We start from the raw sequence: 144,179 nt of genomic DNA, 5'->3' as shown, positions 1-144,179 counted from the left end.
CAATTGACTGGAAGAGATCCATATTTATGCCTATTCCCAAGAAAGCTGATCTAACCGAATGCAGAAATTATAGAACAATATCATTAATATCACACACAAGCACAATTTTGCTGAAGATCATTCAAAAGTGGCTGTAGCAATATATCGACAGGGAACTGCCAGAAATCCAGGCCAGATTCAGAAGAGGATGTGGAACCAGGGATATCATTGCTGATGTCAGATGGATCCTGGATGAAAGCAGAAAATACCAGTTTACCTGTGTTTTATTAACTACACAAAGGCATTCGACTGTGTGGATCATAACAAATTATGCCTGACATCGTGAAGAACGGGAATTCCAGAACACTTGATCGTGCTCATGAGGAACCTGTACATAGCTCAAGAGGCAGTTGTTCAGACGGAACAAAGGGATACTAAGTGGTTTAAAGTCAGGAAAGGTGTACGTCAGGACTGTATCCTTTCACCATACCTATTCAGTCTATACTCTGAGCAAATAATCCAAGAAGCTGGACTATTTGAGGAAGAAGGGGGCATCAGGATGGGAGAAAGATTCATTAACAACCTGAGTTATGCAGATGACACAGCCTTGCTTGCTGAAAGTGAAAAGGACTTGAAGCACTTACTAATGCAGATCAAAGACCACAGCCTTCAGCATGGATTGCAGCTTAACATAAAGAAAACAAAAATCCTCACAACTGGACCAATGAGCAACATCATGATAAACAGAAAAAAGATTGAAGTTGTTAAGGATTTCATTTTACTTGGAACCACAATCAACACCCATGGAAGTAGCAGCCAAGAAATCTAAAAACGCGTTGCATTGGGCAAATCTGCTGTAAAGGACCTCTTTAAAGTGTTGAAAAGCAAAGAGGTCACCTTGAAGACTAAGGTGCACCTGACCCAAGCCATGGTATTTTCAATTGCATCATATGCATGTGAAAGCTGGACAATGAATAAGGAAGATGCAAGAAGAACTGACACCTTTGAATTGTGTTGGCAAAGAATATTGTATATACCACGGACTGCCAGAAGAACAAATAAGTCTGTCTTGGAAGACATATACAGCCAGAGCGCTCCTTGGAAGCAAGGATGATGAGACTTTGTCTCACATTCTTTGGGCATGTTATCAGGAGGGATCAGTCCCTGGGAAAGGACATCACGCTTGGTAAAAGTAAAAAAAAAAAAAGGGTCAGCAAAAAAGAGGAAGACCCTCAATGAGATGGATTGACACAGTGGTTGCAGCAATGAACTCGAACATAGCAACGACTGTGAGGATGGCTCAGGACCAGGCAGTGTTTCATTCTGTTGCACGTAGGGTCGCTATGAATTGGAACCGACTCAATGGCGCCTAATGACAACAACATTTTGTAATTAATCAATCGGTTGAGGTCACATCAGTATAGGGTGGATCACAAACCTAATCACTGTTAGTTATAAAAACACAAGAATAGATACAGACACACACGCACACACACACAGGGAAAGACAGATTACATGTGAGGACTGCCTACAAGCAAAGAAATGCCAAGGATTGTTGGGAGACACAAGAAACTAGGAGAGAGGCTCACAGAAGGAATCAACATGGCTGAGACACTGAATTTGGACTTCTAGCCTCCAGAACTGTGAATAAATCAATTTTTGTTCTTTAAAGCCACGTATTTGTGGTATTTGTATTACGGCAGTACTAGGTGCTAAGACATTTAGATACATCTCAGTTATCAGCTTCTCTAACCAGGTTGCTCTAATCACCTAATTATGCTAATAACAGCTGCTACTTTCTTACCCAACATTCATCCCCTCACTCTATTCGATTTCCCAGCTTTCTTTGCAGCTAGAGATGGTTACGTGACGCAGTTCTGACAAATGAAATATAGACAGAAATGCCTAGAGAAGCCATCCCTTCCTGAATAAAAAGACAAATTCTTTAGCTCCTTTGTTCTCCCCCGCTGCCACTCGTTTTTTGGCCTAGAACTTGGATGCAATTATGCAGCAAACCCAAGATATAATGCATGAGGAGGAAGGCCTATATGCTCAGGATAGGAGAATGGAAAGATGGAAAATGCTGGGACTCTGATGGTGTTATTGAGACATCTACTGGTCCTGGACTGCCTACCCCTAGGGAAAAAAAAAAAAAAAAACATGAGACAAATAACCTCTTATGTGTTTAAGTCACCAAATGGCGTTTTCTATTATTGGTAAAATCCAATAAGATGTATACCTCCTTAGCTGGTGAATGCAGCTCTTTACTCTCATTTCAGTAGTCTTGCCTAGTGGTAAGCAGTTTCTCAAAAAAAATTTTTTTTTATTTTTTCATCCTTGCTTCTGACTAGAAGTATCAAAACTCTAACTGAGGTGCTTATTATGACTAAAATGGCTAATGATTAATTTAGCTCAAGCTCCAGTACATTTCTGGCCATGACTACATAACTCACAGCTAGAAATTTACTGCTTACGTAATTCCCAGAGAAGCCCATCGTAAGCTCCGTTCTTTGAATTAAACTATAGCCTGTCTGAAGTCCTCCTTTCTGTCTTCCTAGGAATAGGACCTGTATAACTTCTTGAGAAATTTTAACCACCCTCAGCAAATAATAAGGAGGGGCAAAGATGTGGTTTGTGAAGAAATGTTTGTCAAGATAATCTCAGAAGAAGCAGCATGCCCCAGGAAGAATGTATATGTAGATAACTTCAGAAAACCACTTGCTAGTTTGGCTCCACAAAGTATGTTGGAAGGGTTAGTTTACTTTGTAAAATTTTAGTTTGATCTTGTCCTGCTGTTGTAACTCCAAGCCCCCATGACTGTGGTCACTTACTCTCTCCCCCGCTTCTCTGTATAAAAACTCACCTCTCCCTCAGAATGTTCAAGCATTTGGCACATTGATCTGTGCCCTGTGTTTCCTGGCTTGAACTATATCTCTCGCCCTCAACAAAACTCTTTGTTCTTTTAACTTTAGGGACCTCTCCTTAGTCCCAAGAAGTTTGTCCTGATTTTTCCTGTAATTAATATTTTTAAAATTTAAATATGCCCACATATGAAATCTACCATGCATCCATCAGTTTGTTGCACTGTGGTGACCTGCATGTTGCTGTGATGCTAGAAGCTATAAGATTGGTATTTCAAATACCAGCAGGGTCACCCATGGTGGACAGGTATCAGCAGAGCTTCCAGACTAAGAAAGACAGTGAAGAAGGACCTGGTGGTGTATGTCTGAAAAAATTGGCCAGTGAAAACTTTATGAACAGCAGCAGAGCATTATTTGATTCAGAGCCAGAAGATGAGCCCCTCAGGTTGGAAAGCATTCAAAGATATGACTGGGGAAGAGCTGCCTCCTCAAAGTAGAGTTGGCCTTAATGACGTAGATTGAGTCAAGCTTTCGGGACGTGGTCAAATTGACTACATCTGTGGAAAGAGACAATGGAAAAGCTCAATATCATCAGTCAGAACACGGACAGGGGCTGACTGCCGAACAGACCATCAACTGCTCATCTGCAAGTTCAAGTTGAAAATGAAGAAAATTAAAACAGTTCCATGAGAACCAAAATACGACCTTGAGTATATCCCACCTGAACATTAATGACACACTGAACATTAATGACCGAAAACCAGTCGAGTTGTGGGATGACATCAAGGACACCATACATGAAGAAAGCAAAAGGTGACTTAAAAGACAGGAAAGAAAGAAAAGACTAAAATGGATGTCAGAATAGACTCTGAAACTTGCTACTGAACATAGAGTAGCTAAAGGGAATGGAAGAAATGATGATTTAAAATAGCAGAACAGAAGATTGCAAAGGGCAGCTCGAGAAGAAGAAGTATTATAATGAAATGTGGAAGACCTGGAGTTAAAAAACCAAAAGGGAAGAACATGCTTAGGATTTCTCAAGCGGAAAGAACTGAAGAAATGATTCAAGCCTCTAGTGGAAATTTTGAAGGATTCTATGGGCAAAATATCAAAAGATGCAGGAAGCATCACAAGAAGATGGGAAGGAGGAAGGCAGAGCCAACATGGCACTATAGACAGAAGCACCATGCCATTCCTCTGCAGCAAAAACCTGAAAAACTAAGTAAAATATACAAACATCAATCCTGGAACCCTAAGCATCAAATGAAGGGATAAAAAAAAAAACTCCATCAAGCACCAAATGGCAGAAGGAACTGACAGAGAATAGAATATGAGGAAAGCTACAGAATGGAGGTCTGCTCCCATATTGGACCACAGCCACCAAGGACCCCAGATAGGGAGTACAAGAAGGCAATTTCCCGGTGCTCCCAACAGGAGACACCGCACCTGCTAACCAGGAATACACTCTTTCCCACCCTTAACCCTGCACTGTATGCTGCCTCCGCCACTTTCCAACAGGCCACAGTTGCTCAGCCTGAGAGATACTGGCTCACTGCCGGCCTGGGTCCACCCTGCCTCCAATGTCTGGTTCCCCCAGTGTCATATTTTTTTATTATTTTTTTTGTTTTTTCTCTCTCTCTCTCTTTCCTTTCTCCCACCCACTTAGCCCCGTGCACCATCCCTGCCCCTTCTCAATGAGCTATGCCACACCACTTGGCTAGACAGCCACCGATACACGGACTTCCTGGTTCCATGTCACCCCCACCAGCCAGCTCCCTCAACAGCACATACTTTTTTGTTGTTGTTTTTTTCTCCCTCCCTTCCTTTCCTTTCTCCTGCTCAACTAGCTCCATGCACCATCCCTGCCCCTTCTCAATGGGACATGCCGCACCACTTAGCTAGAGAGCCACCAGCACACAGCTTGAGTTTGTGACACCCCCAATGGCTGGCTCCCTCAATGCTATATTTCATTTTGTTTCTTCTCTCTCTCTCATTTCCTTCCTTTCCTTTCTCCTGCCCACTTAACTCCATGTGACGTCCCCACCCCTTCTCAAAGGCCTGTGCTGTACCACTCAGCTAGAGACTCACTGGCTCACAGCCTCCCTGGGTCCATGCTATCCCCATTGGCCAGCTCCCTCAGTGCCATTTTTTTTTCTTTCCCTTCCTTCCTTTTCTTTCTCCTGGCTACCTAGCCCCATGCACTGCCCTGACCCTTTCAATGGCCTGTGCCACACTGCTCGGCTAGAGAGCCACCAGCACCCAGCCTTCCTGGGTCTGCACCCTCAACACCAGCCAGGTCCCTCAGTGCCATTTTTTTTTTTCTTTTCTTTTGTTTCTTCTCTCTCTCTCTCTCCCTTCCTTCCTTTCCTTTCTCCTGCCCACCTGGCTTTGAGTGACATACCTGCCCCACCTTGACTGGCTGTGCCATACTGCTTGACTAGAAAGCCACTGGCACACAGCATCCCTGGGACTGTGCTGCCCCCACTGACCAGCTCCATCAGTGCCATACTTTTTATTTTTCTTTATCTTTCCTTTTCTTGTTTTTCTTTCTCCCTCCCACCTAAGATCTGAGCTGCTATCACCCCTTCCTGATGGGCTATGTTGTGTTGCCTTATGAGAGAGACACCAGGATCTGCCCTGCCCCCAACGGGAGTTCCCTCAGTGCCGTATTTTGTTTGTGGTTTTTCTGTTGTTGTGCTTGCTTTCTTAGGGGTTTGTTGTTGTTTCTCCTTTCTCTTTCCCTTCTTTTTTTTCTCCTGCCCATACAGCCCCATGCACCACCCACACCCCTTCCTGATGGGCCATACTACACCACTCGAATACACAGCCACCAGGTCGGCCCCCGAGGTTGCCCAACCCCAACCCACTGGCTCCCTCAGTACTGTACTTTTTATTTTTCTTTATCTTTCAAAGATAGAAGCAAAAAGGTCCTAGAATCAAATGAGAATGAAAACACATCATACAAAAATCTTTAGGACACAGTAAAGACAGTGTTCAGATATTAATTTATGGAAATAGAAGTATGTATCAAAAAAGAAAAAAGGGATAAAGTCAAAATGTTAGCCATACTACTCAAACAGAGAGACAGAGAACAGCAAAAGAAGCCCAAAGCCACCAGAAGAAAGGAAATAATGAAGATCAGAACAGAAATAAATGAAATAGAGAATAGAAAAATAATATAAAGAATCAACAAAATCAAAAGTTGGTTCTTTGAAAGGATCAACAAAATCAACAAACCACTGGCCAAATCAACAAAAGAAAAACAGGAGAGGATGCAAATAACTCAAATAAGAAATGAGATGGGGGATATTACAAGAATCCCACTGATATAAAGAGGATCATCACAGAGTACTATGATAAACTACTCCAACAAATTTGAAAACCTAGAGGAAATAGACAAGTTTCTAGAAACACTACCTACTTTAACTAACACAAACCAAGACAGAAAATTTGAACAGATCCATAACAGAAGAAGAGATTGGAAAGGTAATAAAAAATAAACTCCCAACAAAAGACAATCCTGGCCCAGAGGGCTTCGCTGGAGAATTCTACCAAACATTTAGAGAAGTGCTCACATCGGTACTACTCAATATATTTCAGAACATAGAAAAGGAAAGGATACTTCCAAATTCATTCTACGAAGCCTGCACAACCCTGAAAACAAAACCAGTCAAACACACCACAAAAAAAGAAGAGTACAGACCAATTATCTCTCAAGAATATAAACACAAAAATTCTCAAGAAAATTCTAGCCAGTAGAATTCAGCATCCTATTAAAAAATAATACACCACCAACAAGTGGGACTCAAACCAGGTATGCAAGGATGGTTCAACATTAGAAAATCAATTAATGTTATCCACTACATAATAAAACAAAAGAATCACACGATTATCTCAAGCAATGCAGAAAAGGCATCTGAAAGATGTATGTAAACCTACATGTGACAGACTGATTGGAATGGTAAATGTTCACTTGAAGCTTAATAAAAATTAAAAAAAAAAAAAGGCATCTGATAAAGTCCAACAGCCATTCCTGATAAAAGTTCTCAATAAAATAGGGATAGAAGGAAATTCCTCAGCATAATAAAGGGCATCTATACAAAAGTTTATACAAAACTAGGAGCCCTGGTGGTGTAGTGGTTAAGAGTTCAGCTGTTTTAATCAAGAGGTTGGCAGTTCAAATCTACCAGTCACTCCTTGGGAACATTATGAGGCAGTTCTACTCTTTCCTATAGGATCGCTATGAGTCCAAATCAACTTGAAGGCAACCGGTTTCTTTTGTTTATTTTGTTTTTGTGGTTTACACAAAACTAACAGCCAATATCACTCTCAACAGAGAGAGGCTGAAAACAGTTCCCCTGAGAACAAGACAAGGATGCTCTTTATCACCACTCCTATTTTACATTGTGCTGGAAGTCCTAGCTAGAGCAATAAGGCAAGAAAAAAAAAAAAACATAAAGGGAATCCAAACTGGTAAGGAAGAAGTAAGACTATCTCTATTTGCTGATAATATGATACTATACACTGAGAACCCAAAAGACTCCACATGAAAACTACTGGAACTAATAGAAAGTTTCAGCAGACTAGCAGGATGCAATATTAACATACAAAAATCAGTTGGATTCCAATACACCAATAAAGAGAACTACAAAAAAGGAATCAGGAAAGCGCTACCATTTATAACAGCCCCTAAAAAATAAAATACTTAGGAAAAAATCCAACCAGACCTATACAAAGAAAACTACAAAGCACTACTGCAAAGCCAAAAGATACCTACATAATGGGAAAGCATATCATGCTCACAGATAGGTAGACTGAGCATTGTGAAAATGACAATTCTACTCAAAGCAATCTCCATCTGAACACCAACAACATTCCTTAAAGAAATGGAAAAACTAATCGTTAACTTTATATGGAGAGGTACAAGGCCCCAGATAAGTAAGACACTATTGAATAAGAAGAACAAAGTAGGAGGCCTTGCACTATATGACCTCGGAACCTACTATACAACTGCAATAGTCGAAACAGCCTAGTACTGGTTACAACAACAGAAACACTGACCAATGGAACAGAATCAAGAACCTAGATATAAATTCATCCACCTACAGTCTCCTGATCTTCAACATAGGCCCAAAGTCCATTAAACGGGGAAATGACAGTCTCTTTAACAAATTGTGCTGACAAAACTGGGTATCCATCTGTGAAGAAATGAAACAGGATCCATACCTCACACCATACACAAAAGCTAATTCAAAACTGATCAAAGACCTAAATATAAAACCAAAAACTATAAAGATGATGGAAGAAAAAATAGGGTCAATACTAGAGGCCCTAACAGACAGCATAAATAGCATACAAACTGTAACTAACAACACACAAACACCAGAAGATAAGCTAGATAACTGCGATTGTCTAAAAACTAAACACTTAAGCTCACCAAAAGACTTCACCAAAAGAATAAAAAGACAACCTACAGACTGGGAAAACAATTTTGGCTATGACATATCCAACAGAGGTCTAATCTCTAAAATCTATAGGAAAATCTAATACCTCTGCAACAAAAAGACAAAAAATCCAATTAAAAAATAGGCAAAGGATATGAACAGATACTTCACCAAAGAAGATTTTCAGACGGTAACAGACACATGAGGAAATGCCTGACATCACTAGCCATTAAAAAAAAAAATGCAAATCACAACTACTATGAGATACCATCTCACCCGAACCCAGAATCAAAAAAAAAAAAAAAACAGAAAATAACAAATGTTGGAGAGGCTTCGGGAAGACTGGAACTCTTATGCAAGGCTGGTGGGAATGTAAAATGGTACAACCATTCTGGAAAACTATATGGCATGTCCTTAAAAACCTAGAGATAGAAATACCATATGAGTCAGCAATTCAACTCTTAGGAATATATCCTAGAGAAATAAGAGCCATCACACAAAGAGACACATACATACCCATGTTCATTGTAGCATTATTCAGAATAGCAAAAAGATGGAAACGACCTAAATGTCCGTCAACAGATGAATGGATAAACTAACTACGGTACATACACACAATGGAATACTATGCAACAATAAAGAACAACGATGAATCTGTGAAGCACTTCACAACATGGATGAATCTGGAGGACATTACGCTAAGTGAAATAGGTCAATCACAAAAGGACAAAACACTGTATGAGACCACGATTACAATAACTCATGAAAAGGTTTATACACAAAAAGAATCTTTGATGGTTACTATGTTTTTTTTTTTTTTATGGAGAGAAGCAGTGGGGGAGGGAAAAAAACTAATTAGACAACAGATAAGTGGTAACTTTGGTGAAGGGTAAGACAGTACACAATACTAGGGAAGTAAGCACAAATTGATTAAGGCAAAGTCCTAGAAGCTGCATAGACACATCCAAACTACCACAGGGCTCAAGTTACTGGGCAGAGGGTTGTGAGCCATGGTTTCAGGGGCCATCTAGCTCAACTGGCATAATATAGTTTAAAAGGAAAATGTTCTACATTCTACTTTGATTAGTAGCATCTGGAGTCTTAAAACCTTGTGAGCAGCCATCTAAGGTACTCCACTGGTCCTATCCCATCTGCAGCAAGGGAAAATGAAGAAAAACAAAGATACAAGTGAAAGATTAGTCCAAGGGACTAACAGAACACAACTACCACAATCTCCACCAGACTAAGTGCAGCATAACTAAATAATGCCCAGCTACCACCACCAACTGCTATGACAGGGATCACAATAGAGGATCACAGACACAGCTGGAGAAAAATGTAAAACAAAATTCTAACTCACAAAAAGGGCCAGATTGATTGGTCTGATGGAGACTAGAGAAACCCCAAGAGTACAGCCCACAGACACCCATTTAACTCATTACTAAAGTCACTCCTGAGGTTCACTCTTCAGCCAAAGATTAGAAAGGCCCATAAAACAATAATATTCGTACCTTAAGCATATAAAAATACGAGACTTATACGAGACTAAATGGGCACACCAGCCCAGGGCAAGGACAAGAAGGCAGGAGGGGACAGGAAAGCTGGACAAATGGAAAACGGGAACCCAAAGTCAAGAAGGGAAGAGTGATGACACATTGTGGGGTGAGAACCAATGTCACAAAACAATATGTGTATTAATAGTTTAATGAGAAACTAATTTGCTCTGTATATTTTCATCTAAATCACAATAAAAAATAATAATAAGATATACGAATATTAAACAACACAGGAAGCATCAAAAAAAAAAAAGATGAAAGGAATACACACAGTCAGTATATCAAAAAGAACTGGTCAATGTTCAACCATTTCAGGACACAGCACATGATCAGGAACTGATGGTAATGGAGGAAAAAGTCCAAGCTGCACTGAAAGCATTGAGGAAAAACAGGGCTCCGGGAATTGACAGAATATCAACTGAGATGTTTCAGTCAGCGGATGCAGCACTGAAGTGCACGCTTGTTTACGCCAAGAAATTTGGGAGACAGGTACCTGGCCAACAGACAGGAAGAGATCCATATTCATGCCTATTCCCAAGAAAGGTGATCCAACAGAATGAGGAAATTATCGAACAATATCATTAATATCACAGGAAAATTTTGCTGAAGATCATTCAAAAGCAGCTGGAGCAATATATCAACAGGGAACTGCCAGAAATTCAAGCCAGATCCAGAAGAGGACTTGGAACCAGGGATATCAAAGCTGATGTCAGATGGATTCTGGCTGAAAGCAGAGAATACCAGAAGGATGTTTACCTGTGTTTTATTGACTATGCAAAGGCATTTGACGGTGTGGATCATAACAAATTATTGGTAACACTGTGAAGAATGGGAATTCCAGAATACTTAATTGTGTTCATTAGGAACCTGTACATAGACCAAGAGGCAGTCTTTGGAAGGCAACAAGTGGATACTGCATGGTTTAAAATCAGGAAAGGTATGCATCAGGGTTGTATTCTTTCACCATACTTATTCAATTGTATGCTGAGCAAATAATCTGAAAAGCTGGACTATAAGAAGAAGAACGTGGCATCAGGATTGGAGAAAGACTAACTAACAACCTGTGATATGCAGATGACACAACCTTGCTTGCTGAAAGTGAAGAGGACATGAAGTGCTTACTGACGAAGAGCAAAGACTACAGTCTTCAGTGTAGATTACACTTCAACATAAAGAAAACAAAAATCCTCACAACTGGACCAACAAGCAACATCATGATAAATGGAGAAAAGATTGAAGTTGTCAAGGATTTCACTTTACTTGGGTCTGCAATCAACACCCTTGGAAGCAGCAGTCAAGAAATCAAAAGATGCATCACATTGGGCAAATCTGCTGCAAAAGTCCTCTTTAAAGTATTGAAAAGTGAAGATGTCACTTTGAGAACTAAGATGTGCCTGATCCAAGCCATGGTGTTTTCAATAGCCTTGTATGCATGCAAAAGCTGGACAATGAATAAGGAAGACCGAAGAAGAATTGATGCCTTTGAATTACAATGTTGGTGAAGAATACTGGATATATCATGGATTGCCAGAAGAAAGAAAAAGTCTGTCTGGGAAGAAGGACAGCTACAATGCTCCTTGGAAGCAAGGATGGCAAGACTCTGTCTCTTGTAGTTTGGACATGTTATCAGGAGGGACCAGTCCTTGGAGAAGGCCATCACACTTGGTAATTCAGAGAGTCAGAGAAAAAGAGGAAGGCCCTCAAGGAGATAGACTGACACAGTGGCTGCAACAATGGGCTCACACATAGCAAAGACTGTGAGGATGGTACAGGACCAGGCAGTGTTTCGTTCTGTCGTACACAGGGTTGCTATGAGGTGGAATGGACTTGATGGCACCTAACAAGTAGATATAAAATGCTTGCATGCAGATTATTATAAAGCAAATTATGATATAATCCACAATGTGAACCACAGAACAAACAGCCTTAAAATTATCAAGCTTTTCAAACCAGTTGCCGTCAAGTCGATTCCATCTTACAGAGACCCTACAGGACAGAGTAGAACTAACCTACAGAACTTTCAAGGAGCTGCTGTTGGATTTGAACTGCCAGCATTTTGGTTAGCAGTCAAGCTCTTAACCACAATTTATTCACTCATTTAGCAAAAACTTGCTCATGTATATTATCTGCAGAATGGTATCCTAAAACACTGAAGGGTATTCAAAGAAGAGAATAAGGTTCATCTTTTCCCCTAGAATTGAAGGGTACAAGATATGCAAGTCTGAAACAGTTACGTAATAAAATGCAAAGATTGCAGGTGATCAAGTAGCAAAACAGATGTTCTTGCTGAAAATATATTATCATTCAGAAAGAATGGATATGACTGGCTAGAATAGTTTTGTGGACAAATTTTATTACAAATAAAATGTTTGCTTCGATAAATCAAGCTTTTCGGACAAATTCTTTTCAAGGGCAAATAGTAAGTCTATTTTGGAACAAGAAGGGTTGTTTATAAAAGAGAGAGAAAGAGAGTCAGAAAGTAGTTGTGAAAGACAGCAAATGTTTTCATGTTCAGCCCTCAGTTCCAAATGTTTCATTTTTCCCAAGGGGCCCATTAAACCCTCAAGCAAATACCAAGCTGGATGCCAGATCATTCCTGCAAGCTAGAGCTCTGAAATGGTGATGCAGATAATTTCCTTATAATACTCTGTTTTTGTATATACTATGTACCCTTGGAGGAGACCGGGTGGCACAGTGGTTAAATCGCTCAGCTACTAACCAGAAGGTTGATGGTTCGAACACACCAGCTGCCCCACAGGAGAAAGATGTGGCAGTCTGCTTCCGTAAAGATTTACAGCCTTGGAAACTCCCCGGGGCTGTTCTACTCTGTACTTCAGGGTAGCTGTGAGTCAGAAAGGACTTGATGCCAGTGGGTTTATGTACCTTTACCAACAACACTGAAATTGCACTGAATGTAAAGACTAGATCTTAGTCATCTTAATTCCCACAGGGCTAGGCACACTGCCTCCTTTAAATGTGGAGGAGATAATACTTTAGAATTGAATTACAGAGAGATAATGTCTGTGAAAGCACTTTAAAGGTAGAAGGAATGCTAAGAAAAAAAGCTGTATAATTATTGTCAGTCAAATATGGAAACAGAACCTGATAAAAATTTTTCACACTTTTTCAGTGCACACTCATGCATCCTCTTCAATATGCATGCAAATCTTAACCGAGAAGCTTCAAGTTTCGGAGTTACACAAATGTGAAGCAACCCAATACCAAAGAACTCCAATTTGCAAAAGGTCACTTTCCCTGAGTGGCAGAAAGCATAGCGTATTTTATTTAAATGGACGAATGCATGAGCAAGCAAGCAAATATATACATTGAAAAATCTATTAGCTTTACCAGTCTGCCATGCTTCTCCTATCATAAATTAGTTTATTTGGTTTGTCACTCAAGAAAATAAATAAATGACACCCAAAACATGACCCAGCAAAGAAAAAAACTGATAAATTGATCTTTATCAAAACTAAGAACTTTTGCTCTTTGAAAGACGAGTCAAAGACTGGAAGAAAAGATTTCGAAGTACAGGACTTGTACTCAGGATATAGAGATTCTAAAAGCTCAATAGTAAGTAAGAAACAATCCAATTTAAAATATAAAGAGAGACAAATGATTTCTAACAGATACTTCACCTTGCTTAAAGCAAATACGCACATGAAAGGACAAAATCACTAGTCATGAGAAAAATGCAAATTAAAACTACAACAGGATATCACTACACACCTAAAAGAATGTTTACAGTTAAAAAGAATAATAACAACTGTTGGCAGGGAGGAAATGGAATTTTCATACACTACCCAAACACATTAGAAAACAGTTTGGCAGTTTCTTAAATGGTAAAAAATGTGTCTACCATTTGACCTAATCATTCCACTCCTAGGCCTTTACGGAAGAGAAAATGAAACGTGTATATACAAAGACTTGTACATGGATGTCCATAATAATTTTATTTCTGTCGCTGCGGTACAGAAAACCAAGTTTGTTTGAGATAAAATCACAAGAGGTTTATTCTAAGCAAAGATTACAGTTTGAACTGGGAATAGCACAGCTTGCTGAGCTGAGACAGTGGTGTCCGAAGAGGGGGTCTGAATTGGGGATAATTACATTGTCACAGCAGGCATTAAGCCACAGGTAATTCTGGATTGGTGCAGCTCTGATTAGAGAATTGGGAGGCGGGATCTTGAGAGGCAGGGGAAAAGTACCTTATTGGTTCAGAGGGTATAGCAGCAAAACACTGATTGGTTACCAACTATTAATAGCTAGAACTATTTTTTTTTTTTTTAGAACTAGAGATTATAGATAGTTTCACGGAACGCTTAGATAGTCACAAGATGCTTACTGTTTTTTGTTTTTTTTTTTCTTTTGCCTATCTGGCAAATATTCCTTGCTGGCAACAGCATCCAGACAGCACTCTTCCTGAGTGTGTGTATTTTGAGGAGTGCAGATGGTCAGTTGGGCACATAGTTTCACATCCTGGTTTTGACCACTGAGGAAAAACATGCTTTTCTAAAAAACATAGCTGTTAGTCTACAATTCCAGATTAAAATTAGATAGCATGGTCACCATATTATGCCTGCCACACTGACTGTACTGAAGGCTATTTTTCTTCTGAGACATTTGTTAATAGCCAAAAAGTAGAAATAACCCTAATGTCTTAAGTTATATCTATACCATGGACTACTAGTCAACAAAATGTAACAAACTATTGATATGTGCAACTACATGGATGAATCTCAAAATAAATATATTGAGTGATGAAACAGAAGAAAATATCCAATTATGGCTGTAGTGATGACACCTCTCTTTCACAACACTAATAATAAAGACTCTTAGGAGCAGGAAGGAAAGGATGTTCGATAAATTTATTTAAGGTATTCACTGGACTTCCCAAGACAATCCTAATATAAAATATTCTGTACTATTGTCTCTGTACCTATCCTTAAGGCTGGTCAAACCAAGCATCATTGTAGTGGGCATCTACTGTTTTGTAGATCTATCATCCCCTGCTTTGGAAGAACTCTTCCTATCCCCACTCCAAACGTGTGAACTAGCTCCCAATTAGAACCACAAATGGCTCCTCCCAGTTAGAATAACAGAGGCAAGCATAACCCAAAAACCCAGAGGCAAGCATATGACCCTTAAAAATGCTTGATTATTATGTCCTCTTGACTAATTGACCCCTTTATTACTATGGAGTGATTTTTGACCTTTTTATTCTTGGCAAAATTGTTCAGAAATCTACTTAGTTGAATAGTAGTATAGCCACAGGAGCCTTGGTGGCGCAGTGGTTAAGTGCTTGGCTGCTAACCAAAAGGTCCACAGTTCAAAACCACCAGCTGCTCCTCGGCAGAGATGTGAGTCTGCTGCCTTAAAGATTACAGCCTTGGAAACCTGTGGGGCAGTTCAACTCTGTCCTATAAGGTCGCTAGGAGTTGGAATCGATGGAATCGACACAACAGCAAGGGATTAATATAGCCACTGAAGCTTCCTTTTGACTAGCATTAGAATGATTTGTCTTTTTACGTCCTTTTATTTTAACCTGTTTTTTTCTTTATATTTAAAGTGTGTCCTGTAGGCAACATATAGTTAGGTCTTGCTTTTTATCCAATCTGACAATTTTGACTTTTAAATGGAGTGTTTAGACTATTTATATTTAATATGATTAGTGATATGGTTAGGTTTAAAACTATCCTCCTGCTATTTATTTTCATTTTGTTCTGTCCTTTGTTCCCTTTTTCTCTTCTCCTGCTTTTGTTAATTTAATATATTCTCTGGTTCTAATTTATTCTTTCTTGGCTGTTTAATGCTATCTTTGTTTTGTTAGTGCTTTAAAACCCAGTGCCATCGAGTCGATTCCGACTCATTGCGTTAGGGTTTATATAGTCGACGTCTTTTACCTTATGACAGGCTACCTTCAAATAATATTACAGTTTTTTTTTCACTTATACTAGTACACTTCCTTTTGTCCCCTCCTGATCATGTTTTGTCCATTTCTTATACACATGGTATGAACCCCCCAATACATTGTGGTATTTTGTTTTCTCAAACTGACAATTATCTTTTAAAACAATTTAAGTAACAATAAAAACGATTGTATATTGTTATCCATATAGTTGTATTTCCATTGCTCTTCATTCCTTTGTATAGATTTGTATTTCTACTTGTCATTCTCTTTCTGCCTAAACGCATCCTTGGTTTGACCAAGTATAAATCTGCTGGTGATAAGTTCTTTCAGCATCTGTATCTATAACAAACTCTATTTCATCCTTACAACTGGACCAATAAGCAATACCATGATAAACAGGGAAAAGATTGAAGTTATCAAGGATCTTATTTCACCTGGATCCACAATCAACACTCACGGAAGCAGCAGTCAAGAAATCAGATGACACATTGCATTGGGCAAATTGGTTGCAAAAGACCTCTTTAAATTGTTAAAAAGCAAAGATGTCACTTCAAGGACTAAGGTGTGCCTGACCCAAGCCATGTGTTTTCAATTGCCTCATATGCACCCTAAAGCTGAACAACGAATAAGGAAGACTGAATAAGTGATCCCTTTGAATTGTGGTGTTGGCAAAGAATGTTGAACATACCACGGACTGCCAGAAGAATGAACAAATCTGTCTTGGAAGAAGTACATCCAGAATGCCCCTTAGAAGCAAGGATGGCAAGACTTTGTTTCATACACTTTGGACATGTTATCAGAAGGGTCCAGTCCCTGGAAAAGAACATCATGCTTGGTAAAGTAGACAGTAAGTGAAAAAAAGGAAAGACATTCAACGAGGTGGATTGACACAGTGGCCGCAACAATGGGCTCAAGGACACCAATTATGAGGATGGTGAAAGAACAGGCGGTCTTTAGTTCTGTTGTACACAGGGTTGCTATGATTAGGAACTGACTTGATGGCACCTAACAACAACAACATTTCATCTTTGTTTTTGAAAGATACTTTTTCTAGGTATAGACTTCTTCTGTATTGACAGTTTTTTTCTTTCAGTATTTTAAAGATATTACTCCACTGTCTTTTATTTTTAATAATATTTTATTGTGTCTTTGGTGAAAGTTTACATGCCAAATTAGGTTCCAATTTGACAATTTCTACACAAATTGTTCAGTGACATTAGTTACATTTTTTCAGTGTCAACATTCTCCTTAATTGTATTCTGGTTATTCTGTCTCCAGGACTCTAGTTCCCCTGCCCCATCATCTTCACATCTTTGCTTTAAAGTAATTGTTGACCTTTTGGTCTCATAGAAAGTTTTTTAATGGAGCACTGTAGCCAGAAATAATATCTTTTATTTTGTGTGCCAATCTGTTATTTTGCTAAAAGGTGGCCTTGGGAGATAGTTTTGGTTCAAGATTTAAAGAGTATCTCAGGGCAAGAGGCTCAAGGAGTCCATTAGTCTCAACTGATCTAGTATGTCTATGCTTTTTAATAATTTGAATTCTCTCATTCTCTATAGGGTCACTGCAAGTTGGAATAGACTTGATGGGATCAGGTTCGGTTTTGATTTGGTATCAGAGTCCGTCTACTGTGGCCCTGCTCAGAGCCATTACAGTTTCGTCAAATTTGGATAACTTTTTGCCATTATTTCTCTAAATTTTTGTTTTCTGTTCACCACCCCCCTTCCCTTGGGAAATCCAATTACACATACGTGTTGTTATTGTTGTTGTTAGGTGCCGTCAAGTCTGAGCTGACTCATAGCAACCCTATGTACAACAGAACAAAACACTACCTGGGGGTGTGGTCTACACTCATTATATATGGACTTTCCAGCAAAGTTCGCCGGCTTTTGTTCACTCTGAATCCTGCATCTGCCTCATCATCTGACCTCTGGTACTTGGGACTTGAGCCAGTGGCTTGCTGTATTGCCTGCCAATCTTGGGATTAGTGGTCTCCACAGCCTGTGAGCCAGCTACCTGCTGTCTTACCTGCCAATCTTACATTCATCAGCCTCCATAGCCCATGAGCCAGCAGCCTGCCGTCTGACCTGCCGATGTTGGGTTCGTCAGCCCCTGCAGCTACGTGAGTCAGGAAAAGCCTCCAGCCTGACACTTGACCCATGGATTTTGGACTTTCCAGCCTCTATAACTGTGTGAGCCATTTCCTTGATATAAATCTTTCTCTCTCTATCCATACATATACATACATATATATATATACATATATATATATACATACAGACATATATAGTTGTTGTTGTTAGGTGCTGTTGAGTCAGTTCTGACTCATGGTGGCCCTATGTGCAATAGAAAAAAACCCTGCCTGGTCCACCACCTCACAATCATTCTTATGCTTAAGCACATTTGTTGCAGCCACTGTGTCAATCCATCTCATTGAGGGTCTTTCTCTTTTTTGTTGACCCTCATACTTTATCAACCATGATGTCCTTCTGCAGGGACTGGTCCCTCCTGGTAACAAGCCAAAGTATGTGTGACGAAATCTCACCATCCTTGCTTCTAAGGAGCATTCTGGCTGTACTTCCTCCGAGACAGATTTGTTCATTCTTTTGGCAGTCCACGGTATATTCAATATTCTCCCCAACACCATAATTCTAAGGCATCAATTCTTTTTCAGTCTTCCTTATTCATCATCCAACTTTCACATCCATATGAGGCTACTGAAAACACCCTGGCTTGGGTCAGGTGCACCCTAGTCCTTAAACTGACATCTTTGCTTTTTAACTCTTTAAAGAGGTCTTTGCAGCAGATTTGCCTGACGCAGTGCATCGTTTGGTTTCTTGACTGCTGCTTCCATGGGTGTTGATCTTGGATCCAAGTAAAAAGAAATCCTTGACAACTTCAATCTTTTCTCCATCTATCATGATGTTGCTTATTGGTCCAGTTGTGAGGATTTTTGTTTTCTTTATGTTGAAGTGTAATCCATACTGAAGGCTGTGGTCTTTGATCTTCATTAGTAAGTGCTTCAAGCTCTCTTCACTTTGAGCAAGCAAGGCTGTGTCATCTGCATATCACAGGATGTTAATGATTCTCCCTCCAGTCCTGATGCTGCATTCTTCTTCATTTAGTCCAGCTCTCAGATTATTTGCTCAGCATACAGTTTGAATAAGTATTGCAAAAGGATGAAACCCTGACGCACCCCTTTCCAGATTTTAAACCACACAGTATCCCCTTGTTCTCTTCCAACGGCTGCCTCTCGGTCTATGAACAGATTTCTCATGAGCACAATTAAGTGTTCCGGAATTCCCATTCTTTGCAGTGTTATCCACAATATGTTATGATCCACACAGTTGAATGCCTCTGTGTAGTCAATAAAACACAGGTAAACATCTTTCTGATATTCTCTGCTTTCATCCAAGATCCATCCCTCATTCCATATCTTCTTCTGAATCTGGCTTGAATTTTTGGCAGTTCCCTGTCAATGTACTGCTGCAACTGTTTTTGAATTGTCTTCAGCATAATTTTACTTGCATGTAATATTAATGATATTGTTCAATAATTTCCACATTCCACTGGACCAGTTTTTTTGGAATGGGCATATATATGGATCTCTTCCAGTTAGTTGGCCAGGTAGCTGCCTTTCAAATTTCTTTGTATAGACAAGTGAGTGCTTCCAGCATTGCATCCATTTGTTGAAATATATCGATTGGTATTTTGTCAATTCCTGAAATCTTGTTTTTTACCAGTGCCTTCAGTGCAGTTTGGACTTCCTCAGTACCATTGTTTCTTGATCATATGCTTCCCCCCTGAAATGGTTGAACCTTGACCAATTATTCTATTATCAGCACTCTGCTGAATAATTGAGGACCACCTACAGATCTCCAAGGTTCTCTACGTAGCTCTCTCCTCTCTGGTACTCTGTCCTCCAAGCTTCTTTGAACTCCCCAGCTTCATCTTATCAACCCAGGCAGTCTGCTGGGCTCCACCTGGTTTCCACCTCCCTGCACTGCAGCCCAGATACTCTAGCAAGGCTGAGAAAATCATATGGCTCTCTTCACTCATTTCCTATCTCAAAGGAATCTCTGTCCTTCGTTGTATGATGTTTAGTACCTTGAAAACTCATTTTTCATATATTTTTTCTGGGTTTTGCTCATTTTGCTTATTTCAGGAGGAAAAATATGTTCCCTGTAACTCCACCCTGACCAGAAGTAGAAACTTCTGCATGTTGATTTCTTTGAAATACCTCTTTAAGAAGCTCCTGGATGATGCTCACCAGAAAAAATGGCACGGTGAATTGGGACAGAGGATCCAAAAAAATGAAGGCAGCAAAAACAATTCCCATGACAACAAGAGAAATTTTAAGGCAATAATTGTGTATTAAGCCTAGGGCATAACCGATCCTATCTGGAGAAAAAAAAAACAATAGGCTCTGAGACATAGGTTTCCAAGGGGGAAAATGGAACTGATAGATAACGGATGTGTTTGAGTGTTTGGAAAATAGTATTGACAGATGTCTGGAAGATCTTTTGGTGCACTTGAACAGATGAAGAAAACTGCCAAGTACTAACACCAGGAAAAATAATTTTTTTTTTTTATTAACTTTTATTAAGCTTCAAGTGAACGTTTACAAATCCAATCAGTCTGTCACATATACGTTTACATACATCTTACTCCGTACTCCCACCTGCTCTTCCCCTACTGAGTCAGCCCTTTCAGTCTCTCCTTTCGTGACAATTTTGCCAGCTTCCCTCTCTCTCTATCCTCCCATCCCCCCTCCACACAAGAGCTGCCAACACACTCTCAAGTGTCCACCTGATATAATTAGCTCACTCTTCATCAGCATCTCTCTCCCACCCACTGACCAGTCCCTTTCATGTCTGATGAGTTGTCCTCGGGGATGGTTCCTGTCCTATGCCGACAGAAGGTCTGGGGAGCATGGCCGCCGGGATTCCTCTAGTTTCAGTCAGACCATTAAGTACGGGCTTTTTATGAGAATTTGGGGTCTGCATCCCACTGATCTCCTGTTCCCTCAGGAGTTCTCTGTTGTGCTCCCTGTCAGGGCAGTCATCGATTGTGGCCGGGCACCAACTAGTTCTTCTGGTCTCAGGGTGATGTAGGTCTCTGGTTCATGTGGCCCTTTCTGTCTCTTGGGCTCCAAGTTGTCGTGTGACCTTGGTGTTCTTCATTTTCCTTTGCTCCAGGTGGGTTGAGACAAATTGATGCATCTTAGATGGCCACTTGTTAGCCTTTAAGACCCCAGATGCCACATTTCAAAGTGGGATGCAGAATGTTTTCATAATAGAATTATTTTGCCAATTGACATAGAAGTCCCCTCAAACCATTTTCCCCAGACCCCCGCCCCTGCTCCGCTGACCTTTCAAGCATTCATTTTATTCCGGAAACTTTTTTGCTTTTGGTCCAGTCCAATTGAGCTGACCTTCCATGTACTGAGTGTTGTCTTTCCCTTCACCCAAACCAGTTCTTATCTACTGATTAATCAATAAAAAACCCTCTCCCTCCCTCCCTCCCTGCTTCGTAACCACAAAAGTATGTGTTCTTCTCAGTTTTTACTATTTCTCAAGATCTTATAATAGTGGTCTTATACAATATTTGTCCTTTTGCCTCTGACTAATTTTGCTCAGCATAATGCCTTCCAGGTTCCTCCATGTCATGAAATGTTTCAGAGATTCCTCACTGTTCTTTATCGATGCGTAGTATTCCATTGTGTGAATATACCACAATTTATTTACCCATTCATCCGTTGACGGACACCTTGGTTGCTTCCAACTTTTTGCTATTGTAAACAGAGCTGCAATAAACATGGGTGTGCATATATCTGTTTGTATGAAGGCTCTTGTATCTCTAGGATATATTCCGAGGAGTGGGATTTCTGGGTTGTATGGTAGTTCTATTTCTAACTGTTTAAGATAACGCCAGATAGACTTCCAAAGTGGTTGTACCATTTTACATTCCCACCAGCAGTGAATAAGAGTTCCAATCTCTCCACAGCCTCTCCAACATTTACTATTTTGTGTTTTTTGGATTATTGCCAGCCTTGTTGGTGTGAGGTGGAATCTCATCGTAGTTTTAATTTGCATTTCTCTAATGGCTAATGATCAAGAGCATTTTCTCATGTATCTGTTGGCTGCCTGAATATCTTTTTTAGTGAAATGTGTGTTCATATCCTTTGCCCACTTCTTGATTGGGTTGTTTGTCTTTTTGTGGTTGAGTTTTGACAGAATCATGTAGATTTTAGAGATCAGGCGCTGGTCGGAGATGTCATAGCTGAAAATTCTTTCCCAGTCTGTAGGTGGTCTTTTTACTCTTTTGGTGAAGTCTTTAGATGAGCATAGATGTTTGATTTTTAGGAGCTCCCAGTTATCGGGTTTCTCTTCATCATTTTTGGTAATGTTTTGTATTCTGTTTATGCCTTGTATTAGGGCTCCTAGGGTTGTCCCTATTTTTTCTTCCATGATCTTTATCATTTTAGTCTTTATGTTTAGGTCTTTGATCCACTTGGAGTTAGTTTTTGTGCATGGTGTGAGGTATGGGTCCTGTTTCATTCTTTTGCAAATGGATATCCAGTTATGCCAGCACCATTTGTTGAAAAGACTATCTTTTCCCCAATTTACTCACACTGGTCCTTTGTCAAATATCAGCTGCTCATACGTGGATGGATTTATATCTGGGTTCTCAATTCTGTTCCATTGGTCTATGTGCCTGTTGTTGTACCATTACCAGGCTGTTTTGACTACTGTGGCTGTATAATAGGTTCTGAAATCAGGTAGAGTGAGGCCTCCCACTTTCTTCTTCTTTTTCAGTAATGCTTTGCTTATCCGGGGCTTCTTTCCCTTCCATATGAAATTGGTGATTTGTCTCTCTATCCCCTTAAAATATGACATTGGAATTTGGATCGGAAGTGCGTTATATGTATAGATGGCTTTTGGTAGAATAGACATTTTTACTATGTTAAGTCTTCCTATCCATGAGCAAGGTATGTTTTTCCACTTAAGTATGTCCTTTTGAATTTCTTGTAGTAGAGCTTTGCAGTTTTCTTTGTATAGGTCTTTTACATCCTTGGTAAGATTTATTCCTAAGTATTTTATCTTCTTGGGGGCTACTGTGAATGGTATTGATTTGGTTATTTCCTCTTCGGTGTTCTTTTTGTTGATATAGAGGAATCCAAGTGATTTCTGTATGTTTATTTTATAACCTGAGACTCTGCCAAACTCTTCTATTAGTTTCAGTAGTTTTCTGGAGGATTCCTTAGGGTTTTCTGTGTATAAGATCATGTCATCTGCAAATAGTGATAACTTTATTTCCTCCTTGCCAATCTAAAAAAAAAAAATACCCTTTATTTCTTTGTCTAGCCTAATTGACCTGGCTAGGACTTCAAGTACGATGTTGAATAAGAGCGGTGATAAAGGGCATCCTTGTCTGGTTCCCGTTCTCAAGGGAAACGCTTTCAGGTTCTCTCCATTTAGAGTGATATCGGCTGTTGGCTTTGCATAGATGCCCTTTATTATGTTGAGGAATTTTCCTTCAATTCCTATTTTGGTAAGAGTTTTTATCATAAATGGGTGTTGGACTTTGTCAAATGCCTTTTCTGCATCTATTGATAAGATCATGTGGTTTTTATCTTCTGTTTTATTTATGTGATGGATTACATTAATGGTTTTTCTGATATTAAACCAGCCTTGCATACCTGGTATAAATCCCACTTGATCAGGGTGAATTATTTTTTTGATGTGTTGTTGGATTCTATTGGCTAGAATTTTGTTGAGGATTTTTCCATCTATGTTCATGAGGGATATAGGTCTGTAATTTTCTTTTTTTGTAATGTCTTTACCTGGTTTTGGTATCAGGGAGATGGTGGCTTCATAGAATGAGTTGGGTAGTATTCCGTCCTTTTCTATGCTTTGAAATACCTTCAGTAGTAGTGGTGTTAACTCTTCTCTGAAAGTTTGGTAGAACTCTGCAGTGAAGCCGTCCGGGCCAGGGCTTTTTTTTGTTGGAAGTTTTTTGATTACCGTTTCAATCTCTTTTTTTGTTATGGGTCTATTTAGTTGTTCTACTTCTGAATGTGTTAGTTTAGGTAGGTAGTGTTTTTCCAAGAATTCATCCATTTCTTCTAGGTTTTCAAATTTGTTAGAGTATAATTTTTCGTAGTAATCTGAAATGATTCTTTTAATTTCATTTGGTTCTGTTGTGATGTGGTCCTTCTCGTTTCTTATTCGGGTTATTTGTTTCCTTTCCTGTATTTCTTTAGTCAGTCTAGCCAATGGTTTATCAATTTTGTTAATTTTTTCAAAGAACCAGCTTTTGGCTTTGCTAATTCTTTCAATTGTTTTTCTGTTTCTAATTCATTTAGTTCAGCTCTAATTTTTATTATTTGTTTTCTTCTGGTGCCTGATGGGTTCTTTTGTTGCTCACTTTCTATTTGTTCAAGTTGTAGGGACAGTTCTCTGCTTTTGGCTCTTTCTTCTTTTTGTATGTGTGCATTTATCGATATAAATTGGCCTCTGAGCACTGCTTTTGCTGTGTCCCAGAGGTTTTGATAGGAAGTATTTTCATTCTCGTTGCTTTCTATGAATTTCCTTATTCCCTCCTTGATGTCTTCTATAACCCAGTCTTTTTTCAGGAGGGTATTGTTCATTTTCCAAGTATTTGATTTCTTGTCCCTAGTTTTTCTGTTATTGATTTCTAGTTTTATTGCCTTGTGGTCTGAGAAGATGCTTTGTAATATTTCGATGTTTTGGACTCTGCAAAGGTTTGTTTCATGACCTAATATGTGGTCTATTCTAGAGAATGTTCCATGTGCGCTAGAAAAAAAAGTATACTTTGCAGCAGTTGGGTGGAGAGTTCTGTATAAGTCAATGAGGTCAAGTTGGTTGATTGTTGTAAGTAGGTCTTCCGTGTCTCTATTGAGCTTCTTACTGGATGTCCTGTCCTTCTCCGATAGTGGTGTGTTGAAGTCTCCTACTATAAATGTGGAGGTGTCTATCTCACTTTTCAATTCTGTTAAAATTTGATTTATGTATCTTGCAGCCCTGTCATTGGGTGCATAAATATTTAATATGGTTATGTCTTCCTGATCAATTGTCCCTTTTATCATTATATAGTGTCCTTCTTTATCCTTTGGGGTGGATTTAAGTCTAAAGTCTATTTTGTCAGAAATTAATATTGCTACTCCTCTTCTTTTTTGCTTATTGTTTGCTTGATATATTTTTTTCCATCCTTTGAGTTTTAGTTTGTTTGTGTCTCTAAGTCTAAGGTGTGTCTCTTGCAGGCAGCATATAGATGGATCGTGTTTCTTTATCCAGTCCGTGACTCTCTGTCTCTTTACTGGTGCATTTAGTCCATTTACATTCAGCGTAATTATAGATAAATAAGTTTTTAGTGTTGTCATTTTGATGCCTTTTCATGTGTGTTGTTGGCAATTTCATTTTTCCACATACTTTTTTGTGCTGAGACGTTTTTCTTAGTAAATTGTGAGATCCTCATTTTCATAGTGTTTGACTTTATGTTAGTTGAGTCGTTACGTTTTTCTTGAGTTATGGAGTTGTTATACCTTTTTGTGGTTACCTTATTATTTACCCCTATTTTTCTAAGTAAAAACCTAACTTGTATCGTTCTATATCGCCTTGTATCACTCTCCACTGGCAGTTCAATGCCTCCTGTATTTAGTCCCTCTTTTTGATTATTGTGATCTTTTACCTATTGACTTCCATGATTCCCTGTTATGTGTATTGTTATTTTATTTATTATTTTTTTTAATTAATCTTAATTTGTTTGTTTTTGTGATTTCCCTATTTGAGTTGATATCAGGACATTCTGTCTTGTGACCTTGTATTGTGCTGGTATCTGATATTATTGGTTTTCTGACCAAACAATATCCTTTAGTATTTCTTGTAGCTTTGGTTTGGTTTTTGCAAATTCTCTAAACTTGTGTTTATCTGTAAATATCTTAATTTCGCCTTCATATTTCAGAGAGAGTTTTGCTGGATATATGATCCTTGGCTGGCAGTTTTTCTCCTTCAGTGCTCTGTATATGTCGTCCCATTCCCTTCTTGCCTGCATGGTTTCTGCTGAGTAGTCTGAACTTATTCTTATTGATTCTCCCTTGAAGGAAACCTTTCTTTTCTCCCTGGCTGCTTTTAAAATTTTCTGTTTATCTTTGGTTTTGGCGAGTTTGATAATATGTCTTGGTGTTTTTCTTTTTGGATCAATCTTAAATGGGGTTTGATGAGCATCTTGGATAGATATCCTTTCGTCTTTCATGATGTCAGGGAAGTTTTGTGTCAGGAGTTCTTCAACTATTTTCTCTGTGTTTTCTGTCCCCCCTCCCTGTTCTGGGACTCCAATCACTCGCAAATTATCCTTCTTGATAGAGTCCCACATGATTCTTAGGGTTTCTTCATTTTTTTTAATTCTTTTATCTGATTTTTTTTCAGCTATGTTGGTGTTGATTCCCTGGTCCTCCAGATGTCCCAGTCTGCATTCTAATTGCTCGAGTCTGCTCCTCTGACTTCCTATTGCGTTGTCTAATTCTGTAATTTTATTGTTAATCTTCTGGATTTCTACATGCTGTCTCTCTATGGATTCTTGCAACTTATTAATTTTTCCACTATGTTCTTGAATAATCTTTTTGAGTTTTTCAACAGTTTTATCGGTGTGTTCCTTGGCTTTTTCTGCAGTTTGCCTTATTTCGTTTGTGATGTCTTGAAGCATTCTGTAAATTAGTTTTTTATATTCTGTATCTGATAATTCCAGGATTGTATCTTCATTTGGGAAAGATTTTGATTCTTTTGTTTGGGGGGTTGTAGAAGCTGTCATGGTCTGCTTCTTTATGTGGTTTGATATGGACTGCGGTCTCCGAGCCATCACTGGGAAACTAGTTTTTCCAGAAAATCCGCTAAAAAAAAATGCAGTCAGATCCCTATCAGAGTTCTCCCTCTGGCTCAGGCTATTCGGATGTTAATGAAGCCGCCTGACTGGTACGCTGGCTCCAGGCTCTGAAAACAATCGCTGCCTCTCCGTATTTGTTTGTTCTCCGTCTCTAAATCTGTGTTTGTTGTTCAGGGTTCGTAGATTGTCACGTATGTGATCGATTCACTTGTTCTTCCGAGTCTTTGTTGCAAGAGGGATCCGCAGTAGCGTCCACCTAGTCCGCCATCTTGGCCCCGCCTCCTCGAAAAATAAATTTTTGTACAAATAGAAAACATAATATGATATACTTATCTCAGAATATTCGTATTAATATTGCATGACCACGATAACATAGACACTGACTTAATAAAAAATTGTGAAATTCTACTTCAATAGAAACTTAATAATGTTAAAAATTGATAAAGCAAGTATAAACTATTATTTAGATATGTGAAGGCAAATACCAGAAGATACATATAAAAGAATTGAAAGTGGCTGCTTCTGGGAAAAAGAACTGGGAAGCAAGGAGGGAGTTGGGGGACTATTTTTTATTTTTAAGTCTTTTATCTTTATTTAGTGTTTTTTATCTTTGTGCATTATTTGCTTTGATAAAAATTACAAAATTAAAAGAATTTTTCCTTCCTTCCTAGAGGTATAGAACCCGGCTTCCTCCTTTATATACTGGACTGAGTCAATCCCAAACAGGATGATATGACCTAGGATTTCCTGGGATAACTCCAATAAAGAGGTTATTAAGGTCCCTGGGCACTAACTTTGGGTGTCCCTGAAGGACATAACACTGGAGTATGGGATCATTGTCTACATAAGTACACAGATGAGGTTCAAGCCTATTTTATGAAGTAAATATGGCAGGACTGGGTCTTCTGTTTCATTCTGTTCCTTTGTTCTGTCCCATTAGCCTCACGGGGAGGTGGGTCTTTTAGATAACACATTAAGGGGACAGAGAAGGAAGAAAGGAGGGAACCCAAGGGTGAAGAGACTTCAGGCCTCCATCAAATCAGGACACTGAGCAGACTGGAAGATGACTCTGGAGGAACAGTTAAAGAAATGTTTTGCTCCATTCTCTGACTCCAAGTGTGTCCATGACTGGCTACAAGAACTAGTAGGTTCTCTCAGGTCATGGACAGGTCTGGTCCTGCCATTGCAGGGTACAACTACAGGGTAATGTGAGGTGTGATTCGGATTCAGTAAGCTAGAGAATCTGGCATGTGGTAGGCCTTGAACATCAGAGTTTTCTAGAAAACATAACATCTTATTTTCAGGTTATCTGTACCAGGTAATTTATAACAATAAAATTATATAAAGTTTTATACATCTGAGATTATATGATTTAATTATTTCAGAATTTTGATGGAGGATAATGCTAAGGAACAAAATTAAATTTTTTTTCTTCCATGTCCTAAAACTGTGGTCAATATCAAAAGTCATTTTCATGAAAAATGACCATGGATATTTTCACTGGATCTCATTTTCCTTCACTGAGATGTATAAAGTTTAAATTTTTCAGATGATCACGAACTCTCAGGGTCTGACCATGTATGGTCATTAAATATTTGAAAGTTTTCTTATCTGGACCAAAGTGACATTCCAATGGTGAGCTGAATTTTGGCTCTTGAAATCTTAAAACTCCCTTTATTTTTTAAACCATATTTTACCTCATCAATATCGAAGTATTAAATTTTTTACATAAAATTCAAACAGTCTGGAAGCATACAGAGTAGAAAATTAAACTCTTCCTACCCTTAACCCCATGGTCCAGTAGTTAACTACTGCTAACCATTTGGTGTACACTCATCTGTGCTTTTTTTCTATGTGTCCATTTGGGAATATGATTAAGCAACCCCTCCAAGGGTATCCTCTGATCACTGTTCCTCTCAATTTCCTGGTCCTGCTGCTGATCTTCACTCACTGGTTCCACACTCATTTTGTTGATGTGCACAATCCATTCTTCATGGGCTATACCCTCCCACCCCCAACACCATGAGTAATTGATACATCTATAATCCACACCCCCTTGCAGGGCCCAGGAAGTGCATGTAACCATAGGGTTCCAATTTGGGACCTCATCATTCCCTTCCCTTCTCAAAACCAGCTCGGAAAAAGTAGCAGGCATTACTAAAGGGAAAAATAAAGGATTTTAATAAGCTGAGAAAAAGAATTTTAAACTGTCTACTAAATACTACTTTTCTCACTGACTACAGGAAAAAGCAGTCCGTGTAAACCCTTTCCCGGGTTTACATGCCAGCTCTCAATTCTATGGATTACTGGCTTTTGGTTTGATGCTGATAAGTGATATTTGCTTGCTCCTCTAAACCTAGCATCTCTCTGAATTTCTTATCACCAACCTGTTCTCTAAATCTCCTTAACCAAAAGTTAGTGCTTTGATCAATCCTTCCTTTCTCAGTCTCTACCTTACCACCTACAGATCTCTGAGTAACAACCAAAACCCAAGCTAACGGTGGAATTTGGACAAGAAAAATGGAGAGATGCTTTCAAACAAAAGGAACAAAAAAAAAAACAAAGATGAGGAAGTGAGTCAATGAATAATAAAGTTAGTTAGATTGAGAGAAGCCCTGTCATGGAAACAAACAACAAAGAGACCACATAGTAGGTAATTGGGAACTATTATAAGCTTCCGAGAAATATTAAAACACATTATAAAACTACAATGGTAAAAACAATGTGGTATTTGTACATGAGCCAGACATATTAAAATATGGCATATGAAAATTTAGTATGTGATGACAATGGCATTTCGAATCAGTAGGGAAAAGCATTAAGATTGGGACAAAGAAGTAGCCATCTGGAAAAAAATGAAGTTGAAGTCAAACTTCATATCTCACCCCAGAACAAATTCCAGTGAATTAAAGTTTTAAAAGTAAAAAGTGAAAGTTTACAGCTATTGTTATTTGTTGTTGTCAGGTGCAGTTGAGTAGGTTCTGACTCATAGTGACCCCATGTACAACAGAATGAAACACCGCCTGCTCCTGCGCCATCCTCACAATCATTGTTATACTTGAGCCCACTGTTGCAGCCACTGTATAAGTCCTCCTCGTTGAGGGTCTTCCTCTTTTTCACTGACTGTCTACTTTACCAACCATGATGTCCTTTGCCAGGACTGATCCCTCCTAAGAACACATCCAAAGCACATGAAGAAGTCACGCCATCCTTGCTTCCAAGGAATATTCCGGCTATACTTCTTCCAAGACAGATTTTTCATTCTTCTGGCAGTCCAATATTCTTCATCAACACCATAAGTCAAAAGTATCATTAGTAGTTTACAGCTACTAGATAAAAACTTAGGAGAATTTTTTAAAATAAACATCAAGTATGAAAATCTTTCTAAGAATGAAACAATTCCCTAAAGTGATGGAAATACTGAGAAATTAAATTTGTCAAAACACAAGCAATAAACGAGAGGAAAAATATTTGAAGCTCTAGACTGAAGGCTAATTACTCAAAAATACAAAAAAAAAAATTTTCAAATCAATAAGGATAATTTCATAGTCCAATAGAAGAACAGGTAAATATTATGAACAGACTGTTACTAAAAAAGAAAAAAAAAAACAACTAAATGGTCCTTAAACAGATGAAAATTAGAAAAAAGTGTAAATTACACCCACACTGAGATAACAGTTTTCCTCCATCAGATTAGCAAACTCTGTTAGTGAGGATTTTTAGGAACTAGAGATTTTCTCACACAGAACTGGAGAGAATATAAATTGGTAATTTTTTCTGCTGGCAATACCAAAATTACGAACTCACGTAGCCTGTGATCTAGCACTTTTACTTATAAGAATTATTCTTACTGATATACCACACGTGTAAAATAATTTATATAGAAAATATTCATTGCAGAATTGTTGGTAATTGCAAAAAATTGAGAGCAATCTAAAAGCCAATCAATAGAAACCTATTTAAATTCATTTTCCATGTCATAGTGCCCTACAGTCTTTAAAAAGAATGAAAAACAGTTTTATGTATTGATATGGAATGATTTCCAAGTTATAATATATTGTTAAATGTAGAAAAGTAAGTGCAGAACAGAACATACAATTTGCTATTACTGATAGGGAAAACAGGATGGATAAAAAGGAATGGATGGATAAGGTTTGTATTTGAGTTGGTAGTATTAAACCCATGTCATTTTCCTGGGTTTTAAGTATGTGCTATGCTTATGCAAGATGCAACCATTGGGGGACGCTGGGGAAAGTATACACAGGAAGGATTTAAAGGATTAAAATGGCTGAATGAGTGGGGAAGGTATTCTTAAGTGGGTGGACTAGGAAGACCAGTTTTTTTTTTGTTGTTGTTAATTGTCCTTTAAGTGAAAGTTTACAGATCAAGTCAGTCTCTCATACAAAAACTTATACACACCTTGCTATGCACTCCTAGTTGCTCTCCCCCTAATGACACAGCACACTCCTCAGAAGGTTCTGAGCAGTAAAGTTGTTGTTGCTGTTGGGTGCCATCAAGTCAGTTCCAACTCATAGCGACCCTATGTATCCACCCTGTATTCCCCATGTCCATTCAACCAGCTCCTATCCCCCTCTTCCTTCTCATCTCACCTCCAGACAGGAGCTGCCCACATAGTCTCATGTGTCTACTTGAGCGAAGAAGCTCACTCCTCACCAGTATCATTTTCTGTCTTAAGAGTCCAGTCCAATCCCTGTCTGAAGAGTTGGCTTCTGGAATGGTTCCAGTCTTGGGCTAACAGAGGGTCCAGTGACATGATCTCCAGGGTCCCTCTAGTCTCGGTCAGACCATTAAGTCTGGTCTTTTTATAAGAATTTGAGATCTGCATTCCACTGTTCTTCTGCTCCATCAGGGATTCTCTGTTGTGCTTCCTGTCAGGGCAGCGATCAGTGGTAGCTGGGTACCATCACTGAAGACCAGTTTTGGCTGAGTTTTTGCAATTTCTTGTGATTCATAAACTATCTCAAAATATAAAGTTAATTTAAAATGGAATTAATATATGTAAGCATGTATAGGACGGCACAGGACAGGGCAGCGTATATATGTATTTGTGTATGAGGGCATACTATCTAGAAGGAGGGACGCAAAATCAACTGAAAACACTGATTGTCTATGGGAAGGGGAACTGAGTGGCTGAGGAGCCAGGGGGAGGTATTTCTCTGTATACTCTTTTGTTCTCTATGAATTTAAAACCTTGTTTTTAAAATACACCTTTTCAAAGAAGGTTTTGAGCAGTAAAATTGTTATTGCTGTTATGTGCTATCAAGTAAATTCCAACTCACAGCGACCCTATGTCCAACAGAAAAAAACACTGCCTGGTCCTGCACCATCCTCACAATTATTGTTATACTTGAGCCGATTGTTGCAGCCACTGCGTCAATCCATCTCCTTGAGGGTCTTCCTCTTTCTCCCTGACCCTCTACTTTACCAAGCATGATGTCCTTCTCCAGGGACTGGTCCCTCCTGATACCATGTCCAAGGTACGTAGAAAAAGTCTCGCCATCTTTCTAAAGAGCATTTTGGTTGTACTTCTTCCAGATTTGTTCATTCTTCTGGCAGTCCAGGGTATATATTCAATATTCTTTGCCAAAATCATAATTCAAAGGCATCAATCCTTCTTGTCTTCCTTATTCATTGTCCAGCTTTCACACGCATATTAGGCAATTGAAAAGACCATGGCTTTGGTCAGGTGCACCTTAGTCCTAAAAGTGACATCTTTGCTTTTTAACACTCTAAAGAGGTCTTTTGCAGCATATTTGCCCAATGCAATGAGTCACTTCATTTCTTGATTGCTGCTTTCATGGGCATTGATTGCAGATCCAAGTAAAATGAAATCCTTGACAACTTCAATCTTTTCTCCATTTAACATGTTGCTTATTGCTGCAGTTGTGAGAATTTTTGTTTTATGTTGAGGTGCAATCCATACTGAAGGCTGTAATCTTTGATCTTCATCAGTGTTTCAAGTCCTCTTCACTTTCAGCAACCAAGGTTGTGTCATCTGCATATCGCAGGTTGTTAAATGAGTCTTCCTCCAATCCTCATGCCACATTCTTCTTCATATAGTCCAGCTTCCCTACTTGTTCAGCATATAGATTGAATAAGTATGAAAAAAGGGTACAACCCTGATGCATACCTTTCCTGATTTTAACCCACTTAGGAACCTCTTGTTCTTTTCAAACAACTGCCTCTTGGACTATGCACAAGTTTTGCATGAGCACAGTTAAGTGTTCTGGAATTGCCATTCTTCTCAATGTTATCCATAATTTGTTATGACCCACATAGTCGAATGCCTTTACACAGTCAATAAAATGCAGGTAAACCTCTTTCTGATATTCTCTGCTTTCAGCCAAGATGCATCTGACATCAGCAGTGATATTCCTGACACCACATCCTCTTCTGAATCCAGCTTGACTTTCTGGCAGTTCCTTATCAATATACTGCTACAGCCGATTTTGGATGATCTTCAGCAAAATTTTGCTTGTGTGTGATACTAATGACATTGTTCGATAATTTCCACATTCGGTTGGATCACCTTTCTTTGGAATGGACACAAATATGAACCTCTTCCAGTTGGTTGGCCGAGTAGCTGTCTTCCAAATTTCTTGGCATAAACAAGTGAGCACTTGCGGTGCCACATCTGTTTACTGAAACATCTCAACTAGTATCTCGTCAGTTTCTGGAGACTTGTTTTTCCCCAACGTCTTCAGTGAACCTTGGAGTTCTTCCTTCAGTACCATCAGTTCTTGATCATATGCTACCTCCTGAAATGGCTGAACGTCAACCAATTATTTTTGGTACATGATGAAAGTGAAGAAGAAAATGAAATCATAAGGGAGCATTAAGTTTCAACCCTGGGTTTCTCAGAATGTGATCACCCAATAGTGAGAATAGTGTTCCTCTTTAGACTTCAGAAAGGAAATGCCTGCATTTCCTAGTGTTTTGCCTTGCTCTTTTTAAAAAATAATTTGCTGAATGAGCATTTTCATACCAATGTATTAAAAAGGAATACTTAGCAAAATAATGTTAGAGATATTTGCAGTCAATCATCACTAAGATCTAAAAATAAATTTCCTTCCTTTCCGGAAATACTGATAATTTCTTAAAATTTCTTTTAATTTTATTACATATTGTTCATTAAGAAATAATTCCCAATTCCACCCTCCCTTCAGCCCCTGGTAATCACTAATAAACTTTGATCTCTATGCATTTGCCTATTCTAAATATATCATATAAGTGGGATCATACAATAATTGTCCACTTGTGTATGCCTTATTTCACTTAGCATAATGTTTTTATGGTTCATCCACACTGTAGCTTTTATCAGAACTTCATTTTCTTTATGGCTAATAGCCCATGTATGTATATGTCACAGTTTATTCATTCATCTATTGATGAACACCTGAGTTGTTTCTTCTTTTTGGCTATTGTAAATAATGCTGCAATGAACATAGATGTAAAAGAGTCTGTATGAGTTCCTTCTTTCAAGTATCTTGGCTATAAACCCAGGAATGGAATTCCTGGCTCACATGGTAATTCTATGTTTAACTTTTTGAAGAATTGCCAAACTGTTTTCCACAATAGCTGCATCATTTTACATTCCCACCAGCAATGTACCAAAGTTCCAATTTCTCCATATCCTCACCAACAATTGTTATTTTCTGTTCTTTTGATAATAACCACCCTAGTCGGTATCTCATTGTGGAAAGCATTTCTTAATAATTAAGAAATGACTCCTCACTTCCAGAAGTGATACAACCAAACAGATTTAAGAGCTAATGTTTGCCTTTTTACATCTTAAACACACACCAAATTTAAAAACCAAGTGTTAATTGTTGGGTACTTACATGGGTTTCTTGTGAAATCAATCTTTATTAACCCACGACCAAATGCCTTGATCTACCAGCATAAAAGGATCTCTTCAGTTTAAATTCCAAAGAGCCCTGCACAGATGTGGAGCTGAAGAACATCCCTTTCAACCCATCAATCTCCTAACTTCCTGAACCAACAACCCAACAATCCAGCTTCTGTGACCTCCAACCACTCAGCTGCACAGGCCTTAACCCTTAAAGTCATTTTTTGTATCTCTCCTGTTCACCCTCAAAATCCAATCAACCACAAAGGCCTTTTCAATAAAGTGCTTGTAAAGCACTGTCCATATTTGATGTCCTCACTTCACCTTCTTTATTCAATTCAGTCCAGTCGGGCTGTCATCTCCATCATTCCTCCATTATCAAGGTCACCAATGTTCTACATCTAGGCATAGGCAGCAGCTCCCTTTCCATCTCCCTCTTAACTCTACTTCTCAGCAACATTCCCAAGAGTTGACCATTCCCTCATTCTTAAAAGTCTTCCCTGAGCTTTTGTTAAGTCAGACTCACCTGGATTTTTCTTCTAACTCAAAGGTTAATTCTTCTCAGTCACTTTGCTTTTCCCCATTTACCAGGCACATCCCCAGTGGCACAGTGGTTAAGTGTTCAGCTGCTATGAGTTGGAATCGACTCAATGGCAACAGGTTTGATTTTTTGGTCTACCAGGTCTCTATATTTTAGGTGCCCCCCCCCCCCCGCCAGGGTTCTGCATTTCTATGCTGATGATTCCCAAGCTCCCCTTCCTCCTCAATCTCTAGACTTAAATTTATCCACTTGGAGAGACTTGCTTTTGTTTTTTCACTTTTTATTCCAATAATATTCTTTTTAACATACTCTGAGTCCCCACTAAATTAAGTTGGAAAGGTACTCATCTCTACTGAAAGCCAAGGTACTTAGGAAGATACTTAAGCAAATGCCTAATCACTTAAATCATTTTTGGAACAAGATAAAGAATAAATGAATATGTAAATCTAATTGCCTCTGCATTTAATATCGCTACATTCCCATACATACCGCTACATGAGATTTGGTTGATCCAATTAAAATTAACGCACGTTTACTAAGTGTCACATATGAGGAACTACACTGAGTACAAAAATGAGTGGGTCCACCAAAAGCTTCAGGCAAATGAATAAACCACTAAATTTCCTTGTAAAATTATAGGATATTTACTTAAATGATGCACATGTTCATAAATGGGTATTATTAGCCTTCATCAAATTCTCAAGTGTATCAAAGTGTGTCTATCACATACAAAAAGTTAACACTCACTGATCAGAGTCACCCATGCCCACAGGAGGGTCATGGCCACAGTAGTCCTCAGGCAGCAACAGGACGTATCACCAGATGGGTAGTAGTATCTTAGTTTCAGGAGGATCTGCGCCAGGGACAAAGGAGAGTTCCAGCCAGTGGACAGAGACAAGAGCATCATCCAGCCCCTAGGGAGAGAAGACTGCCAAAAGCTCTATCCATCACCCATACAATGTGGGTGAGGGTGAAAGACTAGAATCGGGTGGCTTCTGTGGTATCCAGGGAGTCACTCAGGCTCCATAAATACCCATCTTGGGCAGTGACAGATAGTCCAATCCCCCCTGCTGTGCAAATGGGGCGTTTTACACATTTTCAGGCTTAGAGAGCACTGATTTAGGGGCTGAGTCTAAAGATTGGAACCTTCAGTAGAGCATACCCTTGGCATTCATGGATTTTGGGTGATGGTTAACTTGAGGTATGGGGACATGTACAGAAAATCAAATAACTCGACTACAAATAAGGGTAACATCTTCTCCCTGATGAGAGAAGAAAATAAATTAGATAGACATTCCAAGAAATTTGGGATAGAAAGGATAGGAGTTGATGAACTTAGCTTTGTGAGTGAAGACGTCCAGCAAGCACTGAGCCACGCAGGTTTATAAAACTATTCGATAACCAGAGGCAGCAGTGAAGGAAAGAGATGACTTGTTGCAGAGTGCAATAATTAAGCAGCATAGAATGGTGCAAGTCTGGAGCATAGCCTGGAGCAAGACTTCTGGGTTCAAATCCTGATTCTGTCATCTGTGTGGCTGTTTGACCTCAGGAGGGTGATTAAACTACTCTGTGCCTTGGTTTCCTCATTTTTACAATGAGGGTAATAACAATACTTACACCTCATAGGATAGCTGTGATGATTAAATGGGATAGTCTTTGAAAAGGGCTGAGAACAATGTCTGTCACGTAGTAAGAGCTCAAAAACGTTATTAAGTCAGGGTTGCAAACTAGCTGAAGGTCAAGTAGGTGAGGGCATATTCTGATCTGATGAATTCATTGGTTGGCAATATGGTTGAAGATAAATAAAAATGAAAATAAAATAATGCAAAGAGGGAGTAATAGGCTTGGAGGATACAGAAGAGTCAAGAGCTAGAGGAAAAGATAAAAGGACAGAATAGGTTTGATGGACACAAGATAATAGAAGCAAACAGATATGATGTTTTGATAAAAGGGGAATTTCAGAATTTTAATTTCTAGAGATGGCTCAGTTGGAGAAACAGCAAGTCCAAGGTGAAATTAGCAAGTGGAGGTGGCCAAATGGATTGAAGACTAACGTTATTGGAACAGAAGAGTTGGGGGTCAAGAATCTGGGAGGACAGGAATATTAGGTGGCTGATCTAATGGAGGTTGAAGGTCCCAGATACAATAAATGCAGGAGAACAAATGCCGAAAAGCCAAAAGCCAAGATCCTGTAGTCCAAATTGCTTTTCCACTCTGTGAACCCTCTGTCTTTTCTCCATTTCTAAGGCATCTGAGGATCATGCATATGGTGCGTTAATGGCACAGGTTTTGGAGTCAAGTCATATTAGTTCCAGTTCTGCCTTCTGTTTATTCACTGTTAACATTAATTTCAACTCTCTATTTCTCACTTGTAAAATGGGACTCATAGTATCTGCCTAGTAGGGTTGTAACATTTAAATGAAATAATACTGTATGAAGCACTTACTGCATAGCTGTTGTTAGCTGCCATTGAGCTGGTTCCGACTCATAGGAACCCTATGCACAACAGAATGAAACACTGGCTGGTCCTGCCCCATCCTTACAATCACTGCTATGCTGGAGCTCATTGTTGCAGCCACTGTGTCAATCCACCTTGTTGAGGGTCTTCCTCTTTTCTGCTGACCCTGTACTTTGCCACCAAGCATGATCTCCTTCTCCAGGGACTGACCCCTCCTGACAACATGTCCAAAGTATGTAAGACGCAGTCTCACCATCCTTGCTTCAAAGAAGCATTCTGGTTGTACCTCTTCTAAGACAGATTTGTTCGTTCTTTTGGCAGTCCATGGTATATTCAATCTTCTTCGCCAAAATCACAATTCAAAGGTGTCAATTCTTCTTCGTTCTTCCTTATTCACTGTCCAGCTTTCACACGCACACAGTGCGATTGAAAATACCATGGCTTGGGTCAGGCGCACCTTAGTCTTCAAGGTGACATCTTTGCTTTTCAACGCTTTAAAGAGGTCCTTTGCAGCAGGTTTACTCAATGCAATGCATCTTCTGATTTCTTGACTGCTGCTTCCCTGGCTGTAGATTGTGGATCCAAGTAAAATGAAATCCCTGACAACTTCAATCTTTTCTCCATTTATCATGATGTTGCTCATTGGTCCAGTTGTGAGGATTTTTGTTTTCTTTATGTTGAGGTGCAATCCATACTGAAGGCTGTGGTCTTTGATCTTCATTAGTAAGGGCTTCAAGTCCTTTTCACTTTCAGCAAGCAAGGTTGTATCATCTGCATAACACAGGTTATTAATGAGTCTTCCTCCAATCCTGACGCCCCGTTCTTCTTCGTATAGTCCAGCTTCTTGGATTGTTGGCTCAGCATATAGACTGAGTAGGTATGGTGAAAGGATACAGCCCTGATGCACACCTTTCCTGAATTTAAACCAATCAGTAACCTTTCGTTCTGTCCGAATAACTGCCTCTTGATCTATGTACAGGTTCCTCACTAGCAGAATTAAGTGTTCTGGAATTCCCATTCTTCACAATGTTATCCATAATTTGTTATGATCCACACAGTCGAATGCCTTTGAGTAGTCAATAAAACACAGATAAACATCCTTCTGGTGTTCTCTGCATAGTTAGTGTTAGGAAAAAAAAAAAAGAAGGTCCGTGTCTGATGCTCACAGCTAGGTCATTTATGCTCCTGTTGGACAGGACATCAACTTCAGACATGGCCACTCTGAGACCACAATACAGTGAGACAAAGCAAGGTCACTGTGCAGCCCATGAAATACCAAACACCCCCCTTTCACAGATAAAATGAGTGACTGCTATTTTTTTTTTTTTTACCAATTACAGCTTTATTCTCATCTTCTTCTGCCTTCTCTGTAGATAAGATTTACCAAGATGCCCAATCATAGGATTACCCCTGCTTTCTGACAGCCTGATCTACAGTGGGCCTCCGCTACAATACCTCCTCCCCAAAACTCCCCCCCAAAACCCAAGGCCAATACAGTTGCTGTTGAGTCAACTATGACTCACGGCAGCCCCACGTGTTTCATACTCCATGTTTCAGAGCAGAACTGTATTCCACAGGATTTTTGATAGCTATAATCTTAGCAGAAATTGGTGCCACTAGGTACCAATGAGTGGATATGAACTGCCACCCTTATGGTTAGTAGCCAAAAGCAAACTATTTGCACCATCCAAGGTCCCTGAAATTACCCAACCAAACCTCAAATCCTGTGACAGCTTCTTTCTAACACTCTCTTACTGCGACATCCCTTGGTTTCTTATGATATGTGTTCTTCCTCATTGCAGTGAGGAAGAAACCCAACTTGTTCAACTACAGGTGTGTTCCTGGTAGCCTTTCGCTGAAGGACAGTGACAGTGCTCAATTAACGATAGTTATTATTTTGGGATTTAGTTTCTTTTCCTCCTCTGATGCTGGAATCTGTTTGCAAACTGTAAACGTTGTATTTCTCATTGGTATTAAATTGGAAAATTCAAAATAATCCTAGCTCTAAAGTTCTGAAAGTCTGTGAGTCTAAATTTGACACTCCCAAAGATGAAATGCATTACTTTAGTCTACGTGGATTTCATTTGAAGTACATAAAGAACAAATATCCCACTACCCATCTAGAGGTATTTATATACAGCCACTGTTCCCAGATGTTGCTGTAATAAAAAATAAATTTCAGAATGGCCAAAACCATGTGTCCTACATTAACTTGGTGACATTGTGAGTTGGTTTCATGAAAAAAAAAAAAAATTTGGTATTTTTAATCTCCTTGGGGATCACTGAGTGCTGCCTAAAAAGGAATTTCAAGGTAATGCAAAATACTTTTTTATCTAGAACTCCCTGCACAGCGAGTGCTAGGTTATTATTTGGCTCATAATCACCCGGCCCTTGTTAGTTCAGCATGTCCCAGATGTTACAAAGTTGTAGCCTATTTTATTTTTTTTAAAAGGCTCATTTCTGATCCAAGTACAATGAAAACTTCACAGGACGGCAGGGACATGTTGGTCCTTAGGAGCAAGGAGGGAGTCAATGGCCTTGGCATTATGAAAGGACATCTGAAGCAACTGTTAATAGACTCCTACCACTCCCTCTTTATTTTTCCCTCTCATTATATCCACTAGAAAAATCATTACAGTTCTTTTTAATTCATTGCTTTAACAGGCTGCCATTCTCTTTTTCTTTTCCCTACAACACAAAATAAACTCAGCAAACATTTTTTGAGCACCTACTACATGCAAGGTACAGTATTACACACTGTGAAGACTATAAAGACAAATAAGACATGTCCTCACCGTAAAAGAGCTTAAGAGTGGGAGACAGGGTAGAATGAACAAGGGCACAAATGACTAGGTTCATGCAGAATGGGATAAAATGGGTTTATAAACCGTAGAGAGGTGCCTGGTTAAAAAGCATTTGAGGGAGAGAAGCTGCCATTGAAAAGGTGTCAGCTACTTCTCTAAATTGAAATAGTAAATCATCTTGCTGCAGATTTTCTTTCTTTTGGGAAGAAATACGTAGGTGGTTTCTCTTAGGGTTGTACACGAAAGGGAAGTAGGTACTTAGTGCCCTGGGAGACGATATAAGGTGACCCTCTAGATAATCAAGAGTATTAGAAGATGTTAAATAATAAATTTTTAAAAAGAATATTACCATGACTCTGATACAGATGTAAAAGGAATATGTGTGTCAAGGGTTTCATTTAACTCATTAATTAAAGAGGGAACTAGTAGGATGTTACAATTTAAAGGAGGATTCAAGTACCACACTTACATAAGTCAATCAGGGATGCTAAAATGATTTTACAAATAGATGCAAAACAGGTTTTTATTTATTTATTTATTTATTTTTGCAGTGAGAGGGAAGATCAGTTGTCCTAGAGCAGACTTAATTTGCATGTTTATGGAAAATTATCTGCACTTCTATCAGTTATCTGCAACCTACCTGAGTTATGAAATAGCTCAAAGACAATGAAAGGCACAGAGCTACCAGAGAATGAGATAACCCAGGAAAATGTGCTAAATAACACCTCGTTTTTTGTTGAAGATGCAGTAATCTTTTAGTCCATTCAAAATTGTTCACAATTTTTTTTTCTGCAAACCTCTCTGGCTGAGATGGTCCCAGTCAAATCATACTGACAGAGGACTGCAGAGCCCCAAAGAGAAACTCTCCATAAGGGAAGGGGTGACCTAAGCTCAACACCAGGTCTAGAGGGCTGGTCTTGGCATGTGGCTGAAGCAGTCCCTCTACTCCCAAGTCCCATGGCATGGTGGTCATGTTGCAGGAACGGTGACAGCGTATGCAAGTGTAAGTTCCAGAGCTGGAATGTTAGAAACCAAGCAAGAGGCCTGTGTAGGGATCTTGGCCAACAAGAGCATGACCACAGAGGAGAACAAGGGCTGATTTAGAAAATAATATTGGAGTCATTATTCCCCGTCCTTGAGTATAGAGAATGTGACCCAGCTGGAGCTGGACACACAAGGGCTCACAAGGACTCACAAGGACACATCAACTGAGCCCTGAGATAAAGACAATAGATAGGACAATCCTGGAAATTATCTTTTAGGGAAGAAAAATCTCTTTTACAGAATCTTTCACGTAAGCCAGAACACAAAAGACTTTCCACTCTTATCTTTTTATATTAACATTTAGTGAATAGAAATTTGTTGGACCAGTGAAGACCCTCCTGACTGTCCCTACTGAAACCTGTACAGATGATTGCTGAGAAGAACAATTCAAAATGTAGGGTCACAGTTTCTAGCCAATCTGTGAAAAGGTGAAGCTTTCAATGGTTTTGCCCATTTTGTAGTGTTAATATATACCGATGGCTCTGTAATGTTCTTTGGACTCGGGCAGACATGGCTGTGGCAGCATGCTTGCTCATTTTTCCATTCTTGCCAATTCCGTAATATTCTCTGAACCCAGGTAGCCATTAGCTCTGGCAGCATGCTTGTCTGCTTCTCAACTTTTGTCTTTTTGAATATATGCCAAATAAAACTTTCTTTTTGCTTTACTAAACTTTGTGATTTTGTTTCCCCCTACAACAGGACCTAATAACTGTGCTACATGGGCTTTAAATGGTGGTACTAATAGTAGTTGAAAATTGGGACCCCTATTAGACTGGTCAGATTTTCTACTTCCTTGGCTTCATGAGGCGTTTGGAACTGGTTCCCTGGAGTCTGAGCATTTCAGAGCACGCAGAATTCTGAAAAACTTTAATGTTTAAAACCAAAACCCGTTGCTGTCAAGTCGATTTCAACTCATAGCGACCCTATAGGACAGGGTAGAACTGCCTCATGTGGTTTCCATGGAGCACCTGGTGGATCTGAACTGCCAGCCTTTTGGTTAGCAGCCATAGCTCTTAACCACTACACCGCCAGGGTTTCCCAATGTTTAAAGAGCAGGTAAAAAATTGAGGCTGGTAATTTCTTAGATATAAGTTTCAGGACGGTGGTAGATATAGAAGCCAGATTGTATGTAAATAGTTAAAGAATGAGTAGACAGTTAAAAAATGAAGGCAATGAGTGAAGCTAATAATAATTAATAATAAAACAGATGTTATTCTCTAACTATTTGAAGAAACTGGAATTGGTTATTATCCAGTTAATTGTTTTTTAAAAATCACCTAAAGCATAGAATCATAAAAATTTATACTAAATACCTTAGACATTACTAGGACTTAAAACACGCAACTGCATATAGAGTCACCGTTGCTATACTACAGCCAAAACCTTTTATTAGAGTATAGATCTGGAATTGGGGTTCTATTTCACATTTCTTAAGTAAGCCATATTGTTTGCAGAATTATTCTAGAATTTAACAATTATCCCCAATATTTTCCATTAGTTTTACCCATATCTAATTTTGCAGTAATTCTTAGGGATTCACTTTTATCAAGTCGTTCCAAAACACTCACAAAGTATTGGAAACAGGTTCCACAGAAACAACTCTTTCTGCATTTATAAGTCATTGATTTAGTACCATTTAATTATGTAGTTAGCTCAATATCATCACTTAAAACAAGGCCAGGGGCCGACTGTGGAACAGACCATTAATTGCTCATATGCAAATTCAAGTTCAAGCTAAAGAAAATTAGAACAAGTCCACGACAGCCAAAATACAACCCTAAGTATATCCCATCTAAATTTAGAGACCATCTCAAGAATAGATTTGACGCATTGAACACTAATGACTGAAGATCAGACGAGTTGTGGGATGACATCAAGGACATGATACATGAAGAATACAAAAGTTCATCAAAAAGACAGGGAAGAAAAAAAAGACCAAAACGAATATCAGAAGGGACTCTGAAACTTGCTCTTGAATGTAGAGTAGCTAAAGGAAAAGGATGAAACGATGAAGTAGGAGCTGAGCAGAAGATTTCAAAGGGCAGCTTGAGAAACTAAAGCATTATAATGAAACGTGCAAAGACCTGATAGAAAACCAAAAGGGAAGAACATGCACAGCATTTCTCAAGCAGAAATAATTGAAGGAAAAACTTAAGACTTGAGTTGCAATATTGAAGGATTCTATGGGGAAAATATTGAACAATGCAGGAAGCATCAAAAGAGATGGAATGAACACACAGAGTGACTGTAACAAAAAGAACTGTTTGATGTTCAACCATTTCAGTAGGTAGCATATGACCAAGATCTGATGGTACTGTAGGAATAAGTACAAGCTACATTGAAGGCATTGGCAAGAAACAAGGTTCCAGGAATTGATGGAATACCCACTGAGATGTTTCAACAAATTGATGCAGTACTATAGGTTCTCACTTGTCTATGCCAAGAAATTTGGAAGACAGTTACCTGGCCAACCAATTGGAAGAGATCCATATTTGTGCCCATTTCAAAGAAAGGTGACCCAAAAGAATGCAGAAATTATTGAACAATATCATTAATATCACATGCAAGTAAAATTATGCTGAAGATAATACAAAAATGGTTGTAGCAGTACGTCGACAGAGAACTGCTAGAAATTCAAGTTGAATTTGAAGAGGACATGAACAAAGGATATCACTGCTGACGTCAGATGGATCTTGGCTGAAAGCGGAGAACACCAGAAAGATGTTTACCTGTGTTTTACTGACTATGCAAAGGCATTAGACTGTGTGATCATAATGAATTATGGGTAACACCGAGAAGAATGAGAATTCCAGAACACTTAATTGTGCTCATGAGGGACCTGTACATAGACCAAGAAGCAGTCATTTGAACAGGACAAGGGGATGCTGCATGGTTTAAAATCAGGAAAGGTTTGTGCCAGGGTTGTATTCTTTCATCATACTTATTCAATCTGTATGCTGAGCAAATAATCTGAGGAGCCTGGGCATCAGGATTGGAGGAAGACTCATTAACAACCCATGATATGCAGGTGACACAACCTTACTTACTGAATACAGAGAGGACTTGAAGCACTTACTGATGAAGATCAAAGACTATGGCCTTCAGTATAACCTAACCCAAGCCATGGTGTTTTCAATTGCCTTATATGCATGCAAAAGCTGGACAATGAATAAGGAAGATCCAAAGAGAATCGATGCCTTTGAATTATTGTGTTCGCAAAGATAATTGAATGTACCATGGACTGCCAGAAGACTGAACAAACCTGTCTTGGAAGAAGTACGGCCAGAATATTCCTTAGAAGCAAGCATGGTGAGATTTCATCTCACATATTTTGGACATGTTATCAGGAGTGACCAGTCCCTGGAGAAGGACATCATGCTTGATAAAGGAGAGGGTAAGCAAAAAAGAGGAAGACTCTCAAGGACATGGATTGACACAGTGGCTGCAACAATGGACTCAAACACAGCAACAATTGTAAGGATGGCACAGGGTGGGCAATTTTTCGTTCTGTTGTGCATAGGGTGGCTATGACTCCAAACTGACTCAATGGCACCTAACAGTAACAACAACAATTATGTAGTTACAGTAACAACACAACTGAAATAAACAGGTTTGGGGCCAATTGTAACTCAAATGGTGGGAACAGTGGTCCCCAGATATTCAGCATGCCATAGGCCTGTCATTGGCATCTATCTGTATGTTTTAAGAAGCAATGGAGTGTGGGGTTCAATCCAACGACTAAGTTAAGCAGAGGATAGTGAAAAGTGCTTCTACACAATAACTAACATTTGTTGTATTCTTATTAGTGTCAAGTACCCAAAAGTGGCTTAAATTTTTTTTAAGGCTTGCATGCTTTTAGACTTTATTCTGTTACTTTAATGACTTCTTTTTTATTATTTATTTTTTAATTTTTATTGTGCTTTAAGTGAAAGTTTACAAATCAAGTCAGTCTCTCATACAAAAATTTGTTTACACCTTGCTATGTACTCCTAGTTGCTCTCCCCCTAATGAGACAGCACATTCCTTCTCTCCATCCTATATTCCCCATGTCCATTTAACCAGCTTCTATCCCCCTCTGCCTTCTCATCTCCCCTCCAGACAGGAGCTGCCCACATAGTGTCATGCGTCCACTTGAGCCAAAAGCTCACTCCTCACCAGTATCAAATGTGGCTTAAATTGTATCTCATTTAATCTTCTCAGCAAATAATGCTGTGAATATTATTATCTTCATTTTAGAATAGAAATGAGAAAATTGAAGCTCAAAGAAGTAATTTGTCCAAGGACACAACAAGCAAATACGTGATAATAACAAATTTTAAAACAGAAAGTCTTATTCCAAATTTGGTATTTTAACTTCTTTTGTACAATATTCCCTTTTGAGAACTTTGATGGTGAACAGGAAGAGAGGGGAAGGACAGCTTCAAAGCTGTAATATACATTAATTGTTTTGTCTCTTGGAATAGCACACTGATTTTTCTTTGGGATAACACCCCTTCCTTGCTCTCAGGTCCATGAAGATTAAGTGGAATTTACCACCATGAGCTCCATGAATGACCATGTGACCTAGAAATGGCCAATGAGACTACTTCATCCCCCCAACCAATGTGACTGACTGAGAGATGGGCATATGACTCCAGCCAGGCCAATGAGTATCAGACCTAGGCTTTTCCAAGTAATGCTGGAAAAGAAGAGGATGTTTTCACCCCTTACTCTTCTACCCTGAGGATCACTAGCTGAGGACCTTGTAAGCCTACAGCTGCAGGAATATGAGTGGTGTTGGAAAAACTCTGTCTGAACTTGAAGCTAACACAGGAAAGCAAAGCTTAGACCAGTTTCTAATGCTGTACAAAACCTGGCTCCTATCCTCAAGGAACTGCTGGTTGAAGTCAAAAATCTCATGGAAATGTTAAACTTATGCCAAACAAAAAAATTTTTTTAAATGTATTTCTCTATTTGAATGTGCCTTGTCTATCTGTGTTTATTTATCCCCTTTTTTCCTTTTTGCTTCCCATCCTTCCTCCATTACCCTTCTCACCCACAATCCATACCATTACCCACTGCCGTCAAGTCTATTCCAACTCAGCAACCCTACAGGACAGAGTAGAACTGCTCCATAGGGTTTCCAAGGCTGAAATCTTTATAGAAGCAGACTGACACATCTTTCTCCCACAGAGTGGCTGGTGGATTTGAACTGCCAGCCTTTGGGTTAGCAGATAAGCACTTTAACCACTGTACCACCAGGGTTCCTTCTCTGACTAATTACGGCTAATTATAATGTTGTTTTTCAGTCTGGAAATATATTTACTGTTTAAGCTTCCAGGAAAACATGCAGATACAAAAGGACAAGTATTTTAGCTGAGGGACCTCTTTTCAAGTGAAATCTTACCTGGAATTCCAAAATATAAAATTGTAGCTATTCAGGTAAAAAGTAGTGCAGGGTACCTGAGAAACACAGGCTGACAACCTCTGCTGTGACAACTCCTTAATCCAACAAGCCCTCAGATTTGTGGTACATTGATGGTGGGTCCTGACAATGTACAGAATAGAATTTTGACAACCTTAATGATTTTTTTAAATTCTTCTAAAATCTTGCCGTATCTAAGAGGATCCATCAAACTGACATTCTGTATACTCTGCCAACATCATTATTTCTTTAAACAAGCAGAAAACTCTTTATACTCAGCAAAAAAAGAAACTATAAAGAGAAATTATCTAGTATCATCTGTCTTTCTCTCTCTTAACAACTTTGTGGCTTATAAACAGTCCCCCACGCATCTGTCAGATCTATCCTGAAGTACAATGCTGTCAATGATGGGATAATATCCACATGTCTATAAGGAAGACCAGTTAATTCAAGTTTATTCAAACTGTTATTCAAATTTACATAAAACCAGTAAGGCCAAAGATGAAGAAATTGAAGATTTTTACCAACTTCTGCAGTCTGAAATTGATCAAACATGCAATCAGGATGCATTGATAATTACTAGTGATTGGAACGCAAAAGTTGGAAACAAAGAAGGATGGGTAGTTGGAAAACATGGCCTTGGTGATAGAAACGATGTCAGAGATCACATGATAGAATTTTGCAAGACCAATGACTTCTTCATTGCAAACACCTTTTTTCAACAACATAAACATACACGTGGACCTCACTGGATGGAATACTCAGCAATCAAATCAACTACATCTGTGGAGACAGACAATGGAAAAGCTCAATAACATCAATCAGAATAGGGCCAGGGACTGACTGTGGAACAGACCATCAATTGCTCACAAGCAAGTTCAAGTTGAAACTGAAGAAAATTAGAACAAGTCCATGAGAGCCAAAGTGCAACCTTGTGTATATCCCACCTGAATTTAGAGACCATCTCAAGAACAGACTTGACGAACTGAACACTAATGACCGAAGACCACACAAGTTGTGTAATTACATCAAGGACATCATATAGGAAGAAACAAGAGATCATTATAAAGACAGAAAAGAAAGAACAAAATGGATGTCAGAAAAGACTCTAAAAGCTGCTCTTGAACGTCGAGCAGCTAAAGCAAAAGGAAAAAATGATGAAGTAAAAGAGCTGAACAGAAGATTTCAAAGGGCAGCTGGTGAAGACAAAGTATTATAACAACACGTGTAAATACCTGGAGTTAGAAAACCAAAAGCGAAGAACACGCTCAGCATTTCTCAAGCTGAAAAAATTCAAGCCTCGAATTGCAGTACTGAAGAATTCTGTGGGGAGAATATTAAATGCCACCCAAACCAAAACCAAGCCCAGTGGCGTCAAGTTGATTCTGACTCATAGCGACCCGAGAGAACAGAGTAGAACTGCCTCACAGAGTTTCCAAAGAGCACCTGGCGGATTCGAACTGCCAACCCTTCCATTAGCAGCCGTAGCACTTAACCACTATGCCACCAGGGTTTCCATTAAATGCCACAGGAAGCATCAAAAGAAAATGGAAGGAATACACAGTCACTGTACCAAAAAGAATTTATCGATATTCAACCATTTCAGGAGGTAGTATATGATCGGGAACAAACGGTATGAAGGAAGAGGTCGAAGCTGCACTGAAGGCACCGGCAATAAACAAAGCTTCAGGAATTGATGGAATACCAACTGAGATCTTTCAACAAGTGGATGCAGCGCTGGAAGTACTCACTTGTCTATGCCAAGAAATTTGGAAGACAGCTACCTAGCCAACCAACTGGAAGAGATCCATATTTGTGCCTATTCCCAAGAAAGGTGATCCAACTGAATGTGGAAATTATTGCACAACATCATTAATATCATACGCAAGTAAATTCTGCTGAAGATCATTCAAAAGCGGCTGCAGCAGTACCTCCACAGGGAACTTCCAGAAATTCAAGCCAAATTCAGAAGAATGGGGGATATCATTTCTGAAATTAGACGAATCTTAGCTCAAAATAGAGAATACCAGAAAGATGTTTACCTGTGTTTTACTGACTATGCAAAGGCATTTGACTGTGTGGATCATAACAAATTATGGGTAACATTGAGAAAAATGAGAATTCCAGAACACTTAATTGTACTCATGAGTAACCTGTACACAGATCAAGATGCAGTTGTTTGAACAAAACAAGGGGATACTGTGTGGCTTAAAGTCAGGAAAGGTGTATGTCAGGGTTGTATCCTTTTAGCATACGTATTCAATCTGTATGCTGAGCATACAATGTGAGAAGCTGGACTATATGAAGAAGAATACGGCATCAGGATTGGAAGAAGACTCATTAACAACCTGTATTACATAGATGACACAACTTTGCTTGCTGAAAGTGAAGAGGACTTGAAACACTTACCGTTAAAGGTCAAATACCACAGCTTTCAGTATGGATTACATTTCAATATAAAGAAAACAAAAATCTCACAGATCCACCAATAAGCAACATCACGACAAACGGAGAAAGATTGAAGTTGTCAAGGATTTCATTTGACTTGGACCCACAATCAACACACATGGAAGCAGCAATCAAGAAATCAAATGGGCAAGTCTGCTGCAAAAGATCTCTTTAAATTGCTAAAAAACAAAGATGTCACCTTGAAGACTAAGGTGCGCCTGACTCAGGCCGTGGGTATTTTCAATCACATTATATGCATGCAAAGACAATGCATAAGACTGAGGAACTGACGCCTTTGAATTATGGTGTTGGCAAAGAATACTGAATATATACCATAGGCTGCCAAAAGAACAAACAAATCTGTCTTGGAAGATGTACAGCCAGAATGCTCCTTAGAAGCAAGGATGGCGAGACTGTCTCATGTACTTTGGATGTGTTATCAGGAGGATCAGTCCCTGGAGAAGGACATCATGGTTGGTAAAGTACAGGGTCAGCAAAAAAGAGGAAGACCATCTACGAGATGGACTGACACAGTGGCAGCACAATGGGCTCAACCACAGCAACGATTGTGAGGATGGCACAGGGTGGGCAGTGTTTCGTTCTGTTGTATATAGGGTCTCTATGAGTAGGGACCGACTTGATGGCATCTAACAACAATAGACAGACAGTAGGTATGGACTCAACACAGTATTTTAACTATGACAACAAATCGAAATGACTAGAAAAACAGAGAAGGGAATATCCTTGGAGAGCTCAGACCTGTGTTTCAAGCCTCTGACGTAGCAGCAGAAGTAGCCGTTATTCAGAAAAAAAAATTAAAAAGTGAATAGCTGTGATGTTTAAGGTTAGACAATATTAAACAGTGAATCAACAAAATCCTCCCCAGCATCATCACCATCATCCCAGATGTTTTAAAGCACTGAGCTTGTGTCAGGCACTGTGTTAGGTGGGCTGCACACATCAAGCCAATCCATTCTCATCAGGGCCCTCGAAGTGAGGTACTGATATTATCCCTGAGAAATTAAGTGACTTACTTGCTCACAGTCACATAACTGGTAAGAGACAGAGCCGGAACCAGACTCCAGGTCGAGCTATCTCCAAAGCTCTTCAGAGCAACTGAAACTTGTAAGTACTGGACCTCAAGGATCCTCAATGGCCCAGGGTAGATTCACAGCCAGGGGCTTTAGCACTCCCTGTGGTTTGGTCTCACACCCCCTCTACACTAGAAGAATGACTATGTGTAAGGTTTCACAATGCCAGGAGTCATGATACCTTTTACGGCACCGTTTAGCTCAATGACCTTCAGCAGAGACCTCTCCTTCTTTTTCTTAATAGTTCTGTGAGTTAAAGAGAAACAGGTTTTATTATTACTTAATCCCATTCTACATGCGGTACTTGGTGGCTAGCGTGTGGAAGCTATGCCACCAGTATTTCAAATACCAGCAGGGTCACCCATGGTGGACAGATTTCAGTGGAGCTTCTAGACTAAGACAGACTAGGACGAAGGACCTAGCAGTCCTTCTGAAAAAACTGGCCAGTGAAAACCTCTGAATAGTGATTGTGAGAATGGCATAGGACCGGGCAGTGTTTCATTCTGTTGTACCTAGGGTTGCTATGAGCCAGAACCAACTCAACAGCACCTAACAACAACAACAATAATCTCATCCCAAAGGAGGAAAAACAGAGGCATAGAATGTTATGAAACTTTCCAGGGTCATACAAGAAATCTTTACTAGGAGCAAATTTCTCTATAATGAACTGCTCAGTTTCATGTACAAAGAACTTGTGGACCCAGAAGCACAGCCTGGGCCCTAAGCTTCCTAGTTCTCAATGTGTGTAGTAAGGGGCCTGAAGAGGACCTTACAAACATCACGAGAGCAAATGTGTACTAAGCTTTTACTGTGTGATGTGCATTATACTTTTTATGCTGTTGTTGTTAGGTGCCATCGAGTCAGTTCCGACTCATAGCGACCCTATGTACCACAGAACAAAACACTGCCTGGTCCTGCGGAATGCCCACAATTGTTAGGCTTGAGCCCATTGTTGCAATCACTGTGTCAACCCATCTCCTTGAGGGTCTTCTTCTTTTCCGCTGTACTTACCAAGGATGATGTTTTTCTCAAAGGACTGATCTACTTATACCTCACACCAATTCTCTGCAATAGGTACTAGTACTTCCCCCCTTTAAGGAAACGGGTTCAGAGTGGTCGAGAAACTTGCTCAAGATGACACAGCTAGCTGGGAGCAGAGCTGGGCTTTAAATTCACTCAGTCTTATTTCTCACTCATGTTCTCAATCTGGAACAAACAGGCCATGCCCAATACACAAAAGTACTATGTTCTAATTTATCTGCTTAGAATTGGAACATGTTTCCTTACAGAATAAATTTCTAAATGTTAGGACTTCCAAATCAACTTGTAGAGGCCTATTTATGCCTTGGTGTTGTTGAAATTCTCCCTATTTTCAGGGAAAATAGCAGGAACAAGCTGTTTCAATGATGGTAATGAAAAAAAATATAAAAGCAAATATACATGAATAATGAACTTTTTAAACATTGTGCACATCTTCATTAATACTAGAAGACGTAAAGGAAGTAAATGAGAATTTTTGTAGAGATTCTGAAATTTTTTTCCAACCAATTTCAAGAACTTTAGAGGTGATTACTGTCAGCCATTTGCTATGGATTCCCTCTTCCTTGGTCCAGATGCATCAGCAGCACCAATCATGTGTTCATTAAAAAAGGTAGAGGTTTTTTTGTTGTTGTTGTTTACCCAACGAGAGGTGCACGATGCAAAAGAAAGTGCATGAACTCTGTAACTGAACAGAGGAATTAAAAATCAAAACTCTGTCAAATAGAGAAGCAATTAAGAAACCTCAGTCCCATTTTAGCAGGGCATAAATGAGTTTGTAAGTGGAAAGCATTAAATTTTGAGTTCTCTGATAATTTCTCTGAACAGAATAGGATGTGGGACCTAAAGTACCTTATAATAGATAGCTTGAGGAATTGGAGTAGCTATGTGAAAAGGCTTAAAATTAAGGAAGGTTAAGGTTTCCAAAAGCAAAGAAGTTTCTTGATTTCAACCAAATGCTTCGAAGGCCAGAGTGGCAAAGTCGGGGGCCTGGGGACCAGGGTTTCAGAGGACATCTAGGTCAATTGTCATAATAAAACGTATTAAGAAAACATTCTGCATTCCACTTCAGTGACAGGCATCTGGGGTCTTAATTGTTACCAAGTGGGCATCTAAGATGCATCAATTTGTTGCAATCCATCTGGAGCAAAGAAGAATGAAGAACACTAAAGATATATGATAAAGATGAGCCCAAGAGACAGAAAGGGCCACATAAACCAGAGACTCCATCAGCCTGGGACCGGAAGAACTAGATGGCACCCAGCTACCACCGATCACTGCCCTGACAGGGAACACAACAGAGAATCCCTGATGTAGCAGAAGAACAGTGGGATACAGATCTCAAATTCTCGTAAAAAGATCAGGCTTAATGGTCTGACTGAGACTGGAGGGTCCCTGGAGGTCATGGTCCCCAGACCCTTTGTTAGCCCAAGATTGGAACCATTCCCGAGCCAGCTCTCCAGACAGGGATTGGACTGGACTACAGGACAGATAATGATACTGGTGAGGAGTGAACTTCTTGACTCAAGTAGACACATGAGGCTATGTCAGCAACTTCTGTCTGGAAGTGACACAAGAAGGAAGGAGGGGACAGGAGCTGATTGAATGGACACAGGGAACACAGGGTGGAGAGGAGGAGTGTGCTATCTCATTGGGAGGAGAGCTGCTAGAAGTACATAGCAAGGTGTGTATAATTTTTTGTATGAGAGACTAACTTATTTATGAACTTTCACTTGAAGCACAATAAATACACAAATAAATTTTTTTTTAAAAAGAAAGGTTAAAGTTTATCAGGAAAAATGAAAAATGTGCAACCAATGTCACAAAATAATATGCGTATTAACTGTTTCATAAGAAATTAATTTGCTCTGTAAACTTTCATCTAAAGTACAATTTTAAAAAAAGAGAGAAACGAAATCTAAGGAGAAATTAATACATAAAAAAATCAAATCTGGTCACAGACTTGAAAGAAATCCATTTTTGACCAAATTGAGAATACTAATGAACACTGGAAGGAGATACTTATGGACTGAATTACACCCCCTCAAAAGAAATGTGGAAGTCATAACCCCTGCACCTGTAATTATGACCTTGTTGGGAAATACAGGTTTTCTTTTGTTATGTTAACAAGCTCATACCAGAATGGGGTGGGTCCTAAACCTAATCACTTCTGAGTGGTGTCTCATAAAAAGAGCAGAATAGAGAGAGATACATAGGGGAAGAGACCCTGTGAGAAACCAGTTACAAGTAAAGGAACACTAAGAAATGCCAAAGTAACTCCCAGGACTACCAACAAGGAAGGACCCTTCCCTAGAGCCAATGCTCTGATTTGGACTTCTAGCCTCCAGAACTAGGAGACAAGAAATTTCTGTTCTTTAAAGCTACCCACTTGTTTGGTATGACAGCACAAGGAAACTAAGACAGAGGTTCACTGAACTGGAACCTCACCAAGATGGTCTTCATTGCGGTCAGACCATAGAAGTATAGGACAAGAAGAAACTGAAAAAGGAACCAGTTCTACTTTCTAGAACAAATGCTGGAAAATGAGGCCCTTTTGAAAGCTCAGTAACCATCCATTTTTATTAAATATTTTACCTTCTTTAATTTGTACTTTTGCAGAGAAAGAGAAAGAAAGAAAGAAAAACATGTAAATTTCAACATCTACTGTATGAAAGCTAATTCAAAAAAGATATTTCTTTTTCCACTTGGAAAATAAGCACACAGGTAAATCACCAGTTTACATTTGGTTCCTTTTAAAGGTTCTGTAAAACAAAGAATTATTTTGTCTTTTGACAACATTCTTTTCATAAAAGAGCTATTGTCCAGGGACAGATTTCATCATTTTAGTAATGGAGTGACCCTGTGGTCACAAAATGATAAAAGAACACATAGGTCTTTTAGCCTTCTTGAGATAAGCGGTTCCCTTGGAAACCGCGAGTACCTACAGCTTCTTCATCTCTACTGGCAAGATTTGAATCAGGTCTTACATATGGAACCAAAGCACAGAGTAAGGGCAGAGAGATCCTTGAAGTCATCGGCCAGGCCACAAAATTTCCTTTTGTGTCATTTTTCTCAAAAGCTGCTTACAATCCATCCACATATGAGCAGTTGATATTTGACAAAGGCCCCAAAACAGTTAAATGGGGAAAAGGCAGTCTTTTTAACAAATGTTGCTGGCATAACTGGATATCCATCTGCAAACAAATGAAACAAGACCCATACCTCACTCCATGCACAGAAACAAGCTCAAAATGGATCAAAGACCTAAATATAAAATTTAAAATGATAAAGATCATGGAAGAAAAAATAGGGACAACGTTAGGAGCCCTAATACATGGCATAAAGAGTATACGAAACATTATTAAGAATGCAGAAGAAAAACTAGATAACTGGGAGATCCTAAATATCAAACACCTATGCTCATCCAAAGACTTCACCAAAAGAGTAAAAAGGTTACCTACAGACTGGGAAAAAGTTTTTAGCTATGACATTTCCGATCAGTGCCTGATCTCTAAAAGCTACATGATACTGCAAAAACTCAACTGCAAAAAGACAAATAACCCAATTAAAAAATGGGCAAAAGATATGATTAGACACTTCACTAAAGAAGATATTCAGGTAGCTAACAGATACATGAGGAAATGCTCACAATCATTAGCCATTAGAGAAATGCAAATCAAAACAACAATGAGATTTCATCTCACTTCAACAAAAAAAATACAAGGCTGACATTAATCCAAAAAACACAAAATAATAAATGTTGGAGAGGCTGTGGAGAGATTGGAACACATATACACTGCTGGTGGGAACGTAAAATGGTACAACCACTTTGGAAATCGATTTGGCGCTTCCTTAAAAAGCTAGAAATAGAACCATACGATCCAGCAATCCCACTCCTTGGAATATATCCTAGAGAAATAAGAGCCCTTACACGAACAGATATATGCACACCCATGTTCACTGCCGCACTGTTTACAATAGCAAAAAGATGGAAGCAACCAAAGTGCCCATCAACGGAAGAATGGATAAATAAACTATGGTATGTTCACACAATGGAATACTACGCATCCATAAAGAAGAGTGATGAATCTGTGAAACATTTCATAACATGGAGGAATCTGGAAGGCATTATGCTTAGTGAAATTAGTCAGTTGCAAAAGGACAAATATTGTATAAGACCACTATTATAAGAACTCGAGAAATAGTTTAAACAGAGAAGAAAATATTCTTTGATAGTTATGAAGGAGGGGGAGGGAGGGAGGGTGGGAGAGGGGTATCTAGCTAGATAGTAGATAAGAACTATTTTAGGTGACGGGAAAGATAACACACGATACAGGTGAGGTCAGCCCAACTGGACTAAACAAAAAGCAAAGAAGTTTCCAGAATAAACTGAATGCTTTGAAGGCCAGTGTAGCAGCGGTGGGGGTTTGGGGACCATGGTTTCAGGGGACATCTAAGTCAATTGGCGTAATGAAATCTATTAAGAAAACAATCTGCATCCCACCTTGGAGAGAGGCATCTGGGGTCTTAAACACCAGCGAGCAGCCATCTAAGATGCATCAATTGGTCTCAACCCACCTGGATCAAAGGAGAATGAAGAACACCAAGGACACAAGGTAATTATGAACCCAAGAGACAGAAAGGGCCACATAAACCAGAGACTACATCAGCCTGAGACTAGAAGAGCTACATGGTGCCCGGCTATGATCGATGACTGTTCTGACAGGGAACACAACAGAGAACCCCTGAAAGAGCAGGTGAGCAGTGGGATGCAGACCCCAAATTCTCATAAAAAGACCAGACTTAATGGTCTGACTGAGACTAAAAGGACCCCGGTAGTCATGGCCCCCAGACCTTCTGTTGGCCCAGGATAGGAACCATTCCCAAGGCCAACTCTTCAGACAGGGATTGGACTGGACAATGGGTTGGAGAGGGATGCTAGTGAGAAATGAGCTTCTTGGATCAGGTGGACACTTGAGACTATGTTGGCATTTTCTCCCTGGAGGGGAGATGAGAGGGTAGAGAGGGTTAGAAGCTAACAAAATGGACACGAGAAGAGAGAGTGGAGAGAGGGAGTGGGCTGTCTCATTAGGGGGAGAGCAATTGGGAATACGTAGCAAGGTGTATACTGGTTTTTGTGTGAGAGACTGACTTGATTTGTAAACTTTCACTTAAAGCACAATTAAAAAAAAAAAAAAAGCCCTGATGGCACAGTGGCTAAAGCACTCTGCTGCTAACTGGAAGGTTGGTGGTTTGAACCCACTAGCAGCTTCTTGGGAGAAAAATGTGGCAATTAAAAAAAAAGTTGCTTACAGTTCTGGGAAGAACAATCCAGGTTCTGTCTGTATTGAGGATACTCAATAATGGTGCGATGATCTGACACACACGTGGCTTTTTCCTCTCCAAATGTAGGTGGTAACATATAGCACTCCTAGATCGAAGCAGCTTTGTAACAGCTGCCTTTAATAACAGGGCATCTTACCTGGCCTTGCCACTCCAAGAACTGGCCTGGCATTTAAACCTTTTTATTTTAGTTAACATGTGTTGAGTACTTGTCATGTGCCAGTGTTTGCTTGACATGCATTTTCTTAGTTAATGTTCACGGCAACTAAGGCACAGAATGGCTAAGTAACTTGCCCAAAGTCACACAGCTAGAGAGTGGCAGTGGCAGTATTCAAACCCAGAACCTGCATATTTAATCACTGTACCACACAGCCCCTCATGCTAAATATGATGAAGGCCACCTTATAACCTCTTACCCCAGAAACTTAGGCATGGCTCAGGAAGAGGAAGCCACTAGCCAGGAGGTTGATGGGTTCTTAGGAGTCTAAAACAAAAGTTCCCAGACAGGAAATTCCAAAAAAGTAAAAACAAAACAACCTCTGACTTATAAAATGACAACCCTTCTCTCAAAACTACAAAATAGGGCAAGAATTAAAGGTAAAAGTAAGCCTCAAAAAGTTAAATATAGAATTACCATAAAAAACAATCCAGCAATTCCATTCCTAGGTATATACCCAAAAGAATCAAAGACAGGTATTCAAACAAACAAATACATGTACACGACCATTCATAGCTGTGCTAGTCACGATTTTCAAAAGGTGAAAACAGCCCCATGTCCATAAATGGATGAACGGATAAACAAATTGTGGTATGTTCACATGTACATGAATGACAAATGTTCACAGCAGCACTATTCTCAATAGTCGAAAGGTGAAAACAACTGAAATGTTCATTGGCTGAAGAATGGATAAACAAACTGTGGTATATACATATAATGGAATATTATTCAGTCACTAAAAGGAATGAATACTGCTAATACATGCTGTAATATGGATGAATCTCAAAAACATGCTACGTGAAAAAAACCCAGACACAGGGGTCACATATTGTATGACTCCATTTATGTGAAATATCCAGAATAGGTAAATTCAGAGAAAGAGAAAGCAGACTGGTGGTTAACAGGGACTGGAGGGGGGCAGAAGGAGAATGAGAGTGACTGCTTAATGGGTTTCCTTCTGGGGCAACAAAAATATTTTGGAACTAGATTAAGGTGATGGTTGTATAACATCATGAGTACACTAAATGACAATGAATGGCATGCTTTAAAATGGTTAATTTTACGTGAACTTTAGCTCAATAAAAAAAGTGAAAGTAAAAAAGATGAAAGAATTAAGCTGTCAAGAATACAAACTCACTGAGCGACATGTGTTACAAGTTAAAGATGACAGGTATGTATTGTCTGTGCAACTTTTATTGCATTTTATTGACAATTACATAGGGAAATTATTTCAAAACGGCCCACGCCAGTTTATTAGCATTAAAAATTCTAACTTACGCAGGATAAAACAACCTGATATGATTGCTACTTTTACATCATTTTATTTTGCCTTCATCTTTTCCTGCTGGGAGTAGCATACTTCGCACATGAACCTTGTATCGTTCCCTTGGATGTACTCCAAGTTCTCAAAGGCTCCAATATAACCCCAGGAAGACATCTGTCACAGACTCAGCAGTGCTTCAGGTGATGGTATATGTTTTCTCTTCTTCCCTACATTCCAATGAACTGAAGTTATTCTTTAGGAAGGAGCATCTTCAAATTAGGTGGAATCCAATGTTGACACGTGATGGCTTCTATAGTTACAATTACGGTTTTGTAACATCACCATCTATGCCGTTCAAATTATTATCTGGATGTACTATGAAAGCCTTATAAGACATTTCACAGTCAACTATAAGTTTTTTCAGACTATACACGTAAACTTATATTAGAATGTATGTGTACTGGAGCAAAACAAGAAATAAATTATAATTTGAAACTTCCCATGTATGATGTATACAAAATAACTATATGTCCATATGCTTTGCTTAGTAACGGAGGGAGCCAAACATTGCCAGGATTGAGAAAAATATGGATTTCTTCCACAATGATGTCCCTTGATTTGGAAAAAGCCACTCAACTTTACCATTCCATTTCCCCATTTGTAATAATAAGCTAGATGAGATTACTTAAAACCATTAAAGCTTTTCTCCAGGAGCTCTGATTACTTTTTCAGTGAGGTTGTTGTTGTTAGGCTCTGTCGAGTTAGTTTTGACTCATAGCGACCCCATGTACAAGAGAATGAAACACTGCCTGGTCCTGTGCCATCTTCACAATCGTTGTTATGCTTGAGCCCATTGTTGCTGCCACTCTGACAATCCATCTGTTTGAGGGTCTTCCTCTTTTTCGTTGACCCTCCATGAGATTATTTTTTAATATTATAGCAGAAGTTTCATATCATACATAAATCAGCTAATTCTGCAGTACAATACATATAACCTGTCTCTAAAAAGAAGCTCTCTGCCCCATTCACATTATGCTAGGTTTTTCTTCGAGCATGGCATTTTGGGGGAGGGAATTGAACTATGGCAATAAATGATCTAAATAAGTTTCATCAGTGAAACTCAGGTATAATCATTGTATTTCAATCTTTCCTTCTGGTTTTCAGGGTGATAGTAGAGAAAGAGGGAAAGTAATCTATTCTCCTGCCCATTTCTAATTCTTTGACTGAATCCAGTTATTTGAGCCAAGAATCTCTTACCTACAGCTGGGAATGTTCCCACTGTTGGTTTCTGGCTTGTATCTATCATTTCTAAGAAAGTCCTCTTTATCCGTCAACGTCCCAAACAAAAGCTGTTCTCTATGAGGCCTCCTTAGACCATCCCCTACGGTCCTCCAGAAGGCTTAATCATGCCTTCCACCATGTCTAATATCACTTTGTAACTAACACTCTATTTCTGTCATCTTAACTTGTAAAACTTGTTGCTCAGTGGTTTTGAAATCTTGATGTACATCTATATCATAGCATGTATTAGCAGTATCCGTTCCTTTTTATGGCTATATAATATTCAATATAACACATAAACCATTATACTATATTTGGGGAGGAACTGCTTTTTATTTATCTTTGTATTTCAGGGCCTAAATTTATTGCACATTTATCACTGCCAGGTAACATGCTGGTCCTATTTATTGAGTTGATTCAAAGTAATGCAGTGAGGTCTCAGGAACCTCACTTAACAACCCTCACTTTAATGAATACTATGAGAAGAAATGGATGGGTTTTTGTGGCATAGACTGTTTTCGTATATCCATTTTCCCTCTCATTCATAGTAATAGAACCCCTGATTTCTGGCTGGGCACATGGCAATACAGAATAAAGATTAATTTCCTGGACTCCTTTGCAGCTAGGTATGGCCATGTGACTCAGTTCCGCCAAGGGGTTGTAGGTGGAAGTACCATGTGGTAGCTTCTAGGAGTCTTCTTGAAAAGAGAACTGACACATAACACTTACTCTTTCTTCTCTGCCCCTTTCTACTTTGTGCTTCCTGGAACGCAGATTTGATGGCTGGAGTTGAGCAGCCCTATTGGATCATGATGTGACCTATGGAGACTATATGTGGTAGGGGCATCAAGATAGAGAGAGCATAGATCCCTGAGGGTCTCATGGAACAAAACTGCTATGCCAGCCATAGACTGCCCAGTTTGGACTCATGTGAGAGTGAAATAAACTATGTTGGTTAAGCCATGATTATTTTGGGTCTTTGTTACTCATAGGTGAACCTAACCCTGATACTGTATTGGATTTTTCTGTTACCAGGGTGTTTTGAAATATCTTATACAGGAAAAAAAAAAAAAAACCTTTCCCCAGAGGTTTTGATGACTCATATCTGGAATCTCTGAACTGGAAAATCAAATGCATTAATATCACCAATCACATACACACTCGTATACACACATCATTTTGTATATTAATTAGAAGCTTTTGTTATTGAGTGCTTACTGTATGTAAGATGCTGTGGTATACTTTACATGTGTTATTTTATTTCATCTTCATAAAAACCTTATGAGGTTGGGACTTTTATTATCTTCACTTATCAGAAAGGAGGCTGTGGATTAGAGAAGCTAAGTAAACAGCTAGCAAGTGACCAAGGCAGGCCTAAAGGCAGGGCTGACTTCCTCGCAAGCCCATGTGCTTAACCACTACTGAGCACGTCCTGCAGGGAGAGGCTAAGCAGAGACCCTTCCTCAACCTGACACAGAGCATTGCTTCCAAATCTATTCAGGGCTAATGCTGCGCATGCCATGTTATCTGGGAATGGAAGCTGCTTCAGCCGTTCTGCTGCGTGAAATGTGACCACTGGGTACAGCCTGGAGAGGGATTTGGTATACAGGAGACAACTGGGGCCAGAGGCTAGGAAATTTGCCTTTTTGTGAGTAAGTCTGGGGGAAGGGGAGAATATGGGGTTGAACAGAGGCAAAAGGGTACAGAGGGGAGAATGAGTCCCACAGCACAGACAGAGAGCTAGGTAGGTCAGCCCACAAGCTAAAATGATTTTGGTCATGGAAATGAAGTCAGATATAATGACACAAGTGCACGGAAACCATCAAGCCAGTTTTGTATTTGAAGATAGGAGAGTCACACTTCAGAAATGCATATTTAACATTAAAGGCATTCTGGAAAAAATGATATATACATTTTGCTACTCTGGTTTCAATGATAACATCTGGATCATGTTGAAAGAGTAACAAATTCCCTTTCATCATCTATAGTATATAGACTCTTCATTCAAGAAATATGAACTGAGGGATGACTAAGTGTGCAGGGACTGTGCTAAGCAGGGACTGAGACACACGTTGGAATGAGGCCCTCGAGGAGGGCACAGTGGAGAGGTGGGGAGACAAACATACAAAAAGATCCTCACAGCACAGTGTGCCACGTGCTGTAATGGAACCAAGTATAGGGCTGTATGGGGCTTAAATGAGAAGCATCATATCTTGGGGTCAGAGAGGGTCTCCAAGATGATGGAGCAGAGTTTTGGGAAATGACTAGGATGTAACCAATAGAGAGGAGAGAAAGAGGGGACAGAATGTCCCTAAAAAAAGGAACAGTGTGTGCAAAGGCTCAATAGAGCCTGTCACCTTCCAGGAATGGTGGTGTACTTAGCAAGGCTGGAGCCCAGGGAATGAGGCAAGATATGGCACAAGAATAGAAGAGATTATCTGTTGACAATAAGCTGTATTAAATTTATATTTATACGGTCAATCAACATTGACAGTCCTTCTTTCTGCTTTCCATGATAGTTGAAAAGGTAGTGGTTTCAAACCTACTACTCCAAAGAACAATGTGTTGAACCCACTGTTTGTACCTACCATTCATCCCCCCTTCCTTCCTATCAGAACCCGTTCCCTTGTTCTTCACACATGACCACTCCTGTCCACATGACTCTGCTGGTGCTGATTCAACTCCAGATTCAGGGGTAGATTCTTATTAGTCTAAGCCAGAGGCTGGTGAACTACAACCCAGGTCCTGCCAGCTGTTTCTCTACTGAAGAACACTTTGAAATTACAGGAGGGCAGAAGGTCAAGGGGTTGAGGGTCGGGTAAAGAGAGGGAAGAATAGAAAATAGGCCTGTTACTGAGAACTCTAACATTCTAACAAGAATTCTGTTCTCTCTGGTCAGCTTGAGCTGAGCTCTGCAGATAGCTGCACTCCAAATGAGACATGTGCGATCTTGATTACCAGGTATGGTATGTGTTCCGAGAAAATACACCTCAAATTTGTGAGAGAAACAATCAGTTGAGATGAAGAGACTGAAGACTGTACTCAACTTTCAGTAACGTTCTTGAGCCTAAGAATAACCTCTGGGAGAAACTCATGATACAGGGGATAAAGGGCTGATTTCAAGTTCACTCTACATTGATCTTTGCAGTGGCTGGGAAAAAAACCCTGGCAGGGTCAAGCATCTGTCTCCTGGTATGTGAGAATGGAGCTGAGAAAGAGAACACTGAGCAGATAGTGGAAGCAGAGAAAGTCTTAAAATATGCATGACTTGATCTGGTTACTTCATGGGAAGCACAGTGAATGGGGAGGAAAGGAAATGACATTTGAGTACCAACTAGAATGCTGACTGAAACATGGAACTCAAAGCCCTTAGGCTCCCTCTCCACTACTCATCCAAACACTTCTCTCCATGTGGCTTCATCCTCTTAGATCTGTGTCCCAGAATCACCGGAACCATGTCCACTGGCAGTTGCAGGCTCACTTCTGGCTCAAGAGGAAAATGACATCTCCTAATTTGAAAAATTCTAGGGAAGGACTTTGATCATCCTGGTTTAGGACACCTACCTGCTCATTCATCGGACCACTAGCTATGGCTGTGACTGTGTGTTTGTATATCATGAGGTACCATAATGAGCGCAGCCTAGGTCAAGGCCACATCCCTGAGGCCAAAGGAGGTGGGGTCTATTACCAGAAGAAGATGGGGAGAGAAATAATGCAGAGACCCAAACAAGAAAAGTCTACCATGTCCCAGGCAAAACTTCATCCTCAACTCATCTCTCCTCCTTTACCTAACCTAAACTCTCCTTTCCTCCTACTCCACATCTCAGGAGATGGCATTATCCAGTGGCTGAAGCCAGATACCTAGAAGTCAAGCTATATTCTTCCCTCTTGCTTATCTTCTACTTGGAATGAATCTGCTCACTAAATCCTCACACACCTATCCCTTTCTCACCATTCCTTTTGTCCTTCTCTTGCATAGACCTTACCATTCTTTGCCTGTGCCTGCCATAATAATGGGCCCTCTTGTTCCCTGTTACTCTCTCTAACTTCCACACTTTGGTGAGAGTTATTTTTCCAAAATGATAATCTTATCATGTTTCTTCCCTGCTCAAGGTCTGTCAATGGCTCCCCATCAGAACTGCTATATAATTTGTGGGGCCCAGTGCAAAATGAAAATGTGGGATCTGTTTTTTAAAAAAGGAGGAAAAATGCCAGTGAAGGTGCTAAAATACAAAGCTTTTTTCTTTATTTCTCAGTCTCTCCTTTGACTGTTTTTAATTTGCCATTTAATGCTGTTTTAGGTAAGGAAAAATTAAAATTTTAAATTATTAGCATGAATTTTATTGTTCATCTTTATATTGGCAATGCCAGTTTCAAATGCAAATACAAGAACACTGCCTGGTCCTGCGCCATCCTTACGATTGTTGCTATGTTTGCGCCCATTGTCATAGCCACTGTGTCAATCTATCTCGTTGAGAGTCTTCCTCTTTTCTGCTGACCTTCTACTTTACTAAGCATAATGTCCTTCTCCAGGGACTGTTCCCTCTTGATAACATGTCCAAAGCACATGAGATGAAGTCTCCCCATCCTTGCTTCTAAGAAACTTTCTGGCTGTACTTCCTCCAAGACAAGGTTTGTTCATTCTTCTGAAAGTCCATGCTTGTCATGGATTGAATTGCGGCCCCAAAAATATGTGTCAACTTGGTTAGGCCATGATTCTGAGTATTGTGTGGTTGTCCTCCATTTTGTGATTATAATTTTATGTTAAAGAGGATTAGGGTAGGATTGTAAACATCCTAAACCAGGTCACATCCCTGATCCAATGTAAAGGGCGTTTCCCCAGGGTGTGGCCTGCACCACCTTTTATCTCTCAAGAGATAAAAAGGAAGGGGAAGCGTGCAGAAAGGGGGAACCTCCCACCACAAAGAAAACACTGCCAGGAGCAGAGCACATCCTTTGGACTCAAGGTCCCTGCATGGAGAAGCTCCTAGACTGGGGGATGACTGATGAGAAGGCCAACAGAAAGAGAAATCTTTTCCCTAGAGCTGATGCCCTGAATTTGGACTTTTAGCCTACCTCACTGTGAAGAAATAAATTTCTCTTTGTTAAAGCCATCCACTTGGGGTATTTCCGTCACAGCAGCGCTAGATAACTAAGACAACGATATACTCAATGCTCTTTGCCAACACCAGAATTGATGTATTTGAAATTTATTCTTAGCATTCTTATGTATCAACCTGAGGTTTTGAATTTTGGAATATTCACACTACTAATCTTCCAAGTTTCTTGCTTAATGACCAAAAGTTATAAGGGCCAGATAATGATTTCTCTGGAGCATTTCCCAAACTCTCACTATTTCTACTTTAAAAGTCACTGGTAGCAGAGGGCCTAGTTGCTAATTTTGAAGAAGTTTAATTAAAGCCAGTGATCTTATGATTGAAATGTTATTTCCCTAAACTGTGTCTTGTTTTATGACTTCAAATGGAAACTCAAGTGTTACTTCCCCAGAGTCTCAAGGAGGTGATAACAAACTGACCCCGAGCGGTCAGGTCTTAAGAATATCCCTCTGTAACCTTTTTTAGGCCAGCTTCTCTGTTTACTGTTGCATCCTTTTTTATGGACATGTTATCAGGAGGGAACAGTCCCTGGAGAAGGACCATCACGCTTGGTAAACTAAAGAGTCAGTGAAAAAGAGGAAGGCCCTCAACAGGATGGACTGACATAGTGGCGTGACAATGGGCTCAAACAGCAATGATTGTAAGGATGGCACAGGACGAGGCAGTATTTCATTCTGTTGTACACAGGGTCACTATGAGTCTTTTTTTTCTTCCTCTCCCACTAACTCAAATATATTCTCATGAGAATCTTTCCTGACTAATTCATTCTAGGGAACTGAGGTAGAAACCACTGTTCCCAAATTGTTACATTTCTTTTTCATTAATACAACTCTTGAGTCACAATTTTTAAATTTATTTTTATTAAGATCTGATTCATACACCATAAACATCACCATTTTCAAGTGTATACTTCAGTGGTTCTTAGTATTTCACAAGGTTGTACAACCATCACCAGTCTCTAATTACAGATTTTCAGCACCCTCAAAATAAACCCTACACTCATTAGCAGTCGTGCCCCTTTCAATTCCCCGGCAATGACTAATCTACTCTTCCTACGGATTTGTCGATCCTAAACATTTGATACAACTGTAATAATAATGTGTGGCATTTTACGTCTGTCTGCTTGTACGTGGCGTAATATTTTCAAGGTTCATGATGTCGTAGCATGTGTCAGTACCACATTATTTTTTGTTGCCAAATAATATCCATCGAATGGATATACCACACTCTGTTTATCCACCCCTCAGTGGGCAGACATCTGGGCTAGCTCCACTTTTTGGCTACTATGAACAATGCTGCTATGAATATTCACATCCATATTTTTGTATGAGCATGTGTCTCCAATTTTCTTAGGCACATACTTGGGAGTGAAATTTCTGGGTTACATGAAAGCTTTAACTTTTTAAGGAACTGCCAATCTCTTTTCTGCTGTAACCACACCATTTTACATTTCCACTGCAGTTTGTTAGGAAAACCCTTGATTTTTAGCTGGGCATAATGAGTCTGGAAAAAAAGATCAACTTTCCAGCTGCCTTTGTATCTCTGTATCTATAAGTTCTGGCTTATGGGATGCAAGCAGAAGTGGCATGTGAAATTTTCCAGGAAGGATCTTCAAACCGTAAGGCATGCCCTTCTTTGTTGCTTTCTCCAATTTGCTGATGGGAAAATCAACTTAACGAGGAGGTAAACCAGCCATCTAGGCCACGGAGTGACTTTGGGAAGAGAAATCAGACCCATTGGCACACAGGACAGAAAGGATCTGTGCTTGACACTGGGGAGGCCCATGCTAGCCCTGGACTGACCACTTCTGGATTTGTTGAGTGTGAGAGAGAAATCAACTTTTATCTTGTTTAAGACACTATTATTTTTTCTTATTTGCCACTGTTGTTAGTTGCTGTCAAGTTGGCTCTGACTCACGGTGAATGAAACGTTGCCTGGTCCTGTGCCATTTTCATGATCATTGGTATGTTTACATCCATTGTTGCAGACACTGTGCCAATCCATCTCAATAAGGGTTTCCCTTGCCTTCACTGGCTCTCCACTTTACCAAACCTGATGTCCTTTTCTAGCAATCAGTCCTTCCTGATGACACATTCAAAGTAAGTGAGTCAAAGTCTGACAATATTCTGTGATCTATAGCTTATACATTCATAGCAATATTCGATGACCCAAATCATTGGGTAATTTACAGAAATAGATCGCCAGGTCTTTCTTTCTAGTCTGTCCTAGTCTGGAAGCTCCACTGAATTCTATCCACTATGGGTGAAGCTGCTGGTATTTGAAATACCAGTGGCATGGCTTCCAGCATCATAGCAACACTGAAAGCCACCACAGTATGACAAACTGACAGACAGGTGGTGGCTTTTCTTACTAGTTTCAGCCAAATCTATTCTAACCAATTACTATAATGAATTCCTCCATTCACTCGCAAATTCTGACTGAAAGCCCATTGGGGCCGTGCCCTGAGTTGGTGATAAAGAAATAAAGATCCATGAAATAAGGACCTTACAGTTTAGGGGTTCACAGTTACATCAGGAGAGAAGACACAGAAATAAATTAGATACTGACACAAGCATAATAAAAGAATTACCAAGTCCCACAGGCAGATGGAGGAAAGACAGATGAAATCAACCTAGAACAACTTAGAGAAAGTCTTGGTTTAGCCCAGATACCCCACTAGTTTTTCCAAATTCCCAACAAATATTAATCTTTGGAATTTGGGAATAAGACATCATGACTATTTGGAAATATTAGGAATTCCTGATATCACAGCTATTTTTAAAAATACTTCCTGCCTGACAGGGAACACAACAGAGAATCCCTGATGGAGCAGGAAAACAGTAGGATGCAGACCTCAAATTCTCATCAAAAGACCAGACTTAATGGTCTCGCTGAGACTGGAGGGACCCCAGAGGTCATGGCCCCCAGACCCTCTGTTAACCCAAGACTGTAACCATTCCCAAAGCCAACTCTTCAGACAGAGATTGGACTGGACTATAAGAGAGAAAATGACACTGGTGAGGAGTAAGCTTATTGGCTCAAGTAGACACATGAGACTGTGTGAGCAGCTCCTGTCTGGAGCTGAGATGAGAAGGCAGAAGGGGACAGAAGCTGGCTGAATGGCCATGGGGGATACAGGGTGAGAGAAGGGGTGTGCTGTCACATTGTAGGGAGACCTAAGGTCACATGACAATGTGTGTGTAAATTTTTGTATGAGAAACTGACTTGAATTATAAACTTTCACTTAAGGCACAATTTAAAAAAATATTTCCAAGGTTATATATTCTTTAGTCATCATCAAAGATGTCTAAACCTAGAAAGTGTTGTCATTTGTTTGTGCATCAGTCTCTGCATCTGTAAAACAATACTTACGCTTCATTTCCCGTTCTCCAAGACGACCATTTCATACCCCCTCCTATCTCCTCAAACCTCCAATACCCCCTCCCCCACTACCGCTTTAAGCTGATGGCCTTGCTTCTTATTTTACTGAGAAAATAAAAGCAATTAGAAAAGAAACTTCTTTATCCTCCCCCATTTAATCTAGCAACCTCCTGTCCCATGAATCACTCTGAATGTACTGTCCTTGCCTCTATCTAAGGCCATTCTCATCACTTGGGACTTGGATCCGATCCCCTTTTGTCTACTCAAGGACTTGACTCAATAAAAAACGCTCCCTTGTTCACCATCGCCTGCAATTGCTTCTCTTCTATCATCTCTCCCTTACTGAAAAAAACTCCTTGAAAGAATTGTCTTTGTTGCTTACACTTCTTCCATCAGTCGTTCTTGAAAACACTCCATCTTGTTTTCAAATGAAGCGTTCTTGTCAAGGTCTCTTATCAAGGTCCACAATGACCTTCACATGGGCAAATCCAAACATCAATTCCCAGTCCTTATTCTTGATCTCTTAGCTGAATTTGACATAGTGGATCTATCCTTTCAAAAACACTTTTTCCTCATGTGGCTTCCAGGATGATATAGTAGTCTCCTGATTTTCATTAGCTGCTGGGTCTTGCTTGTGGTTAAGTCTTCCTCCTCTCTTTTTTCCTATCTATACTCACTCCCAAAGAAATCTCATCTACTCTCATGGCTTTACGATGATGAGCTCCAGAGATTCATACCTTCAGCCCCAACTCCAGACAGTTATATCCAACTACCCCCAAGACACTTCCACTTGGATGTTTAAAAGGCCTACTCCCACCCCTCTCCACCTCCCCCCTCCCCCCCCCCCACCCAGGGTTTCCCATCTCAATAAATAAACAAATCTCACATCCTATATACAGCATGTTCTTTCAGGTCTACCTTCAAAATATATCCAGTTTTCAATTACTTCTTACCATTTCTACCACTACCCTAGACTGAGACCTAGATATTGCAATCTCTAGCCTAAAGTATTGCAGTAGCCTCCTCAGAACCTAGAAAAATCCTTTTAAAATATATGCCAGATCCCATAACTCAGCTGCTTATAGTTAGAATGACTTCCTGCAATAGTTCCGAAGTCCTTGCCATGGACTTATGGTCCTCTGTGATCTGTAGCTTGCGGCCTCTTCAGCCTCATCTCCTCTTGTTCTTTCCCTGCCTTACTCTACTCTAACCACACTAGCCTTTCTGTTCTTCCTCCAGTTGGTAAGCATGTACCTGCCTCAGGGCCTTTATACTTGCTCTTTCCTTCAGGCTTGGCTCGTTCATTCACTTTACTCAGTTCACAACTCAAATGCTGTACTCCTCAAAGAATCCTTTCTGATTACCCTGCTTCCCACTATCCTTTATTCCTTTACCCAGCTACTCCTTCCTCATAGCATTTATCACTACATGTTGTGAATCTGTATTTGTTTATTGTTATCTCCTCTATTAAAATATAAGCTTGATTAGGGCAGGGACTTTTGTTTGCTTTGCTGCTGTATCCTCAACTTCTAGAGGAGAATTTAGCATTGTAGTAGGTACTTAATAGTGAATTGAATGACTGAAAAAAAACTTGTAACATTCTGGCATCAAATGAAATGGTATCTGTGAAATCACTTCTTAAACTCTGAAGTACTAATCATTGTGTAAGCTATAAAAGCACATATTATATTTTAATAACCATTCATTAAGCAACTGCTTTGTCCCAGGTAATGTACCTGGCACTATAATTATAGGAATACGTAAGACAAATTTCCTGCTTATTCTTCAGCCGGGGATTTGGAAGGTGGGAGGGAAAGGTAGGCACATGAACAGAGGTAGGTATTATGCCAGAGGAGTCCCTGGGTGGTGCAAATAGCACGCCTGGCTGCTAAATGAAAGTTTGGAGGTACAAGTTCACCCAGAGGCACCTCGGAAGAAAGACCTGGAGATCTACACTGGAAACGTCAGTCATTGAAAACCCTATGGAGCACAGTGCTACTCTAGCACACACAGGTTCACAGTGAGTCAAAATCCAACGACAATGGGTTTTTTATTATTCTAGAATCATCTAGCCAAATGTTATGAAAGCACGCTGAAAGGAAGATTTATTGTACTTGGGGGGACAAAGAGTCACATTTATGCAAGGATTTGAGGGTTATGTCTGGGTTTGGCAGGCAGAGAAGCAGGAGAAAGGGTACTGTAGACAGAGGAAAGATTCCCAATGTGTGTAACGTACTATGCAATCCGCTAAAGGTCTTCTCAAGACAGTGCTTTCCTCGCTCCTACTTCTCTCTCTCACTTCAGAAGACACAGACCCTCCCAGACACCTGTTTGTTTCTCACTGTGCCCTTTTTCCTGTTGATTTTCAATGGATAAAAAAGGTTACAGCTCCATAAAGTTCATCATCTACCACTAGAGAACAAGGCAACTCTCAACTGTCCATCTTTGTCCTTCCTGTCACCAACCACATAGCTGTCCAGGAATTTCAGATACAGTTGGGTGGACGTTCGAAATCCACCTGCATAATTAATAGCTTACTAATAACAGACATATATCTAACGAAACTTTTAAATTTTTCATGTTAATTACATAAAAAGTCCTCTTACATAGTTTCGTAAAAAAAAAAACAGTTTCTTACAGATTAGTTATTCAAGAGGAAGATATTCGGCTTTGGAATTTAAAGGAAAATCATGATAAAGACAAGGCAAAATAAATGGGAGGTCCAGTGCGTAACACTGAGCAGTCTATAAATATTTATTAAATGAGTGAATGATTGAATTAATTAACACGTGGGGTAATTTACAAATGTGTTGTATTCCTAGAACTGGTTTTGTAACTTAGCTGTTTTGAATTTGGGATGTGTTTTTTTGCACAATGTTATAAATGGTAATTAAGTGCCAAGAAATCCCACTAAGACTATTTTGCCCATAACGTAGCAATAAACTGCAGAAAAGTAATGGCACAGAGTAAGAACGTAATTTAAACAATTTTAAATATTGTTGTTTGAGGAAAAGTAACTTTAATCAGAAGATGAGATGGCAGATGGTATGTGAAATACGTTGTGGCAACTCCCAAAGGGAATTCTGAGCTCATTAAGATTTCTAGAGCCCAAGAGTTCTAGAGGTCATTGCCTCCTACTTCCAAGTTAAAATGGTTGTATTTCTTTCCCTTGATAAATCATATCCCTTATACTGTTCTTACAATCAGTAATATTGTTGCTTGCTTGGTAGGCAACCAGTAACTGTTACATTTTCTTTCAGAACTGTATGGGAGGGTAGGAACAGAGCAAGAAGGAATGGGGGAAATTTCTAAGTAACTGAAAGAGTGGGAAGAGATGAGCATGTCATAAACAGCAAACATTTATTTGTTATCATGTGCCACAGTATCCAGAGTAAATGAAGGTGGTATTCTGTGCTCTCAAAGGGTTTACTGTTTTTTACTGTTTACAGACAAATATCTACACAAAGAAAGAAAAAGAGCTACTGGTAAAATACACTGGAACATCAATGCCGTGCTCAGAAAAGGGAGTGATTCTTGGGGATTGGAAACCAGGCTAGGGGAAGGAAGAGTTTGAGGAAGAAAAATTCACACGTGAGAGCATCTGGGAGATTGTATGAGGTGAAAAGAACTGAAAGGTTGTTGTAGTTCTTAGATGCTGTCAAAGTCTGTTCCAACTCACAACAACCCTATGCACAACATAACAAAACACTGCCCTCCTCTTGCACCATCCTCACAGTCATTGCAATGTTTGAGCCCATTGTTGCAGCCACTGTGTCAATTCATCTCATTGAGGGTTGTCTTAGATCTACTGCTGTTATAACAGAAATACCACAAGTGGATGGCTTTAACAAACAGAAGTTTATTCTCTCACAGTTTAGGAGGCTAGAAGTCTGAGTTCAGGGTGCCAACTCCCAGGAAAGGCTTTGTCAGTTTTGGGGAGAAGTCCTTGTCATCAATCTTCCCTTAGTCGAGGAAATTCTCCATGCAGGGACCCCTCATCCAGAGGACACGCTCCACTTCTGGCGCTTCTTTCTTGGTGGTATGGGGTCCCTCTACTCTCTGCTCGATTCTCTCCTTTATGTCTCAAAAGAGATTGACTCAAGATACAACCTGATTCTGTAGACTGAGTCCTGTCTCATTAGGATAACTTCCTTTAATCCTACCTCATTAACATCATAGGGGTTAGGATTTACAACACATAAGATAATCACCTTAGATCACAAGATGATGGACAACCACACAATACTGAGAATCATGGCCTAGCCAAGTAGACACACATTTTGAGGGGACACAATTCAACCCATAACAAGCATCTTCCTCTTTTTCAATGACCCTCTACTTTACCAAGCATGATGTCCTTCTCCAGGGACTGGTCCCTCCTGATTATATGTCCAAAGTATGCAAGACAAAGTCTCGTCATCCTCCCTTCTACAGAGCACACTGGCTGTACTTCTTCCAAGACAGATCTGTTCATTCCTCTGGCAGTCCATGGTATAGAGAATATTCTTCTCCAAGGCCATAATTCAAAGACATCAATTTTTTGGTCTTCCTTATTCATTGTCCAGCTTTCACATGCATATAAGGCAAGTGAAAATACCATGGCTTGGGTCAGGCACATTTTGGTCCTCAAGGTGACATCATTGGTTTTTAACACTTTATAGGGGTTGTTGCAACAAATTTGCCTAATACAACACATTGTTTGATTTCTTGACTGCTGCTTCCATGGGTGTTGATTGTAGGTCCACATAAAATAAATTCTTGATAACTTCAATCTTTTCTCTTTTATCATGATGTTGCTTAATGGTCCAGTTGCAAGGATTTTTGTTTCCCTTATGTTGAGGTGTAATCTGTACTGAAGGATGCAGTCTTTGATCTTCATCAGTGTTTCAAGTTCTCTTCACTTTCAGCAAGCAAGGCTGTGTCATCTGTGTAATGCAGGCTGTTAATGAGTCTTCCTCCAGTCCTGATGGCCCGTTCTTCTTCATATAGTCCAGCTCCACAGATTATTTGCTGGGCATACAGATTGAATAAGTATAATGAAAGAATATAACCCTGATGCACACCTTTTCTGATTTTAAACCACTCAGTATTCACTTGTTCTATTCAAATGACTACCTCTTGGTCTATGTACAGGTTCAGGAAGAGCAAAATTAAGTGTTCTGGAATTCCCATTCTTCCCAATGTTATCCATAATTTGTTATGATCCACACAGTTGAAAGCCCCTGCATAGTCAATAAAACAGGTAAAGATCCTTCTGGTATTTTCTCCTTTCAGTCAATATCCATTTGACATCAATAATGGTATCCCTCATTCCACCTCCTCTTCCGAATCCAGCTTGAGTTTCTGGCAGTTCCCTGTCAATGTATTGCTGCAACTGTTTTTGAAAGATCTTAGCAAAATTTTACTTGCATGTGATATTAATAATATTGTTTGATCATTTTCACATTCTGCTGAACTGCCTTTCTTTGGAATGGGCACAAATACGAATCTCTTTCAATCAGTTGGCCAGGCAGTTGTCTTCCAAGTTTCTTGACAAAGACAAGTGAGCATTTCCAGCATTGCATCTATTTGTTAAAACGTCTCAATTGGTATTCCGTCAATTCTTGGAGCCTTGTTCTTCCCTAATGCCTTCAGAGCAGCTTGGACTTCTTCCTTCAGTACCATTGGTTCTAGATCATATACTACCTCCCGAAATGGCTGAACATCAACCAATTCTTTTTGGTACAGTGACTCTCTGTATTCCTTTTATTTTCTATTGATGTTTCCTACATCATTCAATATTTTCCCTGTAGAATCCATCACTACTGCAACTCATAGCTTGAATGTTTTCTTCATTTCTGTCAGCTTGAGAAATCTTAAGCGTGTTCTTTCCTTTTGGTTTTCTAACTCCAGATCTTTGTACATTGCATTATAATACTTTTGTCTTTTCAAACTGGATGGAACTTGGTAAAAAATAGAGGAAAAGGAAGAAAGATGGTGTGGGTATGATTCTACTCAAGGGGAAGAAAGAATATGGTGGGGAAAAGGTTGTTAGATGATTTTTGCATGGAGGACATAAGATGATTCAGGACAGGTTGGAACTGGCCAGAGCAGACGGGGAGTAATGGCCTTGGAGTTTTCAGGGCCATCTGTGATTAGAGTTTCAGATGACTCTTTAATATACCTAGGAGCTTCTACAGAATATAGAATTTGTATAACTGATCATATCCTTACTGTTGATTTTGGTGACATGTGTCCTATTGGACAAATCTTACCAAGGAAAAACAAAAACAACCCAAACGAATTGCCATCAAGTTGATTCCACCTCATGCTAAGTCCGTGTTGTTGGAGTAGAACTGAGCTTCATAAGGTTTCCAACGGCTAATGTTTTAGCCTTTCTTCTGAGGTGCCTCTGCTGGTGGCCTTGAACTGCTACCTTTGAGTTAGCACCTGAGCGCTTAACTGTTTGCATCATCAAGGAACTCTGGATAAATCTTACTGATTCCTAAAGAAGGAAATTCTGAAATCCTTGCCTTTTATATAAAAACACGTCAAGTTCCATTGTCTTCCTCATTGCTCTCCTTCCCTTCCTTCTTTTCTTCTCTAGATTTCATTAACTGTTTGACCCTAACCAAATCACTTAATTCTCTGGGTTCCATTTCATTACCTCTAAATAACAGCGCTAGATTCTCTATCCCTTCCAATCCTAAACATTTGATTATAAAATTTCTCAAAATGTCAAAAACCAAAAACCAAACCCAGCGCCATCGAGTCGATTCTGACTCATAGTGACCCTATGGTACAGAGTAGAACTGCCGCATAGAGTTTCCAAGGAGCGCCTGATGGGTTCGAACTGCTGACTCTGGTTAGCAGCCGTAGCACTTAACCACTACGCCACCAGGGTTTCCTCAAAATGTCAAGACCTCGTTATACTGCTCAAATCAAATAGTTGTGCCTTCCAAAACGGTTACTTCTGTACATCACGTGTAATTCAGTTATCCAGTTTCTTTCTAAAACAAGGTGACCTCTTTGCTCTCTGAGCTGTTTCGAGGCATTCAAATTTGTCTGGAAAAAGTGGTGTGTGAAGTTTAAGGTTTTCCTTACAGTAAAAATGGGGCGCAAGCGACAACAAAATCTTTTCGCTATCTCCTTTGCTTGAAAAGTCTGAGTAGCCACAACAGATAAAACCTTACCTTTTTACCCTGGAGTTACCCTTCTTGGAGTTTACATGCATTGACTGGCATAAAAGTACTGGGGGGCCTTTCACCACCGGACTAACACTTCAGACCTCCACTGAGCAGCAGCGCCGGCCCCGGCGGTCCGCGGATTCCCGCCAAGCGTCGGACTCGGGAGGAAGCGGGGCAGCCACACTTCCGGTGTCCCGGCCAGGCGCTTGCCACACTTCCTGTTGATCCAGCTTGGCTGAGGGCTGGGCTGGGAGGGCCGGCGCGCGGGCGGCGGACCCTGGCCAGACGTGGACGCGCGCCGGCTGCCGCGGGCACTGAGCGTCCGCCTTTTCGCGGAAAACCACAGCACCCTCGGAGGCAGTATCGCCCGTCCTCTGTCCTTCCATCTGCCCCTTCTCCAGGCCTTGCAGCATCATGCCCGCCGTGGACAAGCTCTTGCTAGAGGAGGCGTTGCAGGACAGCCCCCAGGTACCTCCCGCCCCTCTGGGCTCCCTTGCCTGCAGGGGTGAGGCCGAGGAGGCCCCTCCAGCCCCTGGGTCCGCGCCCCTGCCCGGCACCCTTAGGGGCGCCTCCCTCCGGGGTTCCTCGGAGCTGAGGAGGGGGCGGGCCAGGCCCTGCGCCTGGGAGGGAGGACACCCCCGAGGCAGAGCTAGAGAACCAGGGAAAACCTCCCGCGGCGGGGGTCCTTGTGTCACGACCCCTTCCCAAACAATCCTACATGGAGGCTGCCGACTCCAAATCCTGGCTCCAGCATTTACTAGCTGAGTTCAGGAGAATATCTTAACTTTTTTGTATCTCACTTTTGTCATCTGTAAAATAAGGATAATGATTTTACCTGCCTTGTGGGGTTGGTAGGAGTATTGAATAAGAAAACGCCTGTAAAGCTATTAGTGCACAATGTCTGATTCACAGTAAGGAGACAATTTTACTTATTATTATTATTATTACTGCTACTACTGATTTGGTGAGCCAGAGAACCTGGATCTCTTCCCCAGCGGTACCAGGCTCCCTTTGGAACTGTTTTCCCCTTTGGGAAGAGGAAATTACGGTACCCGCCCCATTTGTCACCCCGGGGAACTTCATTAGCACACAAGAGATATAAGGCAAGTCCTTTGAGCTCTACAAACGAAACCGGGTATGTGAATGTAACGAGTGTGGCTTCATAACTCTGCATCTTTCCCCAGGGAACTTTTGTTCTCCTTCTTTTAACATTTCCCCAGCTATGTGTCTGTCCTCCTGGTTCATATCCTTGGGTCATTTAAATAAGTCTCTTTATTCCCTAGCGCCTCAACTCTGAAAAATTAGAATGGAATTAACCTGTTTTCCTTTCACAGTTTGCCCTCTTTTTTGATTCTGTTCTCTATCTCTTTTGATATACAGGAAACCCCGTGGCACAGTGCTTAAGAGCTAAGGCTACTAACCAAAAGGTCGGCAGTTTGAATCTACCAGTCGCTCCCTGGAAACCTATGGGGCAGTTCTACTCTGTCCGGTAGGGTTGCTATGAGTCAGAATTGACACAACGGCAACGGGTTTAGTTCTTTGGTTTTTTATGGACTTACCTGTGCACACGCTACATCTCCCCAGTTCAGAATAACTAGTCAAAAGGGCTGTGTACTTAGTTTTTTGTGCCCATTTCTTTGTGATCCTCCATGTGTGGGCAAGAAAGGAGCTGTAAGCCAGCGGTGATTTTTTTTTCCCCTTTTGGCAAATTCACATCCACTGGTCTGATTGGCCTTTCAAAGGGCTCTTTTATACAATTCTAGTCTTCTGGGGTTTTAATTAGAGGACCAGAGACCTTGGTAGAAAGCGTGTCATCATCTTCACACCTGTCGTGTGGAGTCTGGAGATACTAAGGGTGGAATTTTTAAGGATCGTTGTGAACAAAAATTTCTGTTTATAGTTGGGGAAACTGAGATGCAAAGATAGGTTGCCTTCCTAGACTGACATGGAGATGACTGAGCCAGGTTAGACAGGTCGGTTCTCTAATACTCTTAATACATGGAGAACCTGATTCTCCATGCTATCCTTACTGATAAATCACATTCCGAATTGGCTGAAAGGACGTGCCCAGCTTTGAGGAAGTAGAAAGAGAACTGATGAACAAGTCAGGAGACCTGGGTTCTTCCCACTCTGGCTCTAATACTAACTTGTCATGTGGTTTGGGCTAGTCACTTAACCCCCACCCTGTGCTCCCTCAGTTTTCTCATCTGCAGAACAATGGGCCCGCAGCAGTTGATCTTTAAGGTACTTTGGAAGCGTAGCATTCTGTCACATTGTCATGGCTTGTAACTTCGAGCTGATGTGTGGAAGAGGAGGTTTAGAGGCAATACCTTTCCTATTTAATGTTCCCCTCATGTAGAGAATTTGTCCCTGCTTTTGAGGCTTGACTGTGGTCCTGTAATCAAGCAGAAATCAGCTCTAAGTTGTAGGGCAGAACAGAAACCAATTTTAAGGAAAGTCTTTGATACTTATTGGAAACCCTGGTGGCGTAGTGGTTATGAGCCGTGCTGCTAACCAAAAGGTCAGCAGTTCGAATCCAACAGGTGCTCCTTGGAAACTCCATGGGACAACTCTACTCCCCTGCAGGGTGGCTATGAGTCGGAATTGACTCGACGGCAGTGGGTTTGGTTTAGGTTTTGATAATTACCAGCTCATATTTATTTAGCCTTCTTTTTTATGTGGCCTGTGCCTCGTGCAGCTTTGCTCCCAAGGAGACTTGAAGACTTGGAGCTGGAAGGAATCTAATCCAAATCCTTGATCTTATGTGTAAAGAATAAAAACAATAGCAAATGCCTGTAGTATGCGTTTTATGTGCCAGACATTGTTCCTAAATGCTTTTACATATATTAACTCATTTAATCCAACAACCTTTGAAGTAGGTCTTCCATTAAAAGCACTGAGGAGCAGATAAATTGCCCAAGACTACACAACATACAGTGGCAGAGCCAGGATTGGAACCCAGGCTGCCTGCCTACACTGGGGATATCGCTGAAGTTAACACAGCTACGTAGCACTTGCCTTTTCCGTCATCAGTGACCTAAAATGTTTCACTAAATGAAAAAGATTCTAAGAAACCATCTATTGTTCATTTCCTCTAGTTTTGTGTAAAGTAATTATGAGTCGTACCAGTCACCTGGTTGTACATGGCTAATTAAATGAACACAAAAGCTTTTGTGTTTGAACTGAGTGACCCAAGAAAAGCTGAATAGCAGTTGACTGCCCTTAGACTCATCTATTTATTTTCTCTTTTTTAGTTCAGAGGGTTGCACAATACATTGTAAAACTAGCTATGTGCATGTTATTATTTGGGCTTACCTCAACACATGAAATATGGAATGTTTTAGGGATTAAGACACTTGTCTCCATTACTGTTTGTGAGCCTCTGCCGCTCACTAGGCACTGCTAGATGCTGGGAATGTAATAAGTAAAATACAAGTGTCTGCCCTCAGCTCGTTCACAGTCTGTTCTTGGGCACAGGTAAGTAAGGCAGCAGTTGCAGTACGGTGTGAACACTGCTGTCATGGAACATAAATGCAGCTTTGAGCTCCTGTAGCTCGTACTTCTTTAGGAATGTACTCTCTTGTCCTGTAAGTAGTATGCTTTTGAGATAAGGTGAAGACAAAAGCACTGCTACTTTTTTTTTTTTTTTTGCAATTAGCATAACTACAGCACCAAGAAATTAAAGACTAAATTCTAATTAAGATTATGCAGTGATTGGCCCACCTAGGAACAATCCTCTCTGTCCAAACCACACCAGAACACCTGTGATGTAGTTCCTTGGCAGACATTACAGGTGAGCCTATGACAATAGGATGACTAAGGAGAAACCAGCTCCAGTCAGCTTATATCTTGCCTCCAGGCAGGACTGTAGGCTGGGAATCAAAAGAGTGTGGTCACTGCTCAGACCTGTCCTGCTGGGATGATGGACACAGCCTCCTGCAGTGATGGAAACCTGGCATTTAGTGCCAGACACTTGGGTTTTCATCCCAGCCCTGCTGCTTCCCAGCCATGGGAGGTTGAGCAAGTTCCTTCACCGTGATGAACCTCAGTTTGATCATCTGTGATATGGATTAATGTAACACAGTATCTGCCTCATAAAGTTGGTGGAGGATTAAATGAAATAAATGTTTAGTGCCCAGCGCAGGGTCTGGCACATAGGAGGTACAGAGTAAGTGGTAGTTTTAGTTTTCTTTCCATCCTCTTTATGGAAGACATTTATGTAAGTCCTCTCTTTTTGTCTTAATTTTCACCTTCCTTTGTATTTTATTCCTAAGAGTATTAAAACCAATAAATGGGATCAGCAAAATGGCATCAGTAGTATTTTCTTAAATTAAATATCCTCAATCCAATTGTATCACCCCCTTTCTTTCCCATTCCCCTAGACATTAATTGTAGCAAAGAAAGCTGGAAGGATGCCACAATCATAATAAGCTGTAGTGGGCTTCTGCAGCATTGCGAAGGAGCCCTGGTGGTACAGTGGTTAAGTGCTCGGCTGATAACCAAAAGGTTAGCGGTTGGAACCCATCAGCTGCTCTGAGGAGGAAAGACATGGTAGCCAGCTTCCGTAAAGATTTGCCATCTTGGAAGCTCTATGGGGCAGTTCTACTCTGTGCTGTAGGGTTGCTATGAGTCAGAATCGACTTGACAGCAAGGGGTTTGGTTTTGAGTTTATATAGATTACTGGAGCGTTGGTGGTGCAGTGGCTGAACACTCAGGTTGGTGGTCCAAACCCACAAGCTGCTCAATGGGAGAAAGATGTGGCAGTCAGCTTCCATAAAGATTTACACCCTTGGGAACCCTGTAGGGCATTTCTGCTCTGTCCTATAGGGTCACTGTGAGTTGGAATCAACTAGACCGCAATGGTTATGTAAACTACAGGGTCGCTGCAGCATTAACGTGAAATTATACATTGTAAAGCACTTAGTGCCTGGTGTATAATAAGCAATCACTAAAATTCGTTATCATCAGCATCATCCCTGCTGTCACTGTATGTCAAGCACTAGTTGACACTTCGTTACGAACTGCCAGAAATTCAAGCCGGATTCAGGAAAGGACATGGAACCAGGTATATCACTGCTGATGTCAGACTGATCCTGACTGAAAGCAGAGAATACCAGAAAGATGTTTACCTGTGTTTTATTGACTGTGCAAAGGATTCGACTGTGTGGATCATAACAAATTATGAATAACATTGCGAAGAATGGAAATCCCAGAATACTTAATCGTATTCATGCAGAACCTGTATTTAAACCAGGCAGTCATACGAACAGAACAAGGGGGAGGATACTGTGTGGTTAAAGTTGAGAAAGGTATGCATCAGGGTTGCATCCTTTCACCATACTTATTCAGTGTGTATGCTGAGCACATAATCTGAGAATCTGGACTGTATGAAGAAGGACATAGCATCAGGACTCATTAACAACCTACGATGTACAGATGACACAACCTTGGTTGCTGAAAGTGAAGAGGACTTCGTTTGGTGTAAATTTCTATGGTGAAAACACCATAAAGATTTACACCAAGCTATGGTGTTTTCATTCACCTCATATGCATGCGAAAGCTGGACAATGAATAAGGAAGACTGAAGAAAAATTGATGGCTTTGAATTATGGTGTTGGTGAAGGATATTGAATATACCATGGACAGCCAGAAGAATGAACAAATCTGCCCAGGAAAAAGTACAGCCGCGATGCTCCTTAGAAGCAAGCATGATGATACATCATCTCACATACTTTGGACATGTTATCAGGAGGGATCAGTCCCCGGAGATGGACATTATGCTTGGTAGAGGGCCAGGGAAGAAGACGAAGACCTTCAATGAGGTCCATTGACAGAGTGGTTGCAACAGTGGGCTCAGGGATAACAATGGTCATGAGGATGGCACAGGACCCGGGTAGTGTTTCATTCTGTTGTACATAGGATCACTGTGAGTCGGAAGCGACTCAACGGCATCTAGTAACAACAGCAATAATCTTATTTACCTGGCTTATTAGTGCTATAGCCTAGATTTGGACCTTGTAGCGACATGCTCTCAAGGTAATTACAGATCCTTTGAGAGACCTGAGTGGACGGTAAACTCCTGGAGAAGATAGAGTCGGTTCTTCTCACCTTTGAATCTCAATACCCAGCACACTGTTTAATTAAATGTTAGGCAATGGCCGGGATGAATGAATGGATATTGAATGACAGACCCCCTCCCCAGTGTAGGTTCTGAGAATGTTTTCAACAGTATGTTTTGTCTTTTTCTCACATAATTTTTTCAAATATTTTAAAAACCAAACCCACCATGCTCAAGTCGATTCCAACTCATAGGAACCTTATAGGACAGAGTAGAACTGCCCTGTAGGGTTTTCCAAGGCTATAATCTTTGCGGAAGCGGACTACCACATATTTCTCCCACAGAGCAACTAGTAGGTCAAACCACCAGAGTTTCAGGTAGCAGCTGAGCACTTTAGCCACTGTATCACCAGGGCTTCTAAATATTTTCAGGAGTTGTAGTAGTGAATTCTAAACCAGTGTTTTTCACCTACCAGTCAAGATCCATTAGTCCGTTATGAAATCCACAGCCGGCATTTTGGTTACAAATGGGTAGAACAAAATTGAATTGAACAGAACAGAATAGAATCGAATAGAAAAAAATCAGTGTGATAAATGTTGTTTAGGTCTTGATGTGAAATGTATTTCTTACTGTGGATTATAATAAAAATATTTGAAGAACCCTGTTCTGACTCACTCATTGTACACAACGTAAGCTCTGTGACGGTGTTTTGCTCTCGTTGGGAGCGCTTTTTAAAAATTATCTTACAGTTGATTTATTCATTTACTTGTCCTTCATTTGTAGCATTGTGGTTCTTCTGTCGATAAGAATTGGTACAGAAGAAAGTACATTGATCTCAGAGCAGTTATTTTTGCCCTTAAGGACACTGGGCAAAGCTGACATAGGCCTTTTCTGTTGTGAAGTACACCAGTTTTTGGAATTTAATCAGGGGTAGAACATGTGTGGTAGGAGGGAACCATCCAAATGCCTGAGTTCCTATTCCAGTTTATTGGGGATGCTTTGGGGTCAGTTATTGCTCGCTTACCCCAAGTAGGTTAGAAAAAGAAGGAATTGAAATTTAATTTCAGGGAGATAATGAGCCTTAATGGATTGTTGTTTGTAAAGTGCTTTGGTATCACCTCATTAAAGGCATTTCTGTAGCTTAGCCTCTATTCTAAGCCTGATGGGTTATTTTCTGAAGTAAAGATCCCATTATCACTGAAGTAGTAGTCCCTCGAGTAGATGTGGTCTCTTACATAACACCTTGATAGCTCTTCATACACCATCCGATATACTCTTTAGTGTGTGCCAGGCACTGTGCGTGAAAGCAACAGCAAATACCCTTCCTCTAAGGACGTTGCTCAGCTGCTTTCAGAGCACTGAGTAGTCATTCTTCCCGAAAGAACCGAGCTAGCATTCTTGTTAAGTTACTGTTTGAGTCTTGTGCCCAGAGCTATTGCTGCTGAGTCCAGGGTTCGTGAAATTTCCTGCACATGAGTTTAAAAGTTAGTTGCATAAAATATGACAAAAAACATGGGAATTGACTGTAGTGTCTTAAGAGGAAAAAATGACACATTACTGCAAGATGTCCAAGATTGCAGAAAAGCAGACAGATGGTTAACTGCCGGGGTAATTACCCTCCAGCAGAGTTGGAGTCCTGACCACACCCCAGGTACACAGATAGGCCTAACCTCTTGTTTAGTTTATGGACTTGAAGAGAGAGGCTGCCCTTTTTTTTTAAATTGTGCTTTAGGTGAAAGTTTACAGCTCAAGTCAATCTCTCATACAAAAATTTATATATACATTGTTACGTGACCCTAGTTGCTATCCCTGTAATGTGACAGCACACTCCCCCTTTCCACCCCATATTTCCCGTGTCCATTCAACCAGCTCCTGTCCCTTTCTGCCTTCTCATCTCGCCTCTGAACAGGAGCTGCCCATTTAGCCTCCTGTATCTACTTGAAATAAGAAGCATACTCTTCACGAGTATCATTTTATGTCTTATACTCCAGTCTAATCTTTGTCTGAAGAGTTGGCTTCAGGAGTGGTTTTAGTTCTGGGTTAACGAGAGTCCGGGGTCATGTGTTCTGGGGTTCCTCCAGTCTCAGACCATTAAGTCTGGCCTTTTTACTAGAATTTCAATTCTGCACCCCAGTTTTCTCCTGCTCCATCAGGGACTCTCTGTTGTGTTCCCTGTCAGGGCAGTCATTAGTGGTAGTCATGCACCATCTAGTTCTTCTGGTCTCAGGATGATGGAGTCTTTGGTTTATGTGGCCCTTCTTGTCACTTGGACTAGTATTTTCTTTTTTTCTTTGGTGTTCTTCATTCTTCTTCGCTCTAGGTAGCTTGGGACCAATTGATGCATCTTAGATGGCCTCTCAATAGCTTTTAAGACCCCAGATGCCACTCACCAAAGTGGGATGCAGAACATTTTCTTAATAAACTTTGTTATGCCAGTTGACCTAGATGTCCCCTAAAACCGTGCTTCCCAGACCCCCGCCTCTACTACTCCATCCCTCGAAGTGTTTGGTTGTATTTGGGAAACTTCTTAGTTTTTGGCTTAGTCCAGTTGTACTGACTTCCCCTGTATTGTATGTTGTCCTTCCCTTCACCTAAGATAATTCTTGTCTAGTATCTAGTTAGTGAATACCCCCTCCCTCCCTCACCACCCTCGTAACCATCAAAGACTGTATTCTTCTGTGTTTAAACCTTTTCTTGAGTTCTTATAATAGTGGTCTCATACAATATTTGCCCTTTTGCGACTGACTATTTTCACTCAGCATAATGCCTTCCAGATTCATCCCTGTTATATTTTGTGGGTTCATCATTGTTCTTTATCGTTGCATAGTATTTCATTGTGTGAATATACCATAATTTGTTTACCCATTCATCCATTGATGGGCACCTAGGTTGTTTCCATCTTTTGCTATTGTGAACAGTGCTGCAGTGAACATGGGTGTGCATATATCTATTTGTGTGAAGGCTCTTATTTCTCTAGGATATATTCCAAGGAGCAGTATTGCTGGATCATACAGCAATTCTATTTCTAGCTTTCTAAGGAAGCACCAAATCGATTTCTGAAGTGGTTGTACCATTTTACGTTCCCACCAGCAGTGCATAAGTGTTCTAGTCTCTCCACAACCTTTCCAACATTTATTATTTTGTGTTTTTTGGATTTTTTTGTTGTTGTTGGGGTGAGATGGTATCTCATTGTAGTTTTGATTTGCATTCCTATACTGGCTAATGATCATGAACATTTCTTCATGTATCTGTTAGCTGCCTGAATGTTGTTAGTGAAGTGCCTATTCATATCCTTTGCCTATTTTTTAATTGGGTTGTCTTTATCTTGTTGAAGTTTTGCAATATCTTGTAGATTTTAGAGATTAGGCCCTGATCAAATATGTCATAGCCAAAAATTTTTTCCCAGTCTGTAGGTTGTCTTTTTACTCTTTTGGTGAAGTCTTTTGATGAGCTTAAGTGTTTGATTTTTAGGAGCTCCCCGTTACCTAGTTTCTCTTCAGATGTTTGTGCATTGTTGTGTTTTGTATACTGTTTGTGCCATGTATTAGGGCTCCTAGCATTGTCCCTATTTTTTCTTCCATGATCTTTATTGTTCTAGATTTTATATTTAAGGTTTTGATCCATTTTGAGTTAGTTTTTGTGCATGGTGTAAGGTATCGGTCTTGTTTCATTTTTTTGCTGATGGAGATCCGGTTATGCTAGCATCATTTGGTAGACTGTTTTTTCCCCATTTAACGAACATTGGGCCCTTGTCAAATATCAGCTGCTCATAGGTGGATGAATTTACATCTGGGTTCTCAATTTTTTTCTGTTGGTCTGCGTATCTGTTGTTGTACCGGTATCAGGCTGTTTTGACTACTGTGGCGGTATAATAGGTTCTAAAATGAGGTGGTGTGAAGCCTTCCACTTTGTCCTTCTTCAGTAATGGTTACCTGGGGTCTCTTCCTTTTCTATACTAACTTGGTGATTTGTTTCTCCATCTCATTAAAAAATATCATTGGAATTTGGATCGGGATTGCATTGTATCTGTAGATCACTTTGGGTAGAATTGACATTTTCACAATACTGAGTCTTCCTATCTATGGAGGCTGCTGTTTTAACACCTTTTTTATTGGATGGACTTTATTGGTGCTTAGAAAGTCGCTAACACTAGGACAGATAATAGCCCTTCAATACTAATCTTTTAAAAATTTGATTTTCCTACTCTGATATTCAAATTGTATTTAACTGCTCCTGTGCTGTATAGTCTATGAAGGATTAGAAAAGGAGTTTTAAATTAAAGATCCAGGAATCAACATGTACTGGTATTAATAATAAAGTCAGAGAACAAGCACCTTCTCCCCATTTTAATTTGTATGTATGTGTTTTCTACCTCCTTTGTTTAACTTTTCCATTTAGAAATAAAATTGACTTTTCTTTTCTTGCAGACTCGCTCTTTACTGAGTGTATTTGAAGAAGATGCTGGCACCCTCACGGATTATACCAACCAGCTGCTCCAGGCAATGCAGCGTGTCTATGGAGCTCAGGTATGCTGCTGCCCCCTCACCTGGAGAGGAGCAGAGTAACAGCTCTCTGCCCTCATCTTGAATTTCTCTCAGGAGGTTGAGGAATTTGACTCAGAAAAACACTATCTAAAATTTTGAAATAAAATCAGAATTGTTTCTCTCATTTCTTTTCACTTCAAAAAACTAAGGATAGTCTGTTTTCGTTGCTCAAAAAAGAGAATAATTTTCCTGTAACTAGGTACAGTAGAGAGGGACCACATAACTGCTTATAATTTTTTTTTTTTAATTCAACTCCAAAGGGAAACATTTGAGTCTCCTCTTTCTACTTGTGAATGAGTGGGTTCAGTATTGGATACGTGTTCTTTATCTTTCTCATAAATGGGCAGTCTTAGATGTCAACGTGGGAGGGTAGATATGTTTTTTCAAGTGCTTCCGCTGAAAAGACTTGAGTCACAGCTCTGAAACTAGTGGGTGGCTTCTTTGTTTTGAGGAACAAACATCTCTGGCTTGAAAAACCAAGGAAAATAAATTGCTGAGTAGCAAAAGTAAATCATTTTAAGATTAAGAAGTGCCCATGTGTGTTACTTCCTGAAAGAATGCATGTGAGTTAGCTAGAAATAAAATTCTTTATGTTACAGATTGTCTTAGTTATCTAGTGCTGCTGTAACAGAAATTCCACAAGTGTATGTCTTTAACAAACAAATTTATTCTCTCACAGTTTAGGAGACTAGAAGTCTGAATTCAGGGTGCCAGCTCTAGAGGAAGGCTTTCTCTCTCTGTTGGCTCTGGAGGAAGGTCCTCATCTCCTTTCAGCATTTGTGGGCCTGGCATTCCTTGGAGGTCTCCAAGTGTCTTGGCATCAGTCTTACCCTGGCTCTAGGAGGTTCTCAGCACAGGGACCCTGTATCCAAAGGATATGCTCTGCTCCCAGGTCTTCTTTCATCATGGTAGTGAGGTCCCTCCTCTCTCTGCATACTTCTCTCTCCTTTGATCTCTTCTAAGACAAAAGTTGTGACTTAGGTAAGGTGATGACTTGAATAAGGGTGTGACTTGAATAAGGCAGTGTGACTCAAGATACACCCTACCTTAATCCCACCTCATAAAAGTTCTAGGATTTAAAATGGGGAATATTTACATAATATCACAAAATGCAGGATGATTACATCAGATGAAAACATGGAAGACCATTACACAATACTGGGTGTCATAGATTGAATTGTGTCCCCCCAAAATATGTGTCAACTTGGTTAGGCCACGATTCCCAGTATTGCGTGGTTGTGCTCCATTTTGTGATTTTTGTATGTGTTATAAATCATAATTTCTGCCTGTGATTAAAGAGAGTTAGGATGGGACATAATACCCTTGCTCAGGTCACATCCCTGATCCAATGTAAAGGGAGTTTCCCTGGAGTGTGGCCTGCATCACATTTTTTCTTACAAGAGATGAAAGGGAAGCAAGCAGAGAGTTGGGGACCTCATACCACCAAGAAAGCAGTGCCAAGAGCATAGCATGTCCTTTGGACTTGGGGTTCCTGCGTGGAGAAGCTCCTAGGCCAGGGGAAGATTGATGACAAGACCTTCCTCCAGAGCTGACAGAGAGAGAAAGCCTTCCCCTGCAGCTCATGCCCTGAATTTGGACTTCCCACCTACTAGAGTATGAGAAAATAAATCATCTACTTGTGGTATTTCTGTCATAGCAGCACTAGATGACTAAGACACTGAGAATCATGGCCTAATCAAGTTGACACATATTTTGGCGGGATACAATTTAATCTATGACACACATCAAAATATGGCAACTAGTATTTCTCATTATTGATCCCTTGGTGACTTAAATCTATATGTGTTAATATGTTTCTGTCTTACTGATGATATCAAAGACATACTGTATTTAGTAGTATATAGCTCTTGATACTTATATATAATTTATTATTATTCTTGTTCTATTAATCACTAATTTATTTATGCAAAGGAGCCCTGGTGGCACAGTGGTTAAAGCACTCAGCTGCTAACCAAAAGGTCAGCAGTTCAAACCCACCAGCACTCCGCAGAAGAAAGATGTGACAGTCTGTTTCTGTAAAGATTTACAGCCTTGGAAACCCTGAAGAGCAGTTCTGTTCCGTCCTGTAGTGTTGCTGTGAGTCCGAATCGACTTGACAGCAATGGGCCATTTATCTAACAGATAGTTGAATAACTGTGTGTGAGGCATAGTTGTAAGTTCTGGGGATAGGTCAGTAAACAAAAATTCTTGTCCTGTGGAGCTTATATTTTTTGTGAGGGGAGATAGACAATGAACAAGATAAATACATAAATATATAAAGTATATAGTGTGTTCGATTGTATCCACCATGAGCATGGGGATGATGCAGGACCAGGCGAGAGTTTCGTGCCATTGTGCAGGAGGTCACCATGAGTCAGGGGCCGACTGGACAGCAGCTAACAATAGCATATAGTGTGACAGTAGTTGATAAGTTCTGTGGAGAAAAATTAACCTGGGAAGGGGGGCGGGGACTGTCAGTCTAAATAGGATAGCCTGTTGAGAAGATGACATTTGAATAAGACCCAGAGAGATAAGTGAATGGACTGCGTAGCTCTCTGAAGAGAGAAAGTTCAAGTGCTTATTTTTATTGATGATAAATGAATTGATAAAAGATACTTTCATGGAAGGTTACTTAGTTTTGGGTACATGTGTATATAATTGTTGACAAATAGCCTTTATGAGAGAGACAACTTTGAAATACAGGTGGTAATCATTACAAACTATTTGAGAAGAATGAGAAAGATGATTTTGAAAGGTAGGAAAAGTATTTTCAAGAAAGGGTTCTGTTATGACTGTCGTTAGGATTGTTATTGTTGTTGTGTGCTGATGAATTGATTTCGACCTTATATGATAGAGCAGAACTGTTCCTAGGGTTTCCTAGGCTGTATTCTTTACAGCAGCAGTTCACCAGGTCTTTTCTCACATGGATCGGCTTGTGGGTTCCAACCGCCAACCTTCTGGCTAGTAGCTGAGTGCTTAACCAATGTGCCACCAGGGCTCCTTTTATTAGGATTACTGTAATGAGATTTCTTATAAAGAATAGTATGGACTATGCAATGGGGATCATGCATTTTAAACTGTATAAAAAAAAAATAGGGAAGACTTTTCGTGAAACGCAGTAGGTAGTCAATAAATGCTTGAATGGAATTAAGCATTTATATAACATATATTTGAGTGCCAGCTATAGGTTAGGTACCTGGAGATTATAGAAGTAGACTCAGTTCCTGCAATCAGCTTGTTTACAGCTGAACTGAGAGACAGACAGCCAACTACCAGAAGTTTTAGGGGAGCTAGGAGAGTCACCAACCCAGAGGATTTGCACTGGGCACCGAGAAGGAGGATGATTGTGATAGTTGTGATTTATTGAATACTTCAGAGCTTCCAGGCAGGCACTGTTTCAGAGGCTTTTACATTAATTATCTCATTTAAATTCCTCAACAATTCTGTGATGTGGGCATTGTTATTATTCTCTATAGGTCAAGAGACTAAGGAATTTGAAGATGAGTAACTTGTCCAAGTCCACCCAGTCAGTACATTGGAGAGGAAGTCTGCAGCCCAAGCCCAAACCCTTAATACTAATAATGGGGATGGTTGCCTGAACTAGGGAAGTGACAGTAGCTATGGAAAGAAGTGGTTGTATTTCAGAAGTGTTTAGAAGGCAGATTGGTGGTATGAAGAGGTAGGGTGAGTAAGGGATAACCGAGCTCTTTGCCTTGAATGGAGTGCATAGATGGTAGAGCCTGGCAAGAAGAACAGGGTGTGTTTTGGGGATGAGGGATGGGAGGAGGCAGCTCATACTTCCAAGACTGATTTTGAAGTGTCCATGGGGGATTTTTTATGGGGGATTAGGAAACCCTGGTGGCATAGTGGTTAAGAGTACACCTGCTAACCAAAAGGTTGGCAGTTCGAATCTACCAGGTGCTCCTTGGAAACCCTATGGGAGCCATTCTACTCTGTCCTATACAGTCACTGTGAATTGGAATTGACTTGACAGTAGTGTTTTTTTTTTTTAAATAATGGTGCATTAAAGTGGGAAAAGATGTCTTGAAAGTTCAGATCCAGAGTTCAGGGCTGGAGATGTATATTTGTAAACTATGTAATGTTATACAAGTGTAAATTATTAATTAGATCTCATTTTGACTACCAAAAGAATGAAGTACTCATTTGTGATTTTGTTTGTTTGATTTGGTAAGACATTCAGAATTCAGGGTCATGAGTGCTTTGTTGATTTTTTTAAAGCTGTGTTTATTCATATTATATGTTTTTGTATTTTTCCTGAAACATTTTTAACGTAACAAAAATAGGGATTTTTACTGGGCTTATACCTGAGCTTGTTTGCTCTTCAGTGGTTTGAATATTGTCATTAAATGATTTGTCTCCTATTTGAGGCCTTAAAGGCCCAAAGCTCAAAGGAGTGTATTTCTGCCACCCCCAAGAGTCTCCGTTCTGCCTTTCCATGTCTGTCAGAATCATTTACTTGGAGATATCCAGACACCCTATTATGCCTTTTTTTTTTTTTTTTTTTGAACTAGAAAACTACATTTTGCCAAAATTAAGTTGGTCTTGCATTCCAAGAGGCTATAACCAGCTTTTAATTCACACCACATGACCATCACGTGGGTACTCCTACTGGCCAGAAACCCATTCCCCTGCCTCACAGTTTCCTGCAGCAGATGCTAGTGAGAATGTCCGGTCAGCGCTGCCAAACTCAGCCACTGATTCAAACAGTGATCAGCTGTATTCACGTTGGCTGGGTGAGGGTCAGTTGGGTTTTCAGGTTTCTTTGAAAGCTCGTGTTATTTTTTTAGTTTAAAAAAAAAAAAAATTCTGACTCCTCTTTGATCAGTTTGTTTGGGTGTATATTAAGGTAGTAAAACTTCTCAATGTCTTCACTGAAGTTTTTCTTCCCTAAGTTATGTTTTCTTGGTTTAATATCACTTTATTTTTTAAAGACTGTGCCCCCAGGCATGCTGAATTAGATTTAAAAAAAAAAACCAAACCCAGTGCTGTGGAGTCGATTCCGACTCATAGCGACCCTATAGGACAGAATAGAACTGCCCCACAGAGTTTCCAAGGAGCGCCTGGCGGATTCGGACTGCCGACCCTTTGATTAGCACTGTAGCACTTAACCACTACGCCACCAGGGTTTAAACTTAAAATTTCATTTTTTAAGACAGAGGCACTTAGCAAGATGTATTTCTTCATGATTATATTTTAAAAACCAGGTTTATGCTGCTGATAAATGATAAATAGTCATAAAAGTTAGATATTTTAACCAGACCACATGGTAAATTTCTAGATTCTGATAAAGCGAATGCTGCTCAGACCTTCACTGAGAAAGAGGAAGAGTGAGAAAAACTGAAGGAAAGTTGTGTGAGCCGTTTTGCTGATTGTAGCTGGTTTAAAGGAAATTTATTTGGCCCAAGCTCTGGGGTAAAGCTGTAGGCTATGGCTGTTTTCAGCATCTTACATTAGACCCTGGAGTTGCATCTGATCTCTTAACTGTTAAGTGTGCCTTTGCACAGGGTGGGAACTCCATTGTGGGTTATTTGAATGAAGGAAGCTGTACAGATCTCTACTGTATTAATGAAGCACAGAGATCTGTTGTATACATATTCAGTTAAATCTGCTCAGATTTTGTATTTAGTACATTTGATAGGATACTTGTTTTGATTCTGTATACCTGCATAATTTCTGTTTCATTTTTTTAATCTTTTAAAATGGATATAACAGAGTCTGACCATGAAATCTGCTTAGGTACTCTGCTGTTCTCATCTCAGATATTTTACTGAAGAAAACAAGCAGGTGAAGTGATGTTCCTGGCTGCTGGCAGTAAGACTGTTCCCGGAAGTATGAGTGAAACCTTGTAGCTCTCATACCCTTCCTATCTCCTCTAACTGGTGACCAGCCTCTGTCATTGGCTCGGGTAGTCTGGATGGAATTTTTTGACATGAGAATCATGGTTAAGACTCTTTCATATTCCTTCAGCCACTCAGGCTTAATCAAACATAGTCACATGTCTGTAACTGCTCTTAACCAAACGTTTTAGAGTTCAGGACTACTGATCCTAAAAACTGAAACCCTGAATTGGAAGTGGGAATAGTATCTTCTCAAATTGGGGTAAAGTCAGTTGCAGGGGATAAGAATGAAATACTTAGAAGGGAAAATATGCATAAATCTAGTATAAAAAAGAAAATATTTTTCTTTAGGAATGGTGATAAATACAGATACCGAGTTAAACAAATTAATGTACCTACTGGGAACATAGACAGAAACAAATAAACTACCCAGACTGACTCAAGAAGAAAAATCTCAACAAACCCATAACAAGTGAAGAGATCAAATCAGTAGTCAAAAATCTCCCAACCAAAAAAAAAAAAAATCCTGAATCAGATGGCTTCACTGGGAAACTCTACCAAACATTTAAGAAAGAATTAAAACCAATCCTTCTTAAACTCTTCCAAAAAGTAGAAAAGAACATATCCTAATTCATTCTATGAGGCCAGGATTACACTGATACCCAGCTAGACAAAGACATAATGAGAAAAATACAGACCAATATCGCTTATGAATATAGATGCAAAAATGTTCGATAAACTACTAGCAAACCATATCCAACATCATATTAAGAGGATTATACACCAAGACCAAGTGGGATTTATTTCAGGAATGCAAAAGTGGTTTGACAATAGACAATCAATATTATACACACTAAAGGTGCTGTCTGACACATAGCGACCCCACATACGACAGAGCAAAACACTGCCCGGTCCTGCACCGTCCTCACGATCGTTGTTATCCTTGAGCTGTTGTTGCAGCCACTGTGTCAATCCATCTCATTGAGGGCCTTCCTCTTCTTGTTGACCCTCTACTTTAGCAAGGCTGATATTCTTCTCCAGAAACTGATTCCTCCTGATAACATGTCCAAAGTATGTGAGATGATGTATCACCATCCTTGCTTCTAAGGAGCATTCTGGCTTTATTTCTTCCAAGACAGGTTTGTTCACTCTTTTGGCAGTCCATGGTATATACAATATTCTTCACCAACACCATAATTCAAAGGCATCAACTCTTCTTCGGTTTTCCTTATTCACTGCCCATCTTTCACATGTATATGAGGCAAAAGAAAACACCATGGCTTGGATGAGGGTCTCCTCAGTCCGTACATCTTTGCTTTTTAACACTTTAAAGAGGTCTTTTGCAGCAGATCTGCCCAACACAATGCGATGTAGAAGGAAATGAACCACACGATCATCTCAATCAACAGAGAATAGGCATTTGACAGAATCCAACACCCTTTCATAATGAAACACTCAACAAACTAAGACTCAGGGAAATTTCTTCAATATGATAAAGGGCATGTATGAAAAACCCACAGATAACATCATTGGTCCATGTTCAACCATTCAGGAGGTAAGCATATGATCAAGAACCCATGATACTGAAGGAAGAAGTCCAAGCTGCACTGAAGGCATTGGCGAAAAACAAGGCTCCAGGAATTGATGGAATACTCACTGAGATGTTTGAACAAATGGATGCAGCTCTGGCAGCGCTCACTTGTTTATGCCAAGAAATTTGGAAGACAGCTACCTGGCCATCTGACTGGAAGACATCCATATTCCTGCCTGTTCCAATGGAAGGTGATCCAGCAGAATGCAGAAATTATCGAACAACATCACACACAAGTAAAATTTTGCTGAAGATCATTCAAAAGCAGCTACAGCAGTACATCAACAGGGAACTGCCAGAGATTCAAGCTGGATTCAGAAGAGGATGTGGAACGAGGGATATCATTGTTGATGTCAGATGAATCTTGGCTGAAAGAAAATACCAGAAAGATGTTTACCTATGTTTTATTGCGTATGCAAAGGCATTCGACTGTGTAGATCATAACAAATTATGGATAACATTGCAAAGAATGGGAATTTCAGAACACTTAATTGTGTTCACGAGGAACCTGTGCATAGACCAAGAGGCAGTTGTTGGAACAGAACACGGGGATACTGCGTGGTTTAAAATCAGGAAAGGTGTTCATCTGGGTTGTATCCTTTCACCATACCTATTCAGTCTGTATGCTGAGCAAATAATCCAAGAAGTTGGACTCTGTGAAGCAGAACATGATATCAAGATTGGAGGAAGACTTGTTAACAACTTGCAATATGCAAATAACACCACCTTGGTTGCTGAAAGCAAAGAGGACTTGAGGCACTTACTGATGAAGATCAAGACTACAGCCTTCAGGATGGATTACAGCTCAATGTAAAGAAAAGAGAAATTCTTACAACTGGACCAATAAGCAACATCATGATAAATGGAGAAAAGATTGAAGTTGTCAAGGATTTCATTTTACATGGATCCATAATCAATGTCCATGGCAGCAGCATTCAAGAGCTCAACCGATGTATTGTATTGGACAAATCTGCTGCACAAGACTTCTTTAAAGTGTTACAAAGCAAAAATGTCACTCTAAGGACTAAGGTGAACCTGACCCAAGCCTTGGTGTTTTCAGTTGCTTATATTCAGGCTAAAGCTGGACGAATGAATAAAGAAGACTGAAGAATTGATGAATTCAAACTATAGTATTGGTGAAGAATATCGAATATACCATGGACTTCAGAAGAATGAACAAATCTGTCTTGGAAGAAGTACAGCCACAATACTCCTTAGAAGCAAGGATGGTGAGATTTCACCATACATACTTTGGGTATGTTATCAGAAGGGACCCCTCCCTGGAGAGGGACATCAGGCTTGGTTAAGTAGAAAGTCAGCAAAAAAGTGGAAGACCCTCAACGAGGTGACTTGGCACAGTGATTGCAACAATGGGCTCAAGCATAACAACAGCTGTGAGGATGGCACAGGACAGGGCAGTGTTCCATTCTGTTGTACATAGGGTCTCTGTGAGTAGGAAGTGACTCGGCAGCATCTGACAACAAAGATGTTATCTGTGGGTTTTTCATACATGCCCTTTATCATATTGAAGAAATTTCCCTGAGTCTTAGTTTGTTGAGTGTTTCATTATGAAAGGGTGTTGGATTCTGTCAAATGCCTATTCTCTGTTGATTGAGATGATCGTGTGGTTCATTTCCTTCTACATCGCATTGTGTTGGGCAGATCTGCTGCAAAAGACCTCTTTAAAGTGTTAAAAAGCAAAGATGTACGGACTGAGGAGACCCTCATCCAAGCCATGGTGTTTTCTTTTGCCTCATATACATGTGAAAGATGGGCAGTGAATAAGGAAAACCGAAGAAGAGTTGATGCCTTTGAATTATGGTGTTGGCGAAGAATATTGTATATACCATGGACTGCCAAAAGAGTGAACAAACCTGTCTTGGAAGAAATAAAGCCAGAATGCTCCTTAGAAGCAAGGATGGTGATACATCATCTCACATACTTTGGACATGTTGTCAGGAGGAATCAGTTTCTGGAGATCATCAGGGTTGGTAAGGTAGAGGGTCAGCAAAAAGAGAAAGGCCCTCAGTGAGATGGATTGACACAGTGGCTGCAACAACAGGCTCAAGGATAACAACGATCGTGAGGACGGTGCAGGACCAGGCAGTGTTTCGCTCTGTCGTACGTGGGGCCATTATGTGTCAGAACTAACTCAGCAGCACTTAATGACAACATCATTGATGTGTATAACGTTGTCTATTTTCGAACCACTTTTGCATTCCTGAAATAAATCCCACTTGGTCTTGGTGTATAATCCTCTTAATATGGTGTTGGATGTGGTTTGCTAGTAGTTTATTGAACATTTGTGCATCTGTATTCATAAGGGATATTGGTCTATATTTTTCTCGTGATGTCTTTGTCTAGCTGGATATTAGGGTAATTCTGGCCTGGTAGAATGAATTAGGATGTGTTCCCGTCTCTTCTTTTTGGAAGAGTTTAAGAAGGATTGGTTTTAATTCTTTCTTAAATGTTTGGTAGAGTTCCCCAGTGAAGCCATCTGATCCAGGACTCTTTTTTGTTGTTCTTGGGAGGTTTTCAATTACTGACTTGATCTCTTCACTTGTTCTGGGTTCGTTGAGGTTTTTCTTCTTGAGTCAGTTTGGCTAGTTTATATGTTTCTGTCCATGGGTGGCACAAACCATTAAACGCTCTACTATTCACCGAACGATTGGTAATTTGAATCCATCCAGAGGTTCCTCAGAAGACAGGTCTGGTGATCTGCTTCTGAAAGGTCACAGCCTTTAAAACCCTATGGAGCTGTTCTACTCTGCACAGTAGAACAGAGATGGGGATGGTCACTATGAGTCGGAACTAACTCCGTGGCAACGCTTTTCTAGGATCCATGTGTTTCATCTGAGTTATCTAGTGTTAGCATACAATTGTTATGGTATTCTCTTATGATCCTTTTTATTTCTAATTGGTCAGCAGTAATATTCTCACTTTTATTCCTCATTTTAGTTACTTGCATCTTTTATCTTTTTTTCCTTGTCAGTCTGGCTAAAAGAGCCAACTTCTGGATTCGTTGATGCTATCTATTGTCAGAGCTGTGTATTTTAATAAAAGTAATAGCCTCCCTTTATTAGACACATAAAAGTGCCACACACTAGGTTAGCCATCTTCTGTGCATTCTGTCATTTAGCTTTCACAATGAGGGAGAGGTATTATAATATGTGTTTACAGATGAGGAAACTGGACTTAGGAGGTCATGTAGCTTGCCTAAGGTCATATAACTGCTGAGTGGTAGAACCAGAATTTGAACTCAGGTCTTTGACTCCAAAGTCTGCACTCTTACTGTTTACCATATACGTACTCATTTGATACAGTGGTCTCCAGAAATGGTAGGAGAGCCTAAGGAAGTGTGAACTTTCAAAGGTTGTCCTTGTCACTGTAGAAAAACAACCCCCATTTATCAGCCTAACAGTTTTGTACGCTGTTAGAGGTAGGACCCAATTCCTTTTTGTATTCCAGAGTAACTTTCCTTATTTAATTTTTATTCAGAATTGTTTTAATCGATACATTTTAATACCCCTGAAAACCAGTCAAATAGAAGTTTATGTGATGGGAACTGAGAGAAAATGTGTATGTAGCCTTGAGTATGAGGGTGCAGAGGTCCTGGATGGTTGCTGAAAACAACTTCATGGACTTGGGTTCCTGCACTTGGTTTGCGTATGTGGTCTTATGCTGGCGTTGAAGGTTTTCAGATTTGCACAAAAGATTGTTCTGGTCTACGGTCATTCACTTAGGTACAAGTGTTAAGTGTGTGACCTTTGAGTTCCAATCTTGGCTCAGATGCCTGCTGCATGACCTTAGGTAAGTCACTGGATTGCCTGAGTTTCCTCATCTGTCAAACAGAGGTCATTATAATACCTCGTGGGGCTGTTGTGAGGGTTGATAGAGTTACTGCCTATGCTAAGTGTCAAGATCAGTATGCAGCACAAAGTGCTCTCAGTGCTAACATAACCATCTTCCAAGTCTTAGAATAATTGTAGTTATGATGGCTCTCTACACTAGAGCTGCTATTTGGGTTAAATAGAAGTGTGATCCTCTAATCCTGACTTTCTTGAAGGAGCAATATGTACTTGCTTTCTTCACTTCCTCACTGGATATTTGATATTTGCTCCTTAGGGCACCTTAATCTGGTCTTCATCCCAACCCCGTGGCAGGGGGCTGCCTAAGGGGGACTAGTCAGGAGACCATTTAAAGAAGTTGAGCAAAAGGTCAAAAAGGGTCTGGCCTCTCCATAATCAGCCCCTGGGCAGCATCTGATTCTGTGAATAATACCGCCTTTGAAATGGTCTTGTGACAAGATATGTCCTGGGTCTCTTCCTAGTTTCTACCCATCGTTCTCTTTCCTGGTACCTTTTTTGCTGACTGTTCCTTAAGTCTTGGTGTTCTCCAAAGTTCCATCGGAAGCCCTCTCTAGTTACACTCTATTTGCCCGCTGGGCAATGATAATCATTTCTAAATCTCTGTTTTTAGCCTTTGTCTCTTTCCTAATCTCTAGGTCTACATTCCAAACAACTTTTGCCTATTGTCATTTTTTGGTCTTACCCAGGCTATTGCAGTGCTCTCCTAAACCGTCTTCCAGTCCAGGAAGGTTTCTTCTGCCTTCAGTTCTCCCTCCACCCTATAGCTAGATACAACTCAACCACGCTGAAACCTCCCTTTGCTGCCCCTGCTTAAGATGCTTCTGTGACTCCCTATAATCACAAGGTGAAACTTTAAACTTCTCAGCAGGACACATGAAACTCTTGGTGAGCTGAGCATTAGCCGCCTCCTCTAGCCTCGTCTGTGGCTGATCCTGGATGTACCAGGCACTCTACACACTTTATGCCTTTGCTGTGCTGTTCCTGCTGCCAGGAATCCCCATCAACTTCTTGCCCTGGCAAATGACCTCCCCAGCCTTTAAGACTATCCTCAAGTTTGAGAAGGTATCTCTGTCACTGTTCGTTCTTTCCCTCCTTGCCTAGCCAAAGTGCCGTTCACCTGAATGCCCAAGTGTACTTGTTGGTCAGAGTACTTAAGGTTGAGTAGGGGTTCCTTAATCCTGTGTGGACTGTGAGCTCCCAGCGAGCAGATTTTCTGTACTTCTGATGCAGGGCACCTTACCTGGCCCCATTAAATGTTTGATAAATAAGGATTGAATGGGATTGAATTTAGGACATCTGCTCCTAAAAGTCAGCACATCCCAACTCTTCTCTTCATTGTCATTCCCAAATCTGTATTCCTTCCTCAGTTCCTTAGCTAAGGGCACTGTCCTCCACCCAGTCATCCACACTGGAAGCCCAGTTTTCTTTGACTCCTCCTTCCTTCACACTCACTGCATCATGTTTTTGCCGCAGAAGTCCCTCTCAGATCTATGATTTCTTACCCTTTTTCTGGCTCAGTCTCAGACCCTTTTTGATCTTTTCCTCAACTTCTTCACATGGCTTCCTGACTAGTCCCCCTCAGGCCATTCTCTCTCTCCCCCTCTGGTGTTTCCTTCCCACTATAGCCCCTTAGGAGTCCCAGTGGTGTAGTGGTTAAGAACTCAGCTGCCAACAGAAAGGTCAGCAGTTTGAATCCACCAGCCGCTCCTTACAAATTCTGTGGGGCAGCTCTACTCTGTCCTATAAGGTCACTATGAGTTGGAATCGACTCGACAGCAACAGGTTTGGTTGGTTTAGTTTATGGCCACTTATGGTTTTTCTATATAGCTCATGTCTGATCTTGTCATTCTCCTGTCCGAGTTCCTCAGCGCTTCTCTGTTTGCCTCCAGTCAAATAAATAAAGTCCAAGTCCTCAGCAGGCAGCCCCTAGTGTTCTGCCCCAAATGCAGTTTTTCAGCCTTTGATCTTGCTGCCCTCCTCACTACCCCTATGCCTAACTTGCCTCGAGGGACTCTTGAACTAGTGGGGCCTTGACCCCCAGCTTGTGGTGAACACTGAGATGAAAGAGAGTTTGAACCACTTTGCTTTAGGCAACATCTCTGACCAAATACTCGGTATAAATATTCGGTATAGATTGAAGCAAATGCCTACATTTTGACTTGACTCCTGAAGGCTTTCCTTTGTCCCTGTTCCCACCCTCTCCATTCCCATTCACCATGGATGATGCTGCCTGTAGAGGCCTTTGGCTGGTTTCAGGTGACAGTTGCAGTTAGTAAGCTCTCTGTCCCATGGTAAGCTAAAACATCCCCTTGCCAGAAGCTCTGTTTTCCTTTCATCTTTGCTAACCACTTGTCTCTCTCCCTTGGCAACAGCCTTGGGAGTTCCTGTTTAACACAGGAGATACTGTCAATTAACCTTTTGTCAAATTGTCTTTTTCCAGGATTCCTATGAGGCATCAGAGAGTACAGATAGAAAGTAGGGAGCTATTCCAGGGTGTCAAAAAGAACCGTACTCATGGAAATCCATTTCAAATTGGAATTTTAGGCCACCTCTTTTGCATGACTATAGAAAGTCTGGGAATTATGTTCATATCTAAAGGTCCTGGAAGGCCTGCCCCCTGAGTACTACTAACTAGATACAGTTTTGGACTTTGGGTCAGAATAACCTATTGTTAAGAACTTGGATTTTAAGATTTAGACCTGAGTTGAGACTGTGCCATACCAATCACTAGGGTATAATTTTAGAAAATTGTTTATCATTTCTGAACCTCAGTCCCCTCATATGTAAAATAGGGATAATAACAGTACGTACCTCATAGGTGCATATAAAAGACTAAATGTGATAATATATGAAAAATGCTTGACAACAATGTCAAGTACCTAGAAAAGACCCAATAAATGTTAGCAGCTGTCTTTATTATTGTTACTACTAATATGTACTCTTCAACCAAACTCTAGTTTTGTAGGTCTTATTGCAGAGATAAATAGCTGGGTGTGGGCTAATTACATGATGTTGGTAAAGTATTTCATAAGACCTTTGTGTACAGTAGATTAAGCATGAGTCAGATTAAAGTTGGTCGAGTTCAAAAGACTCTTGACATAATGTGTCTCCCAGGAGAGATTCATTTCCTTTCAGGGCAGGTGACAGGCCATTTCGTAGATATATTTTCCAGTGCAATTGTACTGATAGAACAGAATCTTAATTGGCTTTGCACTGTGAAAATAAAACATATTTGAAAATACACAGCATGAGGTATTTCTAGGTGAGACCCGCAGGGTCTAATTGTACAAAATAGTTTTGGAAAGCAGCCGTTTATGTTGTGACCCTTCATCCCTGAGCTGTGGTGGATGGAATTTGTGTACGTGGCATATGAGTGTTCTCCCGTTTTGCCCTGGGTGCAACTGACGCCAGCCAGCTCCTGGCAGCTTTCCCATTACTATTCAGAGCACTTGCCGGTGAGTTCTAAACCAAAACCAAAAACCAAACCCGGCACCATCAAGTTGATTCTGACTCATAGCGACCCTATAGGACAGAGTAGAGCTGCCCCATAGGGTTTCTAAGGAGCAGCTAGTAGATTCAAACTGCTGACCTTTTGGTTAGCAGCTGAGCTCTTAGCCACTGTGCCACGAGGACCCAGTGAGCTCTAAAGAAGGAGAGAATTCAAACAAAGTAGAGAATTCAGACAGCCTATGGTCCCTGCTTTTTATGATGGCCTAGAGGGTAATTATCATATCTATTGACTGGTCTCTAAAGGATGCACATATGGGAGAGTACTATTTTGGAGTTAGCTAAAATAAAGAATGAATTAGTACAGTAGAAAATATTCCTCAAATCTGAAATAGTATAGCTTAATGGAGAACCTTTTTTTTCTGAAGGAGGTGTGGCAGAAGAGTGGGTCTTTTGATATGCTTACTGTCTAAAGCCGGGTTGGTAAACTATGGCCCTTGGGTTGGCCGCTTGTTTTTGTAAATAAAGCTTTATTGAAACGAAGCCATACTCGTTTGTTTATGTATTGTTTATGGCTGTTTTCATGCTACAATAGCAGAGTTGAGTAATTGTAACAGAGACCATATGGCCCATAAGCCGAAATATTTACTGTCTGTCCCTTTACAGAATGTTTGTCAACCCCAGTGTAAAGCATAGGCCTTCTCATCTCTTCTCTTTTAGTAGGACTTGGGATCATAGAGAGTGGTAGCAGGTTTTAGAGTTGGACAGACCTGAATTCACATCCAGCCCTGCCACTAACTGGAAACCCTGGTGGCATAGCGGGTAGGTGCTACAGCTACTAGCCAAAAGGTCGGCAGTTCGAGTCTGCCAGGCACTCCTCCGAAACTCTATGGGGCAGTTCTGCTCTGTCCTGTAGGGTCATTGTGAATCGAAATCAACTCAGCGGAGACAGGTTTGGTTTTGGTTTCCTGCCACTAACTAGCTGTGTGACTTTGGGCAGGTGGTTTAACCTCTCTGTGCCTCAGTTACCTCATCTGTAATATCAATTTAATAATCGAACTTACCTTCCTGAATTGTCAGAATTAAATGAGATAATGCATGGAGTGCACTTAGTGCAGCATCTGGCATGAGTTAAGCACTCAGTAGGTGTTAGTTGCAATTGTTATTACCATTCTCTGGGTCAGGAGGTTATATTCCATATAGCGCTGCCCCAAGGTAAACGCCAAAGTAATTGAACAAATCCATCTTAAACCCACTACGACTAACTCAGGGAAGAGGAGCAAGGAATTGCTGATACAGCAGCGTGTCAGCCCAGTGAGTGGGATAAGACCTTTATCCCCATGCACTCTGATCTTCAAAACAGCTTTTTAGGGACAGTGGTCAACAGGTAGTATTTCCGAGTCATTGTTTCCCACTTGTGACGTTTCCTTGTAGGTTAAGAAGTATTTTTCCCCTTCCACACCGTGATTCTAGATAATTGCTTTAAACTTTAGATATATCTTTTAATGTTCATTCGTTCATTCAGCAAACATTTATTAAGTTCCTGCTGTGTGCTAGGAACTATTGCAGATTGCTGTCTAAATGAAGGACACAGTGCTTGTGGATCTGCTTGCTGGCTTTCTACATGGCTTGACTACATGGCTACCAGCTCTGGTCAGTTTCGAAAGGGGGAGCAAAGCAGTGGGATGCCACAACCAGGAACTTTTATTCTGTTTGCCTGACTTTACTCTGGAGGAAGAAGGATGAGAGTCATGCCCTCATGCCCTGTTAATGTCTGTTCTTTTGGGCAAATTGAGGAAGTCAGGCCACAGGTTGTCCAATTGTCTGCAAAAAGGATGCAAAAAGTGGGATTGGGCACTGATGGGTCTTGCAAATGAGAACCAAGAGCAATAAAACAACTCCTGCAGAGTTACTGAACTCTGAACTAAAGAAACTCTGAACTTCCTCTTAAAGGAACAGCAAACCCGGGAGAATGAGAAACTAGGCAGAGGCCTAGGCTGAGAAGGTGGAGGCCAGTGGCTGCCACTCATGTGTGCCAAGTCACCCTCAGTGGCTCTACCCCTCTCTTAAGAATTAGCCTGTCCCTGAATAAGGCTTATCTGAAGATAAGCTTTAACTGAGCTTCAGAAGTGTAAAGTATGTTGTCCAGAAAACTGCTGTGTAGCCATAGATTGTTGTTGTTGGGTGCCATTGAGTCGATTCCGACTCATAGTGACCCCATGTAACAGAGCAGAACTGCCCCGTAGGGTTCGTACAGAACCAGATTGCCAGACCTTTTTCCTACAGCGCCCTTGGGTGGTTTCAAAGTGCTAGTCTCTTGGTTAGCAGGTGAGCACTTAACCATTGCTTCACCAAATAAGAGGAGAGGAAAATGGGCGGTATTGGGCAGTAAAAAATGGCTCAAAAAAGCATTGCAGATCTTGAAGAGTAATGCTTTCCTTAGCTTTCTGGGACACTTGGGCTTAGCTGTGCTTCTGTGTTACTGTCTGTCATTTCTGACCTAGTGCTCTAAGTGGTAGAATCTGAGCATGTTGCAGCACTACTTAAGTTCTAATTGCGCTTAGAATACAGTCTGAATTCTGGGCCATGGGGTCCTGCATGCACTAACCTCTGCCGGCACTGCCAGTCTTGTTCACCTTGCACCCCTCAGCTGTTGCTCCAGCTACACTCCGCCTCATAGGTCTTCAAACAGGCTGTGCTCTTCTTCCTCATGTTGTCCCTCCTTCTAGACAGTGTGTCCCCATGGCTGACTTTCTATAGGTGTCTCTGGAAACATCTCTTCCTTAGAGACCGTCTAGGTCCTTCTGTCATAGCCTCCTAATGCATCCAGTGTTTTCCTTTCCAGTTCTCATCATATTTGTAATTTTTGATGTCTGCTTTCTCAGTAAGCCCTGTAAGGACATAGTCCATGTCTTTGTTGTTCTCCCCTCTACTCCTGGCACTTAACATAATGTTTGGCACATTATACTTGCTTGCTATGTTTACTGACTGAATGAATGATTAGAAGGAACAGTGATTTGGAAAGGTTTTAAAAAAATAAGGTTTAACCTTTTAATTTGTTTTTGTCTTGTTTCCAAATAATTTTTGAGCAAAGTATTGTTTCATAGGCACACACACATCTTTTAAGGAATTCTCTGACATGACTTTTTTCATTGACTACATATGCACTGGACAAATCTTACTTTTCTCTCTACAGAATGAGATGTGCCTGGCCACTCAACAGCTTTCTAAACAACTGCTGGCATATGAAAAACAGGTAAATTGATGTGTGTATATGATGCTGTACTCTGGACTTCTTTAAGTGGAGTTCTTTTAAAGGAGTTTTCCAGTGGCATCTTTTAGAAGCTTTCTTCTCTTCCTTTTTTTTCCCCCTGTAATCTTTTCTTTTGTCTTTTTTTCCCTTTACACTGACAAATTCTAACTGGTGGTCATCCTAAAGTCTTTATGATGTATTCTAATTGGCCTACAGAAATAATCAACTGCCCCTTGAGGGTTCATAGTCTTTGATGGACTACAAATGAATCAACTCTAAACAACTCCAGGAAATAAACATTTAAATAAAGATACCATTATGTCCAAGCAGAAGAGTGATGGCCAGCCAGAGGCCATTGAGGACATTGCTGAGGCAAGGCAAGGAGAAAGCTCTACTTTTCTTCAGTAAACTCTTCTGACATGATGTGCTCTTGAGAGAAGAGAGGAAGCTGGTGTGGAGGGCAGTGTATGGTGGGGCTGTGCTGTAGTGCCACGTCCGGCATTCAGATGACACCTGGCTCTTTTATTCTTTGTTTTTAGAATTTTGCTCTTGGCAAAGGAGATGAAGAAGTAATTTCTACGCTCCAGTATTTTTCCAAAATGGTGGATGAGGTAAGATAGTGACCTGGCAAATTTGTATTTGATTCTTTCTTGAGCTTTCTTTCATCTTTATTTTGGCCCACTTTACACTTACAGGTATCTACTTAAATATCCTGGATCTCAGCTTGTTGATCTTCCAAGGTTCATTGCAGAAAGGAAGTTGTATACTGTTATGTTTATTTCTGGTTTGAGGGGAAAGCCTTTGATATACATGAACAATAGACCAGAAGAAAGATTTCTTAGACCCATTTCCCAAGGAGGGTTTCATACACCCATTTTTCTAGCCGTGGGGTATAGCACATTTGCAATATTTGTGAAAACAAATGTTGTTAGAGGAAAAATGCATAAATCAATTATAAGATATATATATAAGAGCTCAGATACTATTGTTCTGGGAAGAACCCTCTTCAAAATTAGGCAAGTATAAACAGTCCCATCTTTCAAAGAGTTTGCAGTACTTAAAATAGAAAATCATGATAAAGAGTAAACAAAAAAGAGGATGCGCAGGTGTCGTTCAAATGTACAGTCATTGATACGAAGTAGACACTGTCTTCAATTTGAAAAATCAGAAACTTTCATATAAAATTGTACTGGTTATATTTCCATTCATTCAGCAAATCAGCCAAACAAGCCATTATTCCATTCAACAAACATTTATTGACCACTTACTGTTTAGCGGACATTGTTGTTGGCACTGGGGATAAAACAGTGAACAGGTCATCCAGCTCTTATTGAGCTGCTGCTTCCATCCAACTATGGTGGCTCTCTTTAAAATGTGTGTTGAAATGGATGAATATCTATTCCTGAAGAAGAGGAGGATGAATAGGAAATGTAATTAGAGAGGGAAAAAAGACAAGGTTTTTTTTGGAGGGTGGGTGAGGAATTTCTCTTAATTAACAGTGAATAGACAATCCAGGGGGAGGGGAGGGGAAGAAGTGAGAGCCTGCACCCGCTGAAGTCCTGTGTTTTCTTGGCTAGAAGAACGCTGCTAAGGAAATGTGGTTAGTTGTTGGATCCCCAGAACCAAGATTTCCAGTTTAAAATATTTACTCACAACCACATTTTCACGGGCAGGAATGATTCTTTAGTGGGGGTTGAATGATTCCCAAAAGATGGAAGCCTGCAAGTGTGATTCTGTAGGTAGCATCCTGCTGTGAGTTGGAATCAACTCGACTGCAGCGGGCTTGGTTTTGGGTTTTACAATGGCGTCTGTGGAGTAGTGGTTAAGAGCTGTGGCTGCTAACCCAAAGGTCGGCAGTTCGAGTCCACTAGCCGCTCCTTGGAAACCCTGTGGGGCAGTTCTCCTCTGTCCTGTGGGGTTGCTGTGAGTCTGAGTTGACTCAACAGCAACAGGTTAGGTTTTTGGTTCTATAATGACGTCCTAGAAGTTCACCCCACTATCCATCTGTCAGTTTGCCATACTACAGTGACTTCCGTGTTGCCGTGATGATAGAAGCCATACCACCAAGGTCACCCATGGTGAACAGGTTTCAGGGGAACTTCCCAAGTAAAACAGGCTAGGAAGAAGGGCCTGGCAATCTACTTCGGAAAATTAGCCACTGAAAACCTATGGATCACAGAATATTGTCCAAGATTCTGACTTGCTTACTTTGGACACGTCCTTAAGAGGGACTGATGCTGAAGAAGGACATGATGTTTGGTAAAGTGGAGGGCCAGTGAAGGCAAGGGAAACCCTCGATGAGATGGGTTGACACAGTGGCCATAGTAATGAACTCAGACACTCAGGAAGATGGCGCAGGACTGGGCAGGGTTTTGTTCTGCTATACGTGTGGTTGCCATGAGTTGGAACCAACTCGATGGCAACTAGCAACAAGTTTAGCACTTGTTGGGGGTTTTTAAACAAGCTTCTTGAATTAGAGACCTAAGACTGTGAAAGTAGTGAGCTCCAGCTGGGTCTGGACCTGGGCAGAGGAAAGTAACCTTTGAGGTTGTTTTCTTTATCTACTCCTGAACCTAAGTCAGGTTGAAAATTGTTTAAAATGAGTAATTTGACTCAGAAAACTAAAAATGAAATAGGAGACTCATGTGGCTGTGGCTTATATTTATAGAATACCTTGGAGTTAGATCTTCCATGTTACAAGGCATAGAGAGATTTCCAACCTTAGCGATTTCCTCAAAAGCAAGGTTTCTGGATCACTTCCTTAGACTGTATCTGCGACAGGACCTCGTTATCCTTACAGGTTCCATTTATTGAGTGCCAAGTATATGTCAGGCACTCTGTTCTGAGCATTTTCTGTACATTTTACCATTTTATCCTCACAGTAGCCATATAAGGAAGATGGTATTACCCACATTTTACAGATGATGGTACCGAAGCTTTGAGAGGTGGTCCATGCTCCTTTACTCTCCTCAGGGAAAGTGCTGTGCTTGAGAAGTGATTGTCTTCTACATCTCACAAGCTCCAAGGCAAAAAGTTAATGACACGAGCCCCTTGATCCTTAGGAGGAAAATGAGTAGCTAGGAAACTTGCCACTCCTGAAGTGCATACCATTGGAAAGCCACTTAATCTCCCTGAATTTTGATTTCCTCATCTGTAAACGGCAGTCATAGGAAAGCCCACTTAATTGGACTGCTAAAAAGATTTAAATGAGATAATGTATACCTCATCTATAAATTGTGGATAATAATACCTAACTCACAGAGTGGGTGAGAACTCAGTGATACAGAGCTGGCACAGAGAAAGTGCTCAGAAATGGTAGTGTTGGTAGTGATGATAATTTTTATTCCTCCTAGAAAGACAGGCTTCAGTAAGCCTTTTTAGAAGGGGAGAAGGAATCAACAACTGTTAAAATTATCAAATGAGGATGATCAAATTGCATACAGTCACTTGGTTTGGGGAAGGTCCTTTTCTAAGGAGCAGAGAGGCCTGAAACCTGGCTGAATTGTTTCAGCAGGGAGTGTTCTTTCTCCAAAGTTACACACGGCCCACAGCCGGCTATGGGGTTAGGGTGTAGGTTCCTAGCCGGCCTGTCTTTTAAGTGTGATTTCAGCCCTCTCCGAGGGCCGGAGAGCTCACAGTGGCCTTGAAGCAGTGACCTGTGTTGAGCAGTGGCAGTAAGCTGTACTCACTGCAGGCACACAAAAGCATTCTGATTGTTTAGGGTGGGTGTGACCCAGGTTGAGAACACAGAGCCAGAGTTTGCACAGTAAACAGAGTAACTAGGCGCTTGACTGATGCCCAGTCAGTTACGACCTTGTATTTATTTTTTTATATCATTGACTGCTTCATGAAGGTCATTTATTTTCTAAGGAAGCGTAACAGTTTTTTAACCACGCAAAAGTGTTCGGTCTGATCCTTGGTGAAATAAGATGGTGTCAGTAATAATGTATGTAATTTTCTTGAATAGGTTCCTCTTTCTTTCAGCTTAATGTTCTGCATACAGAGCTGGCTAAACAGTTGGCAGACACAATGGTTCTACATATTATACAGTTTCGAGAAAAGGATCTCACAGGTAAAGTAACTGAGCTCAGCACCAACTACCTCTAAAATATTGTTCAGTTCATTGAATAATAATTGTCACTGCATTAATTTCTTTAAACCTGCAAATTAGTGAGAAATGCCTTCTCACTGAGTAGTTCAATTCAGCAAACTTTTATTGAATCCCTACTGTGTTCTTCCTCACCTCAAGGAGGTCACGGGCTAATAAGAAGACAGACTCAGAAACAAATAAATATAATATCATGTGATGAGGGCAGCAGGACAAGATGTACAGGAATAGAAATTGCACATAGAAAAAAAGGCACGATCACTCTTTGAGGGGTAGAGTGCCAGGGAAGGCTTCCTGGAGAAGGTGGTCTCTGAGCTGGGGTCTGGGACATGAATAAATGCATACCAAGTTGACAAAGATGGTGAGGCTTATATTACAGGTTAGGGAGTATGTGAAAAAGTACAACGTACTTCGAGAACCCTGAGTGGTTTGGAATGTCAGATGGGAGGCTTGCAGAGGAGAGGGCAGGATGAGGGCCATCCTTTTATCTGTGCTGGGCTCTGGGGATGCAGCTGAGAATGAGGCAAACAGGGTCCCTGTTCTCGTGGAGCTGACATTTACTGAGTGAGGGTATCTGTGACTAGTTCAAAAAGCCTAGTTGGTCTTTTGGACTAATTTAGGTTCTTCAACTAAAATAAAACTTTAAAATAATTGCATTTCTCTTAGAAATTGAGGTAGTAAAAAAATGAATATAAAAAAGAAGAAGGACCATTCCTATTGGAGTGTTAGAAAAGGGAATCCAAATTCCCTAGTCCTTTTGTTCTTATTTCACTGAGAATATTAATTGCGAGAAATTAAAGAATTACATTTTCTGGAAGAACACTAATATAAAGAATTGCAGACCAAAAAAAAAAAAGCAGAGTCTAAACCTGAGTACTAAAAGAGCTGTTCAGTATAGTACATTCTCTTTAAAAATATGTCACCTTAAAAAAAAAAAATTTTTTTTTTTAAGTGGAAAAGATACTAAGTCTAAGGGCAAATCTTAAAGATGAGATTCACTATGATCATGTCACCAGAGGCTGTAGGTGCCACTGATAGAATGGGCATAAACTCTACTCAAGGGTAGTATTGACAAAACTAAAACTTGATAAATAAAGAATAAGAGATTGATTTAGCTGTGTAAAGAGCACCCTTGATTGAGCAGGACTTTTAAGTGCTGTTAATGGATGATTACACATGAGGGCAAAACCTGCCCAACACAGTCAGGCTGGGTAGCCAATACTAACTGAAAGCCTCAGTGGGTGCATTTTTAAATAATGCTTTCTTCAAACAAAATTTTTAGAAATGTGGTTTAAAGATATTTTCCCCAAGTAAAATCATTAGAAATGTGTGAGGATCTCAATTTTAAAACAAACTCCAAGTGTGTTAAAAACAAAATAATCATCCCCTAAGACCTTTGTGGAAACCTGGTGGCACAGTGGTTAAGTGTTACGGCTGCTATCCAAGAGGTCGGCAGTTCGAATTCACTAGGTGCTCCTTGGAAACTCTATTGGGCAGTTCTACTCTGTGCTATAGGGTCGCTATGAGTCGGAATCGACTCAACAGCAGTGGGTTTGGTTTGGTTCGGAAGACCTTTGTTGTCAGATTTGTGTCTTTCAGGTTTGCTTGTGGGAGGCGAACGTAGGATTGAGAGTGCCCCAACTTCGTTAATGGCAGCGGCCTTCCTCAATCCAGGGTGACTCAGCTTTTAGTACTGTTAGCTCAGGATTATGATTGTTCTTAAGGAGAAGTAAAACTTTATTAACAGCAGAAAGAGAAACTTAATATCTGTGAGACGGTTACTCGCGTTATCCTTTTCTGATGATACAAAGGTGTACATTGGAAGTGTTTGGGCTAGGTCATACCTGAGTCAGCCTCAGAACCAAATTAGAAGCTGGCATCCCCTGTGCTTAGCCAGTGGTGTTTTATCTTACATTTTGCCGCCTTATTCATCCTTTACCCACTAATACAAGTTACACAGGCTGAGTGAAGAGAACCCAGGAGATAATAAGGAAGCTATTGAAAATTGATAGGGGGTGATAACCTCAGACTCTACTCCCACAGGAAGAAAAAGATGAGAGAGAGAAAACATGCAAGAGGAGAAAGTGAGAAAGCTGCCTAATATCAGGGAGGATAAGAAAAATGTGAATGAAGAGCAATGTAAAAACTGGAGTCAGTTAATGAGGCAAATTGAAAACAACGTAGATGATGTGAAACACTTTGTTTTGTTTGACAAAATAGAAGTAGATTGTTTTAGAACTATAGAAAGTAGTATTTTCTTTTAAGTATCTGTGTGTGTTTAAGTTTTTGATCTTGGACAGTCATTGCTTACATTTCCTTTTTTGAAATTTCGTTTTGGTCTTGGACTTTGTTGGGCATCTTTGTGTCTGATGGGTGTAGCACCCATATTGGGTAATAGCTACTGCTGTTGACTTCTGCAGGTACAGTACACTAGATTGCTTCAGATGTTTTCATTAAAATGAGAACGCCATGTTCCTTCTCAGTGATAACTTTAATGTCAGATGTTAAAATGGCAGGGACATGAAATTTCTAGAATATGGGTGTAGACGAGGCATTCTGAGGAAAGATATATTAAGACATTCTACTTAGGGGCTAAAGAATGAGAACTTAAGTCTCTATTCTTCGGTCTCCATGAAAAGTGCCTGACCACCAGGGAGTCCAGCCCTCACCTGGAGTGCCCGCTTTTTCACAAATCCCAAGCACTATCAGAGAGGAAAGTTGGGGTGCAGCTCCAGTGGGACCAGAATTCCCAGGTACCAGGCCTGGGCCCTAGGAGAGCAGAGGATCTGAGGGGTGGCGGTGGGGGGAGGGAGGGGCATGTTAGCAGGCCTTTCCTCCTCCATGCATATCCTTTTATTTTCTTTGGAAAGCACAGAGCTCTGGATTGGCGTATTTTATTTTGCCTTGATCTAAGATGCTTTCTTTTCTCTTTTCAGAAGTAAGCACTTTAAAGGATCTTTTTGGACTCGCCAGCAGTGGTAGGCATCTTCTTTATTCTTGATACACTCTGGGTTTAATATGTGTGTGGGGTGACTCATGATGACCCCATCTGTGCAGAGTAGAACTGCTCCATAGGGTTTTCAAGGCTGTAACTTTTTGGAAGTAGATTACCAGGCCTGTCTTCCGAGGTGCCTCTAGGGTGGGTTTGAAACGCCAGCCTTTCAGTTAGTCCAGTGCTTAACTGTTGCCACCACCCAGGGACATGGGGTTGCCATGAGTCAAAATTGACTCAGTGATAACCAACAACATGTGGGATGGGGAGGAGAAGCTAAATGAGTGTACTTGCTTTTCAACCTGTGTGGGTGCTAAAATGTAACTTTATTTTTAGAGCATGACCTCTCAATGGCAAAATATAGCAGGCTTCCTAAAAAAAAGGAGAATGAAAAGGTAAAAAATACCTTGCGTAGTACTTTTTACTTCATTTACTTAAGCTCCTTTTGTGTCTTCCTCTTGTGAATCCATGGCATTAAAAGTGTTCGATGATTTTTTTTTCCTGTTTTCCCTATACATGGTCTTTATTATTTATTCTGAGTCTTATAACCAGACTTCCACTTCTGTATTCTGGCTTTCCAAATTGGTTTATTAAACTCGACTGGGTGTTGTAATCACACTATGATTTTAATGTGGACTTGCTACCTGGGATGGTTAACTGACTCATAAGCCACATGGGTCATTTGAGCTCTATGCCTTCTAGGTTTTTTTTGCAACTACAGGTAATATTTAGTATTTTCACATACATACTTTTTACTTTGCTACATGAAATTTTTAGGCTAATTATTTTCTTGTGATACAATCTTCTGAGTGAACCAAAACGTTGCTGACTTTTTATGCGTACTGCCGTGTTGTTTTCCTAAAGGACAATAACACGTTGTAGTTCTACAAGCAGAAAGTATTGGCTTTACTTCATTGAACCCTCCCGGTTATGAAATGTTATTAAACTTGATACTGTTTTGTTTTGTTTAAACTCTAGTGCTTTTAATTTGGCTTATTTTTGAAATAGAGGGGGAACCTTACCTGGGTTTTATTATATTTGTCATGAAAATGGTTATAATGAATAAGCAAGCATATTTTGAAGTCACATGTTCTTAACAGAATTATCTCATACCTGAGACAACTTGAAGTTTTCCTTTCAACTTGTTAACTAGGTGAAGGCTGAGGTGGTGAAAGAGGTAGCAGCTGCACGGCGGAAGCAGCACCTCTCCTCTCTTCAGTACTACTGTGCCCTCAACGCGCTGCAGTACCGAAAGCGGGTGGCCATGATGGAGCCCATGTTGGGCTTTGCACACGGACAGGTAGGGACAAGGCCTGAGCCGGCTGTGGAGAACAGCCTTACGTTCTGCTGAGGTGTCACTGAGGAGAAACTGAAGCACCATCATCAGAAGCAGCACACTTGCACACCCTCCCTGGGAGCAGTCTGAGGTTCAGGACTAGGAGAGCTGCCAGCTGAGTTGGGTCATCTTTAGCTGGGCTTGTTAGACCATATGTTCAGGAAGTGATGGCCTTGATCCCAATCCTCCCTGGGAGAGGAGCCTGCGTGGCCTTTTGTTTTTGACCAAATGAAAGGCAGGCCTGGCCCAGTTTTCTTAGAAGAGGCTTACAGTTCAGGTTGGTGCAGCAAGGCTCATGCCTTGGATTCTGCACCTGGCCTTTGCCACTGTGCATTGTAAGAAGCAGCCTCAGCTGGGTTCTTCTTCTCAAGTGTTGCCTTGCTGAGGTAATTGCCAGCACCTTAATACCTGGAGCATGGGGAAGTGTGGCCGTTTTTTCTTGATGGCTTCTCAGTTCTCAGAGTATTTATTTGGTTCTTTCCCCCTATTTTCCCCCTATTAGGTGGTCTACTGAATAGTTAGGTTAAGGAAGGCCCCAGTTTAAGAATGGGGGCTTAGCCAGCATGGCGGGGAGAAAAATGCATATGAATGTGAGGCTGATGGCACCACCTCATCACTGTCCACCCCTACCCGGCATTGCCCCCACTTGCGTTAACTCCGGAACCTGACTTCGGGCATGTGAAAAATGCACTGGGCATCTTCTTTCAGCAGATGATCTGGGAACACAAAGGGATGTGAGGAAGCAAACTGTTGATAAAAAAAAAATGTAAAAACCTTCCTTGTGTGAGCATCTGTTACTTTTATAAAAACAGGAACCCAAACCCATTGCTGCTGAGTCAATCCTGACTCATAGCGACCCTATTAGACAGACTCGAACTGCCCCATAGGGTTTCCAAGGAGTGGCTGGTGGATTTGAACCACAGACCTTTTGGTTAGCAGCCAAGCTCTTAACCACTGTGTCAGCAGGGCTCCACTTTTATAATACATTTTAAAAATATATGTTTCAGAAAACACATCACTTTCATTCAGGGAAAAGAGAGACAAGACAGAATCTTTTGAAGTCCAAGCTCAATCGTCTGTTTTCTAAATGTGTTTGTTAAACACTATTGAATAGTGAGGACACTGAAGTTAACTTATGCCTTCAGACAGACAATTTAAGTAGAACAATATCGTCTTTCTGTGTCACCTGAGTGAAGCTGGGTTAAAGCAAGGAAAACCGCAAATGAGCACTGTCCACCTGTGAGCTCCAGTCCTTGAGAGCTGTCCACTTCCTGCCACTGGGCATTAGTGCCCACAGGTGTGCACACGCTAGCTCTGTTGCACTCACTTCCTCCTCATTAAGCTTTGGTGGGTGTTCGAGCTTCATTAGAGAATACTACCATTCCCTTTGTTCTCTTCAATACTCCTGTCATTTCTCTCCTCTCACAATTGACAGTTCTTGTCTTTGGAGCAAGTCCTGATGGCACAGTGGTTAAGCACTTGGCTGCTAACTGAAAGATCAGTGATTCAAACCCACCAGCCCCTCTGCAGGAGAAAGATATGGCAGTCTGCTTCCATAAAGAGTACAGCCTTGAAACCCCTATGGGACAGTTCTGCTCTGTCCTGTAAGGTCTCCGTAAATCGGAATCAACTGGTCAGCAACAGGTTTGGTTCTGGTTTTGTCTTTGGAGCATGTAATCCCTGCTCAGGGAAAGGGCCCACCACCAGGGGGGTGTCGGTTCCAGAATCACAGGCAGAGACAGAGTCCCGACTTAATGTCTGAGAAAGATGAACTGCTGCAGGCCCGATGGGCTTGGGGAGCTTCATTGGTTAGAGGAGGGTCCTTATAGGGCCAAACCAGCCCTGGCTTGATAGCAGCTGGTTTTGCTGTGTTCCATAACCAAGGAAGACACCTGTTTTCCCAGCCTGGACTTTTGAAGTGACTGCTACTGGCCACCGGGGAGAGGGGACACTCTGGGTGTAGGAGCATAAACAGACCCTGTGCCTAGAAAACCAGAACAGAGCACACTGTCATTGTTGGATGTCAGTAGCATCATTTTCAAGGACTGAGAATGGCCTGTTCTATTTTTTACATGAAAAACATCCAGTTTTCAAGACGCAAGACCAAGTAGCCCCTTACCCTACAGATTTCTGTAGGGTGAAAGAGAAAACTACAGTTCTTTCTCTTAGACAAGTTTGCTGTTCATTGCCATGAGTCTTTTGGATGATTCAGAAGAATTTGCTCTCCTTCAGTGTAATCAGCCCTTCTAAATCAGTGTTTTTTGCCCATTCAACAATGTTAGCTGATGGTTATATGACCATTGTACTTCTGCAGTTCATTGAGGCACACTGGGTCTTTGAATGAAATTCCAATGAATCAGGCTTCTCAGTACCACCCACTTTTGTGGAGGTGTGTTGACTCCGTTTCTGTCTTCTCTGATCCTTGTTAAACAGGTTTTCAATTAAATCATGAATCAGTCCTCATGTCTATGAACAAACTCAGGTTTCACAATCTGTGTACAGGTTTATGAGAACACAAAAATGGAGTCTCGTATGTACAGGATAAGTATTGTGGAATGTGGCTGTATCCCTCCCATTCATTCATTCATTCATTCATCAGATGTTCTCTCAGGGGTTACATGAACACCTGCCCTAGGAGCTTCCAGAACAGTAGGCATGGACTTAGAGTGTAAATTCCAAAGGAGTTCAGGGAGGGGAGGGAGAGTAGAAGCCACCATGATGCTGTGACTTTAGAAATGCAAAATGCCCATTTAACAGACTGATATCCATGATTTACGTATGATTCCGAGATCGTGGACCTAGAACATCTCCCTGCACGTATTACTGTGCATTGAGAAACCAGTTGCCATCAAGTCCACTCCAACTCATGGTTAACACCATGTGTGTCAGAATAGAACTGCACTCCTCAGGAAGTAGATCACCAGATTTTCTTCCGGATACCTCTGGGCAGACTCAAATCTCCAAGCTTCTGGTTAACAGCTGAGCACGTTAACCATTTGCAGCACCCAGGGACTCCTTGCATCAGGAGAATCATAGTCGCCGTCTGTTTTTATACCGTGAAAACGAAGGACATTAGTGCACATCCTTCCCCAGGGTGTCTGGAGAAGAGATATAAGAGTGTCAGAACTGTGCTGATAACCTCTACTAGCCTCCTCAGAGCGAAAGGTAGATTTCCATACCCACACCCCAGGGCAAGGCCTACTTCCTCATTAGACGGATGAGCTGGGGTAACGCATAAGAGAATCCCCATGTCCAGGCCCAGTGTTTTCCCTCTCTTTCATGACTTAGGCTTGCGGTTTTTACCTCTCAACACTCCAGGTTATAAAATGGAGCAGTTCATACCCAATATCCTGATTTTTTTAAAAGTCATCACCATAAGAACAAATGGAAACTTGAGCTTTTCAGGGTAGAATGATCGTAGATGGCAGCAGGGCACAGAAATGTCCTTCTTTTTCCCATACCTCTGCCCTTAATGGTTTGCCAGAGGACCCAAAACTTCTGGGAACAGAATATACAGAAGTCATAGGAAATAAGGAATTCCTTCTATTGGTACCCAAAAACCAGTAACTGCAGTTTCGTTTTCAAACTGTGTAACCCTCAGGTCTCTTAGAGGCCACACTTCCCTGGACAGAGAAAGCATCATAGAATGTTGGAGAAAAGGCGAGACCTCCCCTGAATCAAGAACATACATAGCGCTTGAGCCATGCCGCATCCTTTATGTACATACCTATTGCCATCGAGTCCATTCCAACTCATAGTGTCCCTATAGGACAGAGGTTGTGATCTTTACAGAAGCAGACTGCCACATCTTTCTACCACAGAGTGGCTGGTGGGTTCAAACCACTGACTTTTTGGTTAGCAGCCAAGCGCTTTAACCACTGCACCACCAGGGCTTCCTTACATACATAATCCCCTGTAATTTGATGTCAGGGTTGGAAGAGGCTTCCAGCCTAGGCTACGTAGCCTAGTTTTCCCAGTGCAATATCTCAGCCAAGTCACCATCCATCCAGCCTGTGTTCAGAGCCCCGTGTGGCTAGGTGAGTGGGCTCAGTTGGATGGTAAGTCTTCAGGGTAGGGTTGTTTCTTTGAAAGCCTAGTGCTGCGCTACATCTAGGGCTTGTCAGTTTCTTGCTGGTGTTGTGCATAAATCTGTCATTTGTCACACACCAGTTTAGCACCTGGAGATACAAAGGTGAGTAAGACCTAATCTTTGCCCTCAAGAAAACTTAGTATCTAAAATTCACACAGGTAAAAAGCCGATAATAACAAAAGTACTTAAATATCAACAATAATCATTGAAGCACCTAGTATGTACTAAGAGCTTATATGTCATTCCTGATACTTACAGCCTTTCAACTAGAGAGCTGAGTGTCACTATCACTAGCCCCATTTTACACAAGCATCTTAACAGTTGCAGTCGGGATGTTGGGAGTAACCATCACATCACCCAGTGTTGTGGAGGCTAGGGTGGATATGCAGCAGGTGCTGTGGGTGAGGAGGGGCCAGTCAGACAGTGTCAGCCGCTCCTTGCTGTCAGTCTCACATTGAATGAATTCATTGATCACCTTTCTAAGATGATTTTCAGAATATCTTAATTGTGTCTTTCAGATAAACTTTTTTAAGAAGGGAGCAGAGATGTTTTCCAAAAGCATGGACAGCTTATTGTCCTCCGCTGCAGACATGGTTCAAAGGTAACGCCACACTCTGGCGTGGATCTCGTTGTGTGCCTTTTGCCTCCTGCTAAATCAACCTTTCTGGGAGTTGGGGAGGGCTGCCGATTTCAGAGGGTCACACAGAGCCCCTCTTCACTCCGCTGACTCTCAGAAGCAGCACCTTCCCCTCAGCTACCAACATCTGTGAATATTGGTGGTCACTGTTGAAGAGCAATGATCTCTGCAGATCCTGGCCTATGTGGAGCCCACAGTCTTGTCCATACATCACAAGGCTAAATAGCAATAAAACCTCAGCAGGGGCTCTTCCTGCATCCATGTCCCTGTCCTTAGGGTCTCCTTTTGTTAATATTCAGGTTTCACATTTTAAAAGCAAGTCTAGTTTTGATTTGAGGTGAATTTAAAAGAGCCCTTTGCTTTTCTCTTAGAAAGGTAAATGGGGCTAGCAGCCAGAAGTGCTGTGACTATCCAGGAAACTCTAGCCATCACATTAATTTATAACAGATAAGCAAGGTTTTAAACCTTTTTTGAATTAATTTCACAAGCTGCAGTTCAGCCTTGCCAATACTTAATAAAGAATACATCACTCTCCTGCCCACACTGAATCAAGCTGTGGCTTCTCTCAGTCCTCCCCACCCCACTGCTACCCCCACCCCCATCATCAGCTTCCATGAGAGAGGGTGCCAGGAGAGTCACAGGCTCCCCAGCATCAAGCTCATTTCATTAAGAGCTCAGACATGTCCCGTGAGCACTTTTCATGATTTCTGGGGTATAGAAATAAGTTTCTCTGTGTATGTACTACATAAACTGGAAATACTAGTTTAGAATTATATTTCATGCAGAAAAAATGAAGAGAAAGTTGCCAGTTTTCTTGGGGACGTTGCATTTTAACATACCTTCCCAAGGCCAAGCAGTGGGATTTATATAGGCAGACATCTGCCTGACATTTTCCAGAAATAAAGAATGAATCCCAGGAAAAGTCAGGGCTGAACATTCTTTACCAGCATGTGGGGAGAGTGGTAGTTTATGAAAGCACGTCATCCTTTCTGGATGAACTGAGCTGTTTTCCCTGATAGCTAGCACCAGTGAGTGATCCAGGTTAGACTTAGAGTTATACAAATTGTTTATGAAATATAAGTTCAGTTTCCTGCCTTTTAATTTGATCATTTAGCCCCTAAAACAATTTTACTTCAGAGAGAAAGTAAAATAAGAAACAAAAAATAAGAGAGCCTACTAAATTGTTACTTCCTCATGGTACCCCCTCTCACTTATCTGTCACTCTGTCTTTTTTCTCGGCCTACTTTAACTCTTAGAATTCCATGGCTTTCCATGTTTTGGGAGAGCCATCTCTGCTTCAGATTCTTTCCACGTACTAGGTTTGTTTTATAATGGACAGCAAGACATTTGTGCCCACGTTTTTGAGATGTCATCGTGTGTACTTACTGCAGATCCTCAAGCCTCTGTCTTCCGTCCTTGTCAGCATTTCCATGAGCCATCATTAGGTCAGCCAAAGCACTGACCAGCCATCCTGACAGGACCCTGATGGGGCGTTAAAGTCAGAGTGGCCACACAGCCTGCTCCACATGGGCCAGGTTTAGCTCTGTGAGTCATCCCTCTGCTACCTGACAAGGGGCATTTAGTTACAGGGGCAACATATAGCAGGCAAAGTACCCAAACTGAACCTTGATTCAGTGCAGGAGTTCTGATTTTCCCAAGTAAATTTTATATTGGTGACCAGGTAAATACTGCAGCTCTTCTCCTCAGTGGGAGCTGGTTTTGCTGCCACGCTGCCATGCTTCATCCACCAGCCAGCCCACGGTGGCCTCAGGACAGGATTCGGTGGTGGCACCAAAGCTTTGAGGTCCTTCTGCCATGAAATGGATGTTCCAGGTGCTTTGCTGTACTTAGAGCGTGTGAGAGAATCCAGAACCAGCCTCAGTCCAGATAGGGTGGCTCTGTTTCAAGCCACTCCACAGAGCCTAGGGGTTTACTCTTATTCCTTAACGCCAGAGGGATACATTCCCACCTTTTGTCTTGGAGTTCTCCTGTTTTGTTTTATTTATTTATTTTTAATTTATTGTGCTTTAAGTGAAAGTTTACAAATCAAGTCAGTCTCTTGTACAAAAACCTACACATACCTTGCTGTGTACTCCTAGCTGCTCTCCCCCTAATGAGACAGCACACTCCTCCTCTCCACCCTGTATTCCCCGTGTCCACTCACGTGTCTGCTTGAGCCAAGAAGCTCACTCCTCACCAGCATCATTTTCTGTCTTATAGTCCAGTCCAATCCCTGTCTGAAGAGCTGGCTTCAGGAATGATTCCAGTTTTGGGCTAACAGAAGGTCCAGTGATCGTGACCTCTGGGGTCCCTCTAGTCTCTGTCAGACCATTAAGTCTGGTCTTTTTACAAGAATCTGAGGCCTGCATTCCACTGTTCTCCTGCTTTATCAGGGATTCTCTGTTGTAGTCCCTGTCAGGGCAGTAATTGGTTATAGCTGGGCACCATCTAGTTCTTCCAATCTCAGCCTGGTATAGTCTTAGTTTATGTGGCCCTTTCTTGTTTTTTTATTGTACTTTAGATGAAGTTTACAGAACAAACTAGTTTTTCATTAAACGGTACGCACACTGTTTTTATGACCTTAGCTAACAACCCCAGAACATGTCAACACTCTCCCTTCTCGAACTTGGGTTCCCTATTACCAGCTTTCCTATTCCCTTCTTCCTTCTAATCCTTGTCTTTGTCCCTGGGCTGGTGTGCCCCTTTAGTCTTATTTTGATTTATGGGCCTGTCTAATCTTTGGCTGAAGGGTGAACCTTGGAGTGACTTCATTACTGAGCTAAAAATGTGTCCAGGGGCCATACTCTTGGGGTTTCCCTAACCTCCATCAGGCCAGTAAGTCTGGTCTTTTTTTGTGAGTTAGAATTTTGTTCTACATTTTTCTCCAGCTGTGTCCGTGACCCACTATTATGATCCTTGTCATAGCAGTTGGTGGTGTATCTGGGGACCATCTAATTGTGCTGCACTCAGTCTGGTGGAGATTGTGGAAGTTGTGGTCTTTTAGTCCTTTGGACTAATCTTTCCATTGTGTCTTTGTTTTTCTTCATTCTTCCTTGCTGCAGACGGGGTGGGACCAGTGGAGTATCTTAGATGGCTGTTCACACGCTTTTAAGACCCCAGATGCTACTCACCAAAGTAGAATATAGAACATTTTCTTCATAAACTATGTTATGCCAATTGAGCTAGATGTTCCCCAAGACCATGGTCCCCACAGCCCTCAGCCCAGCAGTTCGGTCCTTCCGGGGGTTTGGAAGTATCTGTGGAGCTTCCACAACCTTGCCCTGTACAAGTGTTTTGTTTTTGTTTAATTAAATGAAACATGCTTTTAAAAAATCTTCAAGGCTCCAGGACCTGCAGAAAGTGTTCGTGATGGCATCTCAAAAACATGGGCACAAATACCCCGCCATCCATTAATTTAAAAAGAAAATTGAAAGCAGTCACTTTTCTTCCTGTTCCTTTAGTTCCTAGGACCCTCAGATCAGCTGCTCAAGAGTTTTTGAACTTGGGATCTCTATGGAGTGGGGAGTGGGGAGGGAGAGTCACTATAAATTCTCTGAAATTAAAAATTATACTCAAAATATCATTTGGTAGACATGTATTTTTGTGGGGGAGACAATCCTTATCGTTGATCAGCACTTCAAAGAGGTTTGTCACCCACAAAAGGTTAAGAACCTAAGTGGTTTTGACTACTTTGGGCTCCCCTCTTCCACCCCCTGCTTCATTGTTTTTCTCTCATTCCATTCTCCCAACCTTGGCAGTGTCAAGCAGGTTAAGCTTCTGAGGTTTGTTCTCCAGTTTGTTTCTCCTAAGGCCACCCATGGTAGAGTTCCCAGTTACCCTTCCCAGTGTCAGAAAAGCCAAAATTAATTTTGACTGTCCGTATCAAGCTGGATTAAACAAGATACAGGCAGTTACATTGTGAATCTCCAAGAGGAGAATATAGACATATATAAGCCCAAACTCACTTAACTGCAGAACGCTTTGAGACAAAATTTCAATGGACTGACTTCGAGAAATGCTGGACTAGCTGGTCCCCAAGGTTCCTTCTGACGTCAGCGTTTGTGATTCTGCCTTGTCTCCCTGTGCACAGTGGAGAGGTAGAACAGCTCCTCTGAAGTTTGCTTTCTCAGAGGGATGGGTCACTTTGGGCAGATCGCATTCAGAACTTTATAACCAAGACTGTCACCACTGGGTGGGGTAGCCTGTGAAGGCCTCACTTTGTGGGGAAAAGGGCAGCTACTTGTTTCAAGCTGAAGCTTCCAGGTTTTCCACACCTCAACACATGAAAGCCAGAGGCTAACGTCCCAAAGCCTGGACACCAATCCATTTCTCCTTGTGGTACTCTGGGCCATCCTGACCAGCTGGCCTGTACAGTGTTGGGCAGTTTTATGGCCCTGGTTAAAGAAGCCTTGCCCTCGGCTTTGTTGCTTGTTCGTACTACTTCCTGGTCTTTCCTATCCCCAGTGGCCATCCCCACCCCTCAGCCTAAACCAAGAGGTGGGCAGTACGGACTGCTGCTTCACTCTTTCCTTTGTGATACTTTCCTAGACTGCCCACACATGTGACTTCTGAGGGTAGGCTCATCAAAGTTTTTCACCCAAAATTTGTACCAGCAGTTCTGAGCATGGATACCACTTTGTCAGCAGAGATCCTGTAGCTGGGTTCTGGCATAATCCAGTGGTGTTCCCTGTGTTCTGTTTTTAAACTGCAGTCACATAAATGCTTTCAGTAACACAGACTCGAGTTGCTGTGACCTCACAGCCTTCAAGGCCTAAGTTAGAGGGCAGGGAGTTGTAGCCACGTAAAGGCAGCAACTCCCTTTGGACCCCACCCAGCAACCTCTGCAGCTCCCAGGACTGCTCTGGCTTGGGGAATGGGGAGCGAGCGGGGTGATGGCTTTGCTTTCTGCTTCTCAGCAATGCTGGGTTTGTCAGCGACTAATTAACACCTTCTGTCTTCAGCATTCAGGTAGAACTGGAAGCTGAAGCAGAAAAGATGCGGGTGTCCCAGCAAGAATTACTTTGCGTGGACGAATCTGTTTACACTCCAGACTTCGATATAGCTGCACCACAGACCAACAGGAACCTCATCCAGAAGGCTGGTTACCTCAATCTTAGAACGTGAGAAGACACTGCCTGCCTCTTTTCCTGAAGCCTGTTTCCCCTAGCAGTGGCTGAAAAGCAACCTCTTTGTGCCCCATTAAAGCCCGAGGGTGGGGTGGGGGAGATGGGGAAGAACTCCAGCACAGCACCATCCTGCCTGAACACAGGGAGCCTCTGGGGCTAGGGACCCAAACTGCGTGAAGACATGGGGCCTGAGACAGCGTCAGATGACTAAGTACCCAGTGCCACGGGCTGCAGACACTGCAGACTACCCGTCCTTGGTCTCCATGGCCATTTGTAAATAGACCACACTTAGCTGTTGTTCTCCTGGACTACTGAGAGTTAATCTCCAGCCCCTCTCCATCTGCCACGCCACAGATGACAGCAGTGCACTGGAGACCCACTGCTGAAGCAGGAGTCTAAGGGCCAGGAAGCTTTTAGATGCAATTAGATTCATATAGGTTGAATCACATAATTAACACTCATGTCTTTAAATGTCCATTTTGAATTAAAGGGATGATCAGGTTTAATTGCTCTTAGAGCAGAGAGAATATTGTCATGGTATGGGGCTGAAGAGCACCAACTTTGGTATCAGACACCCTGGCTGGGCTAAGCCTTGATTTTCATCTGTGAAATGGAGCTAATAATTGTACCTACTTCATGAGGTTGTTACAAGGATTAAATGAATTAATTTTTAGCAGGTAGTAACCACTCAGATATTAGCTATTACTGTATTTTTTTAACCATTGTAATTACTGAAGCAGGAAACCCAGTTCTTTTACACATAGTTGCTACTCAGTATGTATTGAATCAAGTAAACATATTTGATTATCTGCCAAGTGCAGGATATATGAAAAGGAATTGCCAGCTGTTCCCTTACCAGGGTGTGGAGTTCCTCCAAGGCTATAAACTTACAGAGCTCATAATCTAAAATGTTAACCTTTAGTTCCATAGGGATAGGAACTGAACTTTCCTCCTGTAAGCAGCCCACAAAACCCAATCTGCTGAGAGCCCTCAGGATTCTGGGGGATGCTCTGTGGCCCGAGGTGACCCTGGTGACACTATCTAGATTCAGAGCAGTTCAGCTCTGATCTTACAAGAATGGTCTTCTGGTTTTTGGTTCCTCCTTGTGGGGTTGGACTAATTCTAGTTCCAGATACCGGCTTTAGAAGCCAGCGCGTGGCTGTGCTGGGGGTAGGCATGTCCTGCCCGTCCTCTGGAGTTGGCCCTGAGACTGGCGTTTCTTACATGAACAGAGCCCATTATCTCCCAGATGATTCAAGCTAAATTGTACCTCTTCTGCTACTCATTTCACTTATTTTCAAAGCAGTTTCCTTTTAATATAAAAAAACATTTCTAAAATGCTACCAATACCCATGAAGAGGCAGCAGGACTAGTACTAATGGCCTTTTTCAAAACACAATTCCTTCAGTAAAACAGGGCTGGTCTCCACCACCTGGGAGCGACTGTACTTCTTCACCCAAGGCGGGAATCTCATGTGTCAGCCCAGGGGAGCTGTGGCTGGAGGTCTGATCCAGGATCTGGACAACTGCTCGGTGATGGCAGTCGATTGTGAAGACCGGCGATACTGCTTCCAGATCACCACTCCAAATGGAAAATCGTATGCCTCATAAGTTTTATTTGGGAGAACAAGTGTAGTGACTCCACCCCTGCCAAGGGCTTCTAGCTCATTCGTACGTGCCAGCCCCGCATGGGAGAGGCCCCATTCCGAGTATTGTTGACCTTTCAGGAGCATGGTGTTATGCTCTCTGTAAATAAACACAAGTGGCCCATATGGGGTCCAACCTGCCTTATTTAAGAAACCTCCACGAGGGTTTGTGGCTTTGGAGAAGAGATAACCTACGTGTGTAAGATGGCGATAGAAACAGTTTTTTGTGGGCATAGATTCTCAGAGAGCGAAGGCTGTGGCTACTTCTTGCCTGTTCCTAAACCAGCATTTATGTTGGTATCACAATGGGGCAGGGAAGAGGAGTGTGGGTAAGGAAGGCCTTCCTGAGAAGTCAGTCTTTCCAGCTGAAGCAGGAGATGAGGACAGTACCTGCAGCTGTAGCAGTGTCATTTCTTAACATGCTGTTCCCACATACCCCCTTGTACCCTGGGCCCAGAAGAGGTCATACCTTTAAAAATGGCAGCCTTGTTGTCATTCACAGTGGATTCCATCTCAGGGGGCTCCCCTGTTACTGGGAGCTGTGGCTTTCACGGTATACTCCCAGGAGTTCAGAGTCCCATGGATGCTTCAGGGTTCACCTGAGGGAGAGGAGTGGCTCAGTCCTACACTCAGAGCTGCTCTGCTTGTGTTTGCTGCTTGTGTTGGGGTTCTAAGTTAGACTTTATTTGAACAGTAGAGTGTTTGGGGTGGGGGCCAGGGGTGTTGTTGAGATGAGGGGGTGATGTTGAGATGGTGGTGAATGTCTCTTCTCCCAGGTTGGCAGAGCAGTTTTAAACATCATACTCCTCCCTCGGTGATGGGAAATGACCTAGGAATGAAGATGCCTATATTCTTGTCATGGTCCTATGTGGTTACTTCACTCCCCTGGGCCTCAGTTTCCTCAGATACAAAATAGGGATAAGATCTATGTTCCACCTCCCATAGATGATATGAGGAGCAAAAGAACTAGCAGATGTGGAATCCTTCATAGCGTTAAGGCCTTCACAAAGGCAGGGTAGTAGTATTTTTATCATAGCCCTTGGCCTTCCACATGCAGGTTTTTCAGTTCTTGGAAGAGTGGAGCGGCTACTAGTCCTTCTTTGGGTATGGTTGGGAAGGGCAGCTGGGCAGGGGTCCTGGTCGTCTTGGATAATCTAAGCAGGGTCAACAAGGATGGTCCTTACTGTAGAATCCAACTTGGGCTAGAAGATCTCAGAGTCCAACCCTTTCAGGTTATAGGTGAGACAGCTGAGGCCCAGCAAAAGGAAGTGTTTGTCCAAGTTTACATGGTGAATTAGTGGCACAGCCAGACTGGGAACCCCATTTTCTTTCCTTCCCATCATGCTGCCTTCCTGGCCCTTTCCCTTCAGCACCCAGATGAGTGCCTTTGTGTAGAATAGGCCTCAGCCACCGAGATCAGAAAGCACTTAATTAGATGCATTTTATTTCAGGGGAATAATTCTCCAGGCAGAGAGCAGAAAGGAAAATGACGAGGTAAAGGTTTTGTTTGTTTCCCATCTTTCCTATAGTGGGTGACTTTGGGATTCAGTGAATTTTTTTTTTTTTTTAATGTCCTCCACAGTGGATATGTGCAATAAACAACATCTCCAGACAGATTTACCTGACTGACAACCCAGAGGTAATTAGCAGCTGCCTGCATCTCAGCCCTTTTCTTAGTCTGAAAGGTTTGTGTCCAGCGGGGACTGAGCGTGCCCTTCCTGTGGCTTTTTAGGCAGTTGCCATCAAGTTGAATCAGACGGCACTGGAAGCAGTGACTCCCATCACAAGTCTTGGGAAAAAACAAGAAAACTTCAGCCCCAGGTAACTAAAGAACAAAGGAAAACTAGCTTTTGTGCAACACTGACTTTGTAGGAATTTGATATGAATTGTTATTTAATCCTCACGAACTACCCCAGGGGCACTGTTTAGCCCTTTTACAGAAACACTGACTATGGCCAGGAAAGGTTAAATATCCCCCTCAGGTTCTCACGGCAGATGAATGGCAGAACCAGGACTCAAACCTGTCGGGCTTCAGTGTCCATGGCCTGTCCGTTGGATCATGCTGCCACAGTCCAAGCAAGGGGCCTGCTAGTCAATCCTTCCCACTGTATCAGCGTCACAGTTATGCCAGGAACAAAATCACCTTTTAGGGGTCCGTGTTAATGTTTTTATATGTGCATTGCATTTTCACATATTTTTTAATATTTCTAAATTTTCACAATTGTTTGTGTAATAACTATACAGTATTCCATTTATTTTTATTATTCTGTTGAATATTTCGGTTGTCTGCCCTTCGTTTGCTGTTATCATCTGTACTCTAATGAACATCTTCATGCGTGCAGCTTTTCTCTGGTTTTGACTATTGCTTTAGGATATACTCCAGGAATTCCACCTGTTGTCTGGTTGGCATTTTCCATTGTGTTAAACCGTAGAGGTCCATATTATTTGTCATGTTAATGAAAAGCATGGCATCAAAGAGTACCTTAAAATCATGAATGTATTTGGTGCTCATCTTCAAGTGGAATGGTAGAAAGAACCCCATTAAGTATTTTATAAACATCATCTAATGACTCCAGAGGTAGGTAGGTAACTTCCCAGGGTCTCCCTGTCATCAGTGTGGAGCCAGTGGTCACGCCAGCATTGAGTCACGTGAGAAGGAATAGGAGAAGATTAGGCCAGAAAACAGGTGCGTGAGCCCGACTGTAAAAGAAAAGACTTGGGCACCCTGCTTGGGAGTTAAAGGCAGTGGAGCACAACTGAAAGTTTTTAGACAAAGGGTGACATACTGAGAGCCGAGTTTAGAAAGATTGTTCTCTAGCACTAGATAAGAAAGATTGGAGGCACTGGGGGCAGGGAAGGGGCCAGGAGAAAGACCAGTGGGATGTTGTAGTAGCCGCTGAGTAAAAAGAACATGAGAACCCAAACAAAGGTAATAACGGGAGAGAGGTGACAAGTCTGAGCAACATTTCAGTGATAAATTTAAGGATTTACAGTTTACACAAGTAGCATAATTATTTAAGTGCAACTGCTAGGAAAGCACCACACAAACAGAAATAAAGACCAGGGGGTGGGCGAGAAGCTACAGGCATGTTAGATGGGCAAGGTGGAGCACACGCTGGTCTTGGAGTTAGGAGACCTAGCAAGAGCTCTGCCTTGAACACAGCTACGTGTCTTAACATCAGTCAGTTAGGTCTCTGGGCCTTCGTTTCCTCACCTTTGTGAACTATAGAGATGAGAAACTAGATGACCTCCCAGGCCCCTCAGCTCTGATATGCCATCATTCCAGGGTGCTGGTGTACAGTTTAATGTTAGTAGTCAGAAGGTGTGATTGCTTTTCTAAAAACACGTAATTTGCAGCTCAGATTCAGTTACAGAGAAGCAGTAATTGATTTTTCTCCCTCATTCTAGAATAAATTAGTCATATTCTTAGATAGAAAGGACCCCACAGAAGGGACACAGGAGAATATCTGAAAAAAATTACTCTAGCCAGCCTGCTGCAATTACCCTAGAGACTGGAAGGGTGACAGATGTGGCTGCCAGACAGCCCCAGGTTCTGTGTGTGTGTGTGTGTGTTTAGTTTACTATCTTTCTTAGGGTCATCTCATTAAGAACAAAGAAATGTTTTGATGACAGTGAGGAAGAAGCAAAGAAATCGTCCTTTTGGGAAAAGACTGTCATTTACTTCTAAGCAAATAATATGTGCCAAGTTATAAATACGACTTAGCTATAGCGTCTGCCCTGAAAAAACCTTTCTCACAGGGAGAAGTTACAAACAGAAGATGACCACAGAATGTAGTAAGTACTGTAGCACAGTGCAGAAGGCTGGGCAGCAGAGAACTCTGGGCAGCAGGGAGATCTGAAGGTTGTTAACCAAGGACACAAATGAAGTTTTAGAAGATTCATTTTTAGGATGGATGGAGGGATTAATTGAAATCCTCTCCCTTATATTTCCATTCGTAAAAGTCACATCAACATTCAGAATACAAGCATTTCATTGTAAGGCATAAGGTTAAGAGGAATATGTTTGATTTGTTTTTCTCTTATACTCTAGTCAGAACCAGAAAACTTCAGAGATGGACAATGACAAGATTGTGCCCAAAGCAACAGCCAGTATACCTGAAGCTGAACAACTGATTGCACCCGGAACACCTATTCAGTTTGATATTGTACTTCCTGCTACAGAATTCCTTGATCAGAACAGAGGGAGCAGGTAGGGGCTAAGAGAGGTTATCTCTGGGAGAGAAGAAAATAAACTTAATGTCGCCGGAAAATAAAATCAAGTTTATTTTCTTAAAGACTGCTGCTATTCTGACTTACAGTTCAATTGTTACGTGTCATTTTAACTGAAGCTGTTGTGTTTGGCTCTGGCTATTCCCCTAGGCGGATCAACCCTTTTGGTGAAATGGAGGATGAAACGTTTCCAGAAGCAGAAGGTAAGGGGCTAGTTTGATGGTCTTATTCTTTCCTCTGTACAGAATGACAGGGGCCACTGACATGAGATGTGAAATCACGATTTGGAACATGAATTGAAATTATGACCCTCAGATTTGTTGGTCCTCTGTGAAAACTCATTAAGACACATTTAGTGAGGGCAGGTTTTAGATAAAAACTGAAAAGACTTTCTACATCTGTTTTACCATTAGTCATGCCCATATCCGTTTTATAGCTCCTGCAGAGAGATGTTGCCAAGTCAAAATCTGGAGTCATGTGACTACAAAAGTCAATTCGGAGAGGATAAGATGGTCACATTAAATGCAGTCTTGGTGAATCATGAAATATGCTGTTTCATTTTAGAAAACCAAGAGTGCAAACAACTCATTCTTGAAGATGACATGAATAAATATTTCAGCTGTTCAAGTTCAGATTTTGTTATTTGATTTACATTCTTGTAGTGTACATAAGAATCTCCTGATCAGAACCTATTAACTCAAGTTGTACAGGATATGAGTTCCGAGCCAAGGGAATTTAGTAACTAGAAGTGCTGGGAAGATCTCATTTTACCACAGCTTCATGACTGGAGCCTGAAACATCATTAGAATGAAGTCCACTTATTTAAATTTAAAAATAAGACTTGAGAATTGACACTATTGCCATTACTTACAGCTTGGGCCAAAAAAAAAAGTTTTTGTGTGTGATGTTAATAGGCTTGCCTGAAACCTGGCTTGCTCCACCTGAGTCCAGCTGACTTTCAAATCATCCAAACATATTAGAGGACCAACAGTATTAAGTATACTTGTGAACAGTCCACATACCAAAAAAACTGCCTTAATATGTATGTAACCATTTATAACAATGGTTATATGTGTATGTATATGTGTATATATATGTATATGTATATATATATTTACACATATATATAACATACACATATATACATATACACACACACACACACACACCAAAAAAATAGCCAGACCCATTGCCGTTGAGTTGATTCTGACTCAAAAAAGATCCTATAGGACAGAGTAGAACTGCCCCATAGTTTCCAAGGAGCACCTGGTGGGTTTGAACTGCTGACCTTCTGGTTAGCAGCAGTAGCTTTTAACCACTACGCCACCAGGGTTTATATACACACATACATATATACATACCCGTTTGGGATACATGTTGCCATCAAGTTGATTGCAACTCATAGTGACCTTATAGGGCAGAGTAGAACTGCCCTAGATGGTTTCCAAGGAGCGCCTGGTGGATTCGAACTGCTGACCTTTTGGTTGGCAGCCACAGCTCTTAACCATTAGGCCACTAGGGTTTCCTCATATGTACCCATTGCCTCATATATATATATATGTATGTGGAAACCCTGGTGGCCTAGTGGTTAAGTGCTACGGCTGCTAACCAAAAGGTCGGCAGTTCGAATCCGCCAGGCGCTCCTTGGAAACTCCATGGGGCAGTTCTGCTCTGTCCTATAGGGTCGCTATGAGTCGGAATGGACTCGACGGCAGTGGGTTTGGGTTTTTTGGGTACTGTTTTTAACGTATGTACATATAAAACAGTGAAGTGAGGATTCTTCCAGTTTGCGGCTGCCGTTGCAGAGGTTTGTCAGTTCATGTGCCGTTATCAAGATGCCAGGACTGGCAGTTCATCAGAATCTAATAAGCAAATTATTTTAGTTTGAGATCTCTGTTAGTTTATGAAATATCATTGCTGCCTGTAATAATGTGTATACATTGAATGAGACCCAACGTCAGGTTTTATTTTCTGCATATAAGTATTTTTCTTTAAGAAGACTTTATGAATGGACCAAAGTAACGATTTCCTTTTGTCTAGTGGAAAAGTTCTGTTCAGAGAAAAGGTAAGATACATACACTGTCACTTACGTAGAGTCACCTAGAGTTTTAGTACTGGAAGGATGTTCATGTGGTACCACCATCTCATTTTACACGTGAGGAAAAAGAGGTGCCTTAGGGAGCCCTGGTAGGACAGGGGTTAAGAGCTTGGCTGCTAACCAAAAGGTTGGCAGTTCAAATCCACCAGCCATTCCTTGAAAACCTTATGGGGCAGTTGTACTGTGTCAGATAGGGCCACTATGAGTCGAAATCAACTCCACAGCAACAGGTTTTTTTTTTGTGTGTCCTTAGTCTAATGAAGTAGTTCCAAACAAACTGACTGTGAACGGTCAATTTCAGAGTTTTGGCAGTTTGGGGTTTTTAAAAGCAGTATTGAGAAATTTTCATAGAAAGTCCTCCACAAAAAGGAAGCAAAAGCTGGGGTCTTCAGTTTTTCTCAGACCAACACATCTAACACTGGTATGCAGACCAACAACAGGCAGGAAGTCAGTGTGATCCTAAGAAAATGCTCTTTTCCAGATTCTCTTTTGCAACAGATGTTCATAGTTCGGTTTTTGGGATCAATGGCGGTTAAGACAGACAGCACTACTGAAGTGATTTATGAAGCGATGAGACAAGTATTGGCGGCTCGGGCCATTCATAACATCTTCCGCATGACAGAATCCCATCTGATGGTCACCAGTCAAACTCTGAGGTACGTTCTGTTTTCTTTTCAGACTCCCTCCCAGCTTCGTCTGATTCCCTGTTGAGGCACATTCACCCATCTGGAGTACTCAGTGCCAGAATATTTGTTTGCTTGGATTAAATTCCGCCCCCATTCCTTTTTACATTGCGATTTTCTAAAATTTATAGAATAAAAATGTTCCCTAACGATGAGAACTGGTATCTTTAGAAATTCAGTGATGAGTGAATAGTACTGATTATAAAGATGCCATCACTCTAGAGATATTCTTTTATGTCTCAGAGCTTGAAAACGGAAAGCTTTTGTTGTTTATTTCTGAGAGTACTGTTTGTAAAAATTAATCACAATGAAAACGGACCAGGAACCTGCCTAAAATAACTGGACCACCCAAAGAAAATCTGATTATCTCATGGGAGGGTTAAAATAAAGAGGCCAAACAATGCTAACTATATGACTTGGGGTTTCAGGTAATAAAATCCATCTGCGTGATGGCAGATGACTGCCAGCAAATGTCTATCAAATGACAGCTGTGAGCACAGGCTTTCCTAAGGGCTGGGCTCTGCAGGACTGCAGCCACACGTAGCACGTGCAGCAGACACAGTCTTAACTGAGATGTGTTTAAGTGTAAAATTCACAACAGATTTCTAAGACTTCGTTCACACAAAAAAAGAATATAAAGTATCTCAATAAATTAATTACATGTTGAACTGGTAGTATTTTAGATATATTGGATTTAAGAAAATAGATTAATTTCACCTATTTTCACATTTCCTAATGTGACTGCTAAACTGCTAGAAAGATATAAATTACATATGAGGCTTACACTGTATTTCTGTGGGACAACACTACCTTAGAGCCAGAATGTCTGGGTTTATTCCTTGCTTTGACATTTATTTACTGTATGACCTTGGGCAAGTTATTTAACTTCCAGGCCTCAGTTTCTTCAGCTACAAAATGTGAATAACTATATTCATGCCCTATAGGGCTGTCATAAGGAATAAATGAGTTAATACATGTAAAAATAGTGACTGGCACATGGCAAGTGCTCAGTAAATGTCAGCTTCAAAAGAGTTAACTAGGACTTTAGCTAAAAACCAGAATATAATCTTCCATTCATTAAATCAGTCTTTTTCATTTATTATGAACATTATCCTTAGAATTAGATTCTTAGGAATAAAATCTTTTATTCATAGCCTTTCTCCTAGTATGTCCTGAGCATTTTGCAGAGATTGGCTCATTGTTTTTATGTGGATCCAAATGGTCATGGAATAATTTCCACCAAAAAAGATCAAAGGCAGTGATATATGTAAGAAGTACTGTGAAAAACTGTAGTGCATCAAAGCACACTGTGAAAAAAGCAAAAAGACAACCCACAGAATGGGAGAAAGTATTTGCAAATCACATTATCTGATAAGGGTCTGGTATCCAGAATATATTAAAAAAAAAAATCTCCCACAGCGCAACAAAAAGACAGCCCAACTAAAAGCAAAGGAATTGGAAAGACATTTCTCTAAAGAAGATAAAACAAATGGCCAGCAAGCACATAAAAACATACTCGGCATCACTGGTCATTAAAAAACCGGTTGCCATTCAGTCAGTCCTGACTCACGTTGACCCGTGTGTGTCAGCGTAGAACTGGGCTCCATAGGGTTTTTAATGGCTGATTTTTGGGGAAGTAGATGACCAGGCTTTTCTTCCAAGTCACCTCGAGAGACACGCACCTCCAACCTTTTGATGCTGTTTATATGAAATATCAAGAATAGGCAAATCCATAGAGACAGAAAGCAGGTTAATGATTGCCAGGGGTTGGCAAAGAAGAGAATGGGGAGTGATTGCCTAATGGGTACAGGGTTTCCTTTTGTAGTGATAAAAGTTTTCTGGAAATAGGTAGTGATGGTTGCCCAAATTGTGAAAGTACCAAATGTCATTAACAGTAAGTTTTAGTTAAACATATTTTACCACAACACACATACACCTCCATAGTGGAATTCATAGGTTTTGAGACTATTTAGAGATCACACAAAACAAGATGTTGAGAGACAAATCCAGGTTACCTGATTTAGATAGTAGACTTAAAAGTTACTCAGAAAACATGATACGCATTTTTAAGTTTTCATTTTTAGAGAAATTTTACAAAATATCTAAGAAAGTTATCCCGACTTGAGAGAAATCTTTTATGACATATACAGGCAGTCCTCAGATTACGAATGAGTTCTGTTCCTGAGTCTGTCTTTAAGTCAGATTTGTATGTAAGTTGTTACAGTTAGGTATGGTTCATATCTAACGTCAGTCAAATGTTTGTCTTAGTATGAAGTATATAGTGTACCTTTCTATACATAAAAAACATTAAAGAGACACTTTCAGATACACTAAAAAATCTTTAATAAAACAGTAATAACAATAATAATGTTTTGGTGCACAGTGCTACTTGCCCATTATTACAAACCATTGTATGTACCTCAAATTTTTAGTATAACTGGTTGGACGTAAATTTGACGTTCATAACCCAGGAACTGCCTATATTCTGAAAAAAAAAAATCATTCATACCCATTTACTGATACATAAATAAAAGTATTATTTTACAGCTTTATACTTTGCTTAAAACTCCACATGCATTTTCTCAATAATTGTCATAACCACCTTTTTGAAGTGTGGGTTCTTATCCCAGTTTTACAGTTAAAGCAGTTGAGAGAAGTCAGGGTGACTTTCCCAAAATCAGGAAGTGAGTAGCTAGGTTAGAATTCAAATGGGAGGCCTCTGTTTATAAATCCCACTCTTTAATAAGTATAACTGTGTATATTTCAAATTGTAACCATCTTTTTTTTTTGGTAACAACTTTATCGAGATATAATCCACATACCATACAATTGAGCCATTTGAAGTGCACAATTCATTTGTTCCTAGTCTATTCACAAAATTGTGCCACCATCACCACAATCTTAGAACATTTTCATCACCCCAAAAAGAAACCCTGTGCCCATTAGCAGTCACTCTCCTTTTTCCCTCAACGCACCCAGCCCTAGGCAACCATGAACATTTCCTGTAAATGGAACTGTAACCACTTTTTACGAAGAAAATAGATTTTTGCTTTCACTCATAAAATTTATAGCAAGTCAATAATTTAAATATGTAATTAATACTATAGGTTAATTATGACAACATAAGTAGAAATTTATATACCTATAAAATAGGTGGCAATAAACTAATTATGTATTTTGTTTCCCTAGGTATATCAATTTGATTATTAAATGATGCTTAAAAGATTATTAAAGAATATGTTCTAGAACACCTTCTTAAATGTTACCCCACCTACACCAAACTGATATAAAAGTTTTATCAAAATCCATTATTCTCTCACACTCCCCAATATTAAAAAAAAAAAAAAAAAAAATTCTTAAATTTGGAAGAGTAAGTTGATCCAGCACTTCAGAGCAAACACAAAATGTCAACGAATACTTGCTGAGGAGGCAGGTGTACAGATGATGATCCATCCATATGATACAGCAGAACTGTTGAGAATCTTAATGCTGCCTCTTTTGGTAAGCACAAAAATATAGCTCAAACTAATTCTTCTTTTTGCTTTAATCTTCCATTTAAAATGCCCTGCACACCTCAACAAGGCTGGCATTAATCAAAAAAACACCAAATAAGAAATGTTGGGAGAGGTTGTGGAGAGACTGGAACACTTACACACTGCAGGTGGGAATGTAAAATGGTACAACCACTTTGGAAATTGATTTGGCAGTTCCTTAAAAAGCTAGAAATAGAACTACCATACGATCCAGCGATCCCACTCCTTGGAATATATCCTAGAGAAATAAGAGCCTTTACACGAACAGATACATGCACACCTATGTTCATGGCAGCACTATTTACAATAGCAAAAAGATGGAAGCAACCAAGGTGCCCATAAACGGATGAATGGATAAATAAATTATGGTATATTCACACAATGGAATACTACGCATCAGTAAAGAACAATGATGAGACCACTATTGTAAGAACTCAAGAAAAGGTTTACACACAGAAGAAAACATTCTTTGATGGTTAAGAGGGTGGGGAGGGGTATTCACTAATTAAATAGTAGACAAGAATTATTTTAGGGGAAGGGAAGGACAGCACACAATACAGGGGAAGTCAGCACAGCTGCACTAAACCAAAAGCTGGGAAGTTTCCTGAATACAACCAAACACTTGGAGGGACAGAGTAGAAGGGGCGGGGGTCTGGGTTCCATGGTTTCAGGGACATCTAGGTCAACTGGCATAATAAAGTATACCAAGAAAACGTTCTGCATCTCACTTTGGTGAGTGGCGTCCAGGGTCTTAAAAGCTAGCAAGTGGCCATCTAAGATGCATCAATTGGTCTCCACCCGCCTGGAGCGAAGGAATATGAACACCAAAGACACAAGTAAAGTATGAGCCCAAGAGAAAGGGCCACATAAACCAGAGACTACATCAGCCTGAGACCAGAAGAACTAGATGGTGCCTGGCTATCATTAGTGACTGCCCTGACAGGGAACACAACAGAGAATCCCCCAGGGAACAGGAGAAACGTGGCATACAGACCTCAGATTCTAATAAAAAGACCGGACTTAATGGTCTTAAGATTGGAGGAACCCCAGAGGTCATGGCCCCTGAACTCTCTGTTAGCCCAAAACTAAAACCATTCTCAAAGCCAACTCTTCAAAGATTAGACTGGACTATAAGACATAAAGTGATACTGGCAAGGAGTGTGCTTCTTAGCTCAAATAGAGTCATGAGACCATGTGGGCAGCTCCGGTCTGGAGGTGAGATGGGAAGGCAGAGTGGGACAGGAGCTGGTTGAATGAACACAGGAAATACAGGGTGGAGAGAAGGAGTGTGCTGTCATTTAACGATATGTGTGTAAGTTTTGGTATGAGAAACGGATTTGAATTGTAAACTTTCACTTAAAGCACAGTAAAAAATAAAATGCCCTGCACTTTAACGACACAGGTTCAACAGAGGCAGAAATCATGGTGCACTGTGGGTGGCCACATTGAGCTGTCTTGCCTCACCCTCAACTAGGCTCTTTTGTTTTTCATGTTCAGGGGGTATTTATGTGATTTCAGTCAGAACTTCTACAGACTCTTCTAAGACTAAATTTATCCAACATTTGTGACATAACATATCTCTTAAAATTTCAGGTTGATAGATCCTCAGACTCAAGTAACAAGGGCCAATGTAAGTAAGTTCATATACATTGAGATCAGTGATAACTCAACTTACCTTTGTATCCACTTTAAATACTAAGCAAGCACTTAATAAATATTTGCCAAATTAAATGACTGTCACTAATGGTATACTTTCTTGGGGTAACTTTTTCCATAGAGAATGACCTGTTATTTAATTCCAGTTGTTGTATGATATTCAACCTATTCCTTTTTTTTCTCCCCAGTTTGAACTTACCAGTGTCACACAATTTGCTGCCCATCAAGAAAACAAGAGACTGGTTGGCTTTGTCATTCGCATTCCGGAATCTACAGGAGAGGAGTCTCTAAGCACATACATTTTTGAAAGTAACTCAGAAGGCGAAAAGGTCTTATTATTTGTTCATATTAAGATGCCATATCTCATTCCAAACAAGTCACTTTTTTAAAGGGGTTCTGCACTCTCCCCCTGGATATACAGTTGACTATTCTGCACATCCCGATCTAGGAGTCCAAAGAATTCCTCCTAGGAAGGCCCTTCCTGTTAGTCCGTGGGTGGCAGAAATGGTTAAGTGCTGAGTACTAGCCAAAAGGTTGGCAGTTTGAACCCACCCACGGGCCTCTGGGAAGACAGGCCTGAGATCTGCCTCCAAAAGGTCACAGCCTTGAAAACCCCATGGAGTAGTTCTCTGTACACATGGGGTCACCACGAGTCAGAATTGACTCGAAGGCAGCTAACAACAGGAAAACCCCACTAAAAGAAAACTTACTGGAATAAAATTTTCCCCTGGGAAAATACATACCAACTAAAATGGAGAGGATGAAGAAAAACTTAATGGCAAGATGTAATCGTTTAGTAAGGGTATCAGAAAAGGCTAAAAAGTGGATCCCCCCAAATTTCTTCTTTAAAGAAAAAAACGCAAAAATTACAGTGGAGATCAACTAGTTTCAAAGAGCAAACCAAGGAAGAAGACAACATCTGGCAAGTGCATCTGAGTTATTCTTTTGTTTAGTATGAAAACTTGGTGACTGCATTTGCTACTCAGAACCAAAATTAATCAGTCCTTTTTTCAGTAAGTATCTGTTCCCCACTGTGTGTATGAACATGCAGTGGCTAAGTGTGCTTTAGAGAGAAAGGAAAAGAAATACCCTATCGAGAATTCCAAACACTAGAATAATTTAGGTTTCTGCTTACCTGGAGTGTTTTTTGTGTGGCACAGATTGTCAGCAGGCGGCCAGGACAGCTGACACAAATAGAGCCCCACATGCTGAGTCCCCTAACAGCCAGGTCCTGTGTCTCCATGTTAACGTGAGCAGACAGTGACCCCCATCCTATACGAATAATCACATTTTTTTTTCTTTCTAAAATCCGTTATTCTTTTCTACCTTTTCCAAACACTAGTTTTCTTGTCTTTTGCAGATATGTTATGCTATTAATTTGGGAAAAGAAATTATTGAGGTTCAGAAGGTAAGGTGCATTTTAGTTTAACAACTATTCAAAAGACACCTGTATACATACTAAGATTTCTCTCTAAAAGAAAGATGATGCTCACTAGGCAGTGTGGCCAGGTTAGAGATTTCCTTCTGAGCATTCTAACTAACCATCCATCAGACATTTCTGGCCAGCTGGCTCCACAGTCTCTGGTAACACATGTGGAGCGCTTAATAAAGATCACACCTGCAGCTCCTGCTTGCTTTTAATCCATCTTCTTGCTTGCATACTAGTTGGCTAGCTGTTCCTTTCTTTCCAATTAAGATGGTACAAACTTCAGTACTTGCATGTGCTCTAAAACCTTGCTCCTCAGAGTACGGCCAGAGGACCAGCAGTAACAGACATCACCTGGGAGCTTATCAGCATTGAAGATGCTCAGGACACCCCCTGCTGCCCCATCTCTCAGTAGCTTAGAGTATTTCATTCACCAAATTTTTGAGAGCTTAGTTGTTAAAAAAAAAAAAAAAAAAAAAAACCTCAAATTATAGCAGTGAACAAGACAGATACGGTCCCTGCCGCCATGGTCCGTCTAGTTCAGTGCTATCCAGTAGAACTTCCTGCGGTGGTGGAAATCTATGGCTGCACTATCTAATACATAGACTGAAACGTGGCTAGTGTGACTGAGGAGCTAAATTTTTTATAAAATTTTTTAATTTAAATTTAAACATTAGCATGAACCGAGTGGTCACCATATTAGACACTGCAGTTCTAGTCTATGGGGGAGGGCAGGAAGACCAAGCACGGAGAGTAACATACACGAAATAAGAGCAAGCACTGCAAGATAGTATTCGGTGGTATAGATAGGGGTTGGCAAACTTTGTCTGTAAAGGGCTGGATAGTAATCCTTTAGGCTTTGTGGGCCCTACCATCTTTGTTGCAACTACTTGTAACATGAAAGCAGCCACGGACAGTATGTAAATGAATGGGCTTGGCTGTGTTCCAGTTAAACTTTATTTACAAAAACAACTGGTGAGCCAAGTGGCCATGGTTTGCCAACATCTGGTACAGATTAAAAGAAAATAAAGGGGTTGAATGATAAAAGTTTTGTGAAGGAAGCTCTTCTATGGACTCTTGGGCTTTCATAATAGTGCTCTCATACAGTATTTGTCTTTTGTGATTGACTTATTTCAGTTAGCATAATGCCCTCCAGAGCTATGGACTCTTTTGGGGAAGATTATGGTTTGACTATGTAAATGATATTTTGGCTGAAAATCTGGCCTAGATTCTAGATGAAGTAATGCCTTGAGTTTTCAAGAGAGCAAGGAGATCCACCTGAAGGCACACACACACAAGAGAAATGAGACTAGATTATGTAAGACATGGAAAGCCAAGCCAAAGAGGTTTTAAATGCATCTTAAAGCTTTTTCTTTTTTCCCTCTTAAACTCGTAACTTCAGGATCCAGAAGCATTGGCTCAACTAATGCTGTCCATGCCACTAACCAATGATGGAAAATTTGTACTATTAAATGATCAACCAGATGACAATGATGGAAGTTCAAGTGAAAATAGAGGCGCAGAATCTGAAGCGTAACTCACTTGCGCCTTTGGGGGAAGAGCACACGGGAAGGAGAGCTACCTCCTTAAGGGTTTTCAGCTTCTCTGACATGCAGGCACACTAACCTGGTTTCAGAATGCTGACAATCGTTTGTGGAAAGTACTCTCGATGCCTTGGTACTGAGACTTGGGAGGGAAACAGTAAGAAATGCTTGACAACACATTTCTACCCATCTACAAATGTTATTTTAGGTGCTTTGTGGTAAGTCCTTTTCTTAGATTGCATTGTTCAGCACTCAGAAAGAAACATGCATTGTTCACTTTGACTGTCATCTATTCTCAGTTTCTAGTATCCTTTTTTAAAAATGACAAAAGCCTAGATTTACAATTTGATAAACACTAAATATTTCCTATTAATATAATCTATTTTTGTATTTTACTTAATGAGCTTTAAGTGCCTGTCGTTCTGAGAACTGTATATTTATAAACCAGCTCGTCTCATGATTGGACCTGATGGCATTAATTTGTGCAGTTAGGGGAAGAACCCTGCTTTGAGGCCCAAGCACTAGCAGACATGCAGGTGTAGTTTTGATAACTGTTCCAGACATCATGCAATCAATAGATCTGCAGATGAGTCCCACATAAAGATGTTTAATTTTACGTTGGAACCTTAATAAACCAGCATTCAGAAGTTGAATGCCCTGTTAAGTATGATTGTTTTTAGTGGTGGCTCACTGTGGACTGGGTGTAGCTCTCCCAATTCCTGTTTCTTCTGAGCCAGACCCACCTCAAGGAAGGGACCAATTAATTTTAAAACTTAGCTTGAAGTACAGCTGGTCATGGGGCTTGGTACAGAACCACTTCCACCCTGATCCACCTGGTTCCTAGCATCCCAGTCCACTAGAGTATGCCATGCCATTCCCTCCTACCTGTGACATAAGCAGCTAAGTATAAAGATCTTGAAGTGGTACGGTGTGTTTAATTGTAACCATATTCAGCAGAATATCCTTGTCTTTGTAACAGATTAACCTAGCAATACGTGCTAGCAAATAAAAACTGTCATTCTGTTTCTTCTGTGTGGTTATTTTCTAGAACATTCCTGGAAGAAAACTAAAGTCAGTTCTGTAGCTTTAACAGTTAATTTCCAAAAAAACTAGGGCACGAGAAAAGCACAGCAGAGGGGGATGTACTACCAAAAATACCTCTATTCAACATGAGTAGAATAATGTGATCCCACTGCCAAGTTTTTAAAAGGTATTGAAAATAACCTCCTTTTAAAATGTTGGATTTTCATAAAACCACTCTTGCCACCCCAAATTAAGTTACTATTATAGGGTCTATATGAAGACTCCACTCTTAAAATATATACATCATCAGAGACATAGTGAGCTGGTCTGAGACAGTATGAAAATCATTAGTTCAATGTTAACTAACGCTGCCTTGTTGTCATGTGCCATTCAGTCAATTCTGACTCCTAGTGACTGTATAAGACAGAGTAGAGCTACCCCATAAGGCTTCCTGGGCTGTCATGTTTACGGGAGCAGACCCATGGAGCTGCTGGTGGGTTTCAATCACAGACATTTCTTTTGGTTAGCCTGATAAATTTGTATAACTAGAAGGTCAGTAGGTTCTGTGACAGGCTGCAAGAGCCACAGTCCCCCAATTTTTTTTTTTTTTTTTAGAATTGTTCAGGATGAGGGAAAAGAATCTTATGTCCTGAATAATTACTAGGCTGGAAACTAAAATCAGTTTTCTAAGAAATACTATTAAGAATGTGTGGCAGAAATAAGATACAAAGCATACACATAAACAAAACAAAAAGATGGAAATTCAGTACATTAAAGTTAACTTCCATCAAAAAACACCATTCAGAATGAAGACAAAATTAACTGAAAAGATATTGGCAAGTACATGTGACCAACAACAAATCAGTATCCAAAATATATAAAACAGTCCTATAATTAGTAAGAAAAGGATAAAAAAAGAAAAAGTCATGAAGACACTTCATAGGAAATACCAGGGCTCCTAAACATACAAATAGTCTCATACAGTAATCAGAGAAATGCAATTAAAACTACACTGAGGTACTACTTTATTATCACCAGACTTCAAAAATTACAAAGTCAGTCAGTGCCAGGTGTTGGTGGAGATGGGACAATGAGAACAGTCTGGCATTCTATCTAGTAACCTGAAAGTGCACCTGCATGACTACATAGCAGTTTTACTAGTAGGTACATGCCCTGGAGAAACCCCTCACATGTATACCCAGAAACACACGGTAAGGATTATAGCAGCACTGTTCATTGTTAGGTGCTGTGGAGTCAATTCCGACTCATAGCGACCCTGTGCACAACAGAACAAAACACTGCCCGGTCCTGTACCATCCTTACAATCATTGTTACGGTTGAGCCCACTGTTGCAGCCACTGTGTCAGTCCATCTCCTTGAGGGTCTTCCTTTTTTTTGCTGACCCTCTACCAAGCATGATGTCCTCCAGGGACTGATCCTTCCTGATAATGTGTCCCAAGTATGTGAGACAAAGTCATGCCATCCTTAGGAGCGTTCTGGCTGTACTTCCAAGGCAGGTTTGTTCAATTTTTTGGCAGCCTATGGTATATTCAATATTCTTCAACACCAAAGGTGTCAGTAATTCTTCAGTCTTCCTTAGTCATCGTCCAGCTTCCCTGTGCATATGAGGCAACTGAAAACACCGCAGCTTGGGTCGGGTGCACCTTAGTCCTCACGGTGACATCTTGGCTCTTTAACACTTCGAAGAGGTCTTTTGTAGCAGATTTGCCCAATGCAATGCGTCTTTTGATTTCTTGACTGCTGCTTCCATGGGTGTTGATTTTGGATCCAAGATGAAATCCTTGACAACTTCAATCATCTCTCCATTTATCACGATGTTGCTTATTGGTCCAGTTGTGAGGATTTTTGTTTTATGTTGAGGTGCAATCCATACTGAAGGCTGTGGTCTTTATTCTTTGTCAGTAAGCACTTCAAGTCCTCTTCACTTTGAGCAAGCAAGGTTGTGTCATCTACAGAGCACAGGTTAATGAGTCTTCCTCCAATCCTGACACCGTGTTCTTCTTATAGTCCAGCTTCTCAGATTATGTGCTCAGCATACAGATTGAATATGTATGGTGAAAGGATACAACCTGGCCGCACATCTTTCCTGACTTTGAACCATGACGTATCCCCTTGTTCTGTTCAAATGACTGCCTCTTGATCTATGTACAGGTTCCTTATTAGCACTGCTCACAGTATCCCAAATTTATAAATAACCTACATGGCATCAACAGTAAAACAGATAAAACTGCTGTGTGTTCATATAAAGGAATACTAGAGAAGTATAAATACATGAACTACAGCTATATGCATCAACAGGGATGAATTTTTAAAATAATATGGAATGAAAAAAGGCATTAAACACAGTAAGGTTCCATCTCTATTAAGTTAAAAAAAAAAAAACAAAAGATGCAAACCACCACCATATTATTTAGGAAAATACAGATAGGTTGGAAAACTAGAGAAAAGCAAGAGAATCGCTTTTCTGTCTCTGGTTTCTTCAGGTGGAGAGGGAGCTGAGATATGGGAGGGGGGACAGTGGGAGCGTCCAAGGTGGTGGTGATAGGCTCCTCTCAACCTATGTGGTATGCTTCTATTTTTACTCTTTAAACAGTATATACATATTACTCTTGTGCATATATTTAATTTTTAAATAATTTTAAAATCAAGAAACACTTGGTGACTTGCCCTTTCTCTCAACTTAAGTGTGTTCTGATGCATATTAAAGCACTCTAAAAATTACCTGGTGCCATGTAAATGAAAAGTGGGAAGGGATGAAAATGGGACCTTTTAAGAAGCCACCTATCCTCACTAATTTTTATTTGCCAGTGTCATCCTTAGTTGTTTATTTCATATCCCTGTCAGATTACCTTCTTTACAGAAGAGCAGGGCCTTCCTTACGTTGTCCACACTGAGGTAAGCCATTTAAAAAGGAATCGTTCTTACGAGACCCACTCAAACAGATACTGTTTCTTTTCAAACTTTCCCATCTAAGAGAGTAATAAAACAGCTAACTTACATGCCAAGTGCCTTTCTACCTATGAGAGTAATCATAATAGCTAACACAGCAGTTACTGTTTTCTAAAAGTGCTTGACACAATGTAACTCAATCCTCAAATCTATGAGCTACATATTGTATTATCCCCATTTTATACCTGAGGAAATGAAGCACAAAAGTCAAGTAACCTACTTAGAAACAGCAAATCAGGATTGTGATCAGTCTGGATCCAGAATCTGTGCTTCGAACCACTATGAGCTATATATTCCCTCACAGGGTCAAAGACAAAGCAATTTCCAAATGTTTCTCAATACATTAAAGTTTGGAGAGTTTCTGATATTTAGTAGTTACATCAGCTTACAGCGCATCTTTAATGTCGTTATCTTTTGTGCAGATTTCTGAAAAGACTAAATATTTTAACATTCATTTGACATACACAGATGGGTATGTTGCTGAATATATCTCCACTCATAAAAACCGTCAGTTTGTCGTCCTGTGGTGGCTTGCAAGCTGCTATGACACTGGAAGCTATGCCACTGGTATTTCAAATATCAACAGATTCATCCATGGTGGACAGGTTTTAGTAGCGCATCCAGACTATGACAGACTAGGAAGAAAGGCCTGGTAATCTACTTCCAAAAATTAGCCAACAGAAAGCATACGGATCACAACAGAATATTGTTCAATATAGTGCAGGGCGTTACAAGGAAGGACCAATTGCTAGAGAAGGACAACATGTTTGATAAAGTGGAGGGCCAGCAAAACGAGGGAAACCCTCAATGAAATGGATTACACAATGGCAACAATACACTCAGATACACCAATGATCGCGAAGACGGCACAGCAGCTGGCAGTGTTTCACTCTGCTGTACGGGAGTCGGAGCCAACTTGATGGCAACCAATTAACAATAAAAACAGGAGGTATCTGGTGAATGAGGTGGTAAAGCAGCATCAAACTACTGAAGTAGAGGAAAATATCCGTTTGTTCAACTTTTTATATACTATATATAAAAATTTTTATGTAAACTAAATTGTCTTTGCCATTACAATCTGAGTTCAGTGCATATCTATAGATTCCCACTGATTCTGGACTCCTTTTTACTTGAAATCTTTGACAGTGTATTAACTCGTTCCTAACACTGAAAAACCTTTGTTAAAAATTGCACCATTAAAACTACCCTAAAGAGAACACAACAGAGAACCCCTGAGGGAGCAAGGGAGCAGTGGGATGTAGACCCCAAATTCCTGTAAAAAGACCAGACCTAATGGTCTGAGACTAGAAGGACCCCGGTGGTCATGGCCCCCAGACCT

General features: G+C 40.7%; 1 protein-coding gene across 2 annotated transcripts; it reads left to right on the top strand.

The window, feature by feature from the left end:
* The first annotated feature begins 75,345 nt into the window (after positions 1-75,345).
* Positions 75,346-139,892, top strand: APPL2 (adaptor protein, phosphotyrosine interacting with PH domain and leucine zipper 2). Of its 2 annotated transcripts, none has more exons than XM_049884235.1 (21): positions 75,346-75,591; positions 85,609-85,707; positions 103,687-103,746; positions 104,283-104,354; positions 107,728-107,815; positions 110,788-110,829; positions 111,180-111,238; positions 111,997-112,143; positions 116,788-116,870; positions 121,868-122,026; positions 123,441-123,629; positions 125,129-125,171; positions 125,260-125,316; positions 125,410-125,498; positions 127,729-127,887; positions 128,058-128,110; positions 130,487-130,661; positions 135,815-135,851; positions 136,066-136,206; positions 137,238-137,285; positions 138,920-139,892. In XM_049884235.1, the coding sequence occupies exons 1-21, from the start codon at positions 75,538-75,540 to the stop codon at positions 138,926-138,928; spliced, it is 1,863 nt and encodes a 620-aa protein (XP_049740192.1). In that variant the 5' UTR covers positions 75,346-75,537; the 3' UTR covers positions 138,929-139,892. The 2 variants fall into 2 exon arrangements, with proteins under 2 accessions (XP_049740192.1, XP_049740191.1); XM_049884234.1 differs by having other exon boundaries at positions 138,706-139,892.
* The last annotated feature ends 4,287 nt before the right edge of the window (positions 139,893-144,179 follow it).

This window comes from Elephas maximus, chromosome 4, assembly GCF_024166365.1.
Source record: "Elephas maximus indicus isolate mEleMax1 chromosome 4, mEleMax1 primary haplotype, whole genome shotgun sequence".
In the NCBI taxonomy this organism is placed as follows: Eukaryota; Metazoa; Chordata; class Mammalia; order Proboscidea; family Elephantidae; genus Elephas; species Elephas maximus.
The sequence above is the reverse complement of the archived record's forward strand: the minus strand, read 5'-3'. Positions and strand labels throughout refer to the sequence as shown.

Bases quoted from the DNA above. Each gene is read 5' to 3' on its own strand.
- APPL2 (XM_049884234.1), top strand. From the start codon at position 75,538: ATGCCCGCCGTGGACAAGCTCTTGCTAGAGGAGGCGTTGCAGGACAGC. The intron at 110,830-111,179 runs GTAGGCATCTTC...CTTTATTTTTAG, and splicing joins TTTTGGACTCGCCAGCAGTG to AGCATGACCTCTCAATGGCA. The intron at 136,207-137,237 runs GTCTTATTATTT...TGTCTTTTGCAG, and splicing joins GTAACTCAGAAGGCGAAAAG to ATATGTTATGCTATTAATTT.